At 38.1% G+C, this 144,179-nt stretch overlaps 1 long non-coding RNA gene across 1 annotated transcript; it reads right to left on the reverse strand.

The window, feature by feature from the left end:
• LOC110260405 lies at positions 43,661-102,980 on the reverse strand. The gene is made up of 6 exons (XR_002343651.1): positions 100,208-102,980; positions 81,334-81,476; positions 70,001-70,089; positions 67,923-68,033; positions 49,588-49,849; positions 43,661-47,820 (listed from the first exon to the last, which is right to left on the reverse strand). It is a non-coding gene; the product is annotated as an uncharacterized LOC110260405 (long non-coding RNA).

The raw sequence follows: 144,179 nt of genomic DNA on the forward strand, positions 1-144,179 counted from the left end.
TAAAACATGAGCACTGAAGAGGAAAAAACAAAATTGCTATTCTTACAAGTTATACAATTGTATACATGGGATATTCAAAAGGATCTCCCCAAAATCATTAGAAGTAATAAGAATCTAACAAGTTATATAAATAGAAGATCCATATACTGCTTTTCTCTATACCAAGAGATGTTAACTGCTAGATAATATAAATTCAAAAACAGACTTGTATTGGTAAAATTAATTTAGGAAAGGGCATTAAATATGGAAAATAAATATAAATAAATGGAGAAATCTACCATGTTTGTGACAAGTGTAATGGTTAATTTTATCTCTCAGAAGGACTAGTTTACAATCCTATTATCCAATCAAACACTAATCAAGGTGCTGCTGTGCAGATGTTTTGTAAAGGCTATAGTCAGTTAACTTTAAGCAAGGGAGATTTTCTAAAATAATCTGGATGGACCTGATTCCACGAGTTGAAAGGACTTAGAACAAAGCTGAGACTTCCCTGAAGAAGAAATTCCATCAGTGGACAGCAGCTTTAGTATGTCCAAGAGTTCCTGCCTGCCCTTCCTTATGGCTTGCCTTAGAGATTTGAACTTGTCTAGCCAGCCCCACAATGGTGTCTGTCCATTCCTTGCAAAAAAAACTCTCGATAAATATTTCCTGCTGGTTCTCTTTCTCTGATTAATTGATGACTGGTACCAAGAAGGCTGAATTTTACAAAGCATCAATGTTCCCTCAAATTATCTTTGGATTAATAAAATTAATTATTTTTGGATTATAATAAAATTCCAGTTTTTTTTCAAGTTACTTGAAAAACTGACCCTAAAAATTTTACAGATGAAAGCTCAAGAATTGCCAAGATACTCCTGAGGATTAAGCACGAAATGGGAGTTTTGCCCTACTAGATATCAGCACTTATTATAAAGGACAATTACAACAATGTGGTATTAGAATAGGAAATTTCAGAAGAAAATCTGACCAAACAGAACACAAGAGTCAGGCCAGAAACAGATTTCCAGATGCAGGCAAATGTGATTTATGAAGTGGAAGTGCAGGGTACGTGGAAAAGAAAGAGATCCTTTGCAAGAACCCATCTTGGTGAATCTTAGAAATAGAACCCAGCAAAAATGGCAAGTCACAGACAAATGTATACAGTACTATATCATTTTTATAAAACTTGGAGAAAGAAAGCTAAATACTATCTTGCTTAGGGACTTTATATACATATATAAAGTTTTGTTAAATATATATGTAGAAAAACTTTTGTTAAATAGAAAAGAAGTGATACACACACACCACTCAGGACAGTAGTCACCTCTGAGAAGGAGGTGAGATAAAATAGAAAGGGAGCAAAAAGATATATTCAATAGCATTGATAATGCTCTTGTTCAAAAGTTGGGTGATGACAGGCGAGCTATCCAAAATGTTTACCAAATAGTAGCATATAATTTCAAATCACATCCCAAAGATATTATTTCATTTTCACTCATGTTCTAAGATACACCAAGATGGTTCTGTAAAGTAGCTGGTATTGAAATCAGAACTACTATATGATCTAAATAATTCCACTTCTAGGTATATATTCCAAGGAAATGAAAATAGGATATTAAAGAAATTCCTGCTCTCTCATGTTCACTGCAGCACTCTTCACAATAGCCAAGATATGAAAATAACCTAAATGTCCATCAATGGACGAATGAATAAAGAAAATGCAGTGTTGTATGTGTGTGGTGGGGGGTGTGTGTATAATTATATATGGAAGTTTGCATTCTTGGACCAACTTGGACCAATTGGTCTTGGACCAATATGTGTATACACATGCATATATATATTTATTTATATATTTTTATATATATGTACACTATGGAATATTATTCAGAAAGAAGGAAATCCTGTCATTTGAGACAATATGAATAGACCTTGAGGGAATTATATTAAATGAAATAAAGAGAGAAAAATAAGTACTGTATGATATCACTTATATGTGGAATCTAAAAAAGCTGAACTGTGGAAACAAAGTTGAATGGGGATGGTGGGTAGAGGAAATATGGAGAGTTGGTCCAAGAATACAAACTTCCAGTTAGAAGATGAATAAATTCTGGGGATCTAATGTGCAGTATTGTGACTATAGTTAATAATACTGTATTACATACTTGAAAGTTGCTAAGAGAATAGATCTTAAATGTTCTCACTACAAAAGGAAATGGTGGAGTTCCCATCATGGCGCAGTGGTTAACAAATCCAACTAGGAACCATGAGGTTGCAGGTTGATCCCTGGCCTCGCTCAATGGGTTAAGGATCCAGCGTGGCCATGAGTTGTGGTGTAGGTCACAGACACTACTCAGTTCTGATGTTGCTGTGGCTGTGGTGTAGGCCAGTAGCTATAGCTCCAATTAGACCCCTGGCCTAGGAATCTCCATATGCCGCAGGTGCAGCCCTAAAAAAGACAAAAGATGAAAAAAAAAAAAAAGGAAATGGTAATTATGTGGCATGATGGAGGTGTTAGCTAGCCATACAGAAATAATCATATTGCAATATATGTGTATCAAATTAACACATTGTACACCTTAAACTTACAGAAATTTATATGTCAATTGTAGCTCAATAAATCTGGATAAATTAAAAATAGATAAATGAATTAGTAAATTCTCAGAGGAAAACTTTTTTTTTCTGTTGTGGTTTTTTTCTGGGGGGGTGCTTCATGTGGAAATTCCCAGGCCAAGGGATCAAATCTGCAGCACAGCAGCAACCCAAGCCACTACAGTGACAACTCTGGATCTTTAACCAACTGTGCCACAGAAATCCTTACCATTTTTTTATAGTTGACTTACAATGTGGCATTAGTTTCAGGTATACAGTAAAGTGAATCAGTTATACATATATAAATGCAACTTTATAGTGTATTCTAAATACATCAAATAATTTAAGAAAAGTTTCTTTTTATCCACTGCCATAAAACTTTTGTTATTATTGTTTGCAAACTTTCCACAACAGTGAACAATAACTTCTTCTTCCTAAAATAAGTAAAACTATGTGATTCCATATAGTATATTAAAATTTCAAACTTCAGTATCTTTGAAGCTCCAGGAACCTGTAATTAATAAATTAAACAAAAAAATGTAATATATTATTTCTCAAAATTGTGAAAATGGGTTAAACTACTAAATAGGTGTTTCCACTGTCACAGCTCTGAATAAAAATGAACTCCTATAACTAACATCCCATCATGTTTCCAGCCCCCATGACCTATAGCCAAAGGAGCAAGAATAAAGATAGTCCTGTCTGACAACAACCATACCTTCCTTTTCATTGCTGTATTCCTAGCAACTTGATAGTTATTTATTTACAGTAAGTCCACAATAAATATTTCACATTAATAAACGAATAGAAGGATACATGAAAGAATGTCTCTACAACAGCTCTTCACAAATAAAAATATTAAATTTAGTAGGACGGTCGCAAGTTAGCAAAGAGTTACATGAAAGTCAATCTCTAATTTATTTTATTGTTCCTTACTGCCTCTCCTACCTGGGCCAGACAACATAGTCATCTTTAATTCTACCACAAAATAGTTCAAAGATCAAGCCTAAATGAGGGAAATAGACAATAAGCACTGAATTTGTACCATAAGCAAAGTCACTGTGCCTATTGCTAGTGGGTTTCAAAAGAACCAGAACCTTAAGAATTGTCTCTGATGTCTAGACCTTCCAAAATATCATAATTTCATAGCTCTACTAATAATAAGCTCTGTACTTTGAACTCTAAAACCCATTTTGTGGAGTTCTTGTCATGGATCAGTGGTAACGAACCCAGTTAGCATCCATGAGGACACAGGTTTGATCCCTGGCCTCTATCAGTGGGTTAAGGAACCAGTGTTGCCATGAGCTGTGGTGTAGGTCACAGACATGGCTCAGATCCCACGTTGCTGTAGCTGTGGCATAGGCCAGCAGCTACAGCTCCGATTCAACCCCTAGCCTGGGGACTTCCATATGCTGTGGGTGCAGCCCTAGAAAAACAAAAATAAAAATTAAAAAATTTTTAAAATTAAATAAAATTCATTTTATTAAACCCATAGTGTTTGATATTATTTTCAAGACATTCAAATTCATAAAAACATACTCCTCTTCTCCAACTATACCCATCTACTTTAGTGGAATTTAACGAATATTCACAAAAAAAGTCACAATGCCTAGTATGCAATGATATCTTAAAGATGAAATTTTAATTTAAAACATATCAATCTTGCTCAAAGGAAATTAAAAATCATTCTATAGGATGCTGGTGGTTATACTCAGCTGATGAAGGAGGCAAACATCACACAAGCGGTAGAACATTCATAGAGAATGAATACTCATAGTCTCAAAGGGTAAAAATAATGCAAAAGATAGGAAGCAAAGTGGAGGAAAGGAAGTAGGGAGAAGAAAATATGGGCATTGCAAAGAAGAATTATTACAGGGTGAAACTGTGAAAGAAAAAGAAGGATTAGAAAAATGTTCTCAAACCATCTAATTCATATACATGTAATACCAATGAGTTAAAATACATACAGCATTTTTTTTTCTTTTTAGGGCTGCATCTGTGGCATATGGAAGTTCCTGGGCTAGAAGTCAAGTTGGAGCTACAGCTGCAGGCCTACGCCACAGCCACAGTAACACCCAGATTGGAGCTGTATCTGCAACCTATACCACAGCTTGCAGCAACACTGGATCCTTAACCCACTGAGCAAGGCCAGGGATTGAACTTGCATCTTCACAGACACTATGTTGGGTTCTTAACCCACTGAACCACAATGGGAACTCCAAATGTATACAACATTTTAAATTTCAAAATCTTTTTCACACATCCTTTTTTATCTTTATAGCAACTTTTTGCTGTTCTTACTCTACAGAGAAGAAACTTGAAGAATTAGAAATTTAGCCAAGATCTCCCAAAAAACTAAAGAAAGTGTCAAGAACATAACCCAAATATTCAGCCTATTTCTCCCACTCTAGACCATTCTGATGCTTCCTAAATAAACGCCAAAAAGAATAAAAATAATACCAAATCAATCAATTCAAAAAATAAAATGGTCATTTAATCAGTAATTTGTAAATGATATTATCTCATTATTTAATGGGCTTTGCTTTTTACTAAAAAAAAATGGCTATAATTGCACTGACAGAGAATACAAAGCAGCCAAGTGATTTAGTCAATTAAAATGAATTAAATTAAAAATGGCAATTCTTACATGGTTCAGTGTTAAAGGTTTTCAAACTACTTAAACTCATTATTTAAAAAAAAAAAAAAAGTTATCTTGTGCACATTTAAAACTGTAGGAGAAAATGTCCCAATAAAATGTAGAAAGGAGAGACCCCAGCCATGTTGACTAAGCAAAGTCTGGCCAACTGCCCCAACCAGTCCTCCCCCATGCATCTGCTTCTGTAAACTTGTTTCCGCATCTACTACCTTGCCTGATGTCACTCCAGTCCAGCTAGCCAAGCTTGGACTCGGAAGACGTAGCCCATAAAAGCCTTGTGAAACCCTTCTTCCGGGCTCAGACTCTGGAGAGCGATCTCCTCTAAGCCCGCCGGCATAATAAACCTGAGTTCTCCAACTCTCCGAGTGCTCGCTTGGTTTCTCGCCGGGTAAAAGAGCTGATACACTACGGCCACAAAGCTGCCGGAGCTGGTACACTACAGCCACAGGGCTGTCACCAGAGCTGATACGCTGCAGCGCAGGGCTGCTGGGTATCTGCCGTAACAAAACCATGACTGCTCTGATCTCTTACAGTTTCAAAATATTTTAAAAATTGTTCCTGCATCCATTCATTCTGTGACCGTCTTTTCACAATGATGACCTTTCATTTTCATCCCTTTTTATACACATAATGCCCTGGATGGTCTAAAGTATCAGTTACATTTCAATTAAGGTGTGATGCACGCTGTGGGGAGAACCATTCTCCCCTTATCTATATAAAATTAAAATTGTTTGTTAGTCGCTTTAAGTGAATTGAGGCAGAAGACTGTTTTATTCTTTTTTTAAATTCACCCAAGGAAAGAAAATCTGTAAATGAAGACGAAACAAAGAAGGTTCTTCTGAGGACATAACAGATGAACAAGTTCAAGAGGGAATGAGTCCTAGAGTAATGTTTGATGTTATTAACATAAATAGAAATTGAATCCACTGGAAAATCTTAAAAGGTAATCCATTATATCTCTTATCCTTGATTTGAAATACAAAAAAATAAAATAAAATTATAAGTGCCCACATGGATAAGTGACATACAATTTTGCATTTTCTTTTATACTTTCGAGGTTTCCACAGTCATGCGAACAGCTCAGTCTACATTTCAACTGGGGGTAGGTACCCAGGGGGCCACTGGACCACAGGAAGTCATCTGGTCTTTCATCCCTGCGCACTTATGAATGATTCAGACCTCCTCCTTTTTCAGTGGGGTGGGGGGGAGAGCTTATTAATCATTTTTTGAAACATTAATGGGCAGACAAGCATATTGCCAGCTGGCAAAAATGGCAGCTGGAGCAGAATGTAGAGCACCCTTGACAGAACCGTGGAATACAGCCAGGGCCGGGAGCCACACAGGAAAGAAAGTTGCTTCAGTGGCTTTGTCAGGCAGTAGGGTTAAAAGGTCAACGTGTATCAATGAAGAAAATCTAAAACCCATTTTTCTTTGCTCTGATGACAGCCTTCAGACTGATTAAGAGCATCACTAACAACACAGGAACTTTTCACCCCTGAGCAATCTCAATGGATCAAATGCATGAACACCCAGGATGAGCAATTGCTTGCATATTTCATCAGAATCTTTTCCAGGGTTTGAAATCATGAAACCCCACTTTTGCTCAAATATGATCAAAGAAGCCTTAAAAAGTAAGATCAAATTTTTCTTTTCATTTTATACAAGAAGGCCCAGCAGAGTTTAGCAGAAAGAACACCAGCCTAGACCAGGATATATGGCTTTTAGTTCTCATCCTAGGACTAACAAGGTGGGTGATTTAATCTAAGACTAATATGTAAAATGAGAAGCTGACTTAAGATATTTAAGGTTATTTCCAATCCTGAAATACTGAAGCCAGGATTTTGCTTCCTTTCAGATTTAAGATCACTAAATATTTCTATTTGCTAACAGCCCAATATGTTGATCTCCAAAGAAACAAATATGAAATTTTCAGAATTAAGAACTATATCTATATCAGGTTGAAAACAACACAAACACTTTACACTCCAGCCATCCCTCTTTGCTCCTTTGCCTTTACTCCTTCCTCCCTGCCTTGTGTTTCTTGCCAAAATGTTTTCTTGTCTCTCTGCTCTTTCCAAATCTTGCTCATTTTGCAAACTCAAGCAAATCTCCAAAGCCCCCTCCAGCAAATCACATTGATATCCCTTCTCATAAATTTAACTCTTCTTATCATAATAACACAGCTGTGTTTTGCTGTTTTTAACTATTTATGCCTGTTGTATTGGTCTTCAATGACGATAGTGAAAATTCCATCTACAGCAGGAACTGCTAAGACTTTTTGGATCCTAGACAATATCTGGCAAAGTACCAGTGTTAGGCTTCAGTAAGTGTGCTATTGATAATGAATTGTTCACTGTATGAATGTCAGAAACAATTACCATACATTTACCTCACAAAAACTTTACATCACTTAAAAATGCCAATTCACTTGACCCTTTCCAACTTTAAACAATGAATTCCTTTTAAAAAATTAATCTTCTTTATGTAACTTTAAAAGCATAAGAAACAAGATGTAGCATAATATCCCAATAACTGTCTGACTAATGTTGAGAAGGATTTTTTTCTAGCCCATCCTTTTTACATCTATTCTTAGCATAACCTAGGAATATGCTGGCATTTTTTTTTTCTGACAACAGCTCCACAATAATGAATATAATTTGTACTTATATTACTTTACTTTACTTAATAATCAGGTCAACCCCAAAAAGGTCAAACACATTTATGTATCTCATATTTTTTGCATCGGCTATGACACCCAATTCTTTTGCTATAAATGCTCATTCCTAGATACGATCCTGTATTTTTCTTAAGTGTTTTTTTTCCCTGACTCTATTACCTTCCATTTTTATTAAGCCAATATCATTCAATCTTTGTATGGACATTTTCCCAACATTAATACCGTTTGAATGCTATTTCTTTCGCAACAAATCTTTGCCTTAAAAATCATCTATTAGCATGTTATCACTCACTTCCTAACTGATGACTGAAATGGTAGTTAAAATCTCTGCAACTGCTTCAAGGGAATTTCCATATGAATATACCCAAATCTCAACTTCACTTAAGGAAAGTTTCAAGTTAAATTTCTTCTTCATGTAAGAATCTTATTCTCATCAATTTTTTATTTGGAATATGCTTCTCCAAAATGAGGGAAATGCCTATTATCTTACTTTTATGATATATTTTCAAAATATTCCCAAGTACTTTCCACAATAACTTATCTGTATTTCCTATTTAAGGAGAATTTATTGTCTGAACAATGCAAAAATATCAGGTTGGTGAATTTGAAACTATCCCTCTAACTAGTAATTTATTTATCACAATCTAGGCCAAGAAGTATGTATATTTAGTTTTGACATATTCAGTCAAAGCCTAAACCGTCTTTTTTCCCGTTTACTGTTCTATTTTTCTATTTTTAATAATTGCATAAGAAAGAGAAGCCTATTTTCCTAACAGGAGTGCACTTAGTGAAGTTACTGGCTTTGTCGCAATTAGGGTTCTCCATTTAAGGCAGCACCCACTTTTTTTTTTTTTTTTGCTTTTTAGGGCCTCACCCACGGCATATGGACGTTACCAGGCTAGGGGTCTAATCGAAGCTACAACTGCCAGCCTACCCCAGAGCCACAGCAATGCCAGATCCAAGCCATGTCTGCGACCTACGCCATAGCTCATGGCAAGGCCGGATTCTTAACCCACTGAGCAAGGCCAGGGATCGAACCCACAACCTCATGGTTCCTAGTCAGATTCGTTTCTGCTGTGCCATGAAGGGAACTTCAAGGTACCCACTTTTAAATGGTTTGTACATTCACTTCTCTTCTTCTAATCTCAATTGTAGATGTTATGATTTTTTTTCAAGCAAGTGGAAATTATTCAAGTAGTTTTCATAGTTTACAGTCACAAGCAGGTCTCCAAATTCCACCTCCATATCCTATAATGTATATCCATTCACACTTTTCTTGCAAGAAAACTAGAATCGTCTATATAATTTCTCTATTTTCAGCTCAGAGCACTTCCACCTCATGACAAAAGAAATTCATTTCACCCTACTAGCTAAAAATCCACTGAAAGTAGTGTATAAAGCTGGGTATAATTACAGGAAAACAAACCATTTGCCAAAAACTGCCTACAAAGTAACAGGGACATTTTCCATTCAATAGTCAGTCATTTAACAGAAATGCTATGAAATATAAACTATCTAATTATTCCAAAGACTTTTCCTAATGTTTTGAAGGATTTAAAAATATTGCGTTTATTACTTAAATATAGTTCTGCTTTGTTCTAATTCCTCTCTTTTAGATTTCATAGACTGAGGCACTCACAATGTCTTCAAGAGGGCAAAATTCAGTCAAGCCACAGAAACTGTAGCATTTAAAAAAAACCTACAGTGTAACTGGTAACTTTGTAACTGTCTGATGTTCTGATTATACGCTTAGATATGAACCAAATTCAGCATTTACCCAGAAGAGACTAAAAAAGTATAACGAGGTCACTGTATATGAACTGCTTGAGTGACAAGCATGGGGCAGCCCTCATGTCTGTTACTCCAGAAGAACTGATAGTTTTCACATATTCCACCTACATTAAAATTAGAGCAATATCATATTTTACTAATTGTGCAGAATGTACATTTTAAAAGGGAAGAAATGCACATAAAATAAGCAAAATAAGCAGAAATCTGACTTCTTTTCCTGTGCGCCTTTTAAAGAACCTTGATCGAGACCTTGTATGTACTTCATAATGAAACTCTACAGAGAGCCACTGAGACTCTTCTCCGTAGGTATAAAGTGAGAAACTGGGGAAGCCATTGAACACTGCATTTTCTCAGTGGAACAGTGTATACACATTTAGCACAGAAAGTTCTGCCACTGAGACACACTGGGGAAATTCAGTGTTCAGTGGCTTCAATTTTGCACCCCACAGCAGAGCGTCATGCAGGCTGCTGTGCTCAGCTTGGTGTGTTCCATAAAACAAGGGAAAGCGCTTTTAAAAGCCAGCAACATAATGATTGGAGCTGAGTAGCTTCATTCTCGAAAATGCAAAAAAGAACAAACACAAGCACAAACCCTCACTTTGAGATCTTTCTGTACATACTGTCTGCTCCTTGCTCTGACTCTTTAAGACTAGAGGGAGAAACACAGAAAACTTTTCAAATGTTAGCTGTAAATATGTTTGCCTTCATATTGGTTGTTTTATAGCACTGAATATTTCTTATGGCAGTTATATTAAACATTCCCTTCATTCCAGGTTACTATCTATTTTATCTGTTTATTTCAGGAAGAGCAAGTTCAGGTCTAAACAACAGCATGCTAAGAGTTTTGGCTCTACATTATTTATGAACAAACATGCAAATCTAAGGGCTTACGGCTCAACATTCTGCACACATGTAACTGTGGCTCATGACAGCTACCATACTTATGATATGATCTTATACTTTCACAGTTCTTAGTCTTTAAACACCAGAAGGGAAAAACCCAAGAAGCAGAAAAAAAGAAACACAATACCAGAAAGACAACTTGGAAGTCATCTTGTTCCATCTTCACCATGGGAGTTAATTGTAAAGAAACATTTTTCTAAAGGGTGCCATCAGTTGGTTTGTAACTACACCAATGAATTGCACAGCAGAGTATTTTGCAAGCATTGTTTAGAAATAACTGTTCAGCATAGCAGCCATAATCACTGGCATATCATCTGACACTTATAAGAATGTATTACTGCAACATTTCTCTAGGTAGCAAATGTTCTCAAAAATGTTTCACATGGAAATCCAGCTATTTCACTACTAAAAAAAGAAAACAATTCTAAATGAAAGAAAAAAGTCAAAGGTCACTGTAACTTCAAGTTCAATCAATATATGTAGTTAATATATCTCTGCCTTGGTTGGCACAATCTATTTTCTATGCTACCTGGATTTTTTGCTCTGATATTCCCATTGTCCCTTATTACACAGTATGTGTTTATGCTTATATATATTACAAAAGCAAAATCTGAAATCATATAATCCATATGATATCTATAGTTCATTTTCCAGTCTCATATGAATAAAAGTCTGAATATGAAGAGCTTTGTGTAAATGTTTGTGTGTATTTGTGTCTTTGAGGGTCTATACAAAATTCCTATTTTCTCACTGGAGAATCAAGCCGTTTATAGGTTTAAGAAATAGGACATCAACATCACAGATCTGTACTACCAGTAAGACACACAGTTTGGAGTTGTTTCATGGCCACATGCTTTAGCTGAATAACAAATACTAGTTCCTTATCAAATGACATTAAACAAAGACTTCAAACGTACAAACTGATCTCAGTAGTTGAAAAAGTATATGTCCTCCGTGATGTGTTAAATGGCAACATAGTAAAAAGGGCAAAAATAATGCTTGCTAAATATTTCATAATATCTGCAATTTTATGCTTTTAAATGCCTTGTTTTGTAGCACTGAAAACCAACCGTAAATTAATGAGATGCCCATCACAGGAAGCATTCAAGTCTTTGCCTAAATCACTGATGTTAAGGCTATTTTTTCCTGGGTTGAGGGTTAAGACTAGGTTACCACTATGTTCTGTCACTTGTTTAGAGTCTAAGGTTCCAGTGATTTCATATTGTATATATAATGTTTACATATTGATCAAATATTCATTTTAACAGGGCATCAATGTGATCAGGAAAAGTATCATATGTGCTTCAAATTATTTACTGTACTCCAGGGACATTTCTGGGGACCTAAAGAAAGAATATTTTTAAAAGGCTAGAGAGGAGTTCCTGCTGTGGCTCAGTGGGTTAAAACCCAATATAGTGTCCATGAGGATGTGGGTTCAAACCCACTCCATGGGTTAAGGATTCAGTGCTGCCACGAGCTGCAGCATAGGTTGCAGATGAAGCTCAGATCCAATGTTGTCACGTCTGTGGCACAGGCCGGCAGCAGCAGTTCTGATTCTACCCGTAGCATGAGAATTTCCATATGCTGCAGGTATGGCCATAAAAATAAAAATAAAAATAAAAATAATTTTTAAGAAAACAAATAAAAGAGCTAGATAAAATAGCTGGAGAATTAATTATTTTTTAATTTAGCTTTATTTACTTTTAAAAATCAGATTCATATACCTTCTTGCTATCTCAGAGTTGTTCAGTCCAATCTGTTTGGTCTCACTTTTCTTTTTGTAACTTGGGAGTCAGAACTACAAGCTTCAGAAGTTGGTTCAGATGGTTATCTGCAATTTCTCTTCGTAGTGCCCTTCGAGGTCAAATCCATTACAGCCTATGATCAGACTGACTTTGCACACTTAACTCCACTGGGCTTTCAGTGACATACTCAGCACTTCACCTGAGAACCTGTTATCCATGGATACGGGAGATGTTAAAAATGATACATACAAGAAAGGAGAGAGAAAGAAAGAAATGTGGTTCATGCCTACACACTACATTTATGACTGACTAATCTACAACTCCTAAAATCATCTAATAAAGATCATTTTAAAGATTAAAATCTTTTTACTGATAAATGGTGTTATTATGTTCCCAGATCACTTGGGCTCCACTCAGAGAGACAAAGTGTTGCTTCTGGGGACTTCCTGGGAAGGACAGCAACCTATTCTTGTTATGACATAATTTGCCACTCATTAAGGGATGAGTGGAAGTAGATAAAGTTCACCAAATATTGGCAACTAACTTAGAAAACTAAGCAACTTTCTTCTCACAGGAGAAATATAATACACTGGGCACTGGAGCTGTACCCCAGAAATTCCATTGACTTGGATTCTTCTTGTTTTAAAAATACAAACTGATGTGATTTTCTGAACTGACCCTTGAGTAAGTCAGAGGGACCTAGGATATAAGATACAAATAGACAGAGTTTATATGCTATTCCTTTAATTTGTCTTTCATTACTTCTTAGGAAACCCCCAAAATTATTATAAAGGCAACAAAGGAAAAAAGGTTTAAAATGCTGCCACCATAAGTGACACTGCAGGAGAGATAGATGACATTTTGTGCTTTTATTATTAAAAAGTCCATCCAAGAAAAGGGTAAGAGGGCAAAGCACTCACTCAGCATAACTTCAATGGTGTTTTTGTAAATCAGCAGTGCTTAAGAGCCAAGCTTTCCTTTTCCTTCCTTTTCTTTTTCACTGAAGTATAATTGACTTACAATATTATAGTAGTTTCAGGTATACAACAAAGTGATTTGATATTTTTATACTTTACAAAATGATCTCCCCAATAAGTCTAGTTACCCTCTGTCCCCGTACAATTTTGTTACGTTATTATTAACTATATTCCCTATGCTATATATTATATCCCCATGTAATATTTTTATTTTATATTGGAATTTTATACCTCTTAATCACTGCCATCTATTTCACCCATCCATTCAACCCCCCAGGCAACCGCAGTTTGTTCTCTATGAATCTGCTTCTATTTTGTTTTGTTCATTCATTGTTTTTAGATTCCACATATGAGTGAAATTATATAGTATTTGTCTTTCCCTATCTCTATTTCACTTAGCATAATACCCTCTAGGTCTATCCATGTTATCTCAAATGGCAAGATTTCATTCCTTTTAAACGACTGAATACTATTCCTGTGTGTGTGTGTGTGTGTGTGTGTGTGTGTGTATCACAACTTCTTTATCCATTCATTTATTTATGGACACCTTGGTTGTCTCCATTTCTTGGCTATTTTAAATAATGCTGCAATGAACATAAGGGTACATATATCTTTCCAAATTAGTGTTTTCATTTTCTTTGGATAAATATCCAGAAGTGTAATTATATGGTAGTTGCATTTTTAATTTTTGAGTAAGCTCAATAATGTTTTCCATAATGGTTGTACACAATTTACAATCCCACCAAAAGTATACGTGTTCCCTTTTCCTTCTTTCCTCCTCCATACTTGCTATTCCCTATCTTTTTGATAATAGCTATTCTGATATGTATGAGATAGTATCTCATTGTGATTTGGATCTGCATTTCTCTGATACATATTAAAGTTGAACATCTTTTAATGTGTCTGTTGTCCATCTGTACTTCTTCTTTAGAAAAATTATCTGTTAAAGTCCTTATCATTTTTTAACTGGATTTTTTGCTTTTTCTGAAATTAAGTTGTATGAGTTTTTATGTAGTTCGGATATTAACACTTCTTGGACATATCATTTGCAAATATATTCTCCCATTCAGTAGGTTGCCTTTTCATTCTGTTGACAGTTTTTTTCTCTGTTCAAAAACTTTTTAGTTTAATGTACAGGCATATCTCATTTTATTGTATTTCATTTTATTGCATTTCACGGATATTAGGTATTTCACAAATTGAAGGACTGTGGTAACCTAAGTCAAACTAGTCTATTGGGCGTTATTTTTCCAACAGCCTTTGTTTATTTCATGTCTCTGTGTCACATTTTGGTAATTCTCAAAACAGTTTCAACTTTTCAATATTATTATATTTGTTATGGTAATCTGATTAGTAATCTTTTATGTTAGTATTTGATTGGTTTTTTTGTTCTGGTTTTTGTGTTTGTGTGTGTGTCATTTTAAGGCTGCACTCCACAGCATGTGGGAGTTCCTGGACTAGAGGCCAAACAGGAGCTGCAGCTGTCAACCTATGTCACAGCCACAGCAACACCAGATCCAAATCACGTCTGTGACCTGCACCACAGCTTGTGGCAACACTGGATTCTTAACCCACGGGGGAGGCCAGGGGTTGAACCCACATCCTCATGGATACTAGTTGGGTTCTTAACACACTGAGCCACAATGGGAATTATTTTGTACTTTTTAAATTAAAATTTCACTATTTTGCTTGTAGCTGTGCAGTTTTCTCAACATATTTTATCAAAGAGATTGTCTTTTTTCTTGCCACAATTGTTATAGATTAATTGACCATATAAATGAGGGTTCATTTCTGGGCTCTCTGTTCTGTTCTATTGATCTACATGTTTGTTTTTGTGCCAGTACCACAATGTTTTGGTTACTGTAGCTTTGTAATATAGTTTGAAATCAGGAAGCATAGTACCTTCAGGTTTGTTCTTCTTTCTCAAGACTGCTTTTGCTATTCAGAGTTCTTTGTGGTTCCATCCAAATTTTAGGATTATTGAATCTATTTCTGTGAAAAATTCCAAATGTATTTTGATAAGGATTTCATTGAATCCATAAATTACCTTAGATAGTATGATATCTTAAAAATATTAATTCTTTCATTTCTTGAGCACAGTATATCTTTCCATTTATTTGTGTTGTCTCTAATTTCTTTCATCAATTGCTTACAGTTTCAGAGTATGGGTTTTTCCCCTCACAGTTAGCTGTATTCATAGGTATTTTATTCATTTTGATGCAATACTAAATGGGATTGTTTACTTAATTTCTCTTTTTGAGAGTCTGTTATTAGTATACAGAAATGCAATTGATTTCTATATATTAAGTTCATATCCTGTAACTTTGCTGAATTCATTTATTAATTCTAACAGTTTTTTAATGTCTTTAGAGTTTTCTATATATAGTATCATGTCACCTACAAATAGTGACAATTTTACTTCTTTTCTAAATTGGATTTCTTTTCTTTTTTTTTTTTTTTGTCAAATTTCTACAGCTAGGACTTCAAACACCACACTGAGTAAAAGTGGCAAGAGTAAGTATCTTGTCTTATTCCTGACCTTAGATAAAAACCTTTCAACTTTTCAGCACTAAATATGATGAGCCATTGATTTGTCATATATGGGCTTTATTATGTGGAGATATGTTCCCTCTATATCCACTTTGTGGAAAGTTTTTATCATCTACTGAGATGATCAAATGATTTTATCTTTCATATTGTTAATGTGGTGTATCATGTTGATTCATTTGCAGATATTGAACTATCCTGGCATTCCTAGGATAAATCCCACTTGATCATAGTGTATGATCTTTTTAATGTACTGTTGAAATTGTCTTGCTTTATGTTTCAGATTTTTCCATCTATGTTCATTAGTGATGTTTGCCTATAATTTTCTTTTCTATGGTTATCTTTGTCTGGTTTTGGTATCAGGGTGATGATATACTCACAGAGTTCAGAAGTAGTCCTTCCTATTTAATGTTTTATAATAATTTCAGAAGAATAGGTATCAACTCTAAATGTTCAGTAGAATTTACCTGTGAAAACATCCAGTCCTGGACTTTTGTTTGTTGAGAGTTTTGTTATTTTTTTTTTATTGGTTCAATTTCAAACTAGTAATAATGTTCAGATTTTGTATTTCTTCATGATTCAGTCTTAGAATTTATCCCATTTCTTCTAGGTTGTCCAATTTGTTGGTGTATAAATATTCATAATAGTCTTGTGATTCTTTGCATTTCTGCAGTATTGGTTGTAACTTCTCTTTCATTTCTGGTTTTATTTTTGGGGGCAAGCTCTCTTTTTTTCTTGATGAGTTTGTAGAAAGATTTATCAATTTGGTTTTTTATCTATTCAAAGAACCAGTTCTTGGTTTCATTGATCCCTTTTTGTCTTGGCCTCTAATTCATTTGTTTCCATTCCGACCTTTATTATTTGTTTCCTTCTACTAACTATTACACCCTTTATCATTATGTAATGCTCTTATTTGTTTTTTATTATGGTCTTTGTTTTAAAGTCTATTTCATCTGATAGGAGTATTGCTATCACAGCTCTCTTTTAATTTCCATTCTTCATGGAATATCTTTTTTATAAATCTTCACTTTTAGTCTGTGGATCTTTTGATCTGAAGTAAGGCTCCTATAGGCAGCATATAAATAGTTGTTTTTTTTTTTAATCCATTAATCCACCCTATGTCTTTGACTGGAGCACTTAGTCCATTTGTATTTAAAGTGATTATTGAGGAGTTCCCATTGTAGCTCAGTGGGTTAAGAACCCAACAAGGTATCTGTGAGGATGCAGGTTTGATCCCTGGCCTCACTCAGTGGGTTAATGATCCAGCATTACTACAAGCTGTAGTGTAGGTCACAGATGCAGATTGGTTCTGGTGTTGCTGTGGTATAGACCAGCAGCTGCAGCTCCGATCTGACCCCTAGCCTGGGAACTTCCAGGTACAGCCATAAAAAGAACAGAAAATTAAAAATAAATAAGTAGGAGTTCCCATTGTGGTACAGTGGAAACGAACCCAACTAGTAACCATGAGATTATGGGTTTGACCCCTGGTCTCACTCAGGAGGTTAAGGATCCAGCATTACCATGAGCTGCAATGTAGTTCACAAACAAGGCTCAGATCTAGCATTGCTGTAGCTGTGGGGTAGGTCAGCAGCTATAGCTCCAATTTGACCACTAGCCTGGGAACTTACATATGCCATGAGTGCAGCCCTGAAAAGCAAAAAAGTAAAAATTAAAAAATAAAAAATAAATACAGTGATTATTGGTAGTTATGTACTTACTGCCATTTTGTTGTGTTCTGATTGTTTTTTTAGATCTCTGCTCTTTCTTCTTCTCTTGGACTCTTGTGGTTTGATAATTTTCTTTTGTGTTATGTTTGGGTTTTTGTCTCTTTATTTTTCTGTATCTATTATTTGATTTTGGCATGTGGTTGCCATTATATATATTGACCTTATTAGCTGTTTATTTTAACCTGACAGTCACTTAACTTTGAACACATTCTAAAAGCACTACATTTTCACTCCCTTACCCTATTTTTGGTTTTGTTATCATATTTTACATCTTTTTGTTTTGTGTATCCCTTAACTACTTATTGTAGTTGTAATTGATTTTATGGCTTTCATCATTTCACTTTCATACTAGCTTTTTAAGTGATTGATCCACTGTCTTTACCTATATATTTGCCTTTACCAATGAGATTTTTTTCTTTCAGATATGTTTTATTTCTAGTTACAGTCTTTTCTTTTCTACTTAAAGAAGACTCTAACATTTCTTGTAAGTCCAGTTTAGTGGTGATGAACTCCTTTATTTTTGCTTCTCTGAGAAAACTTTTATCTCTCCTTCAGTTCTCAGGCTAGGGGTTGAATCATAGCTGTAGCTGAAAGCCTAAGCATAGCCACAGCAACATGGGATTTGAGCCATGTCTGCTACATACACCACAGCTCACACAGCAACACCAGATCCTTAACCCACTGAGCGAGGCCAGGGATTGAACCTGCCTCCTCAAGGATACTAGTCAGATTCGTTACTGCTGAGCTGCAACAGGAATTACCCCCTCTAGCATATTTATCATTTCAGTTATTGCATTCTTCAGCTCTGATTTGCTCTTTCTTATATTTTTGAACTCTTTGTTGGAGTGTTCACTGTGTCTCTCCATTCTTCTCCCAAGTTCAGTGAGTATTGTTATGATTTTTACCTTGAATTCTTCATGAGGTAAATGACTTGTCTCCATTTTATTAGGGTTTTTATCTGTGTTTTTTTTTTTTCTAGTTCTTTCTTTTGGAACACATTCCTCTGTCTCCTTACTATGTTTGACTGTGTTTGTTTCTATGAAATAGGTGAAATAGCTACATCTCTCAGTCATGAGGTGTGGTTAAAGTGTTGAGAGGAATTGGGAGGTCCCTGCTTACTGTTGGTATCTTTCTGTGTGTGAGGTACTGGGAGGGAGAGGAGCAAGGGGCTGGAGCAATGGCCCCCTTATTCTTGAAGCCATTTCAGACATTCTCAGGCTGGCTGGAGGCTGTGTCTTTCTCTCAAGGAAAAGCTTGGTGCCATCCTTCCAGGGTAGCCCCAGTGCAGCATGTCCTAGAACCTGCACTGGCCAGCACCCACTCCAGCTCCAGCCAGCCTGCCATAGCCACCCAGCATATGCAGTCTACACAGGGGGTGCTCCAACACAAGGCCATACTTCATGACTGGGAGAGGTAGCTGTTTCACCTAATTCTAAATGAGATGAAGAAGAGGGACATCTAGTTGATACCCATGCTTCCTCTCATAGATCCCATGCAGAGAGTTTTAAAATACCCAGCTATTAACTTCAGAGAAGTAAAATTCTGAAAGCAGAAAACAAGCTGCTCCTGTTCCCCCAATAATTAAATTCCTCCTCACTTTATTAATTTCTGCATGCAAATGCTCAAGCTCAGAATTTTAATATCTCTTTTGACCTTTTATACATCTTGACCACCCCATGCCCCACATGCCATCCCAAAATATCCTCTCCTGACCCTGTTTCTTTCTATTTCTAGCAGCTATGTCTTCCTTTCAAACCGCTATAACACAGGCCCTTATCGCCTAATAGGTAACTTCCAAAGCCCTCTGAGGTTGTTCTAATACCAGATATTTAAGTCAACACCTATGAATATTCTGATAATTTGCCTTATTTGTAAGCTAACAAGTTAGTCTGCAACAGTTTCATACATATTGGAAGAAAATGAAAACTTCTAGGTCAGAGACAAGTAAATTAAATAAATAAATAAATAATAACTATAATTTAAAATAGGAGTTCCTGCTGTGACTCAGCAGAAATGAATCTGACTAGTAACCATGAGGTTGCGGGTTCCATCCCTGACCTCGCTCAGTGGGTTAAGGATCTGGTGTTGCCATGAGCTGTGGTAGAGGTCGCAGACATGGCTCGGATCCTGGGTTGCTGTGGCTATGGAGTAGGTTGGCAGCTGTAGCTCTGATTGGACCCCTAGCCTGGGAACCTCCATATGCTGTGGGGGTGGCCCTAAAAAGCAAAAACAGATAAATATAAGTTAAAATAAAAACAAATAAATTACTCATTGTAATAGTACTAAGTAGTCAAGTGCTCTTAACAACCCCACTTCCTCAAGCCTCAGTTCCCAAAGGGCAATGTGAAAGGATCAAGTGACGCCTACACATGTATTCCAGGAGAAGAACTCTGAGCCTGGGGAACCCAAATCTTTTTTTCTTTTTAAGGCTGCACCCACGGCATATGGAGGTTCCCAGGCTAGGAGTCCAATCAGAGCTACAGCTGCCAGCCACAGCCACAGCCACAGCAAGGCCAGATTCGAGCCGCATCTATGAATTACACCACAGCTCACAGCAACACCGGATCCTTAACCCACTGTGCGAGGCCAGGGATCAAACCCACAACCTCATGGTTCCTAGTCAGATTTGTTTCTGATGCGCCATGACAGGAACTCTAACACAAATCTTTTATTGTGGGCAGTAAACCTGCTCAACTTTTGCCCTAGAGGAAGATATCCCTCCCTCCATCTCCCTCTCCCTCTCCCTCTCCTTCTCTCTCTCCCTCCCTCACTTTCCCTCTCTTTCTCTCTCTCTCCCTCCCTCTCCTTTCATTTGCACATTTGCACCAGACCACAAGTAAATTTACCCTTTGCTCAGGAGATATTTGCTCTGTCTTTCAAAGCTGTTAGCTATGAGAACATCCATGAAAGGTTAGTCCAGAACAGAAGCAGCCAGTGGCCCGGCATTAAAGATGTACAGAGATATAAAAGACCCACGGGGAATTGTCTCCCAGCACTTTCGCCTTGGACAGACTGCTTATTCCCTCTAAATTTACATTGCTTCATCTATATAATATGACTGACACTACCTAATTCACTGGGCTGTTGTGAAGATTAAATTTTAAAATGTACATTAAAAATGTTTTAGCTCATTGCCTGACTCAAAGTATGCAATAAACAAACTTACTTAATTATAGCTATATTATTTATTGGTCCTTTCTACCCAGTTTGCGCTGAACAACGTCAAAACTTACTTCTCCTTTATTTCCATATAATACATGTATGTTTGGACAGAATGGTCAGTTCATTTCCCACTACAGAGAACAGGTGCATTTTCAAACCTACAGCTTCGAACATCTTCCCCTGTCTGAAATCCCTCCCCATTTCTCACCATAATCCCAACAATCTCTCATAGCCAGCTGAATCTCTGCCAATTCTTCAAAATTCCCCAACTCATTGTAGGCCCCAGAGAACTTCCCTTCTAGCAACACACTCTATTTGCATATATTCCTCAATAAATGCCAGATTCCTTCCACCTTATTATATTTACACACTGATGGATTTAATTTCTCCCAGCTGGTCTCTCACTTGACTTCTTTTTAACATTTCCGCATGGGCTTTCTTGCTTCTCAAGTAAAAGTCAATTATGTGTACAAAATAAATTATGTGATAATATAATACCATGATACAATTGTCAGCAAGAACACTTTTTTTCCCAAGGAGATTAAGGAAAGATTTATTATTTTTTTAATTTACCAACTAAGTCTTATACATTCCATTACTTCAATAGTCCTTCTAAAGTTTTTTTTAAATCTTAAAAGTAACCATGCCATGCAGAAAAAGGACATGTGGTTTATAACTTCAACTCTGAGTGAAACCATAGTTAGGTAGAAACTGGAAGTTAATACACTCTTTCTGGGAGAGTGGCCTAACTTGAAATGAATTGAGTGTTCAGTGCAGGTGTCTACCTGTCACCAGAAATGGCCATCACTTCTGATGTTCTGGACTACCAAACTTTAGTATAGGGAACAGGATGAATTAAGCTATTATTTGAAATGGCATGAACTACACCTATAGGCAATCCCATAGAGAATTCAGTTTTAATCCTGGGGTAAGTCCCTAGGGAAACTTGTGCCTCAGCTCCAGAGAAGTTTGGCTGTCATTCTGGCCATTTCCAAGAAAACTAAATATAATTCCAAGCCTAGAGGCAGGATGGTTAGCACGGCAGCAAGAGAGAGCTGGGGACAGCAGCTGCATGTCATCACAGAGTGTGGGCCAGCTCTTTATTGACATCTCAGAGGGAAACCCACACTTGATCTGAGCATATTTCCAAGCTTTCATTTAAAGAAAAACTACTTTTTTATAATACAATAAAACAGATATTATCACCACATTAATTACATCAGCTAGGAGCCTGATGCTTCCAGGAAGGCAAAGGAAACATCCACAGAGTAGCACTGACCAATAGAATGCTCTGTGATGAAAGAAATGTTGCCTACCAGTGCTTTCCAATATGATAGTCATTAGCCACATGTGGCTATTGTGCCCTTGAAAGTGGCTAGTGTATCTCAAATATAAACCCTTTTATTTTATTTTATTTATTTTAATTAAGGAGCCACATGTGATTAGTGGCTTGTGTGTTGGATGCTATAGCTCTAGAACCTACCCCAGAGCTGCCCTTATTTTCATGAACATTGTGTCATTTAGCCCTCAAACTAATATTGCAAGAGAGGTATAATCATGTTTATTTTTATAGATGAGGAGATAGAAAATCAGCTATTCGCAATCATTAGCACAATATTATATAACTAATAAGTAGCGGAACCAGAATCATCTTTTAGACAACAAAGTTTATTTTTTCTCTTTTTTTTCTCTTATACCACCTTGCTTTTTCAGAATCAAGGGCAAATTCTTTAACTTGGCACAAAAGTACTTTACCATCTCAAACGATTTCTTAGGTCAGTCTCCCAAAGCAATAGAAATAAAAACAAAAATAAACAATGGGACCTAATAAAACTTACAAGCTTTTCCAGAGCAAAGGAAACCATAAAAAAAAAAAAAAAAGATAACATGCAGAATGGGAGAAAATAGTTGCAAATGATGCAACTGACAAGGGCTTAATCTCCAAAATATACAAACAACTCACACAACTCGACAGCAAAAAAAAAAAAAAAAAAAAAAAAACAACCCAATTAAAATATGGGCAGAAGACCTAAAAAGACATTTCTCCAAAGAAGACAAACAAGATGGCCAACAGGCACATGAAAAAATGCACAACATCACTAATTATTAGACAAATGCAAATCAAAACTATATCGTGGTACCACCTCACACTGGTCAGAATGGCCATCATTAGTAAGTCTACAAACAACAAATGCTGGAGAAGGTGTGGAGAAAAGGGAACCCTCCTACACAGTTGGTAGGAATGTAAATTGATACAACCACTATGGAGAACAGTATGGAGGTTCCTCGGAAAAATAAATATAGAACTACCATATGATACAGCAATCCCACTCCTAGGCATATATCCAAACAAAGCATTCATTGAAAAATATACATGCACTCCTATGTTCATTGCAGCACTATTCAGCCAAGACATGGAAACAACTTAAATGTCCAACAACAGATGAATGGATTAAGAATATGTGAAGAATACATGGTACATATACACAATCAAATACTACTCAGCCATAAAAAAGAACAAAATAATGCCATATGCAGCAACATGGATGGACCTAGAGACTCACACTAAGTGAACTAATCCAGAAAGGGAAAGACAAATACCATATGATATCACTTATATCTTGAATCTAATATACAAATGAACCTATCTACAGAAAAGAAACAAACTCATGGACATGTAGCACAGACTCATGTTGCCAAGAGGGAGAGAAAGGAAGGGACTGGGAATTTGTGGTTAGTAGATGCAAACTATTGCATTTGAAATGGATAAGCAATGAGATTCTGCTGCACAGCCCAAGGAACTATATCTGATCACTTGTGATGGAACATGATGGAGGATAATGTGAAAAAAAAAAAAGAATGTGTATATATATATGCTTAATGGAGTTACTTTGCTGTACAGCAGAAATTTACAGGACATTAAAATCAACTATAATTTTTAAAAATGGGGAAAAAAAAGTACTTTACCATCTGATCCCAGTCTATGCCTTCAGCTTCACCTTCACCACCATCCCTTCTACTCTGTTTTAGGAATACTTTACCTCTCCAAATTCTAGTGCATTTTCTCCAATTCCTTGTCTTTCAATTCCCAGCACCCATAACCTGAAAGATGCTCCCTCTTTCTCCTGTCTCCTTCTATGACTGGCGAGCTCCTGTATTATAATCTCATTCTGTTTATGTGTTCATTTCCTTGTCTAGAACATGAGCTGAAGGAAGAGTGCCATAACCACCTTGCTTTCCCAGCATGTAGAACAGGACCCAGTAAATACTCCAAAGGTATCTAGTCACAACTAAATAAAGGGGGAAATGAAGATACAAGTAAATTAAATTCATCACATCTTCTTAGAGCCTGATAATACATGGCCTTACACTGGCAATGGTAATTGTCTGAACAATGAGTATATTAAGAAGGCAAGATCTATTCCCAAGAATGCTGAAAGGCCTACTTTAAGATTTTGTGAGGCAGAAAATGTATACATAACCATGGTTGGTCATGTACACCACCAGTGCTCACAGTGGGTTGAAGGAAAATAGGACCATAGGGTTTCTGAGGACCAGCTACCCCTGAGTCACTGACATTTGACCTTCAAGTTCAACACAACTGGAAAATGCACAGGTTGCCTAAATTGAGAGCCATCCCCATGCTTTCCCAACCCTTAGACTAGCATGCACCAAATCACTGGGGGGAAAACACTCAACCGAGACTGGGTACAGAGTTGGGGCTCTAGGTTGTTTCATTTATCCATGGAGAGATGTGGTCAGTACCACTGCGTCCCAGAATGGAAGTTCACCTTGACAAGACCAGACATGTTCTTCCAAGAGAAGACCTAGGAACTGGCTCCTAATTTATCTTCTATATCGGTTGTGGGTTAATTTCAAACAGTCTGTTATCATAGAGAATAGTCAACCTTCTTCAAAGCTCGCCCCTCTCCCCATTGCACATCACCTATTAGAGCATCCAGACTTAACAAGACACTCTTGAGCCATCAGCATGATTCAAAAGCCATGGTTTCTGCCAAGAACTGAGGATTTGGAGAACTGACCAAATTTGTACATGGGCACATCTCATTTTATTGCACTTTGCTTTACTGAACTTTACAGATACTGTGTTTTTATAAATCGAAGGTTTGTGGCAACCCTGCATCAAGCAAGTCCATCAAAATCATTTTTTTTTCCAACAGTATTTGCTTACTTCCTGTCTCTGTGTCACGTTTTGGTAATCCTCACAATATTTCAAACTTTTTATTGTTTCATTTGTTATGATGATCTGTAATCAGTGATTTTTGATGTTACTATTGAAAAAGAACATGACTTGCTAAAGGCTTAGCAATGGTTAGCATTTTTTAGTGATAAAGTTTGCACCTTTTTTAGACATAACACAATTGCACACTTAGAGATAATATAGTATATACATAAACTTTGATATGCACTGGTAGACGAAAAATTCATGTGATTTGCTTTATTGTGATAGTCGCTTTATTTCAGCAGTCTGGATGAACCCACAATATTGCTGAAGTAGGCCTGTGTTCCCTTTCTTGTAGCTCAAATATTCGTGGAGAACCTGGGTCAACTCTGAAAGTTCTGAAAGAGTTCCACGTGGGGGGCTCCCTATCACAGATATTAGCATCACCTGGGAGCTTTTAAAATATACCCCTGCCTGAGCCCCACCACCCTCAGAACTTCTAGAATACTTCTCTGTGATAAAGTCAAGGCACAACAGTTTATAAAGCCTCCCCAGCAATTCCGGAGTTCATCAAGGGTTGCGATCCAGAGCCCCAGCTCCTGAGACTAGCATCTTACCTCTGGCAGTCCCTAGGGAGAAGGGTGGTGTCAGCCTCAGCACTGCCACTGACTATTGGGGAGCAGCCCAGAGAACATGGTGAGAAAACTGCCCAGAAGGAAAAGAATTGTGGACTGTAGCAGGAAAACACTAGCCTGGAGCTGCCAAGTGTATGGTCCACTCTTACACTAACTCCTTTGCCCCAGAAACTCTGTGACCTGAGTTCCTTTTCCAATAACGTGTAATCCCTGCTCCTCTGATTTGTTTGTTGTCATAATTCAAAAAACAATAAGGGGCCATTTATAATGTGCATTCATCCTTCTGGTCCAGATACAGAGAAGAATGAGATTTAAAAATAGCATTTCAAGCCTGAGAGCTTTGCAAAGAAAAAAGACACAAACAGTTTAACATGATGTGTTACTGGCTGAAATAGATATAAGTGCGAGTGTGAAATGGGAGTGCCAAGTGAATCAGATTAGCTCTGTCACTCAGGAGTAAAAGCCAAAGAACTACATGGCCTACCAAAGCCGGGGACCAAGCGCTCCATCACCTCTCTGACTTCATCTCCTGTGACATTCCTGTTGTTTATTCCAATCCCACCTCAGAGTCCCCCTCACAGGACACCCTGGGGCACACTCCCAATTTAGGGCCTTTGCTTAGGCAGTTCTTAGGCCTTGAATGCCCCTCTCATAATAGCCACATCATAACTCCCACATTGACTTCAAGTCCTTTTCCCAAATGCTATGATCTCAGTGAGCTCTGCCTACCCTGCTGCCCTTAATCAAAATTGAACCCCAGCTGGGCCACACCCCCACTCCCAGGACTCCAACCTCATTTATCCTGCTTCACTGTTTTCACTGCAAGTGTCAGCTGCTAGCATAACACACAATTTACTCATTATGCTTACTGATTGTCTTGACTTCCTGCACCAGAATACAAACTCCGCAAGTGCATAGATTGTTTCGCTCATCAATAAATCTCAAGTGCCTAAAACAGAGTTTGGCACAGGTGAAGCACTCAACATATTATGTGGGATTAAGAAAATGAGTTTAGCAGAATTGTCACCTTGTGATAGGATTCAAGTCCCCTTCAAGGAGATTAAGCCCAAAAGCCTCTGGCCATGCCTTATTCTAATGCCACTTCCGGCACCCTCACTCCCCTACAGAGAAGGAATGTGACCCATTCTTCACCCAGCCTTTACGAAACCTGTTCCATGCAAATAAGGTATCTGCCCAAGACCAATCAGAAGATCAAATATGCCCCAGGCAGAGATCAAACAACACTCAGCCCTTATGCACAGCATAGGGGGCTGTAGCAGGAGAAATTGGGTCTCTACTCAGGTCCTCATTGTGGTATAAAGACAAATACAGAGTGAGGCTGGCTCTCTTTTTTAACCTGCACACATGTGAGTTCTCTCTCTGAAAATGTACTTTCACTTAAATAAATTTGTAAAAGGACCACTAGTCCAATGCTTTGCTGCAGCAAGACAGGGACAAAGGAAACCCCGTGACTCTATCAACCTCACAGTAGTTGGCTTCCTTTTTCTTTTAATAGAATCTTATTTGCAGAGTTCCCTTGTGGTTCAGTAGGTTAAGGAACCAGCAATGGCTCAGGTTCCTTCTGTGGTACAGTTTCAATCCCTGGCCCCGTGTGCTTCTGGGCTGGGGCAGTTACTAACAGCCCACTGGGTCTGCCCTGGAGAATTTTCCCTCCCACTTCTGATTAGGGATGGAGTAGGCACAGGTAGTTTTAGAAGTCCCAGGAGAGGATCATAGAGAGGGAAATCTAGGGGACTTTGGGACATTACTGCAAATTAATAAATTGCTCAAAAAAGCCATCGGAACAAGGCAGGCTTTCTTGACTAGTTGAAGTGCAAGAATTGCCTCAGGTCATTGGGTGGGGGATAGAATGAGGCCTGCATTCAGATTCAGACTTAGGGCAGGAGTTTAAGGACCACTCTTCTGCTGATTTGAATACACTCCTTACCAGATACCTAGGAGGAGCTAGCACTCCCTGAAAGGAAGAGATGGTCTTTTCTGACCCCCACTCCCCCTGGATGATAAAACTGTAGCCCAACGGATCCTGGGGCAGAGCTTCCTTGCCTGCCTGTTTGCATTTCTCACAAGTGTCCTATCCTAATAAATCTATTTCTTGCCTATCACTTTGTCTCTTGCTGAATTCCGTCTGCACGGAGACATGAAGAACATGAACCTCAGTGATCCAGACACAGGGTGAGTGTTTCTAAGTTAAAACCATGGGTTTAAGACCCAATCTGGTTTAGACTGGGTTTGAGTCCCGGCATATGGGTTCAAGTCCCCATCTGGGTTTAGGCTGGGTTCAAATCCCGGCATGCGGGTTCAAGTCCCAGTCTGTGTTCTGGCTAGGTTCAGGCCGTTAGTGCTGTCAGTTTCGCGTCTGTGTGAACGCTGTCAACAAATATTTATCCAGCCACTGTTTTATTCTGCGTGTTGGGGATGGTGAGCATTCAAAATTCTGACCTCAGGGGCTTAATGCCTGGTAAAAGAGATGAGGTCGACACACAAATTAGTGCCGTAGGAGGCAGGATGTGCTGAGGCAGGAAAGGCGTGTGGGGAGCAGTGTGATAATGGAGTCTTCAGAAGGGGCTTGAATTATGACACACACACACACACACCCCCCCCCCCGGGAAAGAAGATCTAGCCATGCACAGCTCAGACACAGGATGACACGCATCAGTTCCTTTACCAAAGATGGGGTTTCTAATTTTGGCCTCTAATAACCTACTCCCCTTCATGAGACGCCTGCCAAGGGAGTGGAGAGATGTCATCAAGCTTTCTAAACACATTTGAACTGACTTTTCTGATAACCTTTACAGACCAAATCAGGCATGAAAACCACCGAACAATGGTTAAGATACTTTTGATTTTGCTTTTTTCCCCCTGACTTTAAGGCATTTGATTATTTGTTTGAAGCCAATATGTTTCAGTCAAGTCCTGCGGAGCAAAGCCCAGCAACAGTTTAGCAATTGGCCCACTCTGGAAACTTCCACATGTTCTCACCGCAAACGTGCAATAGCTTAGATCCAGATGCATCACTGCTTCCACGGAGGTGAGCGAATGATTTGTTCCTAGGAAGAGAAGGCCTCAGACAAACAGTGTTAATCGTTTCCACCACAGAGTAGTTGGTGATGATAACAGAGTTAATTTCAAAGAAGAGGAAATTAAATAGTGGTTGCCATAGTTCGAGCCGCTCTTAATTATGGTGACAGCAAATTATGAACAATTTCCCATCACTTTTCCTTCTAGAGTAATTATTGATGCTTGCCTTATGGCTGAACTGAGCTGCAAACCCTCTAAGCAGGAGGCTGTCTGATTCAATGCTTTGTGGGCTCATATTCAGAAAGCCATTTGGCCTGCAAAGTCTCTGGATTATCTGTAAACACAGTGAAAGGAGACAGTGATTGCATGAAGCAGAGGGAATGCTCCTGAATGCCAATAAGGCAAATGTCATGACAGGAACACAAAGCCAGCCTTCCGTGTGACCTTTTAGATAGAAACCAATTTACTTTGGTACCATCTCAAACAGAAAATTACGGTGTAATTCCTCATGTCAATACATAATTTATTTTGTAATAAATAACTACCCACATATTTATGGAGCACCTCTCCCCCGTTTTTATGATGCTCTCAGGCACTCTCTCCTCAGCACATACAGCCACCAAATCATCGCAAAGCTTTCTCTTTTTAAGGCTATTCTCTTGGCTAAGCTTGATGATGACTGAGAAAAACATTATAGGATTAAAAGCCACTTTCTAACCCTGCAAAGAAACCTAAGTCATTTATTTTCTTATTTTCAAATTATCTAACATCAGGTTGAAGGATTCGTGAGATCAAGTTAAAAAAAAAAAAGAAAGAAAATCAAGAGATGCAGCTTTAGGTCCTAGTCTAAAGCACATTTCCTAATAGAAGAAGGCTGTGCATTTAAAGCAGCATTAAAATCAGCCGGTGCATCAACAAAGAAGGAGACTTCTGTCTTGCCCTGCTCCCACCCCTTTAAATGCATCTGCTTCTTTGCAGGAGGTCTGGGGATAAGGGCTGCTTCCCAAAGTCACCTCATTCTCTGTCTTTACAATGCAAATGGGATGAGTTCGGGAGAAGCTTTGCCCTTTCCCCTCTAGGTCAGCACTTTGAATCTCCCCCAGGCTGGCAGTGACAGGAGACTCTCCCCAGCTGACAGCTGGTCATTGACCTAGCGCAAAGCAGCTGGTGGTCTTCCCTGAGCCTTGAGCCACAGGTCACCTCAGTGCAGGCTGAGCTATCACAGCATACAGTTAGCAGATTCAATACGCGGCCTCTGTCAAGGACAAGGGAGGCAGTGCAGAGTGGGGAGCGGCCTGCGGTATGGCCAGCACACCCACCTTACTCATTAGTCTGAATCACATTCTTGGATAACTAAAGAAATTTGGAACCTTAGTGGCTGAGGTCCAACATCTTTAACAAATTTCAAAAAATATGGACAATGAAGGCAACTCTCAAGACAGAAAATAATGAGCGTGCATACGCTGCTTAGAAACAGACTGCTTTTGTATTTTTGGCTTCTATATATCTGGTTTCAGATCATTTTGGTTGGGCTGATTATGAGCCTTTGCTTACAATGTGGGTTCCATCCCCAGCTAATTTCTGTAGCTTAAAAACACAAAGACATGGCAAAGTTAATCTGAGACACCACAATCATTCTTTGGAAATTAGCCACTATGCCACACAAAACACACACACCAAACCAAGCAAACACATTTCTTTGGCTTCACAGGAGAGGCAATAGCCCACAACATGGGGAAAATAAGGGCTCCAATTCAAATACAACATATTGAGAAGCAGAAATCAATACCCAGAGAAGATTTTACATAGCACTTGTATTATTTTTAATGAGTTGCTGTATAGAACTACCATAACTGAATGGAGTCCAGGATTCTCTGAGGGCTAATTGGCTTCCTTCCTCCAGCATGCCAACAAAGTAGTTTCTGTTCTGTTTGGAAAACAGATGCTGGGACCTAGATCAATGAATCAATAAGAACATATTGGCCATCTAATGGGTGCCCAGCAGAAAGACCTTTGCTGCATATTTAGAGAAAATATCTTCTAAACGCATAGTCATCCTTATGTCAGAAATGCCCTGTTCAAATAGATACCAAAAACACATTTCTGATAGAACCTTTGGGGTTCTCAATATACCCAGGGTAAACAGTCTGAATCTTTATAATTATTTTTATCAAATAAGAACCAATCATGATGTTTACTTCTTTGAAATTAAAGCTTTATAGTGCCCCTGTCAAAGTAAATGAACAAAAATGCTCTTATGCCTCTCTTCTTGCAAGACTTTATAAAGAATAAGTTTTAGGTGACACAGCATTTAACAGTGTAGCACTGTTGTTTAAAGGAATTAGTAAAGTTAGTATTAGAGAGTAATAAGGGAAAGCCAAATCCTTAAATATCAAAGGTTTCATATTATTTTCACACATTAGATTGGAGGCAAAGTTATAGTCTTAACATTTGGTGGGTGATTTAAAAAAAAAAAAAAAGTCTGACTATTCTTCATCACTATTGAAGACAGGGTTAGATAGAACTGGCTTATGCTAACATGTGAGGAACTCAGATACCCAACAGCAATCTGAATGTATGCAACCTCAATGATCACGTGGTTCAATTGTTGAACGTATGCAAGTGAAGAAACTGAGGCCCAGAAAGGCTAGGACTACCACGAAAGTATGCTACTTAAATGAACAACATTTATTTATCTCATAGCTTCTGAGTCAGGAATAGGGTCACAACTTGTCTGGGTACCTCTGGCTCAGGGTGTCTCATGAGGCTGCAGTCTAGCTAGGCTGCCTGCCAGAAGTGCAGTCTCACCTGAGGACTCAGCTAGGCAAGGGACGTGGGGGATGAAGGAGATAAGAGCAACCTGCTTCCAAATTCATTCAGGTGGTTGCTGGCTGGCCGTGATTCCTGCTTCACAGGCTGCTGTCTCACAAAACGGTAGCCAGCTTTGCCCAGAGCTGCTTTGCCCAGAGCTGGCTTTGCCCAGAGCTGGCTTTGCCCAGAGGAGTGATCCAAGAGAGAGCAAGTAGAGTTCCCAAGATGAGAGCCAGTCTTTTTATAACTTGGTAGTGGAAGCGGATGTGGTACTCCTCCACTTTTGCGGTATGCTCCTCACTAGAAGAGAAGTCAGTCACTACTCGAGCCTGCACTCAAGGGAAAGGATTACACAAAGGCATATGAGGAAGTGGGGACATTGGCAGACATCTCAGGAGCTGCCCATCACAGCTACCACCACGGTCCCAATCTCAGTTCAAACCCAGTGTCCTTTCTACTCCCCGATACTCAATTATAACAGATAATTTCCCATTATTAAAGGTTACTAAACATTGGACAGGGTTTTGGGAGGGGGTTCATTTTTTGTTTTTCTTTTTTGGCTGCTCTGCAGTATACAGAGTTCCCAGGGCCAGGGATCAGATTCAAGCCTCAGTTGCCACCCAACTCGCAACTGCGGCAATGCTGGATACTCAACCCACTGTGCCGGGGCCAGGGATTTAACCTGCCTCCCGGGGCTCCCAAGATGCCACTGATCCCATTGTGCCACAGCGGAAACTCCCAGACAGAGTGTTTTAGAAGATTGTAGGTCTGCATCTCTGGATGTCTTTGAAAATAGAACATTCTCTCAATTATTTGAGAAGGTTCCATTTTAATTTCTCTGGTAAATAAGTACAGTATATATGGTGTGGTATAGACTGGTGTTTGGGTAGCTGAGTATTTCAGTAGATGAGGCAATTAATTTTATTCTCTAGGCCTGGTTTCCTTTCTACCCAAAGTTGGAAATGGGCCTGTTTCTAAGTTCCCTTCAAACCACAGCAACCAATAGGTCTCCAACTCTGTTACAGCTTTAAAACAATGACTCTTAGATGGATCATCCTTAAGATTGACACAACATATAAGTTAAATGACTATCTCCAGGATTGGACATAGAGACCAGAAAATATATGCTACACTGAAATATTTCTCTCTCTGGCTTGAATCTCTACATTAGATCCATTTTTAATTTTCTATTAAAAGCTTCTGCTAAAATGCAAATGTGTTATCTAGAAAAAAGCAAATTAAATGATCATCCCCAATTAATATTTAACTGATTTTGTCTCTTGTTAACTAACGTATCAGCTGGTAAAAACCCAGAGAATGGGATAAAGAAACAAGTTTTTAGAGTTCCCACTGTGACACAGTGGGTTAAGAATCTGGCTGCAACAGCTTGGGTCACTATGGATGCATGGGTTCCATCCCTGGCCCAGGGAACTTCCATTTGCCACAAGTCTGGCCATTAAAAAATCAAATTTTTACAAAAATAAACAAATAACAAAACATTTACTTGAAATATAAGAAACATTTTAACAAAAATGGATTTTTTTTTTTACCACATCACAACACATGGAAGTTCCTGGACCAGGGATCAAATCCATGCCACAGCATAAACTTGAGCCACTACAGTGACAATGCCAGATACTTAACCTGCTGTTGTACAAGGGAAATCCAAAGATGAATTTTTTTCAAAGGGTTTAGAAAGAGATGAAACTGTGTATTAGAGACTATAGATGGGCACATGGCATCATGAAGACAAATCTAGAGGAGATAAATCTACCAATATGGCAGACTTCAGAGGACCTCATATCCCTTCATGCCCTCTCAGTGGAAGGTCTTTAACACACACTCAGAGACCCATTATCACAGCCACCCCTTGGCTATTGTCTCCAGCTAGAGACCTTCATTAATTTACCATGCTGCTTAATCTCATCTGCATCATCTCTCCTATCTATACTACCATTTTTCTTCCTGTTAGATCCCTACATTAATTCATAAAAGTACTTCCTTGAGCTTCTTTGCACCTCCCTCAACTCTTCACCATCACCTTCATAATCCTTCTGAATGAACCCAAATGTTGAACTTGTCCACACCTACACCTATGCAGTTGCTAGAGAAGAACAAAAAAATGGATGTGTTGGCTTCACTAAAAATTCATGATGATCAGAATGAACAATCAACCCCACCAAACCAGCCATCTTTCTGTATCTCTGAATACTCCAAACCACTTTTAGTATCAGCACTTTGGATATACAGGTCTCTCTGCATAGAACTTGCCCATCACTTCTCTTTACACTTTAGTTTTCAGTTTGAACATCCCTATTTGAAAGAAGTTTTCTCTAACCCTATGTATACACCACCTCCATCTCCCCACTCAAAGTCTTTAATAGCATCTATCTATTTCCCTAATCATACTTAATCACAACTAGTAATTGCATATGTTCTTGTTCGTCATCTACTTATCATCTGTTTTCCACTCTAGATTGTAAGCTCCATGGGTACCTAGGACTGTGATTTATTAACCATTTATTTCACATTAATTAGAATTTTTCTATTTTTGACCAAGCATGGCCCTGCCTAGATATCTTCAGAATTCTTGAAGCTTCCCTATTTCCATTTGTTTCCTTACCTAATCAGTATTCTTTTAAACACAGAGGTTTCTAATGGAAACATTGGCGCTGACTGCTTTAGGAGCATAAATGGCATCAGTAGCTGACATGGGCCCTACTTTGCCACTGGCAACAATTAAATTAGCTATATAAAACCAACACAAGCACTGCAGTATCCATTCAGTAAAATAACCATTCAGTCTTTCAGCAAACATAATACTGACCTGTGTGACTGTGCTTTTAGTACATGAGCAAGTTCTGAGAATTGTCTGCCCAAGACAAGGCATTAACACAGCTCCTGACTCCTGTTTCCATTGTTGCCTGAAAGGGTTGCCTAATTAATTGATTTTATTGAATCTCTACCAACACACATTTGTTCCTCACTAAGCTAACGAAAAAAAAGCAGAGGAGCTACTTTTGTAAAATCCAAGAAAGAGGTTGCGGAGGTCCTGTTTTATGCTATGTATATTTGTAAATAAAAGTATAGTTGACATGGTTATTGACTGCTTAATGCCAAGAGATAGAAACAAGCACATCTGTATATCTCTGTGCTGAGAGAGAAGCATTTTATCTGAACCAGCAGAATATTCTCACCCCCTTATACCTGTATATGTTATCACTCCCTCCTGACCACATTGGCAGCATGCGCTTTGTAAAAGCAAAAAGCAAGTATAAGAAGTGCACTTCTAGAAAGGTAGAAGAGTTTAGGGAATGAAACAATGAACACTGCCTTAACTGATGCTTGCTGAAAAAAAAAAAAATCTTTGGGTATACATTATTAGGCCCGCTTTGCAGATGAGGACATTGAATCTCCAGGAGTGATAACACTCGATTTTATATAGCTATAAAATCCAAATCAACACTCTCTGAGGCCAAAATCTCTAGTATAGTTAAGTAACCCAGGCAAGAAAGTAGATAGGCTTAAACTAAAGCAATAGACATGGAAATGGAAATAGAGATAAAGGGACAAACTTAAGAGGGATTTACAGAATTGTAGAAATTGTGAGTGATTTAAGGTAGAGTGAGGAAAAGTGGTTTCTCCTCCAGTAGATAGAATGCAGTGTCATTTCCCAGACAGAGGAAAGAAGAGTATACTTAGGCAGGTGGAGAGGGAGTAGAGAAGAAAGGGGGAGAGATAAAGTGACAAGTTTAAGTTGGAACATTTGAACATGGGATGGCTTTAATATATGGTATGTGCAAGCAGAGTTAGATATAGAAGTCTAGCTCTCAAGAAAGGAATCAATAAGAAGGTCAACAATGTAAACCATTATTAAGGAGTGATGTAAGATTTATTGAGAAGCTCCACTAGAATTTGAAACTGGGAGACTATTAGTCACTTTGAAGGAATTTCATTCACTGAGAGGTACAATCCAGACCATGGTAAAATAGAGAGGTGGGTACAAGGAGAGCAGATTAATTCCCTAACAATTTTGGCTATAAAGAGAAAAATAGTGAATGTGTAACACCTGGAAAGAAATATAGGGTTAAAATAACAGTGATTTGTTTTGTTTTGTTTTTTAACTATTTCATTCTAAAATAGAGATTGGAAAAAAAAGCTATAAAAATAGTACAAAGTATCCCAGTATACTCTTTACCCAGATTCTCCAAATCTTAACATCTTGTTATATTTGCTTTATTGAGGGTGTATATTTAAGTTTTCTGAATTATGTGCAGATAAGTTGCAGATATGATATCCCTTTAACCCTGATATTCAAAATATTTCAGTATGCATTTGTTTAAAAAAATAACATTTTACTACCTAACAGTACAATTACAAAAATCAGGATATTAACACTAATATAGATCAGATGAGAGTGGCATCGGAAAATAGTGTTATAGGAATTTCTAACAGGTATTCCAGAAACATCAATTTTAATGACTATCCATTCACAAAAATTCCTTCAAAATCAGATGAGGCATTAAACACCTGGGTGAAGCACAGAAATAAGAAAAGATGCATTGAAAATTGTAGGAAACATAGATTCACCCTATCAGATCACTTAGACACTCCCTGCAGGTATTCAGGGAAAAGAGAGACACTGTCTCCATAGGAGGAGGAAAATAAAGTGAGTGCTCAACTTTGCCATGAGCCTCAGAGCTGGTCCACCCCAGCACCAACCAGACTCTTGCAGAAACCTTGCAGGCCAGGAGAGAGTGGGATGATTTATTAAAAGCACTAAGAAAAAAATTGTCAAATCAGAATACTGTACCTAGCATAATTGTCTTTTAGGAATAAAGGAAAGAGAAAAAACTGTCCCAAACAAACAAAAGCTGAGGAATTTCATCACCACTAGATCTACCTTACAAAAATGCTGAAAAGAATTCTTCAAGCTGAAATGAAAGGATGCTAATTAATAAGATGAAAACAATGAAAAGTTTTTTTTTATTACCTACTAGTAAATGTCAGTATATGGTCAAATTCAGAATAATCTAATACTATAACATAGTAGTAGTGTGTAATAACTTAACTCTAGTATAAAAGCTTAAAGGACGAAGAATTTTTAAAAATCTGAAAAAGAATGGATGTGGATATATGTATAATTGAATCACTGTTGTACAGCAGAAATTATCACAATATTGTAAATCAACTATATTTCAATAAAACTTTAAAATAACTATAGCTAATATAATTTGTTAATGCATAAGCAATATAAAAGTAATGTGGGAGTTCCAGTTATGGCTCAGTGGTAACAAACACAACTAGTATCCATGAGGATGTAGGTTCAATCCCTGGCCCTGCTCAGTAGGTTAAGGATCCAGCATTTCTGTGAGCTGTTGTGTATGTTGCAGACATGGCTCAGATTTCACATTGCTGTGGCTGTGGTGTAGCTATAGCTCCAATTTGACCCCTAGCCTGGGAACTTCCACATGCCATGGATGTGGCCTTAAAAAGCAAAACAAACAAGCAAACAAACAAAAGTAAATTGTGACATCAAAAGCATAAAATATGGAGAGGGGGAGTAAAAGAGTAGAGTTTTTGCATGCAATCCCAGTTAAGCTGTTATCAGCTTTAAACATACTGTTATGTTTATAAGATGTTTTATGTAACCCTCATAGTAACTAAAAAGCAAAATCCTACAGTAGATATACTAAAGATAAAGAGAAGGAAATCAAAGAGAACCACTACAGAAAACCATCAATTCACAAAGACAGTAAAAGAGAAAGAAAAAAAAAAAATGGGAACTACAAAATAGCCATAAAACAATAGGATGACGTTAATAGGTCCTGGCAGACCAGTAATTACTTTAAATATAAATGGATTAAATTCTCCAATCAAAAGGCACAGAGTGGCTGAATGGATTAAACAAACAAGACAACTATTTACTGCATATAAGAGACTTGCTTCAGTTTTAGAGACACAGAGGTTCAAAGCAGAGGCATGGAAAATATATCTCATGCAAATGGAAATTTAAAAAGAACAGAGGCAGCTACACTTATACCAGACAAAATAGACTTTAAGTCAAAAGGTGTAACAGAAACAAAGAAGGTCATTATGTAATGATAATGGGGTCAATTCATCAAGAGAATATTGTCATCTAAATAGATGCAGAAAAGGCAGTTGACAAAACTCAACATCTACTCGTGATAAAAAAAAAAACTCTCAACAAATTGAGTATAGAAAGAACATACCTCAACATAATAAAGGCCATATATGGCAAGCCCACAGCTAATATCATATTTAACAGTGAAAAGTTAAAATCCTCTCTGCTAAGATCCAGAACAAAAAAACAAAGTGCCCATTCTAACCACTCCTTTCAACATAGTCCTGGAAGTCCTAACCAGAGCAATTAGGCAAGGAAAAGAAATAAAAGACATCCAAGTCAGAAAAGAAAAAATAAAATTATTTGCCTGTAGATGACATGATCTTATATACAGAACAGCCTAAAGACTCCACAAAAAAACTTAGAACTAATAAACACATTCAGTAAAGTTTCAGGTTACAAGATCAATACTCAAAAATCATGTGCATTTCTATACACTAACAATGAACTACATGAAAAAGAAATAAAACAATCCCATTTACAACATCATCAAAAATAATAAAACACTTAATAAATTTAACCAAGGCAGTGAAATTTCTCTACACTGAAAATGTAAAAGGAAAGAACTTAAAGAGAACAAAAATAAATTAAAAGATATCACTTGTTCAGGAATCAGAATAATTAGTATTGCTAAAAGGTCCATATTATCCAAAGCCATCTATAGAGCCAATGCAATCCCTATCAAAATTCCAATAGCATTCTTCATGGAAATAGGAAAACCAACCCTAAAATCTATATTGAATCACAAAGCAATCTTGAGAAAAGAAGAACAAGACAAAAGCATTCAAACTATGCGCAAATCTATAGTAATCAAAACATGGTACCACCATAAAAACAGACACTTAAACCTATGGAGCAGAATAAAGAGCCCTGAAATAAACACATGTATACATAGTCAACTAATACTTGAGAGGGAGCCAAGAATACTCAATGAGGAAAGGATAGTCTCTTCAATAAATGGTTTTGGGAAAACTGATATTTACATACAAATAAATAAAACTGGGCTCCTATCTTATACCACCTACAAAAGCTAATTCAAAATGGATTAAAGATTTAAATGTAAGACCTGACATTATGAAACCACCAGAAGAAAACACAGAGAAAAGACTCCTTTATTGAGTCTTGGCAATGATTTTTTTTTTTGATATGGCACCTAAAGCGCAACTAACAAGAGCGAAAATAAGCAAGTGTGATATCATCAAACTCAAAAGCTTCTCCACAGCAAAAGAAAATATCCACAAAATGGAAAGGCAACTTATGAGATGGGATGAAATATTTGCAAATGATGTTATGTAGTAAGGATTAATATGCTAAATATATAAGGAACTCATAAAACTCAATAGAAAAAAATATAATCCAATTTTTTAAATGGACAAAGAACCTGAATAGATATTTCTCAAAAAAAAGTACATGAAAAAATACTCAGCATCAGTAATTATTAGGGAATTGCAAATAAAAATCAGGGTGAGATATCACTTCATACCTGTTGGAATGGCCATGATCAAAAAAACAACAGATAACAAGTGTTGGTGAAAATGTGGCAAAAAGGGAAACTTGCACATTACTGGTAGGAATCTAATTGGTATAGCCAATATGGAAAACAGTATGGAAGTTACTCAAAAAAATTCAAAATAGATCTACACTATGATCCAGCAATCCCACCTCTGAGCCTATTTTCAAAGAAAATGAAATCATTACCTTGAAGAGATATCTGCATCCCCCATGTTCACTGCAACATTATTCACAATAGTTAAGACATGAAAACAGTCTAAGTATTCACTGGCAGTTGAAAGAATAAAGAAAATGTGGATGGAACATTATTCAGCCATAAAAAAGAATGAAATTCTGCCTTTTGTGATAACATGGATGAACATAGAGGGCATTATGCTAAATGAAACGTCAAAGACAAATACTGTATGTTTTCACTCATACATGGAATCTAAAAAAGTCAAACTCAAGGAAATAGAGTACAGAATGGTGGTTGCCAGTAGCTGAGGGGTAGAGAAAAGGGGGAGATATTGGTCAAAGGGTACAAACTTCCAGTTACAACATGAATAAATTCTGAGGATGTAATATATAGCATGATGAATATAATTAACAATATGTTATACTTGAAAGTTTTTAAGACAGTAAATCTTAAATGTTATTACTGCACAAAAAAATAATTATATGAGAGAATGGTAGTGTTAGCTAATCTTATTGTGGTAATCACTTCACAATATACACATGTAATAAAATCATCACATTTTACAGCTTAAATTATATATAGGTCAATAACATTTCAATAAAGCTTGGAAAAATGCACTAATACTATATTTCTATAGAATCAATAAACCACATGCAAAATTTTTCTTAGTGGTCCCGTTAATGCCTTTTTAGCAAACGAAAAAAAAAAAAAAACTAGTCTAGGCTCTAATCTAGAATCACATGGTGCTTTAATTTAACTGTCATGTCTCTTTATTCTCCTTTAATCTGGAGGTTCCACAGTCTTTCTCTTTCATGACCTTGTTACTTTTGAAGGCTAGAGACAATTTATTTTTGTAGACAGTTCCTTTAAAAAAAATTTATTGTTATAGTTGATTTATAATGTTCTGTCAATTTCTGCTATACAGTAAAGTGACCCAGTTTTATATATATATGCGTGTGTGTGTATATATGTATATATACATATATATACACATTCTTTTTTTGATTTTTTTGCTTTTTTTGTTTTTGTTTTAACTACTCAATGAATTTTATTACATTTATAGTTGTACAACAATAATCACAACCAAATTTTATAGCATTTCTATCCCAAACCATCAGTGCATCCCCCCAACCCTAACCTGTCTCATTTGGAAACCGTAAGTTTTTCAAGGTCTGTGAGTTAATATCTGTTCTGCCAAGAAGTTCATTCTGTCCTTTTTTGATTCCACATGTAAGTGATAGCATTTGATGTTGGTATCTCATTGTCTGACTGACTTGACTTAGCATGATAATGTCTAGGTCCATCCATGTTGCTACAAATGCCAGTATTTTATTCCTTTTAATGCTTGAGTAATATTCCAAAGTTTACCACGTCTTTGTTCACTCCTTTGTCAATGTACGCTTATGCTGTTTCCATGTCTTGGCTATTGCAAAGAGTACTGCAATGAATATCGGAGTACATGTGTCTTTTCGAGTCATGGTTTTCTCTGGATAGATGCCCAGGAGTGGGATTGCTGGATCAAATGGTAATTCTATTCTTAGTTTTCTGAGGAATCTCCACACTGTTTTCCACAGTGGTTGCACCAATATACATTCCCACCAACAGTGTATTAGGGTTCCTTCTTCTCCACACCCTCTCCAGCACTTATCGTTTGTAGACTTTTTGATGATGGCCATTCTGGCCAGTGTAAGGTGGTACCTCACAGTGGTTTTGATTTGCACTTCTCTAATAATGAATGATGTTGAACATCTTTTCATGTGTTTTTTGGCCATCTGTATGTCTTCTTTGGAGACTTGTCTGTTTAGATCTGCCCATTTTTGGATGGGGTTTTTTGGTTTTTTGGAGTTGAGCTGCAAAAGGTGTTTATAAATTTTTGAGATTAATCCCTTGTCAGTTGATTCATTTGCAAATATTTCCTCCCATTCTGTGGGTTGTCTTTTAATTTTGTTTAGGGTTTCCTTTGCTGTGTAGAAACTTTTAAGTTTAATTGTCTCATTTTTTTTTAATTGTCTTTACTCTAGGAGGTGGATCTGAGAAGATGTTGCCATGGTTTATGTCAGAGAGTGCTTAGCCTATGTTTTCCTCTAAGAGTTTTATAGATCTGGCCTTATATCTAGGTCTTTAATCCATTTTGAGTTTATTTTTGTGTTAGGAAGTGTTCTAAATTCTTTCTTTTACATGTGGCTGTCCAGTTTTACCAGCACCACTTATTGAAGGGGCTGTCTTTTCTCCATTGTATATTCTTGCCTCCTTTGTCTATATATACATTCTTTATCTCATATTATCATCTATGATGTTCTGTTACAAGTGATTGGATATAATTCCCTGTGCCATACAATAGGACCCTAGTACTTATCCATTCTAAATGTAATATTTTGCATCTACTAACCCCAAACTCCCAGTCCATTCCACTCTCTCCACCTCCCCCTTGGCAACCACAAATCTGGTCTCTGTGTCTAGGAGTCTATTCTGTAGATAGGATCATCTGTACCATATTTTAGATTCCACATATAAGTGATATCATATAGTATTTGTCTTTCTCTCTCTGACTTACTTCACTAAGTATGAGAATCTCTAGTTGCACCCATGTTGCTGCAAGTGGCATTATTTTGCTCTTTTTCATGGCTGAGTAGTATTCCATTGTGTATATAGACCACATATTCTGAATGCATTCTTCTATTGATGGACATTTAGGTTGTTTCCATGTTTTGGCTATTGTGAATAGTGCTGCAATGAACACAGGGGTGCATGTATCTTTTCCAAGGAAAGTTTTGTCTGGATATATGCCCAGGACTAGGATTGCTGGGTCCTATGGTAGTTCTATATTTAGTCTTCTGAGAAACCTCTATACTGTTTTCCATAGTGGCTGTATCAATTTATAGCCCCATCAATAGTGTAGGAGGGTTCCCTTTTCTCCAGGACTTGTTATTTGTAGACTTCTTAATGATGGCTATTCTGAACAGTATGAGTCAGTACCTCATTGTAGTTTTGATTTGTGTTTCTCTAATACAAACTAATGTGGTGTTGAGCATTTTTTTCATGTGCCCGTTGGCCATCCGTATGTCTTCTTTGCTGAAATATGCTTAATGTTCCTTAATTTAAGTTCACCTAGGGTCACCTCATGATGAAATTCATGTTATGTATTTTTTATGGAAAGACCACAAAGATAAGCTTGGCTTGTCCTCACTGCATCATATTAGGAAGTACAGGTATCTATTTGTCCTATTGCTGGAGATGTTACTGTGATCATTTAATTCGGGTGGCATTGTCAACTTTCTCCTTGTAAATCTAATTAGCAACCATTTGTAATTAATAAGTGTCTTGGAAAAGTCTTTGAGACTATGTAAATATCCTGCTACTTCTAAAAATATTCACCCACTAGTTTTTGCACTCATATATTATCCTTATCTGAAAAGATTAATAGAGTGGCTGCCAAACTGTGATTTGCTAATTCAATTTTCTTCGCTTTGTTGGCATGTAAGGAAGAGCTTTTTCTCCATTCTTTATTTTTCATATATTTATTAAATCAGTTTAGACTCATGGGTCTCTTATTTTAATCTACAGGTTATTCTCATTATTTATTTTGATGCGGATTTGGCCAGTGGAAGCCAAGAGATAGAAATTTCTCCTAAGGGATCCAGCAGGAAAGAAGGTTTGATAGGAGAGGGGAGAACATCACTGATGGACTGAAGTGTGAGAAAGCAGAAGGAAACAGGATGAAGAGCCCAGGCAGAAAGACAGTTTCAGGCAGGAGAAGAGATAACTTATCCACTGAGCTCATAGAAAAGAAGGAAAAAAAGTAGACAGACGGGCGATGGCAATGCTCAAGCTGAGAAGTCTGCAATGACCTCTACTCTGGGAAGTAGGAAGTGGAATGACTTGCTAGGAGTGAAGAGGCTATGAGAGGACATGACATCAAATGAGAACAGTGACAGTGTTACTGGAAACAGAGAGGCAGATGACTAGCCACATAAAAGAAAATCAATAGCTCTTGCAGGCAGGCATCTTATTGTCCTGTCTACCTGCAATCTGTAAAGTTGTCTCCATATGTTACATCTGTTTCCTGCACCACCACCACCACCTCCACACTGCTCAATAGCCAAGTTGTAAAAACAACTGCAATGATACACAAATGAAGTATTTCAGATGAGTTAAATAGAAGTATGAGGATTTCCCATTTAAGCTCGGCAGGTTAAGGACACATTGTCTCTGTGAGGAAACAGGTTTGATCCCTGGCCTTGCTCAGTGGGTTAAGGATCTGGCATGTGGAAACACTGCAGTGTAGTTCACAGATGTGGCTCGGATCTGGTATTGTCATGGCTGTGGTGTAGGCTTCAGCTGCAGCTCTGATTTGACCCCTAGCCTGGGAACTTCCATATGCTGTGGGTGCAGCCATAAAAAAGAAAAAGAAAAAAATAGAAGTATGGAGAGGGTAAGTAAGGGAGTAAAGTTTTTAAGACAATGCAGTTATAAGCAATGAGATCATGAAGAAGTAAAAACAAAAGAAGCTGGTGATGAAGAAAACTTGAAGTCTCGAAGCACTAGAAGTTCAAAAAGATTTGAGAAAGAGGCAGAAAGGAGGAAGGGAAGGGAGATGATTGAATGATGGAGATTAGGTTCGAAGAATGGGATACCAGAGTTTAAGACAGAGGTGTAGCATTTCTAGGGAACAGCAATGTCTTCTCATTTAGTACATGTTAAGTCTCACACTTGATCGAGCAAGAAAAGATGTAACACTTTATTGAATCAGAGGTAGCACCTATCAAACCTCCATCATCCAGAATTCAGCCAACATCCCAAAGGTGAGCGAAAAATGCCCATGAGTGGCAGTGGAAATAGATGAGACTTTATGCACCAACCTCATCCCTTTCATCAGATCTCAGTTTCTGCTTCCCAAACATAGAAAGTGTTTTCCCAAGGCTATATTATGTGCTATATACATTGTCTCACTTCTCTTCTCACTCTGATTTCCAATTATAATCCACATAAGAGAAAAGACAGAAAAATTTTGCAAAGTAAATATAGGAACCCCAAAAGTACACTAACATGGCATTGCCTAGAGAAAATGTAAAAATCCCTCCTGTGCAATGATGCCTGAACGATACCTTTACTAAAGCAAGAATATTATAACTCATCTCCGTTATATTAGTACTGAGCCATCTAGAAATGGTTAAACCATGCTGGGTATACTCAGAGCAGCAAATATTGAAAATATGTACTATATATCAAAAGATTTCCTATTAAAGAGTAAATCAGAAAGGGCAATTGGTGCTTTAAAGAGGATAAATTCCAATGTATTGTGACAGTCACTTCTGGAGAACACTGTGAATGTCCTTGAGACCAAATACAAAGACAGAAGGACAGAGTTCAATGTAATGTTTATTGGATATTTTCCATCATGCAGGCACTAAGCCAAATCCTTAATATGTTTTATTTTTTGTAATTCGTACAACAACACCCTGAATGCTACAGTTTTCCCGATTTAATGGCTGAGAAACTGAAGATTTAAAGGGATTAATCTGCTTGAAAATGTCAGGATTCAAACCCTAGCCCCCTGATTCTAAAAAGCTGTTTCCTTAAAGACTATGTTACTATGGCAAACTTCCTGGTCTTCAAAAATTATTCAATACAGGCAAATTCCAAGATAAGCAAGCATTTGTACATTTTCTGCTAATGTTTTTTCCCCAAATATATTAATGAGGTTGATATATACAAACGCAGTTGAAATATTTTACTCAGGGTTAACTGTATCATAAGATGACCCAAAAAATGACATTGTTTACAGCTCCAATATTTTTTAAGTTGCAAACTTTCTATTTTATAATTCCTCAGAAAAGAAACTTTATTAATAGATGGTCTAGCATAATCACTGATGGTATAAAAGGTATTAGATCAACAGACCTAACTCCTTCCAAGGTCAAGGAGTTCCCACTGTGGAGCAGCATGTTAAGGATCCAGTGTTGTCTCTGTGGCAGCTCTGATTGCTGCTGAGGCGCAGGTTCAAACCTTGGCCCGGGAAATTCCATGTGTTGCAGGTACAGCTGAAAAAGAAAAACAGGGGAAAAAAGATTAAGTCCTTGATTCATTGACTCTGGTTGAGCTTAACCAAAGATGCAAAATCAAAAACAGTGTCAGGAGGATTTTTACTATGTCTTTTGGAAATAGTTTACTAAGCCTTTTATTTACAAAATGGAGTGGAAACAAAATTATAATCCACTGTAGTTTAACATTTTATATTCCTTCATATTAATTTAAAGGTAAGAAACCATGAATGACAGGCTCAAAGAGACCGTCGCTGGTCATTTCTTAAGCTATAGCCATGGTTCTGTTTACCAGAACAGCATTTTTGTCCTTTTCTCCTTCACAAAACTATAGAGCCCTGTAAAATGGAGAGCCACAAAAATGTGCAGAAACTAGGCATTATTCCGTACCTTCCCTGAAGTTCTTCTAGTTCACCTCACTTTTATATTGCAACATTTCTAATATTCTCATCCAGGCTTTTGAGGTGATCAGTCTAAATTTGCCAAGCTAGGGCACAGAGTAGTTTTCAACTTTGGAGAAACATCAATGAACCCAGAAAACTCATTTCATGTGTGTGCCAAATGTCACAGAATACCCGATGGGTTCCTGGATTATTAGCTGAGAGGGAGGGAGAGAAAGGGAGAGAAAATGGGTATCATACTACCCAGATCCAAAAGTCCTTTTGAGGAAGCTGCTTGATAAAGTAAAAAGCCTGGGCTAAAACAGAGGTTCCATTCCCCTGATGCTAGAACAATTCCTCACTTCAGAAATGTCAACCATTGCCTTGGGGAAGGCATAAGTAAACAAAAAAGGTAGTTGTGTTTGCCACACTTAAACTGATTATTTTGGTATTAAATGAATACAACCATTGGTATTACATAGGATTTCATATTTGATTTTCATTTACAAGGCTTTTGGGGGGGAGTATGTATGTATGCACTACGTATTTTAATAGATGATCATGATACTAGTTAAAGCTAATTTTCTAAGCCTCAGATTTAATCTTAGCATTTTTAAGCAAGTTATAATGACCGATGAAATCTTAAGATCATAAAGCACTTTGCTGGTTTGTCTATAGGAAGCTATCTTAGAGCAACACCTAGTGGCTCTTTGGACTCCTCAAGGAAACATAGGATCAAGAATGAGCAGTTTAAACACGTTCCTTTCCTTTTAAGCAATTTTAAGATGTAGATATTGAGAATAATGTACACTTTCTACTTTTTCATGCTTTTCAAAGTTGTGTTTAATTTCTACTTGGTACAAATTGAACCCAAAATGCTGGTTTCTATTAATCTGGTGAGTCTATCACATGGTTAAAAAGAGTCTGTTTGGTTGCAATGACCAAAGGAGCTGTGGATATTTTGCACAAAAGCATTATTCTATAACCAAAAATGACTCCATGAAAAGCCATTGATAAGGAGAGGCTAATTAAAAATTAAGATTTAGTATTTTTAAATTATCAAAAACCACGAGGTTAATTTGAAGTAAAATGCTATGATGTGAGGATCTCTAGAAATTATTGGGCTTGTTTTATGTACTTTGCAGGAGGATTCAGAAACAAGCCTTATAATTCCGTGAAAATCTATTACTCCTCAGAATTCAATGGTGAGTTTAAAATCCTTTTTCGTCACATGTGATATTGAAATCCTTTCACTTCTTACAATATTAAAATCAGAAAGGGAGAAATTTTACTGGAATCATTTGCAGTGTCTGTGGAGGTCTGCCCGATCACTATCTTCAAATTGATTCAAGAAATGTTGACATTTAATACCATTCCGGGGTCGTGTTATAATCATTGTCGGCAGCATGAATTTGTGAGGTTTTTATTTTATGTTCTTGTCAAAATCTCTGTCACAAAAATGAGACCGAAAAAGTTTAATGCTTTATGTGCTCACTGAGAGATGATAATAACCCCAGCTTCTCTGACCTCCTCGGTATTTCAAAATTTAGTGGCTGGTTTGTTCCCCTTACTCCTTTTGCAGCCTCAGCAGCCTGAGAAGCCAAACCATCAACCAATCGAAACAAAGCATATAAAAATGGTTCAGAGCATTCTCTCCTGCTATCACCAGGCTCACAGCACATCTCTGATCTCTCCACAGGCAGGAGGGTTATGTCAGGCACATCATTTAAACCTTTCCTAATGACACTTGAAACAAAATGGAGGGCAAACAACACCAGCACTTCTGGCAAAGGCATTAAAATGCTCCATGGGCTTCACAATCAGGATATCGAATGCTAAAACCAGAGGTTTTTAAAAACAAGTCCAGTTACAAATTGTGTACCCCTAAACTCACGGTCGTGCCCACAACGTGTGGCCCAGACAAAGGTCTTTCCCACCTCTCTTTGCTTATCTCACAGTTAGTTTATGCCACTTTAGCTTACCTGAAATATCAATGCCAGAATCACAGATGCAGTATTTGGACAGGTAGAGCAACTACGTAGAGACTCAGCTTCATTTCGGCATGGGCTGCTGGAAGGCACTGCTCACCTCAGTAAAGAATTTCTGTTGGAACATTTTCTATTTCCCAACAACATAATCCTGTTACCTTTAAATATAGAAAAGAGAAGTTTCTTCACCAAGGCACTGAATTCTTTTATCCAGCCCTGAATTCAAGGCCCTTTGCAGCCCACCTAAGTCTGTTTCCTCACACAGATTCAGGGCGCATCCTTTCTACAGCCTCTTAGCCCAGTTTCCAAGCTCTTCTGTGTTAGTTCACCAAAAAGTCCAAAACAATTTCAGGAAGTATAACCAAAAAATTCAAAATTTTCCACAAATTCTTTTGTGGAGTGGGATGAGTTGTTTTAACTCCATTAAATCAATCACGGCTGATTGCACTGCAGGTGTCATTTATCCAGCTGCTGCCTATTTGCCTTCTACTTTCCGTCTAAGATACATTTGCTCTTATACCAATCTATTTTGGGATATAATTAGTTAGGACTCAAATATGGAAGCATTTTGATTGTAACATAAGTCTGAATGGTAAATAATGTGAGTTTCCATCCTTCTTGTTATAGCTGAGAAAAAGCACATTTTACCCCAGCATTTTCATCTATGCACACCTCAGCATATGTTTTTTAAGTTTCAAGAGATGCCTCAGTACAACCATAATGTTAATTTCCTCATTTTACACAAACTGCTTAAAATCAGCGTCAATACTAAGTTATACTACAGGACGATGTTCCAAGATTAATTCCTTAGCGTCTGGAATGATAATTATGTATTGAGAGAACTTAAGCCTGTTTAAAAGCTCCAAATTGGCTTAGAGATCTGCATGTAGAGAAGCCCTAGTAAAAGAGCAGAAAGAAACACCAAATGGTCCTAAAAAACATCTATTGAATTCATAGTCTCCAGGCAATGCTTTCCAAAATGTAGAATTTCATCAGTTCTGAATTGAAAAGATTGATCTGCTTGTCATGTTGAATAGACTCTAAAAGTAGTTTAAGCAACAATTGACCCGGAGCACAGTACCAGCGAGTCTTCTGGGCATCAGGCTGAAGGCAGCTCCAGATTTCTAAGATAACTGAAATTGTCTCTGTTGTGAAAAACAGCAAAGAATCTCACAACAGACTGGAATGCTCAAGAGGATTTTCATAATTATGGCTAAGAAAAAACGAGATTTGCTGGAAGCTGCATTTACATTAGTATGGCTGTGTCTTTCCTCACAATCCTTATGCTTACAAAATAATCAATTCCCTCTACTTTTCATAATTCCATTTGCTTCCTTTTTTTTCCCCCTCTGATTACCAGGCACTAAATTTAAGCCATATCACAAAAGGCAACTGTGAACATTTTTTTATTAGTGCTTAATCTATTTCTACTACTGAGTCATAAATTTTGTCAAATATTTTACACTCCACTCATCAAAAGGATGTAGGAACATGCTAGAATTCACATGCTCTAGCGACTGATGAAATGTTGAGGTGAGAGTTAGAGAACAACAGATACGACAATCATGAGCAAAAATGAAGGGGAATGTTCCACGTGAGCTGCTCGAGAGATGTGAGACGAATACTAAACATGTCACTGTGAGATGTCAGTAAATGTTGTGTTAAGACCATAAACCACAGTTACATTCCCTTATATTAAGAAGCTCACATTCCTCTTTGTTTCGTCTAGGACCAGTCAGTCTCCTTGCTCTGTTCTTTCAGCTCCTAATAAAGGGACTTACTTGTTCTCCAGTTGAACTGCTTGGGTGAACAAAAGAAGAGCAGGAACAATGCAGCCATTCTGCAGCTGACACACGTCGTTGCCGATCTGCTGACTCACTTGGTTGATGTCAGACAACATCCAGGCCCGCAACTGGATTACCTACCTGGATCCTCCTTCAGTGTCTTCAACTCTGCGGCCAGGTGCCTGGGTTTAACCCTCTGATGAAGGGCCCCAGCTTCTGCAGGACATACTCATCGGTAAAGTCAAAGCCAACAGGAGCAAACAGGATTTGAGTTCATTCTGGGGGTTCCAGCCTGCTCGTGAGCCTCCCTTCCTATAGGCCCACTGTGGACATCAAGCCCCAGCATAAGATGTGAAGACAACAGCCTTGTTGAACCAGGCCCACAAATTCATAAGCCAGTTCCCTGTAACAAAAACAAAAACAAAGTTTAAATACCTATACATCCACACGCATAGTATTTATATACAGAATACAGATAGAGATATATAGATTTTGCTTCGGTGGTTAAATCTTGATTGATAGAGAATTTTGTTTTTAAAAAAAAGTGTTTGAAAAACCTCATCCAGATAATAAGTATTTACTGTTGAATATTTTATTAGAGATATTCAACTTTTGGAAGAATTTTGTGTTCAAACCTGAATTCCTCAGGTTTTCAAGCCTGGCTCTCCTCACGTTATCTGAGATCTCACGGGTCATATTAAATCCATGATTCAAGGGCTAGAACACTAACATTTAAAAAATATGTAATTTGTATTTATTTATTTTGCTTTTTAGGGTCTGCACCTGCAGCATATGAAAGTTCCCAGGCCAGGGGTCCAATCAGAGCTGTAGCCACCAAACTACACCACAGCTCACAGCAACATCCTTAACCCATTGAGCAAGGTCAGGGATCTTACCTGCAACCTCATGGTTACTAGCCAGATTTGTTTCAGCTGCACTACAATGGGAACTCCTAAAACTATGCAACCTTTAAAAGAAAAAGAGTCTTTTGAGGATGCCCAAGCACAAAATGCAAATTTCAGCACCAAAGACAGTAACTGATCAGGAATGAATGGTGGGCCTTCCCTTATGGTACTGGAGATCAGTTTAAGCAAGAAAAATTGCAGCTGACTGAGTCTTCTTTCTGAGTCTTGTGGTGCCTTATATAGTAATTAGTTTGTAAAGATTAGAAAATAAGGCAAATGTAGCCATTTAGTAAAAAGTTACAGAAAGCATACAAAGAGATAAAGCTATATTTTCAACATACTGCTTTGAATATAAATAACTTTTTCCTTCAGAGCACATAGATTGGTTCACTTTAATAAGTATCAGTTAGAGACAATAGCTTGATTTCTACCAAAAGGCAATAACTTTCCACTAAATTACAATGATATTTCAGATCTACCAGCAGCAACATTGCCCTTTCTATTCCTGTCCTTTTTCTAGTTTATAATTTGATGGTGATACTTAGGGCATTCTGTTTTTTCAATTGAGTAGCAATTGTTCTCCACTGTTTTGTAATTTAGTTTCAAAAAATTAATTTTTCTAATGTTTAACTTATACAAGTTAAAGAGAAAACAATTTTATTTAATATGGCTCCAAAATTCTGTGTAAACAGTATGAGATTTTTTTTTTTTAGCTGTTCTGATTAGACCATGCCATAAACTAAATTGAGTCCAGCATATTTCAGAGGAAAAAAATTTCCTCCTCCTCAAATTTAATTTTTCCTTTTTTGTTGGGAACACATCTTATTGCATCATGGATAAAATTCATTTTAGAATGCATCTAATTCTTAGGCATAAAGCTAACTGTCTTTTTAAAGATCCTTCCATCTTATGCCCTATTAGATCATATTACTGCAAAATGACTTTCCTCTAATCCACAATGCTGCTGTTATCCTGATTAAAAAGAAAACATGAGGAATTAAAATTTACCTTTGATTCTAATTCTCTAATCATCAATCAAGCTTGTCTTCTTTTTGACCATTTTTATTAGAGTTTTATACCAATACAGCTATACTGAAGCTGAGTTTATTTTATATTCCGTTTCTCCATTAGTCAATTTTATTGTAAATACATCTTTCTGACATTTCTGTAATAAAGAATGCTCTACCTGGAGATGTAGTTTATCCAAATTCAAACTCACCCATTGCTCAGGCTTACATTACTTGGCTTTGCCTCTGCATTATTAAATTACAGCGTTTTTTCCCTAACAGACTTAGCCTTTATGCTGCAAAAGTTCAGATTGTTCTTAAGAAAAAGAAATTATTCTTCAATGTCAGCCAACAACAAAAGTAAAAATACAAAAATCTATTAAAAGGAAAAAGAAAAAGGTAGTGATATTATTAAAGATAAAGAGAAAATGAGAGTCATTATCTAGTCATTTTGATGTGAGGGCATTAGTGTCCAAATATCATAAAACTAGGAAACAGGGAGCATTAGTTCTTTGACATTCTCAAGTTTCTTACCTCCTACTTTGCTTTTGACAATAGCTGGGAAACAATCTGATATTTCAGAAGTCTAAGTTAGAAGAACTGAACTTTTCTATTCATGTTGTAATGCCTGTTTCCTGCTGGGGGTGGAATATGGATATTCTGTTATTAAAAAATGGAATCTTTCTGTGAGGATGGGGGAGTGCCATATCTTCATTGTTTACTAGCCAGGAGGTTTCAGGTAAAATCTGCCTAGAAGTCCAACCAGCAGATGGAATTCTGGGAATTTATCCACCCTACCCCACAGAGGTGGTCCAAACAGACCTTCCTCTTCTACATGAGAAGTGGCACCTTCACTGATTCTGGACACCACAGCCTCAGAGATATTGCAGACTCTTATTAAGATGTCCAGTGTGCTTGATTAAATTAGCATATTGAGGCTCAAAAATAAAATCCCAATTCTGAGAAATAAAACTAAAACAATAGCAAATAATAATATCCTGCACACCAGGCACTTTGAAGAAGATAGAGCTATAAAAGACATATTTATTGCCTTCATACTAAATTTGAAGGAACAGGACACATATGTTTTCCAATTTGGGCTCTACAAGTGATAAGGACATAGTAGGCTTCATTTCTATAATCATTGTAAGAATAAAGAAAAAGATAATTCCTATAGAAGAACCAACTAGCAATGTGGAAAATAAGCAGTGAAGAAATTCAGAGACTGAAGAAAACAAATTGGTTTGGGATCATTAAGAAAGGTTTAATAGGAATTCCCATTGTGGCTCAGCGGAAATGAATCTGACTAGTATCCATGAGGATGCAGATTCAATCCCTGGCCTCGCTCAGTGGGTTAAGAGTCCATGTTGCTGTCAGCTGTGGTGTCAGTCACAGACATGGCTCGGATCTGGTGTTGCTATGGTTGTGGCATAGGCCAGCAGCTACAGCTCTGATTGGACCCCTTGCCTGGGAACTTCCACATACCTGGGGTATGGCCCTAAAAATTAAAAAAAAAAAAAGAAGACAGCTTGATAGCAGTGAAGCTTGAGTTGAATCTATAACTGATAAAACTGAGATGGATAGAGAGGGATGAATAAGGTTTTCTAGGAAGATGGAAAGTCAGAGGTAAAGGTGTTGTGGTAGAGAGCCTCAAAATTTCAGTAGTATAAAACCATCACACTTTTTTCCTGCTCATGTAACAGTTCAATGCAGACATTTCTGGTTAGTGTCTTTCCTCCACACATGATTCAGATTACTAGGGTCATTCCATCTTGGAGTCCCACTGTCCCACAAGGCCTCGGAGTCTTCTCATCCAGCCAACAGAAGGGAAGAAAGAATTCAGGGACCAAATATCCACTTCTCAAACACCTTGCCTGGAGCAAACACTACACCACTTCTGCTCACACTCCATTGGAAAGTATTAGATGATGACGAAACCTAGATTTAAGCAGACACTGGAAAATGTAGGTCCCGCCTCAGCTGTCACTTCTCAGTGAAAACTCCAGGCTTTAAAGGAGGAACATGCATTTTGTTGGACTGCTTTATATCTCTGTCATACCAAACCTGCCAAGAAGGTACAGAAGGTAAACTGCTCATCTTTTGCAGTCACCCAAGTGGAAGAGTTTCTTAAAGCTGCTATAATAGGCTGGAATATATAGAGCTGGAGCAGATTCTAAGTCAGAGAGTGGAATAATCAAAGCAGCATTTTAAAGGAAAAAACAGACAGTGGTGTCCAGGAGGATTGCAAGTAGAATAAATATTTTCAAGATCAGACAAGAAGGTTGGCATAGGACGTAGAAAACCGTGGGAAGGATTTGAGATATATTCCTAAGTAAAAAAATGAAGTTTATACGTGATTAGAATGGGAATGGGTGGGTGGAGGGTGAAAAGAATGCAGACAAAAGAAAGAGGGAAGTAAAGAAAATGTTGAGCATTCAAACTTACACAATAGTACCACCAAGTGTTAATGAACTCAGGTTTTACTACTCACATCTCAAAAGCCAATACTCAAGAGATGAGCGCTAGTAGGAAGAGAAAGCTTCCTTTACTCAGGAAGTCAGCAGCTTGGGGAGAAGATGGACTCACATCCCAGAACTGGCTCAGAATATTCTGTTCAGCCATTAAAGTTTTTAAAGGGAAAAAGGGAGGTAATATGAGTTAATCATTGAGGTAGGGGGTCAGATTTGACTTGTCACCATCTCCCATTATGTGCAGACTTGTTGACTCCTTGTGATCTTTCTTTAGATTCTATCCTGTTCACATGCAAGATTAATGAAAGGGAAGCTGAAGAGATGATCTAATCATCTGTCAATTACTTATTCTACATTTCTACTTCTTTAATCTAAGGACAAAATCAACAAATTAGGCAATGCATTGTGTGATCAGAAGAGTTGAAAGGTGTGCTTGGACCAGAGGTTAGTTAAAACATACCTTTAAAGAGAAAAGACAAAAGGCCTCCTGTAGAGGGCTGTTTCCTGCAAACAGCCATTTCTTGCAAAGGGCCCCCTAAAAATTTCCAGAAGTGGAGTTGCTGTCATGGTGCAGCGGAAATAAATCAGACTAGGAACCATGAGGTTGCGTGTTCGATCCCTGCCCTTGTTCAGGGGTTAAGGATCCAGCATTGCTATGAGCTATGGTGTAGGTCACAGACGTGGCTCAGATCTGGCATTGCTGTGGCTGTGGCTGTGGCTATGCCTGGCAGCTGTAGCTCCAATTGGACCCCTAGCCTGGGAAAATTCCATATGCTGCGAGTGCAGCCCTAAAAAGTAAAAAAAAAAAAAATTCCTGGGGCTCCCATAGCGGCACAGTGGTTAACAAATCCAACTAGAAACCATGAGGTTACAGGTTCGATCCCTGGCCTCGCTCACTGGGTTAAGGATCTGGCGTTGCCATGAGCTGTGGTGTAGATCGCAGACTCAACTCAGATCTGGCATGGTTGTGGCTCTGGTGTAGGCCGGTGGCTACAGCTCTGATTAGACCCCTAGCCTGGGAATCTCCATGTGCCGCAAGTGCAGCCGTAGAAAAGACAAAAAAAAAAAAAAATTCCAGAAGTCATTCCATTTCTATAGGATTATGGGCATAGTTCAATTTTCTGTAACTTCTTCATGCTGATATAGAGCACAGTATTCTTAGAATGGAAGATGCTGACATCTCTCCTTGCTGACAATTTTAGTTATCCACTTACACATATAAGAAGAACAAGCTAAAAATATTTTGATGTCCACCAAGAAATAGATAATTATGTACAATACTGTTAATCCTATTCCCTCAAGGCCAGTTCTTTGGAATTGTGCTAGCCATAGGTTCTGCACTGCCCAAGATGGAGCAGTTTGTCATGGCTATAGTCTGGTCACTAAGTAGTTTGCCTTTTTCCTCTAGTGTCAGTTAAAGTATCCGTAAAACAACTCAAGAATGCCTGTGACTCTACTGTCCTAATCATCAACTTCTTAAGCCTGTTCTCTTTTGGCTCAAGGAGGCGAGGAAGACTTTAGCTTTTCTGCAAAGAAGAATCAGGGGACATGGAGGGCCCTTTGTACTTGGTGAAGAGGGGAGCCAGAGGGTTCTGCTTGACTTCATAAGGACCAGTAGGAAGTAATTTCAGAGAGAAAAAGATGAGTCCAGGAATATGTGCAAGAGCTCCTTGGGAGCCTCTACGTGGAAGAGTCTAGCTGGTGGTGACACAGGATGAGATGAAGATAAGAAGGGACCAGAATAGGAGGCCTTGTGTCCTGACTCCCACCACTGTGCAATTTTTTCTAGACTATATAGTATCTGGAAGAGGCAAACGAACTATTTTGTGACATGGCAAATCCATTCTTTTTCTCCATCTACACAATCGATACCAATAGCCACAGTCAAATTGATCTGGCTGCAACTCACATCAATTCTGAGGATACTGAAAGGAACGGATTGGCTGTGCCACAGGCCAGCCATTTCGCATTTCAGACATGCCCCCTTCCACCTCAGAGTGATAAGGCCAATGGAGGAGGAATTCAAGGTCCCCAGCCTGTTCATTTTTTCAGGCTCTAGTATCACATTTTTTTTTTTTTTTTTTTTAGGTTCCACAGCTACCTAAGTTTGATGTGAAAATTAAAAATCAATTTTGTTTCCTTTTTTTTAATCAAACCAATATTATTTGACTATCTTCTACATGCAAGGCTCAGTCTTGGATGAAGTAGAGTTTATTAAATGGAGGATACTCTGATAGGAAGAGAAGAAGCATATCAACACACAATTACTCTGCAACTCCACTCAAGCCCCATTCAGTCCTATTAGAGAGAGAAAAGCAATGTCTAAATATGTCCTTTGTGCTAGGCACAGCTCTAGTGTGCTTATATCATTTGCATCTCAGATTAGCCTGGCATAAGCATTCACTCTCCATTTTAGAAGAGTTTAGTAATTTATCCAAAGTGATACATGCCTAGAAAATATAGGCGTGGCAAAGCTTTGAGATGACCCAAAGCTGAGGGTGTTTTGACACTAGATCCTTTCCTATAGATTTAACTAGGCCCATTAAAGCTGCCATGTAAAGCATGTAAAGAGCTAATTTCTGCTGCCATAGGACCAAAATTTTCAAACCAGCACCCTGTCCTCCTTTAATTCTGCCACAGAAAATCAATTCAATAGTTAAGAACAACAAACTTCTCCCTGGACATGTAATTATACTAAAGTGAAACTGAATGATTATTTTGAACCCTGAGTATAATAAAGGACAAGAAAGTAAACACCAATTTATTACTCCGGGGTTCATCAGTTCCGACAGTGATGCAGCCTTGAATTTGCCACAGATTGTAAGATGAGCCCTGGACAAGGCAGAAAAAATATACAATAATCTTCTTAGGAAAGCAAATCTGCTGTGAGATCCAGTCAGTCTGCGGCCCATAAGAACATTTCTCTATACTTCTCCATGGACAAGCTGGACCCAGAGAGCCCAGCACAGCCCAGCAGCATGGTACCCCAAAGGCTTAGAAAGAACACTGAAGTATCCCCAAGATCATGCCCTGTATATGTCCCCTAAACGCAATTACTTGAGGCAAATGCCATGTCAGGGCTGGCTAGCCAGTTTGGAATCCAACTGGCCATCCAAATACGGTTAGGCAAAGAGGTTCCAGATCTCAAGTCAATATAGACAAAGATTAAGGAAAAGCTGAAGAGAGAAGAAGTGTGAGGCAGATCCAAAGGGCAGCAGAGGCTCTGTTGTTTTTATCTGGTGTCATAGCAGAGCCAGAGAGGATTTTAAAAGCTGGCCATGGAGCAAGAACGTATTTTACCTTGCAAGCTGAAATATCCACAGGCTGTGAAAGATCAAGGAAAATAAAAAGAATACTGTCATTGCAAGGGCACCACAGAGAGAAGCACCATTTCAGAATCACCCCTGAAACAAATAATAGAAGGAAGCTCCATCAGTTTCTCTGTCTAAGCCTTCACTATTCTCCCTCCCCCAGAACACACTCTGGGTCAAGTAGCAGATCATTTCTTTTCTAAAACTGACTAGAATGTGTGCCCTTTCTTTGTATTACATTTCCTCAACACCATAAAATAAACAGTACTATGGAGTGTTTTAATTTCCTATCATCTTTGGAAAATCATGCTAATAAGACATTTAGTGAAAAGAGTAGCTGCCCAGTAAGTGGCAATAATCTTTTATGAGTGCCACTATGAAAACTATGAACGAACATGTTGACCTTGAAATTTCAGTCTTACCGTGAGCGTAAGAACAATGACACAGATATTCATTTAGATGAATGCTTACCATGCTTGGCCTTATCATTTTGAGCTCCCCACATTTCAATTTTCCTAGTTATGCTCAGAAACTATGGTTTGTGATGGAAAGCAAAGGAAGGATACTGTTGCCATGGTAGCAAAAACATTTTTTTTTCCCTTCCTCAAAAATAGTATGTTAGAGACCAGTGGGGGAAAAAAATGATGCTAACTGCACTTGGAGAGAAAATTAAGTTTAAATACAAGTTCTTATAATTTTATCAAGTGCTTTTTATATATCTTTCCATCTTAATGTGCAAGGATGCCTTACGAGGGCTCACTAGTTAAAGTACAGGTTACTTTTTTCTGCTTTGACCAGCTTCTCTGACATACGAATATATCATTTAAAATCCATGAAGGAATGAGTGAATAGTCCAGATTGACAACTGTATAAAATGATATTCAAAATAAGTTTTAAAAACTGCCTTAGCTTAATATTGTCTTAAAAAATGACAAGCAGCTACAACAACCACAACAAAAACAATGGCTGTTTTCCTTCGAATTCCTTTGCCTGTCATTCAAACAGGACATTACCCTTTTCAGGACTGGTTGGCTTAATGTACCAACCTGTGCTGCTCACATTCTTTAATGCATTTCATTTTGGTGACATTATTTTTACAGCTACTACATTGGCTTCTTGCAAAATAAAATCCCTAAAACTTTGCTCTTTTCATAGAGCTGTTGACATTTTTAAATAAGAGGACCTAACACTCTGCTGCTGCCTTAATTCTGCAAATTACTTTCCCGCCAAATTCACACACAAGCCATCCATTAGAATAGCAAACACTTCACAGCTGTTGTTATAGCTCTTGTATTTCCCATCCTCAGCGTATTTTCCCTCTTGTGTACTAAGACGAATGTCAGTGTCAGGTCTTTAGAGGACTGGGTGATTTTTTACTTCATATTTGAAAACATATTCTTGCTTCTTGTTTCCATTCCATGTCAGAAACTCTAATTCACAAGTGTTCATTTTCCACACAGATGCCCTTGAGAACATCAGCCCAAGATGGGTTCTAATATAATTATCATCTGTAAATTATCATATATAAATGAAATTAAGACATTCCTAATTGTATTATTCATTCCTTTTACTGTGTTCATTTTATTGATGTATTTATTAAGATTTATTTAGAAATGAATCTATTCCCAGGTTTTACCTCAAAGCCAGTCTATTCTGTGAGACATAGCTCCCAAATAAACATCTTCTATTGAACAAGAATGAACAAACCAGTTACTGTCTTACAGGGACCAATTATATTATCCTTTCCTGGGAGAAATAAAAAGCACAGTCATGAAGCTAGGTTTCGCTAGGTTTGGGGAAGACTTTTCTGTCTTGCCAATGCTTTTCTTCAGCACCAACTCAGGGCATCACTGTCTTTCCATTTGTGATTATAATCAAGTGTGTTTAGAATATAAGAAATCAGAATGGTCTTTGGAGAATAAACTTATTAGGTCTATCCCAAGCCCCTATAGCCCTTCAGCCCCTCCCCCCCCAATAAAAAATAATAATAAAGCAACATTTTGGTTCTCTGAGGAACAGTCACAGTCAAAGGAAGTCTGTTAACTTGAACTCATTGGAAGTAGAAGCAATGAAGTGAAGTCAAGGGTGGCAGCTTCCTGAAGCAGGAGGGCTTCCGAGGAGTAATGAAGACTGTGTCTCTAAAGAGAGCTCTGTCTTTTGAAAGTCATTTTCTGCTTTCCCCCATCTTTATGATGTATAAATTTATTGTTGGTAATTGTACTTTGGAGTGTGATTTAAAACTGTGCTTCAGCCAGGGCCTAAAAGCAGTGTAGGCTCCAAGCCCATTCCATCTCTGGCCTCATCTGTGAATGCTGTCAATAGACATGCCAAAAAATGATGCAAATGGTTAGAAACAATGGGCTACTATTGCTTTTTTGCTATTAGCCTCTCCCTAGCACTCACATTGATTCTTTTAAATGTCTCATGAAGGATACGCTGGAATGAACTGGGTGCTATATGCTGTTAAGATACCTTAAATGGAAAGAATTATTTCTGCAGGAATTCTAGGGCATGAAAATAAATTATCGAGGATGAAAGGTGCTCAAAAAAAAAAACACTCATGTCAAAATAATTATATGATGTCTTCTGAAACTAAAAGAGCATGCATTATCACAGAGGCCAACTTGCCAAATCTCACCTTAACCACACTATACCTGCTTCTATATTAAACTATGACAATATTGAGTCCATTTAATTTTGAAAATAACTATCTTCCCAAGTGCTCAGAATGCATTAGAAATTCATGTCATGGAGTTCCTGTTGTGGCTCAGCACAAAGAATCCAACTAGTATCCACGAGGATGCGATTTCCATCCCTGGCCTCGCTCATTGGGTTAAGGATCAGTGTTGCTGTGGCTCTGGTATAGGCTGGAGGCTATGGTATATGTGGGCAGTTGCAGTTCTGATTTGACCCGTAGCCTGGGAACTTCCATATGCCATAGTTGTGGCCATAAAAAGCAAAAAAAAAAAAAAAAAAAAAGAAGAAAGAAAAAAGAAAGGAAAGGAAAGGAAGGAAGGAAGGAAAATAAAGGGAGGAAAAAAGAGAGAAAAAAGAAATTCATGTCATGAGCCAAACAGATGAGACTAAAGCAGGACTTAAGGCTAAGAAGATTCAAATGTCCCATCGGGTAACTTTCCACAACAGCCTCATGTACTTCATCTCATTTTTAGGTTTCAGCAAAAACATGAGGGTGACAGGACACAAGCTAATCAGTTAACAGCCGTGTAGAGTACAGCCAGTAAATCGAGAAAGCAGTGAGACAGGTGAGAATGCAGCCATGCACACAGCAGCAAAAAGAACTAGTACCAGCACCATTTTCCCCAGGCTGACCTGGGCCCTGTGAGCTATTGGCTGCTGCTCTTTCTCATGCCTTCTCTTCAAGTTGCTTCTCCTTAGTCTAACTTTGCCTCTCCTTCTGACAAACAGCATATTTTTGGTAGAAAAGCATTTTTACTCAACCTTCCAGAAAAGTGTTTGTTTGTTTTTTCACCCTGACCCTTTTACGCCTCAAATTACTGAACTTGGCTTCTTCCTTGCCTCCAGCATTTTTCCGATGTGTCAATATCCAAATCCTCTTTTTGGATATTTCACTGGACCTCTAGGTAGAATTGTACATTTCTTTGCTGGAAATTCTATTCTTTAATTTCTATAATATTCCAAACTTTGTCTTCCTACTTCTCCAAAGGTCTCTTCTCCTCTTTAGTTCCTTAAACATTGTTATTCTTTGGATACCATCCTTAACCTTCTCTCCTCCTCACTTTGCACCATTTCCTAATGACTTCATCCATTACTGATGACTTGTGGGTCAGTATTTCTATCTATAGCCTGAGTTTCTAACATATACACAGAAATTGCTGAATCTGTGGTAATAGCCATATGAATGACATGCAAATACTTCGAACTTAGTATACTTTGAACTTAGTATATCCCCACTAAACTCATTATTTTCCACCCAAATTTGCTCCTTTGACATGTGATTTCTTGTCATCATCATCTATTCAGCTGCCAAAACTAGAATTCTCAGAGTAATCCTTGACTTTCTTTCCTCAGTTTATATATCCAATTAATCTCCAGTGACAGAAACTGAGAGTAGGCATTTAGAAACTTACATAGTAATATGACATTGCTGCAGCATCCAGCATTTTATTTTTCTAATTCATTTTATCATCTGTTTAATGATCTACCTAATATTTTTTTAAAAGAAAGAAGAAACTAGCACTTTAGCATGGATCATTAAAAAGCACTGATGTGGAGTTCTCTTATGGTGCAGTGGGTTAGGGATCCAGCACTGTCACTGCAGTGGCTTGGGTCGCTGCTGTGGTGTGGGTTTGATCCTTGGCCCAGGAACTTCTGCATGCTGCAGGTGCAGCTAAAAAAATTAAAAGCACTGATGGAAATCATTTAGGCCATTTTAACCTCCTTTTCTTGAGAATACCAAGGAAACAATGGACACGCTCTCCAGAAAATAACTTACATTGCATTACTGTATAACATTTGCACATAATATAGTTGGTTCATGGATTCTCTAAAACCCATTTGTAGCTCAAATTCAGAACCCTTAATTCAAGTTGACAAAGTCTGGAATTTCCTTCTCAATAGCTTCCTTTGTTAGTTTATTTATTGTGATAAAGTTTCCAGATGAGCTTTAAAAACCTGGCACTCATAGCAAGAATGTGGCACAGATGTAATTAATCATCTCAGAATCAAAAACTGGGGGTATCCACCCATTGTTTCCAAGATCTTATGTGACTTTTAATAGTTTCCTCAGGTGAATGGAATAATTAACGAGAGAATAATAGAAGAGTTATGCCATAACCTAACTATTTATTAGGTGGATTATAAATTTTTGAGACTCAGACCCACAGTTTATAGGAGAAGAGTTGGCACAATGATATAATGGTCCTATTAATGCTAGGGAACTAGGGAATCAACTTTAGCAAATGGAAAGCAGTAGACGAGAGTCCATCCCATTCTATGGCATATAAAACAGATCATTTGTCTGACCACAAACCTTCCCTCACTCCAAATGAGAATTTCATGCATCTCACATAGACGTATAGAATCCAAAAAATTTTTTAAAGTAAGTATGTTGGAGTTCCCATTGTGGTGCAGCAGAAATGAATCCAACTAGTATCCGTGAGGATGTGGGTTCAATCCCTGGCCTCGCTCAATGGGTCGGGGATCTGGCATTGCCATGAGCTGTGATGTAGGTCACAGACACAGCTCAAATCTGGTATTGTTGTGGCTGTGGTGTAGGATGGCAGCTGCACTTCTGATTAGATCCCTAGCCTGGGAACTTCCATATGCCATGAGTGCAGCCCTAAAAAGCAAAAAAAAATAACATATAAAAATAAAAGTAAGTATATTATTTAAATAATAAAGAATGGAAAATAAAGTTGAAGAGAACATGTGCTCTCATAAGGGCCGGAGCCACAACTACCTTGTCCTCCCCTGTAATCCAGCATCCATCACAGTGTATTCAGCAAATGCTCAAGATAAAGGCAAGGATGGCATCAGTACAGATGGCGTGCATGATTGCTGGAAGGCTGCAGCCCCTTGACTTTCTTTGCCATCAAAGCAAAGAAATAATCATGTCTAAGATTTACTTTATCCATAGATTGGATCTCCTAGGTACTCAGGGGAGTCACTGCTTTCCTCCTGCAGATCACCCTAAAGGAGGCACTGCATCCTGTGGTAGTTACGTTCCCTATGATCAAGAAACATGATCAAGAAGACAAGTGCTTCTTACAATGCCCTTCAGGGCAAGCTGAGTATGTAAGATCAAAGCACAATTCAGTAAACCTGATTCCAAAGAAATGCCCCCTTGATGGTGCAGCTTAATCCAAATATAAAATTTGGACATCCAATCCAGGGGTTTGCAAATGAAGCCTCACTACCTATTTTTAGGAAGAAAATTCTTGGAGCATGGTTGCACCCATTTGTCTACGTATTGTCTGTGGCTGCTTTTGAGAGTTGAGCAGAGTTGAGAAGTTGCAACGGAGAATGTTTGGCACACAAAACCTAAAATATTTACCTCTGGCTGTTTCCATTAAAAGTTTGTTAGTCTTTGGTCTAGTGGAATACATAGACTGCTATCTTTAGTTCTCTAAAATTGAGTTTAAGAAGCACAGAGTTCAGTCTTATATTCAAGAAATGTCTGCCAAACAGATATATCATCAGCTTAGGGTAGATCTATGTGATTTGATAACAGCTGTGTGGAAAAATTGTGTTGACAACCTCAGCCTCAGCTTAGCCACTGGATGTTTATCCTTTCACTCTAAGTATATTCCTTGAATAAACTTGTAGTTAAAAAAGCATTATATAGGTGGTTAACTTTCCCAATTAAACTTTGGTCCATGTTTCTCTCTTATGCTCCAGAATTAAACTCAAGTAACCAATGGAACTTAAAGATGTAAAATAAAAGACTTTGCAGAGAAATGGAGTCCAGCAGTCAGAGAAGAATGTAAACAGTTCTGACAAAAAGAACTTGAGGTGATTAATTAGATGTGTCACTAGATCTCTGTGATTTTCTAAGCACTGGTTGAACTTCACAGTCAAGGTAAATAAAAACAAAGCCTTAAAAACTGTTGATAGTTTTATAACAGTCTGCATTAGTAAGGGTAACAGATAAGCTCAAACATCTCAGCAGCTCAACACAAGTTCATTTCTCACCCATGGTCCAATATAGACATTCTTAGTCAGTAAGCAGCATTCTCCCTGAGGTACTTTAGAGACCAGGCTCCTTCCACGAGCACAGAAGTGCATGAATGAGAGTTTCCCTGGGTTAGGACTAGAAATGGCCCACATCCACTGCACACATGGCCACATCTAACTGCAAAGGAATCTGGGAAATGCAGCCTAGCTCTGAACCCAGACTATAAATAGTCAGCCAAGCTCTCCCATACCCCCTGTCAAAATATGAAACCCAATTCAAATTTGCTCTGCTGATCTGAAGGATGCAAGCAATTTTCCAGGGATTAAATCAAGAAACATCTCTGGAAAGCATACAAAATATCATTAAAATATGCAGGAAAGAAGCTTTAATCTACTGACCCCTAGTCTTTTCACCCAGAAGAGCTGTCATGTGTATGCTGACCCCATCTCCCAGTTGGACAACTCAGAATACACTCTTCACTGTCCTCTTTCACACTTTATACTTGACATCATAGTTAGCTGCAGAACTTATCTCTTTAGGAAATACTAGCAATACCGTTAGATATGCCACTAGTGAATCAAAGTGAAAAACTATGATCCCTAACAATTAAGCCCTGAGGTCACTGCAACTATCTCTTTTTTGCTGTCCAATACTCACAGACCCTGCCAGCTTAACAGAGATGCTCTTTGCTCCGACGCTTGTGCTCTTTGTAATTAATGGGTGTTTAATGCTTCAACAAGGTTCTAAGCTGATTACCGCAGTCTTATCTTCTAGTGTCAGGATATCTGTTTACTTCTGCTAAACAAAATGCTTAGACTCCTCTGATGGACCAGGGCCAGGCCTGCTATAGGCCCAAAGATGCAGTAGGAAACAGGGCACAAAAGTACACTACTGTGGCACAGCCAGGATTGCCTTATATGGTGGTAGGTAGACCCTAGCACACTGACGTGAGACTTACACCAGCCTAACAGCATAAAAACTGTGTACACTGCTCTAGCTTTCTTTAACCTGGAGGATTTCTCTTCTCATGACGGCTTCACTGGCCCCTGAATTATGGACTCACCTCCAAAAGGAAGTGAAAAGGCATCTGAGACTTGGATTCATTCATTTACCTGTATCCTGATTTCATATAAACTTTGCTTGCTGTTTCAATCAAAACCCAAAGTGAAGATCATTTTAATTAAGTGTACTCTATTATTCTCATCATTCTTCTAATCAAACATAAACTTTTTCTTGGCCATGCCCATAGCATATGGAAATTCCCAGGCTGGGGATGCTACAGCAGTGACTCAAGTACTGCAGCAACAATATCAGATCTTTAACCAGCTGTACCACAGGGAACTCCCTCACATAAACTTTCTAAGTAAGGTCAAGCTCAGGTTCATTATGTACTTAACTCTAACTTCTCTTACAAATTCTTGGCACTTCTCACTACCAATCTGCTAGATTTTTTCCATTCAGATGTCCCAAAACAATCATGCTCAACTTGACAGTTTCTACCCCATGTTTCTCCCTATTAGAACTTTTTTAAATTTTTTATTATTCAAATGAATTTATCACATCTGTAGTTGTATAATGATCATAACAATCTGATTTCACAGGATTTCCATCCCACAGCCCAAGCACATCCCCCCACCCCCCAAACTGTCTCCTCCAGAGACCATAAGTTTTTCAATGTCTGTGAGTCAGCATCTGTTCTGCAAAGAAGTTCCATCTGTCCTTTTTTCAGATTCCACATGTCAGTGAAAGCATTTGATGTTGGTGTCTCATTGTATGGCTGACTTCACTTAGCATGATAGTTTCTAGGTCCATCCATGTTGCTGAAAATGCTGGTATTTCGTTCTTTTTGATGGCTGAGTAATATTCCATTGTGTATATGTACCACATCTTCTGGATCCACTCCTCTCTCGATGGACATTTAGGTTGTTTCCATGTCTTGGCTTTGTAAATAGTGCTGCAATGAACATTGGAGTACATGTGTCTTTGCAAGTCGTGGTTTTCTCTGGATAGATGCCCAGGAGTGGGATTGCTGGATCAAATGGTAGTTCTATGTTTATCCCTATTAGAACTTAATTTAACTATACTATCATTTGTAGTTACCTGGCTTTGGAACAAGAGTCATGATTCACTCTTCCCCGTCCTCCTTGGTCCTTTACATTCTAGAAGCCACCAAAGCTATACTAATCCTTTTCCCAGAGTGCCACACTGCAAAAGGCTGAATTAACCCTGTTTAATTTAAGTAGAATCAGAGTTCATTCAACAATGTTGGGAAAATTCACAGAATGCCTAGAATGACCAGAGAATGAAATCAGGGAACCAGGAACTGAGGTAGGAGGTAGATGGGCTTCTAGGCTGAGAACAGCTGGGATTTGCTAGGCTGAGTAAATTGCCTCCCTTTGACACTTCAAGGAGAAAGTTAATGGCAGGAGCAGAGCTCTGCTGGAGTGAAAAGATAAGACCACCACATCAATCACTCATAAGGTCAAGAAGACCTCCCCAACTACACATGTGCAGAAAGACTTCTTGGGGCCAAAAAGGGGGGAGATGCTAGACCATAATAGGTTGTGCTAACCTCCTCTAAACTCCCTGCTGGAATCCATCTCTGCTAAAAGATGCACATGTCTATCAGAGAGGGTCCTGGATCATGTGAGAAATAAAAGATAATTGGCCAAAGGAAAACCAAGGAAGAACTGCCCCTATATAAGTGATTTAATCCACCTCTTTAGCAAGCTTCTCACTAGTAGGGGCACCCACAGTTCTCTCAAGTGTGCTGTTTTGCTTCTAAACTGCTTCCCTCTGTGCTCTCCCATGTGTGCTATGCTTATAATAATAAACTTTGGCCCGGTTTTACAGTCTTTGCCTCCTTGAAACAATCTTGCTTTCAAAGCGGGGCAAGAATCAGAGCATTTCTGCTTTTAGCCACTAACTACTGATGGCCTAGTGGCTAGTGTTCCTAGTTTTCACCCAGGCTGCCCAGGTTCATTTTTTTTTAATTTTTTTATTATAGTTGGTTCACAATGTTCTGTCAATTTCTGGTGTAGAGCAAAGTGACCCAATTTCATATATACACACACACACATTCTTTTTCTCACATTATCTTCCATCATGTTCCATTCAATTCTTGATAGCTTGAAGTGAGTTCAATTAAAAACTTGCTCAAAGATATCACTCACTGCTGTCTCTCCCAGATCAGAACAATGCCCTAAATTGTGCTGCAGCACCTATCCTTGGAGGATGCAACTGCCACCATCCCAGGTACCAATCACAGCAGTTCTCATCATAGACACTAGAATGTTGGGCCTGGATGCTCTTTGCCAGAACTGTTGCTTCTGTCTATTGTCTCTGGGAAATGGGTACAAATCACTCCATTACTGCTACTACTGTCACCACCACCCTTACCAGAATGGATTCTGCACTGTCCTCATCTCTTCATATCACTAACGTTCAGTTTTATGTCTTGGGTGGATGGATCTTGTTGATAGAGCTCTGCTTCCGCAAGGAACCACAAGAAATAATGGGAACATAAGAAAGTGGTTCAGATGCTGAACATCTGAGGCAGGTACTAGGCTTACAGTGCCCATTCTAAACCCATTTTGTCGTCTACATCCCATTTTGTTAGAAATTCTTATAGCTCAGTTCCAACTCATAACATAGAAGTAATGCTCTCTCTTCTGTTTTATTCTCTTTATTTTAATATAAGGCTGGGTCTTTGTAGGGCATTGGTCATATGTATGTTATTCACAGCCATCTCAGTTGCAAATAACTCAGAATCTGATAACTGGAAGTAAAAATTAGAAACTAGCTCACTGAGAACTAGAAAGCTGTTAGCCTTTAAAATACTGAAGTTCCATTGTGGTTCAGCAGGTTAAGGACTCGACATTGTCTCTCTGAGGATGCAGGTTCCATCCCTGGCCCTGCTCAGTGGCTTAAGGATCTGGCTTTGCTGCAAGTTGCAGCATAGGTGGCAGAAGCAACTCAGATCCAGTGTTGCTGTGGCTGTGGCATAGGCCACATCTGCAGCTCCAATTTGACCCATAGCCCAACAGCTTTCTTACGTCACAGGTGCAGCTGTAAAAGGAAAGAGAAAAAGAAAATACACTGGTGAGACATTTGGTCACACTACTCACCTGCTGGATGCAGAATGCAGAGCAGGCAACACCAAGATAATGTTAGATGATATGGAAGAAATTCTCCATAAAATTGGCATCTGCTAACCCCTTGCTCTTTTCAGTCATGTCCTAAAAGAGAAGGATGAACCAGTGAATAGCTAAGAATCCCAAAAAAAAAAAAAAAAAAAAAAAAAAAGAGGGAGGGAAATACCAGTTTGCTAAAGGAAGGACTTTCTGCCTGAAGACTGCCGTTGAGCTTTGGTAAGAGCCCTATGATACTCAGCCCCACATGTTTGAAAAGGTCAAATCATCTACACTATGAGACGTAATTAAGCAATGGCTGGAAGGAACCAGTCTTAGCAATACATAGGTCTGTGGCCCCAGAGCTTTTTCAAGCATTGGAAAAGATGGTAAGAGTTCCTGTTGTGGCTTAGCAGGTTAATAACTCAACATAGTATCCATGAGGGTGTGGGTTCAATCCCTAGCCTTGCTTAGTGGGTTAAGGATCTGGCATTGCTTCAGGCTGTGGCATAGGTCACAGATGCCGCTGGCATCCAGTGTTACTGTAGCTGTGGTGTAGACCAGCAGCTGCAGCTCTGGTTCGACCCCTAATACAGAAACTTCCATATACTGCATGTGCAGCTGTAAAAAGAAAAAAAATATAAAAAAGGAAATAACCTAAATGTCCATCAAAAAATGAATGGATTAAGATGTTATATACACACACATATAGAGAGAGAGAGACACACACACACACAGTGGAATACTACTCAGCCATAAAAAAGAACAAAATATTGCCATTTGCAGCAACATGGATGGAACGAGAGACTCATACTAAGTCAGAAAGAGAAAGACAAATACCATATGATATCACTTATATATGGAGTCTAATATATGGCACAAATAAATCTTTCCACAGAAAAGAAACTCATGGACTTGAAGAACAGAGTGGTGGTTGCTAAGGGGGAGGGGGAGGGAGTGGGATGGACTGGGAATCTGGGGTTAATAGAGGCAAACTATTGCATTTGGAATGGATAAGCAATGAGATCCTGATGTATAGCACAGGGAACCATATATAGTCACTTATGATGGAACATGATGGAGGATAAAGCAAGAAAAATAATGTATATATGTATGTGGGAATGGGTTGCTTGGCGGTACAGTAGAAAATTGGCAGAACACTATAAACCAACTATAATGGAAAAAAATTAAAATCATTTAAAAAAAGAAAAGAGAGAAGAGAAAAAAAGAAAAGAAACGATGGTAGAACTAGAGGTGAGATTGACCCTACTTCTTTGATTGCATTGTTAAAGACCACACTCCACACTTCCAGGCTTCTTACCCTGTTTGGCTGATGTTGCTCTTTTGTAGTGGATAATCCTACTGATACAGGGCCAGTCAGAATGACAAATGGACACAAACCACTTTGGGAACTAACTTACCCTTACTACATTCCATTCTATTCCAGATGCTTTGCCTTGAACTTCAGATTCCAGCAGGAAGGTTGGCACTAACCTGCCATTATCCTGCCTTCTCCTTTGGCCTCATAAACTACACTGCATTTGTAGCAGATCCTCCAGCACCCAGCACAACACCCGACACATAATAGGTGATCCATACATATTTATTAGAACATGAATAAGTGGAAATAGCATTGGCAAAAGAATCAGGAAATTATGTACCAGCCCCTATCTGGCAGGTTCAAAAGCATGAACTTAAACAACTCTGATAATATTTCTGGATTTGAGGATTTTTCAGTCTGGAAGAATAATCTATTTATCGCCTACTGAGAGGAGTGTATGTGAAAGTCCTTTCAAAATTATAAAACATTATAAAGACTATTGTTTTGGTTATCATTATAAAAAATTGCATGGAGAACAAAATTAGGTTACAATATAAAGTAATAGCATAGAAAACACTGACTGTATAACTCCACTCTCAGGTAGACAATTCAGAAAGCATATTAAAAGATATTAGAAACATAATCACCATTTAATTTCCAATGTTAGGACAGGACCAAAAGATAGTAGTTTGGGAGGCAGAAATAACTATCTGCTGCTTATTGTGTCATAACATAATATTTACTCTGTAATTACCTGGTCAATATTTACTTGGTGATTACATATCTTTTCACATGGTTGCTTGAATCCAATAAAATAAAGGAAAAGCAGTTATCTTGATTTTCCTGGGGGATAGATTGGACAAAGATAAACTTTCTTGAAGGTCTTCCTTATTGGCTTCTTTAGCCCTGAAAATTGCTAATGTTTTAAAACCATAAGGAGCTTTTGCAGCATATGCTTGCATTTGTGAACTTCAAATTTCAAAATCAATCCCCAGCAGAAAAAGGCTGGCCCTTTGTTTGAAATCCTCTCCTACCTGTCTATACTCCCACTATGTAGGCCAGTATTTTTGAATACAAATAATACTGCTTGCATTTTTAAACCTGTCACATAATGTGATTGAAGATAAAGACCAAAGTATTTGAGGCTGCTTCTAAATCCCAAATCCCAAAATTCTGAAAAGACTACTAATGTGGATTTGTAGTTCTCTAAAATTGTCTTACAGAATGTGGGGAAAGACACTCTAAAATCTTCTGTGCTTTTATTTTTCAGCTTTGCATTGTAAAACATCCCTTGTGAATTCACAGAAGGTTTATTAAGGTAAGTTGGGACCATTGTTTACTTTCAGAAGATAAAAGAGTCTGCCTAGTGAGAAAACCCGAGTTGCTTCAGAAAAGCACCTCAGGATCCAAAATATCTCCAATCTGAAATGTGCCACCATTCCCAACTATGGCAGATTTATTGTTTTGCAGGTACAGCAAAATTTACTTGTCTTGTATTTAGGAAGCCATCTGCTCCACTTAAGGCATTTTAAGAATTCTAAAACTAAGGCAACTAAATTTGGATAAACAAAACTGAAAGAAATCTATTTGAAGGAGAGGAGTTCAGACAAGAAGGAAAAAGAATACTATAAAGCTTCTAAGCACTTGAAAACCCAGCTTCTCTGCTCAGTAGGCTTGAAGATGTGAGGGGGGGGAGATTTAACTGATTGAGTTTAACTTGAAATCCTATTGGATATTGCTATACTTAATGAATCATGATCACTCTGTTTCTATGTCTGAGATGGGCATGATGAAACAAGTAAATATTGGTTAAAAAAATACAACCTAATGGCATGTCTCATACCATCTTTATTATTGAATTAAGACCAAATAACATGTACACCATTCAAGCCCAATACTAGCATTTCCTTCATATATTTTTTTCTTTTTTGGCCACATTTGCAGCATATGGAAATTCCAAAGCTGGGGATTGAGTCCAAGCCACAGCTATGACCTGCGCCACAGCTGTAGCAACCCTGGATCCTTAATCTACTGCACTGGGCCAGGGATCAAACCAGCACCTCCACAGAGACAAGCCAGATTATTAACCCACTGTGCCACATTGGGAATGCCTCTTTCATAGTCTAGATACTCATGTTGCAACAGAAGAAAGGGTGGGGGAAAAACTGTAATTGTAATGTATACATGTAAGGATAACCTGACCCCCTTGCTGTACAGTGGGAAAATAAAAAAAAAATAAAAATAAAAATTAAAAAAAAAAATCCCTTAGTCTTGCAGGTTACACTGCAGGGAGAAACAACAGCCAATAAACTGAGAAAAATATAAAAAAAAAAAAAAGAAAAGGGGTTCGTGTGTTAAGAGGCATTTCCTTAAAAAAAAAAAAAAAAAAAAAAAAACAGCACAGGGAATTAACCATTGTGGCTCAGCAGGTTACAAACCTGACTAGTATCCATTGGGATGTGGGTTCAATCCCTGGACTTGTTTAGTGGGTTAAGGATCCAGGGTTGCTGGGAAGTATGTTATAGGTTGTCAACCCAGCTTAGATATGGTGTTGCTGCGGCTATGGTGCAGGCTGGCAGCTGCTGCTCGCATTTGACCCCTAGCCTGGGAATTTCCATATGCAGCAGGTGTGGCCCTAAAAAGCAAAAAGCAAACCAAAAAAAAGATACGTGGCAGCAATGTACCACCAGAGTCTCTCTAGTCCTTTATTACTTATACTTCATGTATTTCCAAAAAGGAAACAAGGCCAAGTAAGCAAAGTTCTGTGTGTGTGTGTGTGTGTGTGTGTGTGTGTGTGTGTGTGTGTGTACACACAGATGCACAGGGAGCAGGAAAGGGGACAGTAACTGGGGCAAGTCAGTATATAGCTATGCCTATGAACTCAGCACAAGGAAGCAATTATATTTCTTGCAGAAAGGGGAAAAAACAAAGCATAATGATTTTTCAGAGCTTGTTTTATTAATCACTTTTACAACATACAAATTTGTTACCAGAGGAATCAATAAAATAACATGTCAAGCACAGGCTCTAGCACATAGAATATTCAATATTTATTAATTAATTCATTCACTCATTCATTCAACAAATATTTATGTGGCACCTACAAAGGACCAGGTTCCGTTCTGCTAAATGGGATTCTGCAATCTGAAAAAAAATCTATCACTTGGAATTTTTAGGGAAGAACAAACAAAATGTTCATGGGTAGACCCCAAACATAGATTTACAATAGACCCAGAAGCTTACAGGTGCCTTACATGCCCATCTCTGATAAAAGTCAAATTTTGATTCTGTGAAGGCATTCCTACACAGAGCTAAAGTATTATAGCATAGACACGGAGGTTTCTAGAGCTTGGACTTGACCCAGTACCAGAGCTAAGAGACTCTATTCTGGAAGAAAAGTTTGGCAGGAAGCCACTGAAGAGGGTTCTCAAGCCTGATATCCATGGCGTTTTCTGAAGTTCACATATTTTGCATTGTTGATTTAAAATCTCAGTTTGCTTCAGGTAATAGCAATGGAGATGTGATTCCAAGGCCTCCTGACAAGAAATATCTCTCCCACTTGGTGACGAGGCACCTGAAACCTGAAATTCTACTCAGAGATTTATTGCAGTGCGAAAGAAATGTTATTCCAGCATCCTTTGTGATACTTCTAGTATCATGCTTCTTATACCTGGTTTGTCTGTCTTTAGTGGATATGAGCATATTTTACTTCCTACTCCATAACCCCAGAACCCAGCACAGCACCAAGTATATGAAATGAACTCAAATGTTTATATAGCAAATGAATAAATACATAGTTTCCAAGGATGCAATTCTTTACCAAATGGTAAAGATCTGTCCATAGATTGCCCGGACAATATGAATACCATAGAGACCGACACGTCCTTGTCCTCATCAGCAGTTGTGAAGGTACCTGCCAGCAGCACCAAACTGCCTTCAGGAAGAAGCATTAGATCTGTTCAGGCACTCAAACAAATTTGTCATTAAAACCCCAGAGTCTGACAATACAAAGCTGAAAAATACTACCTTTTCCTGGAGAAGTTGAGGGCAGATATTATCAATCATCTACTTCTACTATAAAACAATCATCCCATGACTCACCCTGCACTTTCATGGGCCCCAGGAAGCTTAGCTACCAAATGCACTCCTGACCATTAAATCAATTCACATGTGAAATAAAATAGTTGGTTCAGAAGGCCTTCATCTTAGACAAGATTAAGAAAGGGCCCAAGAGTCTAAAACCATGGTCCATCCCCTTGTTTAGTGAAAATTATGGCATCTAATTATAAGCAAATTTTTTACTGTAGATCATAAAACCAACTGAAAACAATTCATCCATCAATTAAATTAAAAAAAAATAAATTTTGAGTGCCGACTAAATGCCACAGGGGTGGAAAAAAAATACTGAGAGTCTCCATTTTACATGACCTAATAACACAAAAGGGTTACTTTTCATTGTTGTACATAACAATTCAGGAAAACAAAAGTTTAAGAACATCAGGTCTCATACAGAAAAGAAAAAAAATCCATAAGAAACAGTTAAATGAGGTATCAATAGTATCTCCTTAGGATACTTCTTAACATTTTTAAAGGACATTTAAGGAGAGAAGCAATTATTGTTTTTATTAAAAATACACATGCAAATGGTAAACATAGCCCTGGCAGCCCCCATCCCTAATCTCACAGCACAAGTTGGCAACTTCGAATTCTTTAGACTACTTTTAATACCAACTTCCATGGTTTTTTGTTTTTGTTTTGTTTTGCTTTGCTTTGCTTTTTAGGGCCGCGCTTGTGGCATATGGAGGTTCCCAGGCCAGAGGTCCAACTGGAGTTACAGCTGCTGGCCTACACTACAGCCACAGCAATGTCAGATCCAAGCCATGTCTGTGACCTATACCTCAGCACATGGCAATGCCAGATCCTTAACCTACTAAGCGAGGCCAGGGATCAAACCTGCAACCTATGGTTCCTAGTTGGATTCGTTTCTGTAGTGCCACAATGGGAACTCCCCCATATTTCTAAATAACATTAAACTGTGTCCTAGTTTACCAATTTTACTTTATTTTCTTAATTTTTCATTTTTTATTTTTTATTTTATGATTTTTATTTTTTCCATTATAGCTGGTCTATAGTGTTCTGTCAATTTTCTACTGTACAGCAAGGTGACTCAGTTACATGTACTTGTATACATTCTTTTTTCTCACATTACTATGCTCCATCATGCGTGACTAGATATAGTTCCCAGTGCTATACAGCAAGATCTCAGTGCTTATCCATTCCAAAGGCAATAGTTTGCATCTATTAACCTCAAATTCCCAATCCACCCCACTCTCCCTCTCTTTCTCTCCCCCTTGGCAACCACAAGTCTGTTCTTCATATATGTACACAATAGAATACTACTCAGCCATAAAAAAAGAACAAAATAATGCCATTTGCAGCAACATGGATGGAACTAGAGACCCTCATACTAAGTGAAGTTGTCATAAAGAGAAATACAAATACCATATGATATCATTTATCTGGAATCTAATATATGCCACGAATGAATATTTCCACAGAAAAGAAAATCATGAACATAGTTTACCAATTTTAGATATCTATTAATTCTCTTTGTGGTAGATGAGCATTGATCTCTTTATTCCACTACCATATTTTCCTTTCCAAATTTTCCCAGCATATTTATTTTACAACATTTTAAGTTAATCATCAGTATTTGCTGCTAAGCAATATTAGAGAGATGTATTATGATCACATTTTATTTCTTGTGCAATTTCATTTTTTATCAACAAAACTGTCTTGTTTTTCATTTACTTCAATGTCTCCATCTATGATCCTTCCCAAATATTCCAATTCATCTGAGAAAATGCATCAATTTTGTTTTCCACATAGTTCTTTGTGTAGCTCATTTGGTCTTTCATATTAGATTGTGGATCTATTCCATTGTTCTCTCTCATGTCCTACACCACTTTCTGCCTCCTAGACTCTATCTCCCTGCTCCAGTCAGCTGGGGTTACCCTTAAAAACTGCTGTATAATATGGGCAGCAGGCACATGAAAAGATGCTCAACATTGCTAATTATTAGAGAAATGCAAATCAAAATCACAAGAGGTATCACCTCACACTGGTGAGAATGGCCAGAATCAAAGTCTCCAAATAATAAATGCTAGAGAGGATATGGAGATAAGGGAACCCTCCTACACTCTTAGTGGGAATGTAAGTTGGTGCAGCCACTATGGAAAGCAATATGGAGGTTTCCTTAAAAAAAAAAAAAAAAAAAAACTAAAAATAGAGTTATCTCATGATGCAGCAACCCCACTCCTGAGCATATATCCAGAGAAAACTCTAATTCAAAAATATACATGCAACACAATATTCATTTCAGCACTATTTACAATAGCCAAGACATGGAATCGACCTAAATGTCCATTGACAGAGGAATGGATAGGCACATAAATATGATGGAATACTACTCAGCCATAAAAAATAATGAAATAATACCATGTGTAAAAATATGGATGGGCCTAGAGATTATCATACTAACTGAAATAAGTCAAAGACAAATATCAAATGATATCACTTAGACATGGAATCTTAAAAAAATGATACAAATGAAATTATTTACAAAACAGAAACAGACTCACAGACATAGAAAACAAACTTACAGTTACCAAAGGGGATAAGGCGAGGGAAAGAGTAAATGTAGTTTGGGATTAACAGATACACACTTCTATATATAAAAGAGATAAACAACAAGAATGTGCTGTATAGTACAAGGAGCTATATTCAATATCTTGTAATACCCCATGATGGAAAAGAATCCAAAAAAAGAACATGGATACCTATATGTGCATAACTGAATCTCTTTGCTGTACACCTGAAACCAACACAACATTGTAAATTAATTAAACTTCAATTTTAAAAAATGCTGTATAAGTGTCCTAGGACTTTCTTTTGTATATTTCTATGGTCTTTCCACTGGATCCTGGATCTCATGTCTCCTTTTTGGTCTATGTCTTATTTTGGTGAAGAATATCCTTCAGTAGCTTTCCGAGACAAGGTGCCACAGAGACACACTTATGGAGTCCTGGCATGTCTGAGAATATCTTCATTCTACCCTCACACATAATTGATGGTTTGCTTCACATAGAATTCGAGGTTGGAAATCATTTTCCCCTGTAATTTTGGAGGCCTTCACCCATTGTCTTCTGGCTCTCAGTGAGTAATTAAGAGGTCAGATGCCACTCTAATCCAGGAGACTCCTTTTCACTGAAAAACTCCATGCAACACTTGTTCGAAACCACCTTTTTTTCCTTCACCCTCTCTCCTGTACTCATTTCGGTCAGGCTTCCTTTGTCACCACTCCACTAAACCAGGTCCCATAAGAATCAGAAAGGCCCTTTCCTGGCCATCTGCCATGATCAGTGCTCTGCCCTCACCATTTTGGTGGGTGGGGAGAGTGAAAAGAAAGAAAAGTTTATTGAGCATGGCGAGGTGGAGAGAAAGTAGAGTTTATTGAGATAAGAGACACTGCAAGCGACGCAACAAGATGACTTCCGACAATCAGGGAGAGCCAACGATGAGCACATGATGACGTATATTTTTATAACCCAGGGAGAAGAGAGGTCTCCCGAAACACCTGCTGACTTGCTGATTGGTTAAGGAAAGAGGGGTCTTAACGATAAACTTGCTGGTTGGTTGGGGGTATAGAAGGCCCCTATGGGGTGGGGGTGGGGTCGAGGAATGGACCACATATCTTTCCTAGTAGGGGGTAGGAAGGAGTAGGTCAGGTTGCTCAAGGTGGGGGAAGGGGCATTACAATAAGACAGGTGGGTCTGCCCTCATTTTTTTATTTTTTTTCCCACTGTACAGCATGGGGATCAAGTTATCCTTATGCCCTCATCTTAATTGAGCTCTCCATGGCATTTTGACATGTCTGAATGCCCCTGCCTCCTTAGAACCCTTTCTTCCCAGGGCTTCTATAGCAAAACTATTCTTACCTCCCACCTGTCACCCCCTCTCCTCTGACTTCTGATTGTTGATTTACAGTGGATTTTGCTCCGCAGCCTCCTTTGCTCCACAGCCTCTAGTCATTGTCCTCAGATGGCCAATCTCTGTTCTTGGCTCATAAACATCTCCCATATGTTGATATCTCTGACTTCTCTCATGAGTTCCAAACTCATATATTCAAGCCTGCTCAACACCTGAAAGTCTAAGGAGCATCTTAAATACATTATGTCTAAAACAGAACTCTTGATTCTCTGCCCCACATCTGCTCACTCTGCCAGGCTTCACCATCTCAGTGAAAGGTAACTTCAGCCACCAAAACCTAGGAGTCAGGCCCAAACCTACAAGTCAATTTGGACTCTCCTCTTCCCTTGCTAATTCCCTCATCTAGTGAATTAGTAAATTCTGATTAGACTACTTACAAACTACAGCCTAAATCTCAAGTCAAAGCTACTATCCTTCAGCTGGATACTCCCACAGCCTCCTCTATTTCTTGGGCTTTCTTATCCTCTAGCTTCAGGATAAGATCAGTCAATGACAAGCACTGGCAGAAGACTGGAGGCAGACCCCCCACCTCCAGGAGGGCCTCAGCTTTCAGTAAGGGAAACTGCATCCTCACATTATCATTCCAGGTCTAGGGGTAGTAGCATCTTCTTACTATTGCTAATCTCTGAATTTCCTTGACATCCTGTTTGGTTTCCCAGCTCATCCAGCAGCAATACAAAAATCTTCCCATGTTCAATTTCCTTTATTTGAAAGTCCTGAACTTATTTCCATTTTCCAGGCTAGATTTCAACTAAAACCAATTCTATATACTTACTATTGGCTTTCCCACACTGAAATCTACATGAAATCTTGTACTTAAATGAGAGCAGGAAATCTGGTGTTCAAGCACCTATTTGGGGTACTCAATAATTATGTTTTACATGAAGAAAGTGTTGAAGCATTTATCCACAGGAACAAGTCCTTTGGATTATATACAGTTAAAACATAATAACTAGGGAGTTCCCATCATGGCACAGTGGAAACAAATCCAGTAGGAACCATGAGGTTAAAGGTTCAATCCCTGGCTTCGCTCAGTGGGTTATGGATCCGGCATTGCTGAGAGCTGTGGTGTAAGTTGCAGATGTGGCTAGGATCTGGTGTTGCTGTGGTGTAGGGCGGCAGCTGTAGCTCTGATTAGACCCCCAGCCTCAGAACTTCTATATGCTGTGGGTGCAGCCCTAAAAAGCAAAAATAAAAAATAAAAAAATATAATATAATAACAAGGATAAAACTTAGAATTTTACTAGGCTTATCAGAGATGTTTGGTTTTATAGAGGATCAAGAGTAACTAGCATAAAGTCATCAAAACCAAGATAAAAAATCAAATTAAAAATAAATAAATAAAAACCGGTAAAGGGCTCAAATGACCTGAATATAAAGAAATTACTTTCTAAAGGTCATTTCATTCCATTAATTTGGGTACGAGCTTCAAGTTATTTTTTAAAGTTTATTTTATCTATAAAATACATGCTTTCATTAAATGCATCATTACTTTTATGACCCTTGTAATCAATCTTTTTCCCTTTCTAAACATGAGAAACAAATAAGACAGACACAAACATTTATATTGATGAGCTTTAAAAAATATGTGGGAGATAGCTTAAGGGAAAAGGAATTAAAGATAGCTTATGATAAAATCTACATTCAGGGCAGAACTTAAATGACTAAGGATTCTGAAAGTATTTCACAGCTCAGAAAATACTCAATCCAAAGTAAAATGGACCCTGAGCAGGACTTGTGAAAAATAAGAATAGATGAGTAATTAAGGCCTACTTTAAGACACTAAACTCTTTTCAAAAAGAAAATTGTGATCAGGGAGCTTTTCTTTCTCTTTAAGTATAGGGATTATTTAAAGCAGTAAAACAGAGACTGCAATTCGAAGCCTAGCTAGTTGCACCTGCTTCACAGGCTCGCTTTGTTTGTCAACACAAAGAGTTTTTTATTTCACTTTGTTCAGTTTTTAAATTTGAATTTGATACCAACATTTAAAAATCAAGTAATTTTACATAAACATCTGGAATTCTGATCTCTCTCTCAAATTCCCACAGTGCCAGGATAGGCTCTACCTGCACAGTAGATGCCCCTGAGCCAGGCACCTGCTCTATGGATAGCCATCACTTCCTCGTGGGCCTTACATTCACCCACCTTCTCTAACTGAAGTCTCCTGCTTGGTCCACTAAGGGTTTGTGTTTGTGCACACTGCAGGAAAAGATCTCATTTCACTTCCTACTAATTTGATGTGTCTTACATTTTCAAATCACTTCCATTTTTACTTTACACTAAGGCAGTTCCTAAGAAGGAACCCTTGGGTCAGGGACTTCATGGATGTGTTTGCAAACACAGGTTGAGGGGTCAGGCAAATAAAGGGACTTTTGAGTTTTACCTCGTTCCCCAAACATAGGGCCTCCTCTGGCCACATTGGCATGTGTGGAGGGGAACCACGGCTGCAGCTCCATGCCTCAGGCAGCAGTGAAACCCTAACTCCAAACCATCAAGATGTATTCCCCAAATTCTCGGTATCTTAGCTTTCTGTTTACTGTAAGGAAGCACCTTGGTCTCTGCAGGGCGCTACCCAATTAGCTTCTAGAGAAGGGTTGTTTTATCAGTGGTATGGATTTCATCCAATTTTCAAAGCAAATATTGAAATTATTAAGTGCTTCTAACTCTCTTTATCACCCACCAACTGCCTTTAAAAAAAAAAAAAGTGTGATTTTTCTCATATTCAGAAATTTTCTTTTCTGCTGGGAAACACTCACTGATTCCAGTATTCATTAGGACAAATCCTTGACATTTGAAACAAACCTTCTTCAAAACTGAAGACTAATTCTCATAACAGCCCCATTTATTTTTGCATTAATTGGTAGGTAGTTGACTTTAAAAATTGGCTTTAAAACTACCTAGAAATTGAATTTTTAATAGCTTAATGACATTAAAGCATATAATTTACAATCCTCACAAAAGCTTTTGTCTCTTGTGGTCCCATTTTTACCTCCCTTGGTTCTACAGTTTTATAATGATAAGCATTATAAAAATGCCCAGAGAGCTAAAGAGATACTTCCTGAATCCGTATTTGGGTGGGTGAAGGAAAAGATCCTGCCAATTAAAAATGCAGTAGAGTTCACTATTGTTAATTTATGGCCATGAAAGACATAACTTGTTCTCATTTTGGTTATTCGATTTGGATAACAACCCAGTTGCTATGTGAAATAACTTGATTTTCCCTGTTGATGTGCAATTCTTCTAACACCATCATTTGGTACCCTGACGAATGATTGGATAAATTTGCTCAGTTTTGACTATGAATCATTTAAATTACTCCTTTGCATAAAGGTTTAAATTTGCTTTGGAGTAGCCATTAGAGAATTATTTTAAGCACAGTTTCATTTTGTTTTTCATGATATTGTTTCACTTTCTGCATTGAATTTCTCTCCCTCCCCGCCCTCCTCTCTCTGCCTCTCTCTCTCACAAGGTTATTACTATTAATCATCCTTCCCCTTTCACTTTACAAAAGTGCAACAAAATACACTTTGCAAACTGAAGAGGCTGAGGTTAGGGAAAAGGGAAAGTCTCCCATCTACTTTCCCTGCAAATCTGAGCTAAAATATCTCCATCTCAATGAAACTACCTCCCCACAAGACCTGGACTGTCCTATCTTCTAGGTTGTGGTTCAACAGGCAGGAACAAAAATCAATTGGACTTTTTATAAAATTGTACTCTAACAACATCCAAAGCCTAGAAATCCACATACTATTCACCAAAGGAAAATCTGACAATCTGTTTTTAATTTGCCATGACGCTGGGTCACAGTGTGAGCCAGCAGGAGTAGAGGGCAAGGTCCACTGTCAGGAAAATCTAGAAAATCTCAGGGCCAGATGCTCCATAGATATAGAGCACAGCAAAAACCTCTCCCCGCTGGCATCCTGTCTGCCAGAAAGTTCTCACCAGTGTAGGACTTTCTTCAGTTAAACTTCTTTCAGTTAAACAACAGAAGCACCTGCATTATCTCCAGGAAATAGCTACAAAACAATCATACATTACCTGGAAGGAGAAGGAGAATGACATCCTCTTAACAGCCTATGAATGCATTGGACGTTAAAGAGCTGTTCTGTCCACTTCTGCAGCCACAAGGCCACATATGACTCTTACATACTTAAAATGCGGCTAGTCCAAATTGAGATGAGCTGTAAGTGTGAAAAATATACCAGATTTCAAAGACTCAGTATGAGGAAGAAAGAGTGAAAAATATCTCATCAATAATACTTATTTTGATTACATATAGAAATGACATTTTAGACATGTATTTGATAAAATATATTAAAATTCCTTTCACCTATTTCTTTTTACTCTTTTCATGTGAATTTTTAAGACAACATTTTAATTACATAATGCAGGACATATTATATTTCTATTAAACAGTGCTATCACAGAATATGAGTGATCTCTTGCCTTATTGCAATGGTTAATTTTATGTGTCAAGTTGACTAAAATAAGGGAGACCCAGATAGCTGGTAAAACATTATTTCTGGATGTGTCTGTGAGGGTGTTTCTGGAAAAGACTGACATTGGATGCAGCAGAGACCGGCTGTCAGTAGAGCATCATCCTATCCCCAAGGTGTCCAAACGGGGCCAAAAAGGTGAGGGAAGGGTGAATTCCCTTTTCTTGAGCTGCAAGATCCATCTCTCCCTGCCCTTGTACATCAGAGCGCCTGGTTTTGGGGCTTTCAGCCTTGAAGTGAATTCCACCACTGGCTTTGCTGGTTCTCCAGCAGGGCAGATGACAGACTGTGGGATGTTCCGGTCTCTACAACCACAGGAGCCAGTTCTTAGAATACATTTCCTCTGTATCTGTAACTATCATGTTGGTGCCATTTCTGTGGAGAATTCTAAATAGTACACTTACACTATGTGGAATCTGAGCCTGAGAAAATATAGTGTGTAAGAGGGGAGGTGAACTTGAGATGGTATCTTGGGAGCAAGAAAAGGTGAGGTCCAGAGGCCAGGGGGTCTGGATGTGCCCTCTCGAAGGCAGAGGTCTCTGTGCGGGGACACCAAGGTAGGGGAAGGAGGGTTAACAGGACCTAAGCAGCCATTTTTCTAGCTTCATCATTGTGCCTAACAGTGGGCCTTAGGACATGAGAGGAAGTACCAACTAGATATTCCAACACGGTAAAGGTAGAGTCTATGTGGTCACTAAAAGCTCTACTTAAACGGGGTTATATCTACTTAAATGAGGTTAAATGCCTGCTGTTTCTATAATTTTTATATGATTTAGGTTGTGACATATTAATTTTAGTCAGGATAAACTGTGAACACAAACTATTCTAAAATCTCAGTGGCTTAAAATGGAAAAGGTTTATTTCTTCCTCAGCCCTACCTGTCCATCATAGCAATGTGCAGCCCTGCTCCATCATGCCTTTACCCCTTCTGCCTGGGACTTTACCAATCAAGCATCATGGCAGTGGGAGGAGAGGTATGGAGAACCACAGACTGGCTCTTAAATCTGCTCAACAATGCCACATGGCACCTCTACCGACATTCCTCTGGCCAAAGCAATCATGTGTCCCTAGCTGAGTTCAACAGGGAAGGAATGTATAACCTTTCTTCAGAAAGAGTTCTGAGGGGCAGAAATTACTTACTTAGTAAAGAGTAATTAATTCTCTTTATTAAGTGAAGAAATTACTTAATAAAGAGTCATACCACTGTCCACAGTACTTAAGCAGCAGGGTGTCATGGAAAGATTACTGTCCCAAAACACTGGAACATGCCCTTCTGTAGAAGAGGGTTTTTTTGTCTTCCTAGTATAGTGCAGTCTCTAAGAACTGCATCCTCCAGTCTGTCACATCCTCCACCTCCCTTTCAGATGACTGGACCAGGGATAAGGCCAGAAGCAGAGCTCAAGATACTTGAATTCTGGTATCAAGTTCAGGTAGAAGTGGCCATTTTTATCCATATGCACCAGAAAGAGAAACCTGGCAGGTAAAGCAAAGCAGGAAGAGATGCAGATATCAGACCATGAGAGAGACCGAGAGAGAAATGACGTGTGGCCACCTTGGCCCCTGAGGGTGTCCCAGCTCCAGCCCCAGACACTAAAGCCTCTCCATACCTCACGACTGAGAGATGTCCCTTACCATACACTTTCCCCAGCCACTTCATTGGCACTACCTTCCCTTTGCGAAGATTACCGCAATACAGCATGGAGGCTATGTCCAAACTTCAGAGGCAAACTGAGTTAGAAGCATGGCTCTGCACAGTTACATACAATTTGGGATAAACGACTTTGTCGTGGGCCTACTCTATAAAAAGGATAAAATCCATAAGTAATCTCATTGAATGTCATGAGGATTCAATGAGTCAATATGTATCAAAGCAATAATATAAAAATGACAGCCCTTATTACCACGTTACTATTACAGCCTCAAAAATCAAAACACTTTTTCTGAGATGCAGTTTCATGATATTCAGCATCTACCATGCGCAATATCTCTTTCAGGAATGTTAATGTGGATAGAGTTTCCTGAGGTCTGTAAATGATTAGCTTATGAGGTGTCCTCATTTTTCTAAACTATCTATACAGGATCCAGATACACCACATATTTAATCACCCCAAATGTCCTCAGCACTGATATATCTGGCAAAGGAAGAGGAGAGATATATTCCAACGAAACTTGGCCAAAGTGTTCACAGGTTCAGCTGGCAGCCGAAAGAGGATTTAGATAAGCATTCCAAACACACAGAAGCATCCTTATTTATTAGCATTCTTCTAAATTAGCACTCTTGAGATTTGTCAATCAAACATAAGAATTCTTTGTTTTTTCTGCTTTTTTAGAATGTCCTCCAGGTTAAATTTATTCCAGGCACCCGTATGCTCAAAACATATGGAAAAGAGAAAAAAGAACATTTTTCCAAAGAATTCTTTTTTATTTTATCTCTGAAAGAAATATTTTCTTGTTATAAGATTTTTTCAATGTTTCTCCTCTTGACTGAATTTAAGAATTAATTTCTAGAATTTTTTTCATATTGATATTCGTGATGAAAGAGGCTGATTTTTATTTTTTTTTTAATTTTTGTTATGATTGATTTACAATGTTCTGTCAATTTTGGCCATACAGCAAAGTGATCCAGTCATACATACACACACACACACACACACACACACACACACACACACATATATACACATTCCTTTTCTCATATCTATCATGTTCCATTACTGATTTTTAGTATTGACTATAAAGAATTTAAAAATTTTCTTCTTGTACATATGGACTTAAAAATATTAAATCTCTGTTCTTGGAGAATTTGGATTCTAAACTTTAAAAAATAGGAAAAGGCAATAAATGTTGTCTTAAGTATAACTAACCATAAGTAACCTTACTGAATATTTCCCCTTAAGAGCTTTACTCTTTAATTTGCCTTTTTCTACCTCCCAATTAATGCCTTTAGAAATTCTTTTCTTTCCTTGGAGTTCCAGTCATGGCTCAGTGATTAACGAAGCCGGCTAGCATCCATGAGGATGCGGGTTCATCCATGGCCTCGCTCTGTGGGTTAAGGATCTGGCATTGCCGTGAGCTGAGGTGTAGGTCGCAGATGTGGCTCAGATCCTGTGTTGCCATGGCTCTGGCGTGGGCCAGCAGCTACAGCTCCAATTGGCCCCTAGCCTGGGAACCTCCATATGCCAAGGGTGCAGCCCTAAAAAGACAAAAGATCAAAAAAAAAAAAAAGAAAAAGAAAAGAAAAGAAAGAAGGAAAATAAAGAAAGAAATGAAACCTGCCAAACTTTCTCCAAGAAGAAGGTCTAGAACCCTCACCCAAGAGAAATATTTTGGAAAAAAATAAGATGTGCCAAGTAGCTACTTGGAAACAAGAAGAGCCTTCTAGATATCTGTCCACCTCTCCAAAACTTGTAATCAACCTGTCTCCAGCTGATTCTTACTCTATGAACACAAATAGTCTGACAGGCTATCACAGATCCATATACATATTTACATATATGTATGTATCATATACATAAAGGTGTCCAATTATGAGCATAATCATATGGTTAAAAGGTGATGTGACCATTTATGAATTTGGATTAAACAATGTTTTATTTTATTTTCTTACTTTTTATGGCCACACCTACAATACATGGAAATTCCCAGGATAGGGGTTGAATTAGAACTGCAGCTGCAACCTATGCCACAGCTTGAAAGCAACATTGGATCCTTAACTCATGGAGCAAGGCCAGGAATTGAACCCGCATCCTCACAGACACTATGTCAGGTTCTTAACCTGCTGAGCCACAAGGGGACCTCCCAGAATAATGTTTGAAAGTCAAAGACATAAAAAAATACAATCACAAGATTTGTTTACATAATTACATCAAGAAACCCTAGAATTATATAATTATTTTAAGAAACACTGGAATTTAAGCCTGTTTAATGAAATTGGGAGGAATTCTACTATAAGCACTGAAAAACTTCATTCTAGGCAAGAAATAAAACACTTGATTTCTGCTTTCACCTAAATCTTAAGAAGTACCTACAATGACCATGATGGGAGATGCTCATCCTGCTCTCAGGTAACTTGGGACTTAAATTTGAGCATCACTGCTGTTCGACTGTATCCTTCCAATGCATTCATTGGTTTACTTGTCCAATAATTTCTTCAATATTCTTATGTCTTGAAATAAAAATCATAAGTGAAGGCAGAATTGGGGGCGTTTTCACAACAAATAGATAATATAAGCTGAAAAATACATTCATACAAAACATTTAAATGAACTTTTTTACAGCTGAACCAGTACACATTACAGGTCACTTGTAGAGAGAGCACTTCCCAAACAGTGGACATCTGTGCTGAGTATTCTTTTTCTTTTTATGTAGAGATGGAACCAAATAGTTTCAAATCCATGTAAGGTACCAAATATCATAGCAATATAAGGTTACCATATGTAATCGAAATGCTTCTGAATATAATTCTATGTTATTGGTGTCATTCAGACTTGAATGATCCTAGAGTTATTTTCATAATTCTTTTCTTTGCCAAAAACACCTTCAATATAAGGAAATCAATAAAGGAGGATACTCTAAGCAAAAATTTGGGGTGCGACACAATCCACAGAAAAGAGAAGTCAAAAAGAGTGAATATGGAAGAAGCAACAGCAACAGAATAGGCTGGTCAGTCAGTGGATGCATTGAAACTTCTATTCCTTAGAAATTCACTGTGTTCTAATTTGACTTCCCAGAACAAAAGAGGACTAGAACTGGTCTAGTTGAAAAGGCAAAATCAAGCCCTAACACAATCCTGGATCATTAAGTCTCACTAAATGACCTCTAATACACATACACACACATACATACACACACGCTAAAGTTCCATAGGGGAAACAGGTAAACATAACACATTAAATGTATAATACATCTATCAGCAAATAAATAATGTTCTCTCCTTCCTTTTTTTTTTTCCTTGCTGCACAACCTTAATCATATCACTTGCTTAGTTTTTAAGAAACCTCTCATAGATTTTGTAAACGAAGGTCCTATAAGAGAAAGACTGGCATAACTCTTGAGTCTGAACAGGGCAAAATTCTAGGCTATTTTCCCACAGGACTGCTGTTTCTTAGGCAGTGCTTCTCAGTTATTCAATTAAACTAGCAGGCAGAAAAGCACCCCATGCAGCACTTAGTCTTGCCCTCCTCCTGCATCCAAGTAAGCCTGGATATGCCAAGTTTCTGAGCAATTGATTCAGAACCAATTTGTGGCAAACAAATGCTCTCCCGCTACTGAGAGTGGAAAGATCTCTCCATGCACTTTTGTCTAGACAGTCTCAACTACAGGAATATAATGTGTTTGCTGGCCCTCCAGTGATTTATTAAATGCCAGATCCACACAGCACAGGCACTAAAGCTTAAGAAATGGAAAAATAGCTTACCCAGTGGACTTGTAATGACTTATTAAGATTATGTTGGCAGCTAGACTTATACAGTATCAATAAATAATAGCAATCTATCAAATAACTTTGGTTGAAATGGTAATGTTTAGAAATATCCCATTTAAGGTGGGTGAAATGCACCCTCTTGGGAGGAGTGGCATGGAAAATATTCCCACTCAGGGATGGAAAAGAATCTCAGGCCCGCTACAGCAGCAATGCTTGGAATGTCAGTTGCCTTTAAAAAATAAATAGTAAAGCTAAACTCTCAACTAAAATTCAGTTTTAGAAATGAAAGGTGCAGCCCCAAATCTGTCCAAGAGAAGACAATAGCTTTTTACTGTGAAAAACCCAGTATATTTTCTTCTTACAGTTTCTCAAATAAAAACATAAGATATTATCATTATTCATGTTATTCATATTTTAATATTGTCCTCTGATAATTCTATTAAAAGAGACTCTCCTGAATTCTCTAACTAAATGTTAAATTCCAGCAGATATTTCAACAAATTATAACTGAAGACAAAAAGGAAAGTAAAAAAAAAGTTTCATATTAAAAAGAAACTCTTTGATAATAGAAATATCTTTTGACAGGTGTTTGCTAAATACAATTTCTCCATATCATAAAGAGTCAAGGTATTGGGTTGCCAAGCATCTATCAATTAAGCTCCCCTATACAATAACAAGACATTTTCAACTCTTTTCTTCGCAAACCGTTAAGATATACTTTTTAGATGACATTTTTGTATGTGACACTGATTATTATAGGACTTTCAGCAATATAGATTATTCATTAGCTATTACTAATCTCTAATTTATAACACAATGAAAAGCACTATTGCTAGAAAAGAGATGTTTATTCACTTCCTTCGGGAGATATTATTCAGAAATAATCTAAAAATCCATTAATCTTTAGGAAAAAAATATGTTCTTTTTGATCAACTTGGTGCAGCTAAAGCAATTTTCTCAAAAATAATGTATGATTGATTTCCCCAAATTGTTCTTTTTAATATTTAAATATTCATTATAACCCAAAATTGTAATGAGATATTTGACAGCTACGAGATATATATTATTTCTCTGATGTTCTTCAGATTTTCCTCACAGAAGGAAAAGCAAGCTGTTGGAGTCCTTTTTCTACTGTCATTTTTCTGACACCTCTCCTCCACAGCCACACTGGGAATACACATCTGGGAGAACCGCTTTTAGTGAGTGTGTACTAGGTGGCAGGCACATTGAGAAATGCTATTTTTTAATTTGCTATACGCTATTCCATAAAATGAACCATTTAAGCAGTGACGGTCAAAGAGGTTAAGTGTTTTCTAAGTTTGCATTGATTATTGGGGGAACCGAAATTCAAAACTATCCCAGGCTCCAAAGTCTTTGTAGATTTAAGCATTCCTTTTCCACAAAATTAAATTTGACCAAAATCAGAGCTTTTAAAATAAGAAAACTGTGTTGATTCAGCTATTTAAAATGTAGGTGGTCATGACTAATATTTGGGTTTTATGCTAAACATCTGTGTAACCAAAGCTAATGTTAGGCAAAATTATTTTAGCTTAAATCTTCAGAACCTTAGATTTGAATCTTAAATTGGGTTTAAATTTTAAATGAAGGGGGATGTGGGCAAATGGCAAGCAAAAATGTATGTATTTGTGTTCCAAATATTTTGGACTTCTATTAGGAATGATTTAGCACCATATTTTTTAAGTGACATCTTCTACATATTAAATAACAAGAAAAAAATATGTAATTTCACAGAAAAGTTGACATTCCTTGTGGAAATTGGTTCTGAATGTTATTTACTGGTTGACTAAGTTTGCACCTTTTTTTTTTTTCCAAATTTGCCTGGAGGCTGAGAAACCCACCAAGAATCCAGAATAACTGAGTATAGATTCACACACAGGCACACACAGCTAAAAATTTCACAACACCTGGGACAGAAAGAATCCAATTTCAAGAGAGCATTTAGCTCTCAACAGCAACATTACTAGAAAGTCCTGTAACAATGCTTTCAAAATAATTCCCAACATATGATTCCATTCTTCATCAAAAGGATAATCAGGTGTGAATATGGAATAAATTCATTGCCGCAAGGACAAATCATCAATCCATTTACCTTCCAGGCAAGCTTTTGTTTGGAGAACCCACCGAAAGGAGGGAGTACACGAAAATAAAGACACGGTACCCCAAACCAGAAGATCCCTCAGATAAAAGTTGTGGCAGGGGCCCCCAGGACGAAGTTTCCTCAATGTGCTGGTCATGCAGCACGTCCTAAGACTAGAGCAGAATAGAAGTCTCCAGGAGAAATTTCTCCAAGAAGTAAACTTAATTGAACATATTGAGACAATAAGTACACAACTGGGGAAGTTTGAGGGTAAATGAGTTTTACATACAAAGAAAACTGAGCAAAAGTAAAACCATCTTGCAATCCAAGGAAACAAACAAACAAAAAATGGGAAGGAAAATGAATGCTTTTTTACATGCTCTCTGGCTCAGCTTTGATTAATATTTGCATACCCCTCAGAATGTAAACATTAAAAAGTAACTGAACAAAAAATTAAGATGTGACTAAATTTAAAGCCTGGGGCAGGAAGTGTTCTTGTGTGTGGTTAGAGGGTCAAGGTTGCAAGATTTAATGAATAAAAATATAGGACACACAGTGAAATATGAATTTCAGATAAATAGCTAATAAGTTGTTATGTATTTCTCAAATATTGTATGGATAGGGGTTGAGGATTGAAAAACAGCTGTATCTTCATATCTTCTATAATGGGGAGTTAAAACTGAAAAGTCAATAAGTAGCATCATAAGCCAATAAGCAAATAGTAAAGTATTTGAAAGTGGTTGCTCCCGGAGAGCAAAAAATTATAAGGAAAGCGGCACTTTGTGGAACATCAAGGATTTCTTTAAACAATTTTACTCTTTCTTTACATGTAGAATTTGATGAAAACATAAACTGAATTGTTTAAGTAGATCTGAGGCAAATATGATAAAATGGTACGATTTGAAAAAGCAAGGTATATAGGTGTTAAATTATTCTTAATCAATTTTTTCTTGGGAACAATCAGCACTACATAAGGAAATTTCAATGACTATTTAAAGACTATTATTTTGCAAGGTCTGCCTATTATTGGACTCTGGGATTATGGTGGTGAAAATTGTGGAGGAGTTTGGAGTTGTGTCTTTTTATTAATTTATCCAACAAATACTTATTGAGCACCTATTATGTTACAGAAAATCAATCTGCATAGATCACAGATATAGAGGGAAAATCACAAGCATGGAAAGACCAACTCAGCAACCAATTATCAAAATTTCAGTCTGTAAAGTAAGTCCTCTGCCGGGCCTCAGCGATCTCACAGGATGAGGGATTCCTGAGCAGAGAGGTGACATAAGGAACTCCTTGAAGGAAGGAATCGCTATCATGCATCTCTGAGGACTCCTTCTAAGTCCAAAAGTGTCTAGAACAGTGTCTGAGGAAAAGCTCAGAAAATATTTGTTGGAGTAAACAAAATTAATCAATGAATAAATGACTGATTAAACTATGTTTACAAGCTCTAACAGTAATATGAGGCTTCACCGAGAAAAGAATAGAGTTGGACCAAGTAAGAGGCTATTGAATTCATTTTTATTTAGGTAATGACCCTTTAAATGACAGAGGTGATGGCAGTGAAAAGGAAGGGGACACTCGAGACCCAGAAGACAGTCTGAGGAAACACACAGCAGGACTTGAGATAGAATAGGGAAAGGAGGGCTGAAAAATCAAAGATGTGGTCCAGAAACCACTCAGCCCGGGAGCCTGGAACCAGGAAGTCCCACGAAGAGAAACAGAAACGTAGAGCAAGAGCCGGCTTTGGGGGAAGTTAGAAATACATTTTTGTGCATATTAATTTGTCTCTCATACCTGTAGCCCAGAGACAGTCATGCCTGAGGCAATTCACATTTTTAAAAAATGTAAATGTGAAAAGCAGACAGGCAGTTCCTGCTTTTTGTCACCTCAAATATCATCCATTTGATTTCTTGAAAGACGCTTACACAACTCTATTTGACTTTCCTCCTTCTTCATCCCGCACAGCCATCACTCCCAGGGGCTGTGGGAGATGAGTTTAGCCCCTCCCTGCCCCGCCCCGCCCTTGGTAAAGCGGGGCTGGCTCTCCTGTGCAGCAGTACCATCTAGTGGTCAGAGAATGTCACTTCAGGCCAGACTGACACGGGAATAAAGGGGGTTGGGGGACGGAGGAGCGGGCTACATTCGCCTTCGGTTCCAAAACCCTGCACCTCTCATTGTCTAAGTATGATTCTATGAGATTATTGCCAGTCACACAGTGCTAAGAAATGAACAACGTCTGCTTTTTAATATATTCTTATCAAATGATACAGATGCTGTCTAAAGCAAAGTGAAAATAGAGCTCTTTATTGTTTTGTCTTTTTTTATAGTTTTCCATATTTGATAAAGAAGTGGTATTTGTAGCCATAAATTTATTTTGGCTATCTTCATGTCATTAAGACAAAGATTTACAAACACCTGACTTGTAAACACCTCACATAGCAATGGGTTTCTTTCCTTAACTCTCCTAAAGTTGCTGATGTATTTGCTCTTCTGCACAATGCTGATTCACTCTGAACAAACAATAAGACATTTTGATGCCCACTGCCCACAGCATCTCTTTTTCTCAGAATATACAAAACATTTTGTCAAACCTTTATAGCTGTTTATATGCATGTCTTATCAACCTTGCGAAGCTCTAAGCTTCTTGAGGCAGACTCCATTTCTGATTTATGCATTAAAAACTCCAAACAGCTGATTACCAAATAAGGTTTCTAACATCAGGGAGTCAAAGCCTCCTTTCAGAATCCCTTGCAAAAGGGTGGACTTCCTGGCCAGAAAGTAGGTGATCTGCACATATGTGCAAAAGTTTCCTCATACTCTGAGGGACTTCAGTGGCCCCTGGAAGGCCATTAACATACTAGTGCAGTTGAGAAATTCTGATAAGATGAACTTCTGGAACACAGTCTGTTCATAAATTGGAGTATCCTGTATGGGCAAAACAGCCACATGCAGAGCTACAGAGTAAAGCCTATAAAAACTGACTTCCCTACATTGTCAATACCCACCAGAGGAAAAAAAAATCTGTTTTCTGCTTATTGAAATTAATAAAAGGTATGTTTGAAATTATTCATATTTGTGGGAATATTCGAATGAAATGTGGAAACAGTCGTCCAAGAGTCCAGATATAACCAAGACCCTCCCTTTGCCAGGCTCTCAAGAAGGGCCTGGCACCACCCCCAGCCCTAGTCTTTGGGTCCCTTTGATATCCTAGTTTTGTGACCTAAGTCTAAAAAAGAAAATCCTCCCCTTCGTAATTGGCATTATTAGAGTTTTTCCATAATTAACACTTTCCACCTCGCGCTCGCGGGTGCGCGCGCACACACACACACACGCTTTAAGTGGGGAAAACATCCAAAATGCAAAAATAGATTTCTTCCCCTAAATATTCCTCTGGATCGGCTTGGAGGCAAAACCTGAGATCTTTTGTTTCTGCCTTACCCTCCCCCAAACCCCCTTCTTAGTCTAAGAGCCTTTAGGACCTTTTCCCCGGCTTTGAGCCCCTTCCTTCCAAGGAAAGAACTAGACCAAAAAACTCAGTGACCCTTGACTGTACACACAAGAGATGGCTGTGCATTGACTGGCCCCTCCCTGGTGAAGTAAGGAAAGTGGTCCTGGCCCTTCGCAAAGTCCACAACACAAGTTGACAGCCACCCCCTCCCCCTCCTCCTTTCCTCATAGAAATGGAAGTGTCTTCTCTTCACAGGAAATTTCAATCTGTCATACTGCTTTTCAATAAGGCTCTTTTGGGCCACACCTGTGCCATGGCAAAAGTTCCCGGGCCAGGGATGGACCCTGCGCCACAGCAGTGACCTGAGCCACAGTAGTGACAACGCCAAATCCTTAACCCACTGAGCCCCCAGGGAACTCCTCCATAAACCTGAAAAAAAAATTTTTTTTACAGAATGGTCCACATGCAAACATTTCATCAGAAGTTAGGCAAATACAGTTCTGACAACTTACGGCAGGAAGAAATGAGCTACAAAACTTACTTAGCATTTCTTACATGTGGAGCAGAGAGAAGATACCAAGGAAACATGAAATTGGGAGCGCTGGGCCTCAGCGTGTTTCAGGAAAGATGGACTGACCCTGGGCAAGCCGACTGCAGAAGGGCCTCCACTTCCAGCTCTAATGCGGGGCTGGGGCCAGATCAGGGTCAGCACTGATGCTGTCAGGGAGGTGGTCATTTCAGAAACAGGTGAGGCAAAGTTCCAAGGATTATTACTAAGGCGGCCAGGAGAGTCCATGGCCAGCTGATTAAGGCTGGACACGTTGGACATAAAGCAGAAAGACTGAGGCACTCTCAACATCACCTCAAGCAGGGATGATAGTCAAGATCACCTCTGGCTGGCATGATACTGGCACCGATGCCTCAGAACAGCATCCAGCCCATCCTCACAGCCACAGGCCCATGTGAGGAACTGAATCATGCAGCTGAAGTTCAGTTTAGAAAGGGACAATCAGCAAGAGGCCTCAAAGAAAATGACATGTAAGAAATAAATTTTCTTCCAGCCTTAATCTAACTACAGGAACACATGTTGAGTCCTTAGGACAGGGATTCTCAAGTCAGGACTATTGACACTTTGGGTTTGAAAATTCTTTGTCCTGAGAAGCCATCCGGGGCATTGTAGGATATTTAGCAGCATCCCTGGTCTCTAATCACTAGTTATAGTTGCATTCCCCCCATCCCAACATTGCCCGGGGGCAGGAATGTCCATGTTGAGAATGATAGCCTTTTCGTGGCCACTAGACCAACTGAAACAACGCCTTGATTTTTCATGACATCTTCCCCCATTCTCCCTCCTGAACTTGACTGCTTGGCCATCTCCCTGTTCTCTTAACCCCAATTTCAATTTGCTTTCTGCCTGATGCTTTGGCCTTGGTATTTTAAACCTTTTCTTAAAATTGTAAACCACTTTTTATTTGCCTCTAGCTTCATGTTTATTTAGAATCAAATGCACTGTGGGCAAGCCCTAGACAAACACCTTCCCCTCTGAGCCTCAGACCTTTTCTTTCCTCTTTCCAAAGCCCCATGGCTAAGATCCAATCATTTGCAGTACACAGCACTGTCTCCTGAGATGCCAGCAGCCCTGGACCCAGAACCCCGCCCCAAGCCTGGGCATCTGACATGAGCAAGTTGAAGGAATAAAGCTATTCTCTCCTCATTCCTGGGGATCCCAGGGGCTGACAACAGTGCTCTTCCCTTTCCTAGACCATCTGCTAGGGAGACGGAACAATGAGGCAGCCCCTCCCCTCTTACCTGCACAGGATGCCAGAGCAGGACCCCCGGGAAGAGAACCCAAGCATTCTCTTCCCTCAAACACCCTAAGGCCTCGCCTCATCCTCTCTGTTCAGTGGAGCTTCAACCAACTCTCAGTCTGTACTTTTCCTGTTTGTAGATGAATCTCACCTTTAGAAACCTCTCCTGGCCACAGGCACAATGTTCCTGCCCTTAAAGGCGTTCCAACACATGCCGCAGCGTTCCTTTTTTAAAATTTCAGCTGGTGATACAAGTTTATTCAAAGAACCTTTCTCGCAAAGCACTTTTTCCAATAATTCAAGTAAATGTATTTCACATTACCAAAATACAGCCACACAGTGATTGACTTAACCAGCTGCTCGAAGATACACTCTCTCTTTTATTTTTTTTTTTTTTTGTCTTTTTGCCATTTCTTCAGCCACTCCCACGGCATATGGAGATTCCAAGGCTAGGGGTCTAATCGGAGCTGTAGCCGCCGGCCTACACCACAGCCACAGCAACTCGGGATCCGAGCCACGTCTGCAACCTACACCACAGCTCACGGCAACGCCAGATCCTTAACTCACCGAGCAAGGCCAGGGATCGAACCCTCAACCTCATGGTTCCTAGTCGGATTCGTTAACCCTGAGCCACGACGGGAACTCCGAAGATACACTCTCTTAATCTCCCTTCTTCACCTCCACTCCGCTGAAAATGTTCTTTCTCAAAATGTGCCATCTTCGATCATGTGATGCTGAAAAAAATAAACCCACCTTCTTTCTGCTTTAGTTTCTACATCAATTAAAAAGACACTCATAAGCTTTGCTTCACTTTCAGATAGATCTTCAGGTGTTAAGGTAGCATATTAAAAATGCAATGAATTCCACCAAAATACCCAATAAAAATCCCAAACATATTTTCCTTCTCTGGTTGACAAAAACAGGGCCTTCCACTCAATAATGCATTACATTTTATTCCATACAGAAAATATACAGGATGTAAAACTGGTAGAGGAACCTTAATAGAATGATCTTAGCAACCAGAAGTGTCAACAATGGAAACCATGGGCATATGAGTGAGTTCTCTGTTGGTGAAGCTATTCAAGGAGAGAATCAATGATAAATGCCAGGTCGGGTGTACCTAGGATTCTAGTGTGGGGTAGCATGTGGAAATAAGTGAACCCTGAAGTCCTTTGTGGGTCTACAATTCTAATACGACTTCTCTTAGGCTACCAGTGACAATCGTCTTATTCTGGGATTGGTAATTCTTTACAATGGAAGGCTATTCTCCTAAAGGGGAAGTTTTTCTTGTTCTATTAAGACATCCTCTTTAACAGTGCACATAAGAGGTCTTGAAATCAATTGTTTGCCCTATAGGATTAGAAGCCTAAGGGAAAGGCTAGTAGTAATACTTAAAAGGAGTAAGTTTCTCTATTTCCAACTCCTTTCCATGAATAAATGGTAGATACTTTCTGTTCCATGACTCTCACTGTCCTGGAGTCAACAGACTCTTGGTGTCAGGTTCTCCAGAGACCCAAGGAACATCAATAAAGAGGAGGCTAAAGGGCCGCTCACGGAGAGCTCAGTGGGTCTCAGGGCCTTGGAGAACATCCATCCTGTTCCAAAATTTTTCATTTTCAAGATCCTTTTCTTTCCCCAACAAAATCTCTAGCAAATCAAAAGACCTGATTTTCAAAAGTCTTATTCCTGCTATCAATCTCCTCTTTGCATTTCTGCAGTTTCTTCTCAGGGCAATGGGAACAGCTACAACAGAATAAGGGAAGGGTCATGTACAAAAGGTACAAAGATGAGCCTTGCAAGATGTCTTGCTACACGTAACTACATTAAATAAGACAATTCTAATGGCAAAGGATGGTCATTCATGGAGCAGTTTTGGCACTCTGGGGGTGGTACAGACATGTCTTTAACTTTGTAAAAAGACTCAGCAAAGATAAAGAGTGAACTTATGGGCCATCCACTATTAGCAAGAATGGCTTCACTTAATAATGTAGATCAGGTCACAAACCACCATAAAGGTGGCCAGTGGCTATCTTCCAAGTGTTAGAAATTACTGGTGCATTTCTTTAAAAGCTTGAACTGCATTTTGAAAATAAAAATGCTACTTTCATAATTAATGTTTGTTCAGTTTTATACAGTTTTTCACCAGACCTTTAAGCAGTAGGGGTTTTTTCTGGTTTTTTGTTTTTTGTTTTTTGGGTTTTTTTTTCATCTTTTTATCAGACTACAGAGAGGAGAATGGCAAACTGATAAAATGCATCTGGAATTTAGCATTCTTTTATCTGTCCTTTCCTAGCCTTCAGTTTGCTCAATTTTTTTTTTTTTTGGTCTCTTAATCATTTAATTACATGTGAAAAGGCTCCCAATAACACACTTGTGTTAGAGCATATTAGAATTAAATGAGGGGAAAAACTTTTCATTATGTGGTTTTATTGTTATTCATTTGTACACTCATTTGACAATACTGATTCAAGCTGTTGTGTGTGTTCTCTTAAGCTCCAAATATTTTATATCCCAGAGCACCATCCAAGAAGCTGCATAATTAAAAGAAAAGGAGGAGTTCCTGTCGTGGCGCAGCAGAAACAAATTCAACTAAGAACCATGAGGTTGCAGGTTTGATCCCTGGCCTCGCTCAGTGGGTTAAGGATCTGCCATTGCTGTGAGCTGTGGTGTAGGTCACAGACGCGGCTGGGATCCCATGTTGCTGTGGCTGTGGTGTTAGGCAGGCAGCTATAGCTCCGATTAGATCCCTAGCCTGGGAACCTCCATGTGCTATGGGTGTGGCCCTACAAAGCAAAAAAAAAAAAAAAAAAAAAAAAAAAAAGGAAAAAAGAAAAGTATAGTTTGTTGTCTAATACTAGCAGAATTTCAACAGGTTATATTTTTATCCATTTTGAAGCTGTCTTATTTAAAAGGCACACTTTTTTCTCTGTGAATGAACCAATGCTTGCCATTCCAGTACCGAAGCTGATCTGTGTTAACAAAAATCAAAATTAAAGAAAAATTATTGATCAGATAAATCCATTTTGTATGAAGTTAACCATTATAAATGGAAACAAAGACCAATTTAGCCAACAGTTTAAGAAATTATTCTCACTTTATTAAAACACACACACACCAGTTAAATTCACTGAAGAGTTTAGCTAAAAATATAATGCATCTTAAACATTTGTCATCAACTAAAACCTTATTTTGAATAAGATTATAAGAGGAGCTAAGTCTTAAAGAAGAACATCAGAGAGTTCCTTTGATAATAGAAATAGTCCGTTCTGTTCTGAAATAGTTTTGCCCTTATGACTCCACTCCCAAGGTAGGCTTTTCTGGCATAAGTAAATTTAGCTTTATTTCTGGAACAAGTAGTCTTTCTTCATAAGTGTCACACTGAGCTGGGCTGATTTAGCTTTCTGTCTTCTTTCTACCAGCCTCTGCAAGTTTCAAAATATATAGCCATTCAAAATAAGTTGTATTGCGAGCTTTTCTCATTTGTTTTCACTTATCAAAAAGTTAGAACTAAGTGAAGCCAGAGTCCTTCAGGCAAGACTAAGCCAAGGTGAGAATTTGCTGGTTACCCAGGTTGGGTTGCTGTCTTATTTTACAAAGAACATGTGCAAATTTGCAATCAAGGAATTAAGCCAGCATATATAGACTGGGAAATTATCACTAAAACTAAAAATGAATGAACCCCAAAGCTCTCTGATCAAGGAATTAAAGGGATAAGCACCCCATAGACCTCCAAATCTCCAAATCATTGCATTCCTTGAAGATTTGAAATATGCTACTTTTGCAAGGAGATTTCAATTTATGCTAGCAACATCTACCCATAAAAAAAAAAAAGAGGTTAATATTAAGGTCACTACAAAGCAAATACTTCTATGTCATGAGTATTTTAAGTTTTCCTTCCTGACATGATTGTTATATATGGCTGTGTCTAGGTTTTATGTCTGCCTTTGTCTATCTGTATGATGCTAAGTTCTTTTTCACAAAGGCTCTGGTTGATGTCACTCATGACATTCTGTGGTGGAGATTTATTCTCTGACCTTATCCTTTGGAAGGGACAGCCTGAAATGCTCCAGAAGCTGTGGGCCTCAGTAAATTATGCTATGAGTTATTTCTCTTTCCCAGAGGAAGTATTACCAACCAAAAGCAGAGGCCAAAAGAGGATCTCTCCTGATTGCCAATATCCCTACAGAAGAGCCATTTGACCGGGATACTGGTTTAGAATTCAATTTGAGACTAAGATGGTGGTAGTGATATAGAGACAGTGCTCTGGCAACTTTTCTTTCATTTCTCAAACCTTGCGATACAACAGACAACACGGAATCTAAAAAGGCAATTAGCATGTAACATCAATAACTGGTGCTAAATATAACAGTATACCTCGTTTGAGTTTTTAAAATATTACAAGCAAAGAAAAAAATGCTTAAATTCAAAATTGCATTACAACTGAATTTTTAAGACCTATTTCATGTTTAAAATGTTTTTACATTCTATGGATAAGCAATGAGATCCTGCTATATAGCACTGGGAACTATATTTAGTCACTTACGATAAAGCATGATAATGAAGAATGTGTATATATGTATATGTATGTGTGTGTGTGTGACTAGGTCACCTTGCTGTACGGTAGAAAATTGACAGAACACTGTAAAACAGCTATGATGGAAAAATAAAAATCATTTAATAAATAAATAAATAGAATGTTTTGACATTCTGATTGCATATTTATTTATACACAACCTGAGTTGGATTAAAGAATACAATTCACCCTTAGCATTGGCTGACTAAAGTTAATAGAATTTTATATTTATTTATTTACTGTCTACTGCTTGTAGTGATTTTTTTAACATCAACATAACAATGGTATTATTTAATTTTTCTAATGCTGTGTCTTCTTTAACATTTATCCAAAAACTAATCATTAAGCACCTACTATTAGCCACACACTAGCGAATACTCCAAGTAATAGAGTTACTGAGCTTTGCAAAATAGGGATCTTCAAGCTCTCTGGCAAGCATAATCAATGCATGGGGTTAAAATGGATAATCCAAACTAGAAACCCAACCCTACATCAGTATGACTTGGCTTCACTCTTCCCTGCCTGCTTCACTTGGCACAAGCTCCGTGTGCTCATCCTCAGAAGAGGATGGTCACAGAGAACGTCACTAACCACCCCTCTGGGACCCGTGTCCCTCACTCCCCACACTGCTATCGATGTCCTCATCCACCTCGAACAAAATGCAGTTTTTAAATGCAATATGTGTGTTGGGTTTTATCTCTATGAAAGTATAGCTGAGTTACAATATTGGGCCAATTTCTGCTATATAGCACAGTGACTCAATACCCAAACCTATCTCTATGCCATCTCCTCTCCTGAGCTTCAGGCATACAGATCCAGTTGCCTCCTGCTGCCCTAGAGAAGGCCCATCCCACATGGTCCATGGCTGAACTGACCATCTGCCCACACACCTCAGTCCTCTCCCAAAGAGCATCCCACTGAATGGTGACACCAGCAGCTCAGGGTGGCAGGCCAGAAAGGTGTCATCCTCCACACCATTTTCCCTCCCTCCCCCACCCCCCACCACATGCACATGCATGCGAGCGTGCCCACATGCACACTGTCAGTCACCCTGTCATCACCTCTGATGAGGGGGGCTTTCATTTTAATTAGAGGAGCTGTTAATTCTGGATTCATCATTTAAGTGGTGGAAGTCTGGCACCAAAGGGGGTAAATGTGTTTCTTTAACTCCATGAGGCAATCAGATGTAAGATCCACGTCCAAAGTCCATTTCAGAAGCATTAAACTGCAGGGAAGTAAATGTGCTATTAGGATCAATGACATATCTTATTTCTTCTCTTCTGTTCTCCTGGAGGATGTCCTCTTACAGCATTTTAAGCTCTTGGCCTTTTGTGTATATTAAACATAGACAGGAGTGGAACTCTCTTTTGTTTCAGAATATTTTGTTTTCTTACTTTTACTGTTGAATGTAGGACTTACTTACATGATTGGCCAAATGATGGCAGAAATGGGTGAGGACCCAAATAACACCAATATAGTCAAGATGTGCTGTATTGGGGGAAATCCATGACATTACAGGTTGCAAGCTCACAAAAAGATGAGGCACCCAAGAATGAATTTAAAACACAGATCTCCATGGTTTGCTTTGAATACATATTACAAACAGAGGATGCTTTAACGAAGAGAATGTGAAACAAACTGCATAAGAGAAGTTACATACGGAGCAATAAAACTTGGATGATATTTTTAATATTAAAAAGGGAGATATGGTAAAGCCTTGATCAAAATATAATCCATTTGAGCTAGCTGGAGATACAAACATTCTCCAATGCCATAGCTGATGTCATAGTTGAATAAAAATATGAACCAGACAAGTTCTGACTTACCTTCCCCCTGCTCCCCAGGATTTCAGAGGACCGCAAAGGAAGACCCGAATGACATTAGCAAGTTTTCTTTCTAAATAAATCTATATCAAACTTCCTCTGCTTGGCCATACCTGGCCATGCCTTCTATTAGTGCATGCTCTGGTCTAAATTCTGGACATTTGTCAGCCACCTGTATTTCCTCCATACTCTCATAACTTGCCCCCTGCTTCTGGTCACTCTTCTTTCAAGTCGATTCTCCACACTTTGCACTCATCATCACAAATTATAAATATACAAATGCACTTCTTGCTTCTCTACTATCTCTGCTTCCAATGTTTGTTCCTAAATTCCACTAGGGCTTATCTTTAATTTGGCAGTGTTACAGAGCTTGAGATAAATGTGTTCTGAATAAATAAACAAATGACAGAATCAGCATGGACCTTCTTAGATTCAAACCTGGTCCTTGGACAAGGCTTTGGGGGAGGTTCTGTGGCTCAGTTTCAACATTTATAAAACAGTCTCACAATACTATTTAATACTCAAAAGGTATTGGGACGATTCACAAAACAAAATTTAATACATGTGAACCAGTTAAAACAGTGTCTGCCACATTGGAAGAATGCCATAAGGTACAGTTCTTATAATTTATAATAATCATCACTATAATATTGCTGTATCATTATGATTATTATTTAACTCCCCTTACAATAGTTCCCTCTTCCTTAAAGTTCAAAATCCTTGGCAAATCATAACAAATTCAACATGATTGGTGCTATGAACTGAACTGTGTCTCCCCTAAAACTCAAATGCTGAAGCCCTCACCTTCAGCGTGACTATATTTGGAAATAGGCCTTTTCGGAAATAATTCTTATTAAATGAGGTCATTAGGGTGTGGTCCTAACCTGAGAGGACTGGGACTTTATAAGAAGAGAAAGAGGTTTTTCTCCGTCTCTATCTCTGCATGTGCATGAGGAAAGGCCACATGAGGACATACCCAACAGCTTGAGCTGATTAACGGGATCTGGGTCATGAATGATTCAGTATGCCCCACCCTCCTGCTTCACAGAACCACCTACACTTTTCTCTCACCTCCATGTCTAGGTGAAAACACCCCTTCCCTTCTTCACTATTTAATTCATACTCATTCTTTTTTTTAAATTTTTTATTAAAGTACAGTTGATTTACATTCTTGTGCCAATTTCCACTGTACAGCATAGTGACCCAGTCATACATATATATACATTCTTTTTCTCATACTACCTTCCATCATGTTCTATCCCAAGAGATTGTATATAGTTCCCTGTGCTGTGCAGTAGGACCTCATAATACCTTCAGGCATTCCCTTTTCAGGAAGACTACCTGAGATCCCAGCATGCTCCCCCAATCTAGGTTAGGGACCTGTCCTCTGTGTTGTAAGTGTATTGATGATCACCAGCACCACGAGGTATACTGCAGTGCTCCTCAAATGTATGCTTAATAAATATGTCATTCAGATGTCATCTAGGATATTCTTGATCATCTGCTGATAGACTAACAACACGGCAATGTAAAAGAAAAAAAATAAAAAAGGTAAGGTAAATAGACTATTAGATATACCCCTTCTTAAAGTCATCTGGCCATCTTTCAGGTTGCTTGCCTACCAGTTCCTTTTCATTGTCTCTGTCTTTTGCTTGCCCATCCCCACCATCAAATATCTTTTACTGCTAAGTCCAAGCACAACTTAGCTATCTCTTTTTTTTTTCTTGACTTCTAATTCATGCCTATAAGATCTCATGTTCCACCTGAATGGAGTTTTCCCAGAGATGGATCCCTCACTATTATAAATTCTTATACATTATGCCTAGAAAATAATTGTTTGGATGGACCTCCAAACAGTTGGATGGAAATGAACAATGGAGACTGGCAGCTAAATGCAACTGAGCAGTACCAGCTGAAAGTGATTCTATCTCTGGTGAAGGCCAAGCCCAGGGGGACTGAATCCTACTGAGAGTCCAGAAAACAGAACAGGAAGTTTCAGGACATGGGAAAATGTTTTTAATACTCTAAAAAGAGAGAGAATGTGACACAAACTGGAGAAGAAAGCGTGCAGACCAAGAGGGGTGTGAGAGAATCCAACCAGCCCAGATCACAGGCCCCCATCTCAACCAACTCCTCCACTTGACCCAAAAGGTGAAATGCATTGGAAAATTTTATGTTATAAAAACAACTATATTGGAGTTTCCATCCTGGCTCAGCAGTTAATGAACCCAACTAGCATCCATGAGGATGAGCGTTCAATCTCTGGCCTCACTCAGTGGGTTAAGGATCCAGCGTTGCCGTGGGCTGTGGTGTAGGTCGCAGACACAGCTCCAATCTGGCGATGCTGTGGCCGTGGCGTAGGCCAGTGGCTACACCTCCAATTGGATCCCTAGCCTGGGAAACTCCACACGCCACGGGTGCAGCCCTAAAAAAATAGTAAATAAATAAATACATAAATAAATATGTTTTAAAAATAAAAACAACTATAAAATATTATGTTATTATCATAGCTGAACTATGTCTTTAAATCAGATGAGATAGAGAAATTAATAAGCAGTTGGAGTGGAGAAGAATAGATGCTTAAAGTATTTTCATCACACACTATATTTATCTACACAGTTAGATCAAGAACAATCTTGATGTCCATCGTTCCTTCCAGTTTTGTCTCACATGACATATTTAAACATTTAAACATCATATTTAAACATTCTCGTGTTTCTTCACTCTCCTCATGATCTCATTCCAATATAAGAATAATAAAGACTTAGTGTAGTTATAAGAATAATGAAATGTTTTTCAACATTTTAGTATCATATACAATGCAGTGTCTTTTGCTCCAATCGGAACCAAGTTTTCAAATATGCATATATATACACCATTATGCAACACATTTTATTTTTCCTATCCTTGGTTTTCATAACAAAAAGATGCAATACTTTCTTTTTTCAATATTAAAAAGAATATTTTCCCTGGGTAATCTTTTTAAACATTTGAGTCAATATATTCTTAAAGAAGGAATAACAGCCATGACTCAGGGCCACGGAAGAAGCTTCCCGTAATAAATTATGATGATTACTGCTAACAGACAAAGTGCTTCAGCTCCTGTAGCAAATTCTTCCCAGTGCCTCTCATTAATCAGACTGCTTACCTGGCTTTATCACTAGAGCCAGGCCTTTCAACTCAGTGCCTGAACCAATTAATACGTAATTTAAATCAGAAGCATGTTTAAAATTCTATCAGAGTACCCTATAGTGACCGGTGTACATCATCCTGTATTAATTCCATAAGTTTGTTTGTTAAAGTAATTGATTATTGCTGACAATAAGTTTTCTGAAGCAAAAGCTACTTTCTTCTTATTCAATATTCCTTTCTGCATGCAACAGATAGTATTATCTGCAAAGGTTAATGAAAGGTATCTGTGGGATGAAAAATATCTTCCTAAGTCCACCTTCAGACTGCCTAAATGATTTTTCTTGAGCTTTTCAGTCTATCCCATCAACCCCTCAATATTGGTGGTAATAGAGAATAAAACTTGCAACAATTCCAAAACATACAAAATAATAAGTAAGGTGGAACCATTGCTAATTCCCTATTCACTGATTACATGAAGTCATGAGTGACACACCCACCACAGCCCTCACCATGTTGCCCCATGACCTGTAGGTGGATGTGTGCAGAGATCACCCATACAGATTCCAGTGACAAGCTACTTGCCAGGAATGAAAGTGAAAACAAAAGGCTTTGTTCAAAATGTCTCAAGCACAGTCAACTACTGATCAGAGAATCTTTGCTCATCCTTATTCTGGTTCTAGTTGTAACCAAACTAGCTATGTAGAACCTTAAAGCCATGTTCACATGGTTGCCCCAGACTGGGTGTTAGACTTTTTAGAAAGGGTATAGCTGGCCTAGAGAAGAGGGAAGAGCAAGCAGTAGAATGAACCTTTGATTTTATAACCCAAGGAATGCATTCAACCTGCACACAGTGTGTGCCTATGCTCTACTGAGGGCCCATGGGTGGCTGCATGTGTGTGGAAAAGTAAAGGTTTGCTAACATGCACTAAGAGCATTTCATCCTATACTTCACCACTGGCTATTTTCATAGATTTAGCACCACAGGTCCTTGCAAAGTAGTTGAAAACACATACAAATATGTACACATTTACATATACATGTATATATACACATACACACATAAATTTATCTTTACATCCTAGCAAGTCTTCAGGAATTTCCTATTTGAGTATAAATTCTACAATGGCCCTTGGCTATATTGAATTATCTTGATACTTTATAAATACTCTAGTAATAATTTCTTAGACTTTTTAAAGAAAATAACCAATGTAATGAAGTTCTCTTATATGTGAAACATATACAAACGCCTACTCCTTTACAAACATTTCTAGGCATGTTTTCATTCTGAGAGCACTTGACATGATGAATCAGGCCAAGAGAACTTCATGTTTCCCTTGGTGAGAATGCCACTATCAAGAAGCCACCAAGTGCAGCCACTTTGGAAAACAAAATGGAGGTTTCTCAAAAAAAAACTAAAAATAGAGCTACCATATGACTCAGCAATTCCACTCCTGGGTGATCATCTTAAAGAAATTAATCCAAAAAAATAACATGCACGCCAATGTTCATAGCAGCATTATTTACAATAGCCAAGACATGGAAGCAACCTAAGTGTCCATCAACAGATGAATGGATAAAAAAATGTGTGTGTGTATATATATATATATGTGTGTATGTGTGGAATATCACTCAGCCATAAAAAAGAATGAAATTTTGCCTTTTGTAACAACATGGATGGACTTGGAAGGGATTACGCTAAGTGAAATAAGTCAGAAATGGAAAGACAAATACTGTATATCACTTACATGTGAAATCTAAAAAATAAAACTCACTAGTGAATATAGCAAAAAAGAAACAGACACACATATAGAAAACAAACTAGTGGATACCAGTGGGGAGAGGGAATGGAGGAGAGGCCCAATAGGGGCAGGGGATTTAGAAGCATAAACTACTGTACATAAAATAAACTAGGAGTTCCTATCGTGGTGCAGCAGAAACAAACCCGACTAGTATTCCTGAGGTCACAGGTTCGATCCCTGTCCTCGCTTAGTTAAGCATCTGGCACTGCCATGAGCTTTGGCATAGGTTGCAGATGCAGCTCAGATCCCTCATTGCTGTGGCTGTGGCATAGGTTGGCAGCTACAGCTCCAATTTGACCCCTAGCCTGAGAACTTCCATACTCTGCAGATGTGGCCCTAAAAAGCAAAAAAAAAATTTAAATAAAACAAAATGCATAAGCTAGAAGACTGTACAGTACAATGCAGGGAATATGCCCAATATTTTATAACTACAAAAGGAATATAACCTTTAAAAACTCTAAATCACTATGCTATAACCTGAAACTTATATAATATTGTGCCTCAACTATATGTCAATAAAAAATATTTTAAAAATAAAATAAAATGGTCATATGATACAATATGGAAAGTAACATGAAGGGGATATGCTAGGGCACTTCTGGGAAATATTTTTCTCACTTTAAAACAAGATATATTAGAGAAAACAATTTTTTCTGCTTTTGGAGTTTGTAGTGATGCTAGGAGCTGCTGCAGCGCTCCTGAAACAATGAAGGTTGCCTGAGGACAGGTGCCAACACACCGAGGATGACAGAACAGAAAGATGAGAAAATTCAGATTCTTGATGACAGTACTCAGCTTCTCAGTTATACAATGCTGAAATCTCTTTACCTGAGGACCTCCAACTATGTGAGATCATAAATATCCTTATTCTTTAAGCCATTTTGTTATAACAAATTTATTTGCATTTGAAAGCATCTTGTCCAATACAACAGCCAAAGTTCTTTGCTCAGTATCTTCCAAAGACATTAAAATTCCAGAGGAAAAAAAAGACCTTACACAAATGTTATAAATAAATACATAAAGTCAAAGTACAAATTGAATCAAACAGTCAGAACAATCTCACACCCTTACCTTTTAGCTAGATATAATAATTCCAATTGTCTGTGTAATTTCATGCAAGGACATTAAAATCTTTCCTGTACTCACATTAACTGTCAGAACTCATTCGTAGTACACAGCACAGCATGGAGATTAAGTCCTCAGGCTCTAGATTCAGGTTCAAAGGAATTTGGTCCTAGATCTGCCCCTCCCTAGCTGTGTAAATTGGACAAAGAACATAACCTCCCTATGCTTCAGTTCCTTCATCAGTAGAATGGGAATAATGATAGAACATATTTTCCTGCATTAATGTTGTCATGATGAGCTAATTTATGTACCTGCCTCAGCACTTAGTATATAATAATGATTCAATAAATGTTGACTACAAAAGAAACGGTAATGAGTATGCAAACACCAATATTATAAAGAAAGAAGAGTTCAGGTCTTTAGCATATTAAAGACACCAGCCTACAAAGCATAGCTGTATAATTTTATACTACTAATGCTATTCAGAAGTAAGAAAAGTCAAAGAAACTCCAGGAGGACTTTGTGAAAGAATCCTAAGTTTCAGTTTTCCTCTCAAAGGAGCAAGATCAAGCTTAGCTAAATGAGGATTACTCAGATAACAATATGCAAGCTTAATTTACAGGTAATATGCTCCATCATTTTTAAAAAATGTATTCTGTCTAAAACCTATTGTGTAACACAACTTAGTACTTAGCAAAAAAAAAAAAAGGCAAACTCTGCAGCTTTATTTGAATATATAAATCAAAAGGGTTGAGTAGTAGAAATATAAGACATTCAAAAGAGGTCTTTTTAACTCTGGAGATAAACTTTGGCTGCCTATTAAGAACAGAGGTGAAAAATCACAGTGACATAAAATTTATTTTAAAAACAAAGAAAGAGGAAAAAAAGAAATAAATGTCTAATCATCAATCAAATATGCTTGTCAAAACCTATTAAACTGGGGGGGTGTAGGGGAAATGGTCTTTTCAATTGTCAAAAACTCTACACAATGATTATAGGTTATTGACAGTAAATATGAGTGTGTCAGCTAATATCTAATCAGAAAAAAGCAATTAAGTTTTTAAACTGGAATAAGATTTAGATTTATATTAAGACTAATTTAAAAAAAAAAAAAAAGGTTTGCTCCAGTAATGCCTAGTAGATGCCATGGATTAGGCATCTAGGCATTGTGGAAGTAAACAATAGTCCACTCAGGAGGACATCTGATATGTGCAAAAGTGATGCAGTCACAGTACTATAGTAGATACTTACGCAATGACATTTGGAAATTTAAGATAATTTCAATTTCACCAATAATGACACCTACAATCAAGGCCAAAATAATTGCTCTACCTAACAGTATATCAACATACAGAAAGGAACACTAATGAATGAACTGAACTAAGCAATTAACTCCTATGTCTGTGTATGCATCTCCACCACCAAAACCGTGGGACCAGTTCCACACATCCATTTAATTTTCCCAACACCTGGTCTGGTGCCCTACTTGCAAGAGGCACTCTATGTTCCTTGAATGAACTCGGCACAACATTCTGAAAGCTTATTTGTTTCTTTACGGAGGCAGTAAACGATAGTCCTGCCATCTCGGCACCCCTCTTATTAAGTAGCAACCCTATTATATAAGCTCATTGACTCCGAGTTCTTCATTTTTAAAATAGGATGATTTTACCAGCCTCCTCGGGTGGTCATGAAGATGAAATAAGATAACATATATGAATTTTCCTGACAAATGGTAGGCACTCAATAAATGTTATTTCCTTTTTTCCCTTCACATTGCTCCTCTACCCCATTCTATGAAAGCAAACATGACAAAGATTTTTTTCAGTTAATATATGCAAATGACAATTAACAATAATGAAGTACTTTTGAGCTGGCTTGTTTACTTTTAATATTTTTACATCAAACATATTAAATATGGATTGAATTGCTTTATATTTATATTTATTTTATTAAACTATGATTTATAAACCACTTTATAAATAAGGCGAGACTATTTTGTTAAAGGAAATTATTTTAAGTGCAAATAGGACTAACATTCTGGTAATAATTTTTACACCGTTTATACCAAATCAGAGCTTAAGCTGATTTTTCCATGCCCCTGAACCTGAGGATGAATATTAACTAAATAAATTCTTTTTAAGGGACTGACATGCCTGAATTCTGAGTTTGAAGTGATTTTACCCTAGTCATTGAAAACAGATGCAGGCTGAGGGTCTGTGAGAAATGAGTACGTAGCTTCCCATGGCAAGTTGCACCCTCTGTGGTCTCTTCCAGTTGGCAGAGTTCGGACTCAATGTTGGCATGCCACACCTGGTCTGTGAAGCTAACGCCAAACTCCCAGGGAAAGTCAGACATAATCATATCAACGACTTCATGGAATTGCGGGTAACACTGGGGAGTGCTCTTGGATAATCAAGAGCTTAGAGATCTACGAAATTTTTTTTCACATAATGATACGAATTTACAAAGCAAGCACTTATTTATGAATGTAGTGGAAAACAGAGGCTTTGAGGTTAAGTAATTTCTCAAGGTTATAACTTGGGTCTGTCTGATGGCAAAGGCTGTGTTTCTAACCAAATCTCGTTCTTCTTCCTTGTTTATATCTAGGATTGTCTTGAACAATACCACTGTACTGCCTGTCAACAAACTGCTTATTACTCATGTGCCTGAATGTAAATCAGCTACATTGCTGCACACAGAGCTTAAGTCCACTGATAATTTTTGTGGCAAGATTTCTGAGACGGAGGGAAAGATGCATTGATTTATGTTCTAGCAAGTTCCTACTTGAGTAGATGTTCTAGAACTTGGCCTGTGAGTCTTCCTTCCTCCCTCCCATGTCATGGTACATGTCTTCTATAACCATTTACTTCTCTGTCTCTGCAGCTAGCCTATGGACTCCTTGCAGATGGGCATTTGGGCTCCACTAGTGTCACTACCATTCCACTGAAATTGACATGTGGTGTGAAACCTAGTTATCATCCTGAGGGTTTTCCAAGGGAATCTTCAGGGCAGCATTCAGGTTTTATCTAAAAAGCCAATGGTGGGTGAGGACAGCGTTCATTAAAAAAAACAGCACCTTGGAGAGCTCCACGGTAATGCCCTCAGGGTTCTTGGCAGGTTACCCCAGGGAAAGTATTGCATATTAAGAATGCTCCCTCTATGGAGTTCCTGTCATGGCTCAGTGGAAACAAATCTGACTAGGAGCCATGAGATTGCAGGTTCGATCCCTGGCCTCGCTCAGTGGGTTAAGGATCCGGCGTTGCCATGAGCCGTGGTGTAGATCTCAGATGCGGCCAGATGAGGCGTTGCTGTGGCTCTGGCATAGATTAAACTCCTAGCCTAGGAATCTCCATATGTCGCAGGTGCAGCCCTCAAAAAGACAAAAGAAAGACAAAAAAAAAGAAAAAGAATGCTCCCTCTGGATGCCACTGAAAGTCAAAAGGAAACACTTAACCAGATAGGACTCAGGTCCTGCACACACCTTCCCTTAGAGCTCTGGCAGAAAAGCCTCAAGTCAGCTATTGAGGGATTTTATTTAACCAAAGCTAACAACATTTTCTCAAGTAACCAACCCATTGTCTGGTTCTTATATATTAGCCCCATGTGTGTGTGTGTGGTGTGAGTGTGCATAGCCAGCATATGAGCCACACTGTGTCAACAGCTGAATCTTACTAGCACCCTGCTGAACATGCTGATCCATCCACTTTACTCTTGCTCCCCCCCAAGGATCCTGGGACAACTCAGTTCATTCCAGTTCAACAAGCATGATCTGCTTACCTTCTTTTGGCCAATAACATTGCTAGGAACTGAGAAGTCTAAGATAATAAGGTGTGGTTTCTGTTAGTTGAGACATTCCCACCAAGTGGATGAACAAGTCGTTTTAATATAAGGTAATAATTGGGGCAAGAAAAGTATGCACAGAGCCTAGGAGAAAACCACCTGTAGGACATGAGGTCTAAGTGGAGTTCTGAAGAACAGATGAGAGTGAGTCACACAAGAAAGTGGGACAGGGAATTCCAGAAAGAGGGAATAGCATGGGCAAAGGCAGAGTTATTAAAGAGTATCCAGGGTGCAAAAGAACAAGACTTTCACATTAAAAGTGTGTAAGATAGGGGATGGTGAGACATGAAGCTAGAGACATAGGTAGGAGCAAGGAGATAAGGGTTTTGTCAACCTAATGAAGTCAAGATCCTGTGGACAAAGACCAGCCACTGGAACCCATTTAAGCAGGACAGGGGCAAGGTCATATCTGTGTTTTCAATAGACCACTCGTGTAAGCCAGGAAGCTATTACTGCATACACAGAGACAGATGATAAGCAGAAATTGAGGTTGGACAGAGAACAGGATCAATAAATATTTGGAAGGACCTAAAAGGATCTAGTGAATGTTTGGAGGAGGGTGAGCAAGATGGAAATGTCCAAATGGACCTCAGTCATGCCGCTGACTGAGCAGACCACTGTGGGAGATGGGGAGCAGGGAGGTGTTAATTAGCTGTAGAGCAGGCTTGGCCAAGAGAAGGGGAGCCCATGAACACATTAGCTACGCAGCCAAAAACATCCCGCCTGCAGCTTTTTATAGAAGGCACAGGAAAAACTGTTTTGAGAATAACCTGCACATAGACCAGAAGTTGCAAACTGGCAGATATGGGCCAAATCTGGTTTTGTTTGTCCTCCTGAGTATTGATTTATGAGAAGTTCAAAAAAATGTTTTAATCCATTTAAAAAAATTTTAACCCATTTATATTCTTTAAAATATAAGATGTTTTACTTAAATCTAAATTTATAATCCCTCTTGGTAGATCTGGAAACCTTGAGCCCACTTCCATTGTGGCATCAATTACAGAACTGGGCAGCCCCTGTCCTTGTACCTGAGCTTGTCCCTGACTGTTGTCTGCCCTCTGCTAAGGTCAGGATCAGTACTATTTATCACATGGTCATACCATTGTTTATCTCATAGCAGAATTAAGAGAAAGGTGAAATGTTTGTTGCATTGCTATTACTGTAAAAGTTAGAATTAATACATTTACGTTGTCTCCTTGGTTCCTGAAGCATGTGCATTTGTCATTCCTGTTTCAGACTTCTGCTTATATAAATAAACACTTCAAAATGCATTTTAGGCTTTTAATGAACTAACATTGTCCCTGCCTATCGCCTCTGAGGGTCAATATCTACAAATTACCAGGTGCTGTTCTCATAGGGTTAGTGGACAGGTATAAATAATTCTTGGAAGTTTGCACAGTTGGAACTTAATAAAACCTATCAAAGACATTTATTCACATACATTTACCAGCTACATAAAGCTTTTTGAAGTTGCATTTTGGTCAAATAATACAAATTTAAATAATAAAACTCAATCCTACAGAAAATAACAGATGAAGAAAAAGCACAAACATAAGCTAGCAATTGACAACAATAGTAAAATACTTAGATTTTGGAACATCTGACATATTCAGTGTTTTCCTTCCACTTCACCTTAGAAAAATGGAAGCATGAATGTACATTGGGTGACACTTATTTTTACATTTAACCAGGGGAATAATTTCATAATTTCATCATCTAATACTATTTGAGACAAAAGAAAATGTGGATATGTTATAACTGTTTTTCTAAAACTCCGTTTTAGTCAAGCAGACCAAAATGTGTCTCCTTCATTGCTTTCTCTTTACTTCATCCTCAGAGAGGTATAAATTTTATGTGAAGGGGATCAGAAGACCATGCATAGGATGGAAAGGAAAAGGGGATGGACACTCTGCTATTGAATACTGTGGCTGTCTAAAATTCCAGCTTCTAAATCTGGAAGTTGTGAAATGACTCTAGTAGTTCTCAAGGAACAAATAGGTTGTTCCTGTTATAGGCAGATTTTAAGCAAGCTCTTTTTTCAATGAAGTCACCCTCACATGCTTTGACCTCACTTTTCAGATTAATATAGGGTCGCAATTTATAACATGTTTCCATAGTTGTCAGCACAGGAAGGAATATATTTTCAAAGCTTTTTAAAGATAAGTTTGTGGTGTTTAAGTTGTCTATTTAATTTTTCCCCAAAAGAAAGTCAGTGGATAATCTGGATAATCTTACTACTTGTCATGTTTGGGATGGAGTTATCAAAAGAAAGTAGATTATGACTTAGAAAATGAATATATTAATACATAATCCATACAAGATTAATCTTCACCAAGGAATTCCTAGAACATTGCCAGGTGATCACATATAGTACACCTAGCCATGCCAGAAATGCTGGACAAGATCCTCATACATTGTTACACTGAAATGTCTAATTAAGAAAAAAGAATGTGCCCAACAGCAAAGCATAGATCACATCAAGAAGTCCAAAAATAATGAAAAAAAATGTAGCCTAAAAAATTCATTTAACTCAGCAGCAAATGCTCACGCTTTTGTTCCTCCTTTAAAGAAAGATTCTCAGGATAAAGCTGCCCTTGGCTCCAAGATCAATTCTCCATCTTTTCCAATCACATTATTTTTTTCCCCTACTCCCAGCCCCCCCAAGTTTCTGGTTGCTTTGGAATTTGTTCATCTCTGCTTTCCAGGAAACCACTAGCCTCACCATAGTTGTTGATAGCTGAGCCTCCCCTCTTTCTGGGACAAACAACCCACCAAAGGACTGGCAAGGTCCTAGCTGATATAGTTAAGGGGAAAGGACCCTAACCTCTTCTGCAGTCAACTGTGGAAGAATTTGACTTCTACAGTCAAATTCTTTTATTTATCCTACGATTTTTTTTACTGACCTGTCCAAACTCATTCTCTGTCCTCACTTGAATAGCCTCTGTGCTCCTCTGCCTTCCAACATCTATACAATCTATACAATTCATTCCTCTTTTGTAATTTATTGTAAATAAATATGATGGGAAACCATTTCAAGTGATAACATTTTTGTTAATAAACAAAGATATCAAAACATCATTGACAACCTAAATACTTCCTTCACTATCAATTTGAATGGAAAAAGAAAACTCAAATCCTCTCAAATAGTACTGAAATCAAAGATAGCTTGAATGGCCCTGCTCAGGTCTCAGAACATTGATTTCAACATACATGATTAATTGCAGCTAGACTAACCTGTGGCTTTCTTTAAAAAAAAAAAATCTCTAATCCCAAATCTCTATTAGCACCATCAGCTTCATGCGCTCTTCAGTTCTTGTGCACAGAAGGAAAACACTTTTAATGACTTTTGACAAAGATGCCCTAAGCCATGCATGTCACTGCAGATGGTGTAATGACAATGAGAAGACAATGGCCATGCATTAGCCGATCAATCAGAATTGTCCAAAGAATGAAGAATCCTATCACAATATAAGAAATGGATGCTGTGATACATCTGGAATGCTTCTCAACAAAACAGCTTCCTATTCATACATGACTCTTTACTTTTCTATGAGAAGGAGTAATAAAATATAAATCATATTACAAATATATATACAGAAAATGTAAGTCATGTTATTACAGTTACTTGTTCTAATAAAGCTAAAAGGTATCTACAGGCACGTCATACATTTTAGAACGTGTTGGAACATTTTTTCAGTTGTGCCTTTTCTTCTAAAACATACTAGCCAATGCGATGTTAATCATCTTGTCACTCACATTAATAACTGTAAGGGAGAAAATAAAACACAAATTGTCACCGCATTAACCATCACATGTACATGTCTTTTCAATCCAGTAATTGCCATAAAAGCCAATGTTATTTTTAAAGGCTAAAATGTAAAATAATTAAATTGTTATTTTAACTCTCTTGAATGAGCGGCTTTATTTTATTGCAAATTAAAAAAAAAAAAAAAAAAAACGCTGCTCCATTCAGTCTTGAATGACAGGCTGTTGACAAGGCAGGGAAGGAACAGGTGAGTCTTTAGTTTAAAGATTTCTCTAACTGAAAGGAGCATCTTGCCAACCAGATTGGGCAGCCACGAGGAAGAGCATCTGAGAAAACAATCCAAAGCTGCCCGGGTGTAATACAACTGCCTGCGCTTATTTTAGAAAGGAAAAATTCCTAATTTATTTTTCCTTAACTCAAAAGTGAATTCCTCCCTTTGAAAAACTGAATTTATAAATGAGGACAGACTAATTTAACTGCAACAATAACTATTCTAACTTGCCACAAATTCCAAGTAAGCACACTTTGTTCACCTTAAATTCCACAGATTTTATAACTTCCTTTCTAGCTGTCTTTGCAATAAGAGAAAAATAACCATCATAAAAGTCATTCCCTTATAAATTCTAAAATTTAGTCTCTTAACTTTGGGCAGAATACTGGTTTGCCAAATTCTGCACTAGCCCAGCCAACACATGGGGATGCAGCTTGGAAAAGCAAACATGTCCCCAGTCTTAGCGGGATCTGCCCTAAGGATGATACTATGTTCTCTTGAAATCCCTTCACCAGTTGAGTCCATATTCAAAACTTATAAGAGAACCACATAAACAAGTTGAGACATACACTGGTATAAAGAGAATAGTTAAATGAATATCACATCAAGAGTATCATAAAACAAGCCATAGACTGGGAGAAAATATTTGCAAAAGACATATCTAACAAAGGAATGTTACCTAAAATATACAAAGAACTCTTAAGAATAAGAAAATAATCCAATTAAGAAATGATCTAAAGACCTTAACAGACACCTCATCAAAGAAGATGTACAGATAGTAACAAGCATAGGAAAAGATGCACCGTATCACGTGTCATCAGGAAAACAATGAGATAACACACACCTATTACAGTGACCAATATCCAGAATAGTGACAGTACCAAATGCTAATGAGGACATGGAACTACAGAAATTCTCATTTATGGCTGGTGGGAATGCAAAATGATAAGGCCACTTTGGAAGACAGTTTGACAGTTTCTTCCACACTAAACATACTTTTGCCATATGATCCAGCAATCATACTCCTTGGTATTTACTCAAATGAGCTGAAAACTTACATCTACATAAAAGCTGCGTGTGGATGTTTATAGCAACTTTATTTATAATTACCAAAACTTGGAAGCAACCCAAAATGTTCTTCAGTAGGTAAATGGATAAATAAACTATACTACATCCAGACAATGGAATATTATTCAGCATTAAAAAGAAATGAGTTGGAGTTCCCATCGTGGTACAGCAAAAACCAATCCAATTAGGAGCCATGAGGTTGCAGTTTCGATCCCTGGCCTCGCTCAGTGGGTTAAGGGTTCTGCGTTGCCGCAAGCTGTGGTGTAGGTCACAGATGTGGCTAGGATCTGGCGTTGCTGTGGCTGTAGCATAGGCCAGCACCTGTAGCTCCAATTAGACCCCTAGCCTGGGAACCTCCATATGCCATGGATGTGGCCCTAAAAAGAAAAATAAATAAATAAATAAAAGTTAAAAAAAAAAAAAAAGAAATGAGCTATCAAGCCATAAAAACACATGGAGGAAACTTAAAAGCACGTTACTAAGTAAAGAAGTCAATATAAAAAGGCTACACACTGTATCATTCAAGCTATATGACATTCTAGAAAAGGCAAACCTATGACAGTCAAAAGATCAGTGGTTGCCAGGGGTGGGGAGGGGGGAAGAAGGTATGAATAGGAGAGACATATAAGATTTTTATGGCAGTGAAAATACTCCATAATTCTGTAATGATGGGTATATGTTGTTACACATTTGTCCATACCTATGGAATGCTAAACACCAAAAGTGAATTCTAATGTAAACTATGGACTTTGAGTAATTATGATATATTGATTTAGGTTCATCAAATATAACAAATGTGCCTCTCTGAGGGGAGATGGTGATAATCTGGGAGGCTCTGTATGTGAGGGGTCAGGGGATACATGGAAAATCTATGTATTTCCTCTCAGTTTTGCTGTGCCTCTAAAACTGCTCCCCCAAAATACTTCTAAAAATCACACAGAAGTTAAGAAAATCTGCAACTCTATTTTTGAGGCTATTATTGCTATAATTATAGCATAGCATAGGAAATAACTATCTGGCATTCTGTCTTAATCACTTTCTTCTTTGCATTAAATTATTTAAATGAACATTGTTTCTAGTGTAATTTCTTAAACTTTGACTCAAAAAGCAATACATTTGACAGCTCTTCATCTTCATGGACCATCACTGAACAATCAACACCCTGAGATGACCAAGATACCTCCTGTTTACTTACTTTATTTGCTGAGATCAGACTGCTACTCTGTGGGAAAATGTCACCTTCCGTTATATTAGCACAGTTAACAGGTTTTCTTTGCATTCCAAGTGAAGGTACATCACGATAAATAATGTCAACCTTAATTTTCTGGTATTTTATACTAAATCACAGAGAAACCAAGGGTAAAACACTTTGCCTCACTTGCTTCCATTTTCATTAATAAGCATATAAATTTTGAGAGCTAGTGAAAATTCTACACACCATCTAGAGTCCACCTCTTCAGTTTATAGAAACAGAAGCGAAGGCACAAAGAGAACAAATGACTTGTCCTAGGTTACTGATATCATTATAGCAGAAGCAAGCACAGTTCTGAATTCCAAGCTGCTAAGGTAGTACCTTTTACTTCCCATCACCCTTATCTACTTGGCTTATGAATATAATGGGGATGAAAAGTGATCCAATGTTTGAAGAAAGTCCAGTTTGTGACTATTAACTTTAGGGTCTAGAATCTTCCATGTTGAAAGAGACACTGTAAAAAAAAAAAAAAAAAAAAAAAAACTCATGTGAGAGGAAGCCAAGGTATATATAGTTCAGTACAAGGGCTGACACCATCAGACCCCTATTCTAGTACAAGAAGACTCTAGTCATGTGTCATCTCTTTGCTCCAGGACTCCCTCACTCCAAAGAAACTTGGTGGCAAGTGACAGGGAAATCCCCTCAAGATGGTTGGACAAATGAAATAGGAATTTATTGGCTTTTGTAACCGAAAAGCCAAGGTGATCGTCAGGCATGGCTGAATTTGGGGGTTAAACAATGTCATCAGGCCCTTCTCTTTATTTCTCCCACTATAATTCAGCTAAAAACCATGGCTATTATGTATGAAACAAACAAGAAAACTCTACAAGGAAGAAAGGAGAAGACAGTTTCACTAGGGACTTTGAGACTCAAGGAATGACACAGTGGTGAGTTCCCTGGGTTTTCTTTTGCCTTATATGTCCTAGACTTGGAGCTGAAGAAGCCAGAAACTCAGAAACACCAATTGTGCAGACAAAAATAGTTCCCCCAAAAACTACTTTCAGCCACAGCACCAGGAAAGGGAAGCCTAGCAAGAAAGGAACAGCCCTATTCCCACCACAGAGTATGGACAGCATGGCAACCCACCCACAGTCCTGTCAGCAAGACTCAGTGTGAGCTTTGCTTTCCAACCTCACCAGACTTAATGATGTACTCACCACTCATGACCACGGTGTTGTCAGATGAGTAGGGAGCTGGGACTTTCACCTCCATTGGACAGTCACAAGGTCCTGCCTCCATGGCGTTATAGGAGGCTGCATGGGGAGCCTGGACTTCCAATCCCACCTGGTGGTCAAAAGGTGACTCCCAAGCAGTACTGAGAGTCCCCAGCTCCATGTCAATAGATGCTTAGTGGAAAGAGGTGATAAGGCACCCCTCCTCCTCTCAGCTAGGATTATGCTGGCATTGGCCCACATGGTGCCTGAACTCCCACACCAACCTGACAGTCATGAGGAACCCCTAATTCCTCTCCCTTCCTCATGGTGGCAAGGAAAACCAGGTGGAGAACCTACATTTTCACCTGGCAGTTATAGACAGTGACTCCTTTCCCACTAGTATGTCGTCAGAGGAGTCCTAAAATACAAGATCTAAATGAGAGCTAGAGTCTTATAACATAATACCAAATGTCCAAGGTACAATAAAAAGTTACTCATCGTATCAAGAACCAGGAAAACCTCAATTTAATGTGAAAAGGCAATCAAGAGATGTCAACAATTAAATGACACAGACGTCAGAATTCTTTCATAAGAATTTTAAAGTAGCTATCATAAAATGATTCAATGAACAATTACAAACACATTTGAAACATGAAAAAACAGAAACTCTCAGCCAAGGTATAAAAATTATCAACAAAGAAAAAGGATATATAAAGAAGAATCAGGAGTTCCCTTGTGGCACAGTGGGTTAAGAATCTGGCATTGGAGTTCCCGTCATGGCGCAGTGGTTAACGAATCCGACTAGGAACCATGAGGTTGTGGGTTCATTCCCTGGCCTTGTTCAGTGGGTTAAGGATCCAGCGTTGCCATGAGCTTCGGCATAGGTTGCAAACGCAGCTCGGATCCGGTGTTGCTGTGGCTCTGGCATAGGCCAGTGGCTACGGCTCCGATTCGACCCCTAGCCTGGGAATCTCCATATGCCGCGGGAGCAGCACAAGAAAAAGGCAAAAAGGCAAAAAAAAAAAAAAAAAAAAAGAATCTGGCATTATTGCTGCAGCGGCTTGAGTGGTTGCTGTGATATTTTCAATCCCTGGCCCGGGACCTTAAGCCAAAAAATAAAGAAGAATCAAAACCAAATTTTAGAACCAAAAAATACAGTAACCAAAATTTGAAATCCAATGGATAAGCTCAAAAGCAGAATGGAGATGACAGAAAAAAGAATCAGTGAACTTGAAGGTGGCACAATAGATGTAATTTATTCTGAGCAACAGAGAGAAAACAGACTAGAAGAAAAAAAAAAAAAAAAAAAAGAGCAAAGCCCAGGAAACTATGAGCCCATAACAAAACAAAACAAAACAAAATAGAAAAAGGAGTTCCAGGAAGAGAGGGGAAGGATACTTCCAAATGAAGATTCCTGTTGCAGAGCACTGAGGATTTTCTGAACTTTTTAATATATAATGATGTCATTCAAATAGAACACAAGGTTATGAAAGCATTTTTATGAAGAAATGGGCTCTTTATTCAATTTCTCATTTAGAGCACAATAATCTAACTCAATTCCTATTCTGACTTTTTGAAGTCACCTTGGAAAATCTGTGAATAATTTCCTATTTTATGGATTTAGGAAACTATAGTTCAAAGATATACATCCATTTATTATATTTATATTTTTCATTTGTTTTTTCAACCCTCGAGATCAAAGACTACAAAAAATTACAAAACATAACTAGGTTCAATGTGATTTGTTTTGAGGAGAAATATGAAGCAAGTTCTACCAAGCTGATCCTATTACAATTTGGAAGGGGTCCATGTTAAGATTCAAGTGTCCCCAAAAGAAAACCTAACAGTCAGTCTCCTGAAGCTCAGAAGCCTTAGCAAATATACTGCCATCCTATCTCAGCCTCATCAGATCTACAGAGAGGACAGGATTCATCCAAATGACTCACGCTTCTCAAACTCATAAGTAAATTATACCATCTATTCACAGGTATTCAGAGAATGCCTTTCTTTCCATTGGCCAGATGGCTTATGCCCTCCACCCATAATATTGTGTTCTTAGTATCCGCAAAACTGGGGGAGAAAATAGCTCTAAAAATGGGTGTATGTGCCCAGAATCACAACACCATGATTCTGCTAATATCACCCATCAGCCCCTTTGCTCTCCTGACATAAACTGACCTCTAAGAATTACATCAATACAAGTTGGATCTTCTGACTTTGAGGTGGGGAGCCCAAGCAGGAAATCACAGGGAGGGAGAGAAGGAGGAGACTGAGGTTACAGTGTTCATTCCCTCGCTCCCTCTCCTGAGGGTGCCTCTCTCTGGCTATGACCCTCAACAGAAGATGCCTGCATCTCTAAAGTAAGCTGATGCATAGAAAGCTCTCCTTCCAGGTTCTGATTACCCCTTACTCTCTTCCGCCCTTCAAGCCTAGGGGTGGTTAAGTTTCACTGCTAACTCTGGGCATCTACACCATCTCTTAAAATTCCTGACACCCTACTCATGCCTTTAAAATATTCTCTCAGGCAGTTCCCATCATGGCTCAGAGGTTAACAAACCCGACTAGCATCCATGAGGACTCAGGTTCAATCCCAGGCCTCGCTCAGTGGGTTAAGGATCCGGCATTGTGGTGAGCTGTGGTGTAGGTCAAAGACACGGCTCAGATCCCAAGTTGCTGTGACTGGAGTGTAGGTCGGCAGCTACAGCTCCAATTAGACCCCTAGCCTGAGAACCTCCATATGTCATGGGTGCAGCCCTAAAAAGACAAAAAAAATAATAAAATAGTCTCCTAGAAAATATAACTTGAATCGTCCAGATTTGAGTGTGCTATCTCTTTTCCATTAGGACCCTGACAGCTACAACATAAGGAGATGACTAATCTCAAAAGATATATGGCCAACAAAAGAGCAGGAATAATCACAGCCCCTTAACAGAGCACTTCTCTTGTATGTGTGCCCACCCCATTCTCTGTCCCTCTGTCCCTGCCTCTCCTTACGATATTGCTGAGCAGACACTGCCAACTTCTTGCTCTTGGCACTACCTCCCTTTTCTAAGAGCTTTGCTGACATTCTTCTCCCAATCTGGGTTTATTCCCAGCATCTTCCTTCAGAATAGATGCAATGATTATCCTTCTAATACTGAATTACAATCATTTTCTTCCAGGCTTCCTTCTCTCGCATTTCCCATGTTGTTATATGGAATGTGAGGTGTTTCTAAACTCTTCAGTCACATAATTAAACCTCTGGGTTTGCTATCATAGGCAACTAATTATTTTCGTCTTTTGTGTGGACTTTACTAGTTTAACATTAAAATATTAATCTTAATTTTCTTATTTTAAAATTAAAGGAAGGACACATTTTATATACAACAAATAAGAACTTAAACCACGAAAAATTCATATCTAATTAAAATCCCATGAAATAAATTTCTTCCTAATGAGGAAAAGATTAAAGCCCAAAAGAATATTGACAACTGAAATGACTAAATTAGAAATGTCTCTCATTTACAATTACGGATTTTCACAAAACTGAGAGGTCTAAGGTCTCCTCCATAATCGAAAGAAGAATTCCACCTATGCTTGCATTTTCAGTAGTTGCCACTCAGTAAGTTATAAGGTTTATTCATGAAAGCTTAGATCCAGTGCATAGAGCTTCTTCAGGCATATACACAGAGCACAAGAAGAAAACTTGAATTCATATAGCTGAGTTTTTCCTACAAAGACATAACTCCATGTTTAAAAAGTAATGAATTTATTTCTGATTATAGATTATGTAATTCAGATCAAGGGCCAAAGGAAATATTAAATTCTAACTATAAATCAAGAACCCTATCCTTTTTAAAAAAAATCTGTTTATTTAACATTTGCTTTTATTTATACAGTGAGAAGGGCCGCTTCTTTTTTTTGCCCCAAGACATTTCTGAGTTATAACTGTTTGAAACCTTTTCTTGCAGAGCTTCAGAGAAACCAGCCCCTTAATATCTTGCAGTAAACCATGACCTCAAAATGCTTCTCATTTTCCTCCAAACATGACTTTCTTCCAGAAATGCTGAGACTTTCTCTGATCTGTCCCTTTTACTTGTTTGGTTCTAAATTTCTTATTTAACATATAGAAATGTAGCAGCCACACCGTACTTACTAATCTAGCAATTAAGTGACCTAAATATGCAGAATTCATCTTACACATCTAGCCTGACTCGTTTATACAGCATAATTGCAGAACAATTTCATGAAAAAAACAAAATTAGACCCCGCACCAGAGAAGCAACCCAAGCCAAGCAGCTGCAGTAATAATACCAGATCCTTAACCCACGGCACAAGAGGATTTCTGTCCATTTTTCAATAGTAGAAATATTTGCCACTTCAACAACTTTTTCTTTTCTCTTTTTTTTTGTTTTTTGTTTTGTTTTGTTTTTTTGTTTTTTAAGCCACAGCAAAATATTAGTGACATTTAGGGGAAAAATGATCCCTATTGAACAAGGCAGTTATGTTACCATACAGTTTACAACACTAAGATTTATTTTTGCTTGAGGCGAAGTTAAAATTAAAGAGACGAAGTCGCTAACACCACAAAGGCTCATAAAATACTATGCCATTACCATGACCTTAATATGTAACTTAGGATTCGAGACATCAATATTGCTTTATAATAGTCTCACATTCATTTAAGATTTCAGTTATAGTTTGTCATGGTTCAATTTCCCATTCTCATCTAAACTACCTTGAACTTTGGCTGCACAAAATAGTTTTTATTTTAGTAACTGTACTTTAAAAATTCACAGGGATCCAAAGGTGATTTTTTCTTACATTTTACAAGTGTTTAAAATATTAAAAAAAAAATCCACCTCATTTCCTAGTTTGTGATCTCATTCAGCACCTTTGCAGTGAGTAAAGGGATTGCTGTGTGTACCTGTATCAGACAATATGATAACACAAGGGTATCATGAAAAATTACTCAGTAAATCTTTTAAATTGTATCTTTTTTTCTCAAAATTTCTAATTTCACACATTTACCTATTTATCCAAAATCACAGCTCTCCTATATATTATGCAACATGAGGATAATTTCTTAGCCACTCAAAGGTTTGATTTATCATCTGCAAAAAGGGTTTTTGTGATGACTAAATAAATGATATAACATATGTAAAATATTTAACATATAGTTTAGCTCACCTTTATTGCCCTTATTCCATTCTACCCAGGGATCTCTAGACACTAAGCCAAGATTAAATAATAAAGACTTATAACACTAAAATGGGAGAAAGAACATTGTCACATCTACTCTGTAACAGGATAAATATCACAAAAGATATTATAGTTTGAGGCTTCATATGTGAAGACATTTTACATATTCCTATGCATTAATTTATATAGAGAGAATTGCTTCCCACATTAACTACATTTTATTAATCTGAAAAAATTTCAAGTGCCCTTGGATACATCATTTACTATGTCTAGGACTCAACAGCTTATCTATAAAATGAAGCAGCTGAACTAGATCATCTCAGATGTGTTTCAATTCCAAGTTACAATGCAATAAGTTTCTAAACAACCTATGAGGGAGATAGCCATCAAGTCCTAAATATAAGCCATGTAGATTATTTCTGAATTAGTTAAGGACAGGGTATTATAACAAAGAGACCCCAAAACAAAATGGCTTAAATAAGATCCAAATCCCTTCCCTTTCAGGTAACTGTCTACCCACTCTGGGCTGCAAGGCAGCCTTGCTCCCTAAGACCATTTGGGACTTGTGGTTGTTTCTCTTCCACCATCCTTCAGGCTGCTGTTTCCAAGGGGGAATTCCTTCCGAGCATATCTCGAGGAATATGTATGTTTTCCCGAGTCCTGAAATCTGAGAAGAGTCACTGAGCAGTCAGAAAAGCAAGGTACCATAAGTTTACCATGAGAATTAAAACTTTTCTACATACAGAATCATTGGCACAAAGGACCCCAAAGGAAAACTGGTCAGTATTATTTGTATTAACTTATTGTCCTATATGTGTCCCTACCCTGTGTGCTGCTGATAATGAGCCCTTTACTCATGTAACGTAAACATCAATTCATTTATACACATAATATACTTCTTACAAATTTTATGAGTGGTGTTATAAGAGATAGATAGGTTTGGAAGTAAATGAGACCTTAAATTGTCAGTGTCAACACACGATTTAACATAGAGCTGTAAACCTTGCTGGGAGATCTGAATGTTCCATTATTCTCTTTTTTTAATGATTTTTATTTTTTCCATTCTAGCTGGTTTACGGTGTTCTGTCCATTTTCCACTGTACAGCAAAGTGACCCCAGTCACACCTACATATTATACATTCTTTTTCTCTCATTATCCTCCATCACGCTCCATCATAAGTGTCCAGATCTAGTTCCCAGTGCTAAACAGCAGAATCTCACTGCTTAACCATTCCAAAGGCAATAGTTTGTGAAAGTTCCATTATTCCAATACCACTCACAAAATGTTTGCTGATGTTCTCCAGTGTATGAATATTCCCTCCAGGCTATAATTCTTCAAAAATATGTTAACAAAAGAAATGCAAGGAGAAGATTTGAATGATGCTGTAGACCACTGCAACATTAAACTAGAAACTAAAATTTGAGTTAGAAAAAGAAGTTTAATTCCAAAACAAAACCAAAATCAGGGCAAGCAGACCAAATAGTTTCAGCACTAAAAGAACGAAATAGGTTTATGTAAAGAAACATGTACCCGAACGGCCAACTTGAAAATGCATTTGGACACACTTCGAACAATTCAATCAAGGTCAACACAAAATGAAGGGAAAATATTTTACAACTGCATTATTCCTCACAAAACAAAGAGCAAGATCATCACATAGGTCAATTAATGTGTTGTGTGTTTTTAAATATTTTTAAATGATAAATTTTAAATATTAAATATTTGTGGTATTTTTTATTTTTAAATGATTACCATTTGGAGTTAATATTAATGTTCCTTTCCTTTAATACTTTCTGTTATCAAATGCAAGTATCAAATAAAGTTATTTCTATATGCTACTGAAGTTGACAATCTTGCCACAATATATTGGTTCAGAGTAAAAATCAATTATTTGGTACTATATTTAACAGAATATCTCTGAAACTTTTAATATAATCTTATATAGAAAATATTCATTACTATGATGATCACTCATATTTAAAAACACAAAGTGTAATAAAAAATATAGAATAGCTTGTAATTTGTAGAATTCCTAAGAATTCCTAGGAAATTGATTTTTTTAATCCTGAATTCCAAAGGTTAATATCCATGGGAAATGCAAAAATATTATCCATTGTTCTCATTTGCAAATTGAAGTTGGGAAATAGCTATATTCAGATTCCAATTTGCATGAATGGGAAAGGGATTTTTTTCTTTTTTTTTTTCTTTTTTTCTTTTTCTTTTTTTTTTTTTCCTTTTGTCTTTTTAGGGCCACACCACATCATATGGAAGTTCCCAGTGGAATCAGAGATGTAGCTGCTGGCCTAGGTCACAGCCTCAGCAACAGGGGATCTGAGCCACTTCTGTGACCTACACCACAGCTCACGGATCCTTAACCTACTAAGTGAGGGCAGGGATCAAACCCACGTCCTCATGGATACTAGACAGTTTCATTAACCACTGAGCCACGACAAGAACTCTGGGATTTCTTTTTAAGTAAGTGGAACAGAAGGCACACACAGCACATTTAATCCCCTTTAAGTGAGAATTAGTCCACCCCTAGATGTCTCTGGCTAGCCTGTTGTGAGCCTGGGAAGAATAGGGGGCAGATTTATGGATACGAACTGTTTTCTTTCCCTTTCTTTCTTTCTTTTTTTTTTTTTTTTTTTTTTTTTTTTTTTTTTTTTTTTTTTTTTTGGCTTTTTAGGGCTACACCTGTAGCATCATGGAAGTTCCCGGGCTGGAAACTGCAGCTACGTACCTATTCCACAGCATCACCAGATCCGAGCGGCATCTGCAGCCTACACCACAGCTCACTGCAACTCCGGATCCTTAACCCACTGAGCGGAGCCAGGGATCGAACCCATGTTCTCATGGATGCTAGTTTGTCACAATGGGACAAACTACAATGGGAACTCCTACAAAATGTTTTCTATTTAGAACCTTGTCATGTTCTCAGAAGTAGATGTACTAGAATATTATATTTTTTACACATTCGATAGGTCAGCTGTTGTTTCTTTTTCTTTGATTATAGTAAGACTTAAGAGAGAGAAGGTGTTTAAGGAGTGACATGACACATATTTTTGAAGTACAAAGAATATTTAAAGACAACCCAGAGTCAATACTATAACTCTAACAGCCATGATGAGAAATAGTGTAACTATGGATGTGAAGATGAAAATAGGAAAGATACCCCTCCAGTGAAATAAAAAGGAAAAAGTGGTCCTTGTATGTTTTCCCTTGTCCAGAAATTTTAAACTGTATATAAACTATTTGTGTTTATAATGTGTTAGCACATTCGGACAGATATAAATTGTGTACGGCGCACCGGCAACCTTAGATTGCCATGTTGGACATTAAAATCTTTACCTGAATAATCCAGTAGGGATCAGGACAGGTGTCCATCTCTTACTTGCCTGCAAGGGCTCTTTCACCAGGTGGAGAGACAGCTGAAAGCCTTGCTGAGGGGGACTGAACCCAGAGCAAGAATTATATTCACTTACATCTTAGTTTACCTAAACACTATTTACCACCAAGAAAGAAAGAGAGAGGGGGGGGCGGGGGGAGAAGGAAGGAAGGAAGGGAAGACTGACCTTGCAGAGGGTTTTTGATATCAATTTCCTGCTCATCTTAGCCAAAGAACAGGTGAAAACCAATCTTTAAGTACAGCTACAAGAAAAATCTCTCTTCCGACAGAACATTAATTGATTTCTTCAGTCTTTGGCTTTGCTCTGCCTCTCCATGTAACATTCTGGGTTTGTTCCTTGCCGGTCTAGACTAACAAAGACTTCTTCTCTGTGTGTGTTTCAAGTGATGTTGAAGCCAGGTCTCTGCCACAGCAGTGCTAAGGGTCTGAAAGCTCACTCAGATGCTGCCTGCTTCACTTCTTCACCCACAGATGGTGTAGGGTGACCACAGCAACATGCCACCTGACTCTGTTCTGTTTCGAATATTCTCAGCTACTGGGGAAAATGTTTTCTTAGAGTTAAAGCAAAGTGCAAAATATGCCTCTATGGAACAGAACTATGATAATAGTGATACTCCCTAGGACTTACTAATAAATATTCTCCTTGCTATTTTTCTTGCAGTCCCTGAATTAACTCTGCCTTCGAAGCATTTCCTAGTGATAAAGAACTTTACCTACAGTCCCATCTAATACAAAAGAGCATTAAGTCAGGGTCTGTACAAAATGTTTGTTCAACATTTTTGCATCTCTGTACATGAATAGCATGCAGTTGCTAGAGAAGTTGAAGGTACTGACCATGAATGCCTGCATCTGCAGAGCCCTTCCTGTGGTTACATAGCCATTATTTCCTTTCACAAAGCCCTGCTTCAGTGGGTTAACCACTCCCATCAGTAATCACCATTAAGTAACTCAGAAGTAAGTGTTAAAGTCTTAATGAGGAGCTATCCAGGAATTTGAAACACTACTGAACTAATCCCTTATGGAATCTTCAAAATTTAGTGAAAATATTGTACATATTTTCTAATATTGAAGATTTCCCTACACACTTCTGTCCTCTGGAGGCTGCTACAGAGACTCTGCCCCAAGGCAGACCACCTCTGGCTGCATATTGAATCTATGTCTCCATGATTGGAATGCAGAACTGAGTCCTGCTGACCCCGTCTAACAGTGTTTAAATGATGCTGGTTGCTAGTAAGTTTTATGCTGATTCATTATTTTGAGAAAAAAAAAAATGATGATCCTAAGCAATGCATTATTCCCAACCAACTTAAAGACAGTAATAGAGTAGTGTAGGGACAGACAAAAGCAGGCAGGAGGTAAGGAAACCTCAGTTTCGTTCTGGAAGCTGTCTCCAGGTGACATTTGGTCTGTTATTTAACATCTCCAGACTGCTATTTTTTCTATGAAGGGCTCAGACTAAATGATGACTCAGCTGCCATTATACGACGCCAGACAGAAAGAACCTTTCGAAAACAAATCAAGTGGAACAACAGCTATGATGGAAGGCAATCTATCCTAGTACTGAGAGAGTGAGTCTGAAGTTGGAGAGGTTTCAGGACCCAGCTGGATGAACTTGAGAGAATCACTTGTCTTCACGCTGGTAGGAAGGATTCAATAGATCATTTATAGAAGCACTTAGCATGATGCACGATACCTATAACTAAATCAATGAGAATAGCTATTAATAGTTTACATCAATAGCAAAGAGTTTAGAATCTGCATGCCATAATAACTAAGAGGTACTGAAATGACCTGACCCACAGATTATCCAAATCCCAGGGGAAAGAAGAGAGGACTGGTCCAAAGACTGAGGCATAGTGCATCACCTTAAGCCGTGGCTGAGAAGGTTGGAAATATTGTATGCAAAACTTCAGAGACACTCATTAAATTCTAGCTCTTACTCCATTGATGGATATTAGGAAATGTTGAGTAATCAAAAGCCAGTTGTCTTGGTTCATGATAAATAACAATATTTATAATACATACACTAGCATGCTCCAAGATTTTCTTTCTGGGTTTAGATTTTATACCCAGTCACTTGGCTAAAAGGAAACTCAATGTAAAAAGGGGATAATACAAAATTAGCAGAGGGCAAAATAATACACTGCACCCCCCCAAAAAAAACACAGATTTCATTCTTTCTTTAAATCATCCCCCTACAAAACTTAATTCAGATACTTTTGGACTTATGTATGAATTGAAAACTTGCAAAGGAAAGTGTATGTGAAAAAATATATATTTTAACGAGAAGTTAGCATAAAGATTTACTAAGACTGAAAAAACAGTAAGGAAACAGTTACATTTTTCATTACAAATATTGAAAGATAGCCAATTTCGGTTTCCGGGATTTAATACTGTGGTTTCCCCAACACAGCTATTTCATATTTGTTGTGGAAGCAATTTTTTCAGTTCCAGGATTGAAATAATAAGCTAACTTTGCAATGCAGGTTAATGTCCTCACATAAAAAACATGCTTTCTATAATGATAATCACACTCTCTTCTCTCACTCCTAGAAATCAGTTCCAAATATTATCCACAAAGTAATCCCTTGCTGTAATGCTTTTGCATACCTAAAGCTTTCCTTTGACTGTATTACCCTCAAAATCAAAATTAAATTTCACATCAAGGTGGTCAACACTGTGTATCACAGAGCTTCTGGAAACTGCTTTTTCATTGTTTCCCCCATATAAGATCCCAAACAGATTCAGCCTTTTTCCCACTTCCCTCCCTCTCTTTCCTCTCAAATTTTCTCCTCCTTACTCTCTTTCTTTGTGTTCTGAATGAGAGGTGTCTATTCATCTCAAAAATTGCTTCCTCCCAAATCTTCTCACCTTTCATCTAATACAAAAATTTCCAAGCTCTAAACATGTCTTTTCTAAATATATTTCATGAAAAAGAATCTTTTCTAAAAACTTCTTTTTTTTTTTTTTTTTGTCTTTTTGTCTTTTTAGGGCTGCACCTGAGGCATATGGATGTTCTTGGGCTAGGGTCTAATCGGAGCTGTATCTGCTAACCTACGCCACAGCCACAGCAATGCCAGATCCAAGCTTCATCTGCGACCTACACCACAGCTCATGGCAACGCAGGATCCTTAACCCACTGAGCAATGCCAGGGATCGAACCTGCATCCTCATGGATGTTAGTCAGGTTTGTTAACCACTGAGTCTCGACAGGAACTCCTCTAAAAACTTTCTTGAGTGAACTCCCAAAGTCCACTATGATTTTTTAAAAAAGGGAATAAGTAAATTTTTTAAGTTAACCCCATGCTTTTATCTATGTTATGGGTAACGCCTACTTCACTCTAGTATTAGGGCAAAGTATGAAATTACCCCTAGTAGCAGCTAGTCAATAAAGATTTATTGAACCAGGCCCTGTTTGAGGCACTGATGATCCGGTAGTAGTAAAAGTCTCTGCTCTCTTGGAATTCGTATTCCAATGAAGAGAAAGAGACAAACACATAAGCAACAACATCGAAAACAACAACTAAAAGGATCATTGTAGGTAATGATGGGTACCGTACATGCTTTGAAACACTTGTAAAAATTGTTTTGATCATCACCAACTCCCTAAGGTCCTTGAAATATTCTGAAAGAACAACATCCCAAATGTGCTGATCGTAGATACCCATAGTATAGTCAGGCATATTACCGAAGATTTTGCCAGCTGTAACTTCATATTCAATCACAGAATTTTGGTAGCAGCATAAATCCCCTGAAGGATATGCAGTGTGGTGCCATTTCAGTGCCACCTAGTAATTCACCCCCCCCCTCTTTCTTTGCCCCTCCCTCAACCCAAGATCCATGTTTTTTCTCTTGCCCGCAACCTGAAAGTTAATAATCAGGCCTCAGCCACTGTCACTGACCTTGAGTTGCAACCAAGACAAGTGTAGCTGTGTGTACAGTCAAAAATGACATGTTAGGAGTTTACATTTTCTCAGAACTCTTACAATTACCTTCATTCATTGGCTTTGATCTCTGTCCAAAAAAAAAAAAAAAAAAAAAGCAAACAAACAAACAAAAAAAAAAACAAAACTAAAGCCTAAGAGAAGGTCACTACCTCTGCATATAAGTTTATTTTCTTGGAGTACTTTTCTGGAAAAACTTGAGAACTATTTTAGGAATATCAAAAATACTACAAATAAAACAAGTATGTTCTTTAAAAACTGAAGTGCAAACTTAAGCTTTATAGATCTTATTTAAAAAATGTTTTGTGAAGAGGTTTTTACTGTAGAGTCAACCCTCCATATCTGCAGGTTCTGCACCTACTGATTCAACCAGCCACTAACTGAGTACTATGATTACCATCCCCGGTTGGTCAAATTAACAGATTTTGGTATCTTCCGCCATTCAACTTCCACGATCCAATTCCCTTGCAGGTAGTGAAAGACAGCTGCTTATATAAGGAAATGCTCAGTATTTAAAAGTATAGAGTTTTGTATTTTCTGCAGTATGAAGTGAAATAAGGAATATAACAGACAGCATTAAAAGAAATTCAGCAGTTAAAATTTGCCAACTGTGTAATTAAATAAAGTGTTGCCTTATAAAAATAAGAAAACAGATAAACTAAGTGCAATAAAAAGTATTTGCTCTCATCAAATTTATACAACATTAATGAAAACAAAAAAGCAATAAATATTTTCAATTAAATATTTAGAGCTTCCAGGTCCTCTTCTACCTATCTTTATTAATTTCCTAAGAATTTCAGGAAGAAATTCATTTCTAAAAGACCTAGATTCCACCAGGGTCCTCTGGCAAAATTCAATTTTAATTATGGTTCATAATTATTAAGAACATAATTTATTTTTAAAGAGAGCAGGTTGTCTCCTAATCTGGGCAAAACCATTTGTGCCTCAGAGATCTAAAATTTATTTGCTTTCAGCAAGATAATTAACCTATAAGAGTGTCCCTGTTTTCCTTAAAACTGCAGGAAATTATCATAGATTTTTTTTCAATAGTAAATGCACATCCAAGGTAAGGAATTTATCCAACATATTTTGGTGTGAGGTTCCACCCAACCCATTTTTTGCTTTTCTTTCAGGTATATCGTTATGCCCTTATAGCAACCATATGAGGTAGTTAGTTATTATACTCAAGACAAGAAAAATGAAGACCAAGCTCAGGTGAAGGACCTGAGATCACAAATTTTTCACATGGGACTGGCACCTCAATTTCCTATCTCAATCACAGGTCCTTTCCACTCTGTCTCTGAGAAAACCTGAGGTGGTACCATTGGCTGAGCTAAAGACCAAGGCTATGGAAATGATATAAAGCAGGCAAACAACACCAGTACACTTAGAAGAAAGAAAATGAATGAGGATTTTCCATAGGAATCCCAAGTGGAGAGCCAGAGTCACACTTAATAATCAAGACCCACACTCAAGTCTGGGATCACAAGACAGTAGCCTGGTCACCTTATGGAGGGAGGTGGATGTACTTGACCAGAGGGGTTGACATCTGCCTCCTGTGGGAACTTGGGAACCTAATCCAGCCAACATCTCTCTCAGCCAACATCTCTCTCAGGAACTTGGGAACCTAATCCAGCCAACATCTCTCTCAGGAGGTTTGTTTCTGCCTCCATTAAATATAAACTCCCAAGGGTTTTTGTGTCCTTTATTCATGTTATATTTGATATAAGAAATGAGTTGAAAAGTTCCAATAGTTTTTGTTTCTGATGCACTTGAAGACACCAAGATAATAGATATATACTTTTGTCAGCTAATTCAATTGTAAAGACATATGCAAGAATGTCAAACATGGTGTTACTTTTGTTGAAATTTTTAAATATTTGAAAATGTGTTATTTTCCAGAAATTCGATAGTGCTAAGATTGTACTGAAAGTTCTGACTAGAGTCCTTAGGAATAATTACCACTAAAAGAAAAGTCCATTGAATTGTTTTGAATAGATCTTTTTATTTTTTTTTCTTTCTCTCTTGTTACATGTGTGTTTACTTTTCTTTATGGAAAGTTTATGGAAAGTGTATACCAGAGAAGAAAGAATAGTATAATAAGTTTCCATGTAAGCACCACTCTGATGCACCAAACTATTAACCCCTAGTTTTATCTATATCACACTCAGTGCTTCAAACTCCAGATTATTAGAGTAAATCTGACATATCATATCTGTAAATATTTCAGTATGTAGTTCACTTCTAAAATTTTTTCTCCAATGCCATTATCACCTTAAAATTTCATGGCAATTATTTAATATTCTAAAACATCTGGTTACTTTTCAAATTTCTCCAAGTGACTCATATTTTTTAAATGTGATTTAATTAAGATTATGGTAACTCTATATATGGTGATTGGTCAGCAGGTCTCTTTACATCTCTTAATCTAGTTTCCATGTCCTTTTTTCTTTTTTTTTCTTGAAATTTATTTATGAAACAAACCACAGAGTTCTCCACAGTTTAGATCTTGCTGATTGCTTCTCCATAATGTTGTTTCATATATTCCTCTGTCCCCTCTATTTCCTTCAAATGGCAGTTGAATAGAACTTTCTTGTTGTTTAATATACTCCATGTTTACTGCTAAGAAATTCCATTCTCTGTGCTTGCTTTCCCACTTGCTCTTGGGAATGGCTCATCCTTCTCAATGAACTTGCTCATTCACTTACAGAATAGCACTGAGTATCTGCTGCACACACCCCAGTGCCAAGTGCCCAGTTGCAAAGCTGATTGTGTCACTGAAGAGAGGTGCTTATAAGCAACAAATGTGCTTCCAAAGAACATTGACTGTTGATCACAACTTCCTTTCACAAATACAAGGTAAAATAATTTAACTTTCTAGAAGTGGTAGAGTTGCCTTAAATGCTTTTGTTTAATAGATCCTCACCTCAACCCTCTGAAAGAGAAGTATTATTCTATCTTTATCCTCCTTCAAAAAGAGAGGAAACTGAGGTTTAGAGAGGTTCCATGAATGGCTCAATTATATTGCAAGTCAGTGGTAGAACAGGCAATGGAACTTGTGCTGTCCGGATTCTGTACCCTTATATCTAACCAGGAGGTGATACCCTCTGCCTGGTCCCTGCTAAATGTAAGCCCAGACTCTCAATGATAGAGAAATTGAGCAAAACTCTGGCTGACTAGTAAGATTTCATAGGCTATTTCTTCTTGTGCAATCACTGGACTTGATTTAACTGTAATGAGTGATGGCCAACAATGTGTCTATACAAAGACCTGGAATAAAGTTTGCATCCATGTCCCTAGGTATAAGGAGCACAGGCTTTGTAATCACACCAGACAGGTTTGAATTTGAATTTTGTAATCTGACAATATAATACATTTCACTGTAAGACTTTGGGCTCCCAATATTCTTTGCTTAACTCTACTCCTCCTCTCCAGAAACCATATTCTTGAAAGCCAAAGCTCTTGATCTGCATGAGCCAAGTATTTGGAATTCAAAAGCTAAAGGAAGACACAAATAATAGATTCTCTCAAGAATGAGTGGAGAACCTACCTTTAAGTGTAAGTTTGTGCCTAAGATATGCAGAGCTCCAGGCAAATATTTTGTGGTGCCTCTGCCTATATAAAAGTTTTATTTAAAATACATTATAGGAGTTCCCATTGTGACTCAGCAGTGACAAACCCAGTTAGTATCCATGAGGATTCAGATTTGATCCCTGGCCTTGTTCAGTGGGTTAAGGAACTAAACACAGTTAAGGTTGCAAACATGGCTCAGATCAAGTGTAGCATAGGATGGCAGCTGTAGCTGTGATTCAACCCCTAGTCTGGGAACTTTCATATGCTGCAGGTGCAGCCCTAAAAAGCAAAAAAATAAAATAAAATAAAATAAAATATAGGAGTTCCCATTGTGGCAGCAGAAATGAATCCAACTAGGAGCCACTAGGTTGCAGGCTGGATCCCTGGCCTCACTCAATGGGTTAAGGATCCACCATTGCCATGAGCTGTGGTGTAGGTTGCAGACATGGCTTGGATCCCACATTGCTGTGGCTGTGGTGTAGGGGTAGGCCAGCAGCTGTAGCTCCTACTCAACCCCTAGCCTGGGAACCTACATATGCCACAGGTACGGCCCTAAAAAGCAAAAATAAAAAATAAATAAATAAATAAATATAAAAATACATTATAAAATGCATGGGCCCATGCAAGGTATAGTGATCTATCAATGAAGATTTATAATAAAGAGTGGAAAAGAAGTACTACTGTATTTCTTGTCTAATCAAATGTATGTAAAGATTCTTTATCCTGTGTTTAACATTAATGGCATCCCAACATCAGCCTGGCAATTCAGTGAAAAAAATACCATACACGCCAGCAGGAGCTGTCCGCCTGCTAGGCTGCCCTCCTGGGAATAGCCCAGACCTGGGGGCAAATTCATAGGCTAGAGTCCCAGAGCGCCTAATGAACCTGTGCACACAGAGAAGGTCAATGAGTGCCCCAAGAGGTGTAAGCAGGGCCAGGGCCCACAGGGATTCCAGTCTAACCCTGTGGTGCCCACTCGATGGCATGAGGACTTAGCTGGGCCCTGGCTCCAGACAGGGACATATAAACTTTAGCTGAAGGTACAAAATTATGGGGGGCAACTGAGGTACAAATACAGAAGCAGGAGCCCCACTTCCCCCAACTAAGGGCAATACTGACAAAGCATCACCGGAGAACAAGGTCACTTGGCCCAAGACTGCAGACCTCTATCCTAATTACCTTCTTCACAGGGGATGCCACTGCATGGAGGGGAAGTCACCTGTACTTAAAGAGAACCAAAGAAAATCAACCTAGGATCTTCTCCCAAAGTTTAAACACTATTAACACACACCCAACTGCATCTGCTATAAGACTTTAAGCAACTACTTAGAATTTCAGTGTCCTCCTCATTTACAAAATGGGGGCTAAAATATCTGCACGCAAGAATTGCTATAAGGATTTAGTGAGTTAATATAAGATACATGTCTTCTTATATGATGTATTGAATAAATGCTAACAGTTATTTCAAATATTTTCTTCTAATTATTTAATAACTCCAAATTGGGCATTAAGTATAAGAAGCAACAAAAGAAATAGAAGAAAAGCAATTTCTCTGATACGCAGGAATCTGTCATTTTAACTGGAGCAATAACAACTTGCAGATATGGAAAACCATTAAGAACCACTTAAGTATGCATCTATTGAGGGAGGCATTAGAGAGACAGAGAAAAGGAGTGAATAAAGATTATCACACTTAATTGGGAAGGCATCCTAGAGCAAGAGAGCTTTTGAGCCCATGTTAACAAAGTGAGAAACAAGAGCAAGAGAGGGAAGGAAGAGCAGAGAAGAGCTGTAGACTGATCAAGACTGATGAGCATGGCTTTCTTAATGAAAAAATGAGACCCCAACATCAACACAGGTTCGGTCATTCTTTCCTTTAATAATGATTGTCAAAAGCAAGCCCAGAAAACATGTCAGCATGCCGAAGCCTATTTAATATGTTGCAAATAAACACAGCAAGGATCTTGTTAACACTAATCATTCAAAAACAAAGCCCTTTTAATGGCTGAGTAATATTCCATTGTGTGTATATACCACAACTTCTTTATCCACTCCTCTGTTGATGGACATTTAGGTTGCTTCCATGTATTGGCTATTGCAAATAGTGCTGCAATGAACATTGGAGTACATGTGTCTTTTCTCTGGATAGATGCCCAGGAGTGGGATTGCTGGATCAGATTGTAGTTCTATTTTTAGTTTTCTGAGGAATCTCCATACTGTCTTCCACATATTACTCAGCCATTAAAAGGAACAAAATAATGTCATTTTTAGCAACATGGATAGAACTAGAAATTATCATGCTAAGTGAAGTCAGTCAGACAATGAGACACCAACATCAAATGCTATCACTTACATGTGGAATCTGAAAAAAGGACACAATGAACTTCTTTGCAGAACAGATACTGACTCATAGACTTTGAAAAACTTATGGTTTCCAAAGGAGACAAGTTGTGGGGTTGGGGGATGTGCTGGGCTTTTGGGATGGAAATGCTATAAAATTGGGTTATGATGATCATTGTACAACTATAAATGTAATAAATTCATTGAGTAATATATTAAAAAATTCTTATAATAGAGATCTTCATATTCTGGGAAAACAAAACAAAACAAAGCCCTGCTGGCTTTTATAACTAAGGAAGGAAAGCACGTGAATTTCCTAACTCAATCGTGATACAAATATATCCATACTAACTACAAAAGTTTGGAGCCCCAGGTGAAAATGATGCCAAAACAACCAACACAGTTGCAAATACCAGCTATATCAGTTGTTCAACTGGTATAAAGACTGTTAGGAAATTTCAGGCTGTAAAAACAGAGATTTATTTGGGCTCCTGTAAATGGAGGATTAGGGCTTTGAAATAAGGAAGATAAAGTCCACATAGCCAGTAGTTCACTTTTCACACAGCTCAGAGAGATTACCACATCTCTAAGTATGATCGTAGATCTGGTGACCTGGCAGAAACTCCAGGAGTCACTCCTCCCAATGGGGCATCTGTCACTGGCTATTCAGGTACTCTGCACAGTGGTGTGCCAGTAATGTTCACCAGATCCTATATGAGGACCCTTGATCTGAAGCTTTCATCAATTTCTTTTGTGCAAAAATTCCCTTCAAGGCCAATTTCAGGCTGCCAATATGCTGTCACTGAACACAGAGATGAGGAGGAACCAACACTGTGGGCTTTGAGGGAACCATTGTCAGTCACTCCAAGACTCTGACTCATCTTCTCAACTCTCCCAGTCAATGAACTAACTTCTTGATGATGGACTCTCCTCTCCATGATTTCTTCTTACTACTTTATTTTTGTGAACTGTCCTGCCACTGGCTATATGTCTCCCTGTTCAAACTCTCTAAGAGAAGGGATCTGATTCAACTGGGCATTCCCTAACAAGCTGGGAGAGTTCCACATAATTAGAGTTCTCTGGCCACATTACCTCCCTCTCTAACCCAGTCAGCTATCATTGTGCCAGTGGCTGATGCCTGCCACAAAGAAGAGGGTTTTTTCCTGGAAGGCAGGGAACATTTTACTATCTATCTATCTATCTATTTATGTATCTTTTTAGGGCCACACCCACAGCATATGGAGGTTCCCAGGCTAAGGGTCCAATCAGAGCTGTAGTCGCCAGCCTATGCCAGAGCCGCAGCAACTCAGGATATGAGCTGTGTCTGTGACCTACACCACAGCTCATGGCAACGCCGGATCCTTAACCCACTGAGAAGGCCAGGGATCAAATCCGCAACCTCATGGTTCCTAGTCGGATTCACTAACCACTGAGCCACAACGGTAACTCTGAGCAGGAGAACCTTTTAGAAGGTGGTGGTCTAATATGGCAGACACCTTGAATGGATTATCCAGGACTTCACAGCACAAGCAACTAAGCACCTGATTTGTGTTTGTACTGGACCAGTCACTTTAGTATCATCTGGAAACATCTTCATCTAGACACCATTTCTCATGGTTTGCCCAGTTTCACATTGATCTTATCACTCCAGCGAAGAAGACACTGTGGTGAACTGCCAAGAACTCTGAAGGAGAGATCTGAGACCTAGACCTAGGTCAGCCAACAGCCAATAGGTCTTTTTCTGTGACCATGGACAATCTCACTTAAACATTCTGAATTGAAGTGCCATTGTTTATAAATGAGAAAATTATTCCTGCTCTACAAAATCCCAGAGGATGTTTTACTGGAATGAAAGGGAGGAGAAGAATTTCCTCATAGCAAGAAGTTTAATTTTTTTAAAGCAAGGTTAGCCTTTTATTTTTCAAACATGTCAGTCTTAAGTACAGGATGGGAGCTACTCTGGTTGAAAGAGATGGCAACAAGGAACAGAGGATAGGGCCTCCTTCTTGAATGCTCTGCCCTGGAGAACCTCTAAACACACCCAAAAATGACTAGCTTATACAGTGCAAGATATTCGATGTCCAGAATTTTTCCTCCTGTGTCAACTTGAAACCAAAAAAAAAGCGTTCCCCACAAAAACATTTGGTAATCCCAGAAACAAACAAAAACGTATCTCTGGCAAATTTTATTGCGAGAAAAATTAAGAAGCTTTTTTTCTTTTCTTTTTTCGAAAAAAAAAAATTTTGTCTTTTTAGGGCCACACCCACAGCATATGGGGCTTCCCAGGCTAGGGGTTGAATCAGAGCTGTAGTTGCCTGCCTGCACCACAGCCATAAGCAATGCCAAATCCAAGCTGCAACTGTGACCTACACCACAGCTCCCCCAGCTCAAGGCAACGTGGGATCCTTAACCCACTGAGCAAGGCCAGGGATCAAACCCGAATCTTCATATGCATACTAGTCAGTTTCATTACCACTGAGTCACGATGGGAACTCCTTTTCCACCTTTTTTTTTTAGGGCTACACCCATGGCATATGGAAGTTCCCAGGTAAGGGGTCGAATTAGAGCGGTAGCTGCTGGCCTACACCATAACCATATCAATGCCAGATCCCACTGAGCAAGGCCAGGGATCAAACCCACAGGCTAATGGATACTAACCAGGTTCGTTACCACTAAGCCACAACGGGAACTCCTCGATAAGCATTTTAAGTATTGAGGATATTAGAATCACAGTTTTAATCTCCTTCTAAGAGCTAAACCTTTAATGCCCCCTGCTTCTACAAAAGAGACAATAAAATACATGGCATTGTTGCTGCTAAAGGAAAGAACAGAGAAATAAGTTCATTCATCCTAACTTTCTATCTCAGTTGCTCACAATCTGATCCAAATCAGAATGAGCTGAAAAGAGGAGTTCCCATTGTGGCTCAGCAGGTTAAGACCCTGATGTAGTGTCCGTGAGGATATGGGTTTGATCTCTGGCCTCACTCAGTGGATTAAGAATCTGGTGTTGTCTCAAACTTTGGGGTACGTCACAGATGTGGCTTGGATCTGGTGGTGCTGTGGCTATGGCATAGGCCTTCAGCTGTAGGTCTGTTTGACTTCTAGCCCAAGATCCTCCATATGCTGTAAGTGCAGCTGCAAAAAGAAAAAAAAAATGAATGAGCAGGAAAAAGCCACATATGCAATAATGCTTTATTATTGCCATTATTATGAATGCTATTATTCATGTTATATTAACCCCAAAACTATTTTCTTGTCCTTATGAAAGTTTTGGATATTGCTTGGTACATAAATACCAAAGGTACATAAATACCAATGCCTTTCAATATTTAAAAGGCATGTGAGATGCTGTCTTTCTGTACAGCAAAATGTCAGTTTCAAATCTTTCTATTCCTTTTGAGGGTACAAGTCTAATCGAATTCAAGGTTGGGGAGGGAGACAAATATAATAATGTTAACAGCATAAAAGGACTTTCATGCTATAACTATTTATAGTCATTTTAAATCAGATGAGAGTAGAGCAACAATTTTTTTGCCTTTTTTTTTAGGGCCACACCCACGGCATATGGAGGTTCCCAGGCTAGGGGTCTAATCAACAATGTTTTATTATCAACAGTTTCTCCAGTTAAAGGCAGAGGCCATAGTTCACTTGATCATCTACCAGCCTGTGTCACATAGTCATTGCATTGGTTAGGGTCCCAAAGGTGATGGAATTATTAGGAAAAATTCCAGGGAGGATTATTTCCAAAAAAATATTAATATCGAAATTAGTATAGTGGGTAGGGTACGAGAGAACCACCAGGGATGCCGCGGAAACTGGGAACCAGCACCAGGAGAGCTGTCAGCACACCTGAATCTGAGGGTTGGGTGGGAGAATGAGATTTCAAGTGCCTAGGAGGAGAAGCAACTGCAGAGACTAGTGCTGTTCAATAGAAATAGAATGAGACCCACAAATGTAATCCAATTTTTCCTAGTAGCCAGATTTTTAAAAATTAGACAAGTGCAATAAATTGCAATAACATATTTTACCCAATCCAATATGTCATATCAACATCTAATCAATAGAAAAATGATTAATGTGGCATTTTACATTCTCTTTTCCATGAGTCTTCAAAATCCAGTGTGTATTTTACACCTGCCACATCAAGACTTGCCATAGTTCAAGTGCTCAATAACCATAGCTGGTTAGTGGCTTTTGTACTGAACAGCGTAGGGATGGAGCATGGACTGCCTCGATCACCAGCTGGGATAGAGGTGGGAGGAGGAGGAGGGTCATTGGCCAAACCTAACCAGAAGCACAAGAGCCCACTGATACAGTCCATACAAGTCAGGAAGTCTGACTAGAATATTTTTTGTTATCTTCAGCCATTACATTGACTGATAGATATTCCCAAGATCAGAAATGCAGACATGTGGATGTAGAGAGGTTTGTTCACTGACTATACCAACTATGATACTAATGTTATCTTAACCTAATTGTACCTCTCTGTGTGACAAGCACTCTTGAAGTGCTAGGAATGAGGAGACAGGGATAAGAATATGACAACCAGGCAACATTCCATGGAACAAATTTCTTGGGGTCATTTGGGTAAGAATATGCTGATGCCAGAATTAACTCAACATATTAAGTATGTGGACCAGGCACTGTGCCTATGGGAGGAAAGCTATTACTTTAGCATCAAAGACAGTACATAGATGGACTTGTATTCAAAATATCTGAATCTCCTTTATGATAATAAACTAACATTGAATGTAACCATCTCTCTCAGTCTCAGTCTCCTCATCTATAATTTGAAAGTAGAAGAATGCACAGTCCCATATACATTATGTATCCAGTACTTTCTTTTGTCTGACAATTTAATAAGTATCTAGCCAGACACTGTACTAGGTATTGGGTGTACTCAGATAAGAAGGATATTATCCTTGTTCTGAGTTTAGCAGGAAATATGGACATATTAGCATAAGTCTGCTTATAAACCTGAGTCACTTGCTGAATAGTCTTACTAATTTTATTATTCTACCTATAGATTCCCTTGAATTTTTTGTCTTTTATTTCAGTTTCATATATTTTTTTAATCCCTCTACCTCGAATTGCTTTGTCTTGTCTAACTTCATTGTGTAAGATTTCCATTATAAGCTAAATGGAAGTAACAACAGCAGAATTCTTTGTCTTGATCTCAACCTAATCAGAAATCCTTCTAAAATCTCACCATTACTCACCTTACCGTAGACAGTTGATATATATGCTTTAGCAGGTTAAGGTAGTTCCTTTTGATTCCTAGTTTACCAAAAATCTTTGTCATGAATGAATTTGAATTTTGCCAAATGCTTTCTCTGCAGCTATATCATCAAGAACTGCGAAGGGTATGAGATTTTACCTTACTGGCAGGTTAACAGGTTAGCTTTTCCCACAATTTCTCCTGGCTACCCTGCCAGGAGATATGAGACTCTGGGGTCAGAGTCAAGAGACGTTTTTAACCCATGGCACACAAGCAGCATGAATAGCAGCATACTTATGTAAGGTCTTCTTGGGCCCAAATCTCATGAGAAAACACAAAAGGGGCCCACATAGATACCTGCACAGGCAGTAGGTTGCATTACAAGGGAGGAACCCTGGGTTTAGGGAACCCAAGTCTTAAAATGCCTGCCCTCTGCTTTAGAGGGAGACGTTTTGTTATCTTTATCATACTGGAAAGTAAGCATGTCTGCCTTTTGCCCCAGAGAGAAACGCTATCTCTATTCCCCAAGGCTGTTTGCTTTACAAGCTGCTTGAAAGATAATCCCAAACAAAAGTCAATAAGTGTGTTTGCAAGATATGCTGAAACGTGAGAACTGTTCTAACAATTTTTCTAATATGGTCCCTAATAACATCAATATATTTTCTAGAATTGAAAAACCTCGCATTTCTTAAATAAATTCTACTTTATCATGGTGCAATTTTTATACATACCTGGATTATGATTTTTCTAAATTTTTGGTGTTTTGCCTCTATGATTGAAAAAGAATTGGATCTATAATTTACATTTCTTTTATTGCTCCTGTCCAGTTTTGGTATCCAAGATGTACTAGCCTTATAAAAATAAGTCAGGGAAGTTTTTCTCTTCTTCATTTTTAAAATTTTCTGTTATTTGAAGCTTGGAATTAAAGTAGCCCAGAAAATTATCTAGACTTTGTGTTTTTATGGGAAAGGAAACTGGATTATTAATTCCATTTTTTAGGAGTTATCCATTTAATTTTCCTTGTGTTGATTTTGGTAATCTAATTTTTTCTCAAAAATTATCCCTTTCCTTTAATTTTTCAAATATACATGCATAAAGTTATTATAGTATTCATTTATGATTTTTTAAATCTTAATTCTGTTTGCACTTTTATAGTTTAATATATCCATATATCATCTGTATATTTCTTATATATTCTCTCTTAAAAAATCCCAAAGGAAACCATAAAAAAAAAAAAAAAACACAAAAAGACAACTTACGGAATGGGAGAAAATAGATTCAAGTGATACAACTGACAAGGGCTTAATCTCTAAAATATGCAAACGATTTATACAACTCAACAGCAAAAAAGCCAACAACCCAATGGAAAAATGGGCAACAGACCTGAATAAACATTTCTCCAAAGAAGATATACAGGTGGTCAACAAGCACATGAAAAAATGCTCAACATCACTGAATATTACATAAATGCAAATTAAAACTATTATGAGGTACCACCTCACATTAATGGCCATCATTATTAAGTCCACAAATAAATGCTGGAGAGGGTATGGAGAAAAGGGAACACTCCGGCACTGTTGGTGGCAATGTAAATTCATACAACTACTATGGAAAACAGTATGGAGTTACCTTAGAAAACTAAATATAGAACTACCATATGACCCAGCAATCCCACTCTTGGGCATATATCCAAACAAAACTTTCACTGAAAAAGACACATGTAGCCGTATGTTCATTGCGGCACTATTCACAATAACCAAGACATGGAAAAAAACCTAAATGTCCATTGAGAAATGAATGGATTAAGAAAATGTGGTATATATACACAATGTAATACTACTCAGCCATAAAAAAGAACAAAATAATGTCATTTGCAGAAATATGGATGGAAATAGAAACTTTCATACTAACTGAAGTAAGTCAGAACGAGAAAGACAAATACCAAATGAAATTACATATCTGGAATCTAATATATAGCACAAATAAAGCTTTCCACAGAAAAGAAACTTGTGGACTTGGAGAACAGACTTGTGGTTGCCTGGGGGAGGGGGAGGGAGTGGGATGGACTTGGAATTTGGGGTTAATAGATGCAAACTGTTGCCTTTGGAATGGATAAGCAATGAGATCCTGCTGTATAGCACTGGGAACTATATCTAGTCACTTATGATGGAGCATGATAATGTGAGAAAAAAAATGTATG

The sequence above is a fragment of the Sus scrofa genome, chromosome 1 (assembly GCF_000003025.6).
Source record: "Sus scrofa isolate TJ Tabasco breed Duroc chromosome 1, Sscrofa11.1, whole genome shotgun sequence".
Taxonomy (NCBI): domain Eukaryota; kingdom Metazoa; phylum Chordata; class Mammalia; order Artiodactyla; family Suidae; genus Sus; species Sus scrofa.